The sequence below is a fragment of the Cervus canadensis genome, chromosome 27 (genome assembly GCF_019320065.1).
Source record: "Cervus canadensis isolate Bull #8, Minnesota chromosome 27, ASM1932006v1, whole genome shotgun sequence".
Classification (NCBI taxonomy): Eukaryota; Metazoa; Chordata; class Mammalia; order Artiodactyla; family Cervidae; genus Cervus; species Cervus canadensis.
Genome location: NC_057412.1, coordinates 20,765,015 through 20,891,776, shown reverse-complemented (window position 1 = coordinate 20,891,776; position 126,762 = coordinate 20,765,015). Strand labels below are relative to the sequence as shown.

At 37.6% G+C, this 126,762-nt stretch overlaps 2 protein-coding genes across 2 annotated transcripts in view; one reads left to right on the top strand and one right to left on the bottom strand.

The window, feature by feature from the left end:
• The first annotated feature begins 25,087 nt into the window (after positions 1 to 25,087).
• On the top strand, positions 25,088 to 116,235 carry LOC122428741 (multidrug resistance-associated protein 1-like). Its single transcript, XM_043448826.1, has 28 exons — positions 25,088 to 25,294; positions 32,036 to 32,097; positions 40,515 to 40,662; positions 41,421 to 41,563; positions 46,121 to 46,298; positions 53,960 to 54,214; positions 56,640 to 56,705; positions 61,660 to 61,797; positions 63,158 to 63,304; positions 64,949 to 65,033; positions 65,129 to 65,195; positions 65,599 to 65,725; positions 70,723 to 70,899; positions 74,616 to 74,783; positions 76,989 to 77,151; positions 81,581 to 81,656; positions 89,100 to 89,160; positions 89,662 to 89,881; positions 95,586 to 95,740; positions 97,371 to 97,526; positions 101,025 to 101,224; positions 101,952 to 102,078; positions 105,535 to 105,636; positions 109,094 to 109,237; positions 111,520 to 111,678; positions 113,162 to 113,328; positions 114,401 to 114,595; positions 114,937 to 116,235. The coding sequence occupies exons 1-28, from the start codon at positions 25,232 to 25,234 to the stop codon at positions 115,067 to 115,069; spliced, it is 3,882 nt and encodes a 1,293-aa protein (XP_043304761.1). The 5' UTR covers positions 25,088 to 25,231; the 3' UTR covers positions 115,070 to 116,235.
• Positions 116,236 to 123,030: 6,795 nt separating this feature from the next.
• The window catches only part of HSPA13 (heat shock protein family A (Hsp70) member 13), a 13,340-nt gene continuing 9,608 nt past the window's right edge, over positions 123,031 to 126,762 (bottom strand). The window contains exon 5 of the mRNA XM_043448827.1: positions 123,031 to 126,364. Within this exon, the coding sequence (XP_043304762.1) occupies positions 125,697 to 126,364 (668 nt within the window). The 3' untranslated portion in view covers positions 123,031 to 125,696. The remainder of the gene's footprint in view (positions 126,365 to 126,762) is intronic.

Here is a 126,762-nt window from a genome sequence, read left to right as displayed (position 1 = left end):
CACATGTGGAGCCCACATTACCTGACCAAGCTCCCCTCTAACACAGCAGGGAGGAGTCAGGGAGTGAAAATGAAGAGGATTTTCCAGACTTCAAAGGAAAGCTTCCAACTTTGTGAATATCCACACTTTTCTAAGACGTTAACGATGTTTTGAATGACACTTCAAAAGGAAAAAAAAAGTATGTCTGTGGATTTTTCCCAGAAATATGGCAAATACTTGCATCAAAATAATCCTCCTACAGGAATGAGTTGAACTTTACAATTTATGTATCTATACCATGAGCATTGACTGTCTGGTATTAAATGGATAGCAGTAGTATTCAGTCAGAGCTGAAACCAGAATATCCTATCCATCATCGCATCCACCCATCACTGTACTCATTTACAACTAAGTCTCTTGCAACAGACTTTGGCAATGCTAATTACTGAGTTCCAGAATCATAGCCCTGATGGCTAGGAATTGGCTTTTTTTCTAAATTTGCTGAGGGTTGGGGTATTTATAAGTTTCCTATTAACTCTTGTACTCTTTAAAAGTTGGGGTACCTCAGAGACTTGAGAGAATGGACTCACCTCGAAGGAATTATATCTATTTTCAGTGAATTTGCAGAGTATCAACTTAGCTGAACTGGAACTACATTTCCCAGGATTCTTATCTCTGTAATTTCAGGTCAGAGTAGGCATAGTGAAAATCATATTTGGAAGGAAACATGGAAGCAGCAACATCTAGGCTTTGCGGGTGCATGAAGGATGTCAGAAGCTGTTGCAGCTCACTGCCACGTGGTTACTGATCTGCAGGCTCCTGTACAGGGCAACGTTCAAGCCCACAGCCCTTCCTTATCCCTGGGATCTCCTTGTTCAGTTTTTCTGAGTCCTGGGGCAGGCATGTGCATAGTTCCATGTGAAGGTGTCAGCTGCTTCTGCAGTCACCCACATCATCCTCATTGGAGATTCTGAGAAACAGACGTGGGTTCCAGTTTGTCCCTGATCACCCACTTTCACATCCACTTTTCTTCTCTCTGCTTCTGACCCTAATGACCTATAGCAACTTCAGGCTGGCTACTGGATGCAGAGATAACATTCTTCCAAGGGTTGTTTACCAGATTCCATGATGGTGCAAGGTTTAATCCTTAGAATAAAACCCCATCCCTTATCACTCATAGTACTTCTTCCTGGGTTGCATCCTACAAAATTCAGTGCCTGGAATCAAGGTGCTGTCATAGCAAAAACCTAAATCAGTTGACATTGGTTTGGGTACAGCACAGCAGGAAGAAGATAGAAGGCAGAAGCTGGAAGGGTCTGATTAACATTGATGAGACCACAGAAGACAGTGAAAATTTGAAAAACAGTAAGAAAATTGTTATTGGAAAGTTTGGCAACATAGCTCTCAGTCATAATGTAGAAAATAAATAAGGTATTTAATGAACTTGTTGAAGAAATTTATAGACAGAATGTGGAAAACTCCTACAGGCTTCTTCCTATGATTAAATGCAAAATGCAAAATGCAAAAAAAAAAAAAAAAAAACCAAGAAAAAAAAAGGTGGGAAATGAAAGAGAAACAAAAGAAAGAATTGTACCATTTTCACTTAGCCTTTAAGAATTTAGAGAAAATAACAAAGGATCCAGGGATTGTTGGGCTTGAAAACTGTTTTTCATACCTAATCATTTTCCAAAAACTCTCAAAGAAAGAAATAGCCTTAGCACATATAAAATCCAATGCACCTAAAAGAAACTCAAAGTAAAGATTGTAAATGGGTGGCTGCTATATATCCCCTTGTTGAGACCGCAAAAAAGGTAAGACCTTGACTCCTAAGGCTCTAAAGGATCTTATAGATGCTTCCCCACAGCATCATTACTCTTAGCCCTAGATAAAAATGGCCTATCTAGTTAAAAAAGAAAGAAAGAAAAAGATAAAAGGAAAATTGTGAATGGTTTATGCTAACAGAATGGATTTTAAAAGTACAAAATACAAAGGAGTCTTTGGACCTCTCCAACCTAATGTGGGCAGGAAGCAGACTGTTGAGGTTACCTTGTTGCAAAAAAAAAAAAAAAATCGATCAGTAAATATAGAGAAGGACCTAAAAAGCAGAACCAAGAGCTAGAAGGCAATGCCAAGAGTAGAGGGGAATCATTCCAAGGGAATAAAATTATCCCCAACCCCTGACTTCAATGGGCTTCCCCAGTGGCTCAGACAATAAAGAATCTGCCTGCAATGCAGAAGACCTGGGTTCGATCCCTGGATTGGGAAGATCCCCTGGAGAAGGGAATGGCAAGCCACTCCAGTATTCTTGCCTGGAGAATCCCAGAGAATCCCATGGACAGAGAAACCTGGAGGACTGCAGTCCATGGGCTCGTAAAGAGTCAGACATGACTGAGCAACTAACACTTTCACACTTTCAATAAACACTCTGCCTCTAATTCCCTCCTTATTCAAACCGGATTTCCTACTACCTTATTTTGTCTCAGCATTGTGTGGTAGTGGAAAAACTTTTTTTTTTTTTTTTTTTTTTTTTTAGTTGGAGGCTAATTACTTTACAATATTGTAGTGGTTTTTGCCATACATTGACATGAATCAGCCATGGATTTACATGTGTTCCCCATCCCAGAAGAATCAATATTATGAAAATGGCTATACTACCCAAAGCAATCTATAGATTCAATGCAATCCCTATCAAGCTACCAACGGTATTTTTCACAGAACTAGAACAAATAATTTCACAATTTGTATGGAAGTACAAAAAACCTCGAATAGCCAAAGCAATCTTGAGAAAGAAGAGTGGAACTGGAGGAATCAACCTGCCTGACTTCAGACTATACTACAAAGCCACAGTCATCAAGACAGTATGGTACTGGCACAAAGTCAGAAATATAGATCAATGGAAGAGAATAGAAAGCCCAGAGATAAATCCACGAACCTATGGACACCTTATCTTCGACAAAGGAGGCAAGGATATACAATGGAAAAAAGACAACCTCTTTAACAAGTGGTGCTGGGAAAACTGGTCAACCACTTGTAAAAGAATGAAACTAGAACACCTTCTAACACCATACACAAAAATAAACTCAAAATGGATTAAAGATCTAAATGTAAGACCAGAAGCTATAAAACTCCTAGAGGAGAACATAGGCAAAACTCTCTCCGACATAAATCACAGCAGGATCATCTATGACCCACCTCCCAGAATATTGGAAATAAAAGCAAAAATAAACAAATGGGACCTAATTAAACTTAGAAGCTTTTGCACAACAAAGGAAACTATAAGCAAGGTGAAAAGACAGCCTTCAGAATGGGAGAAAATAATAGCAAATGAAGAACCAGACAAAGGAGTAATCTCAAAAATATACAAGCAACTCCTGCAGCTCAATTCCAGAAAAATAAATGACCCAATCAAAAAATGGGCCAAAGAACTAAATAGACATTTCTCCAAAGAAGACATACAGAAGGATAACAAACACATGAAAAGATGCTCAACATCATTCATTATAAGAGAAATGCAAAACTTGTGTCTTTAGTTCATAGCTTATCAGATAGAAATCAAGCCCCCAAAGTGAAGGCACCCCATTCAAACCTGGTACCTGGCCTGAGTGTGATGCTGCAATGAAAACACAGGCGTCATGGGAGGGGCTGAATGTATCTTCTGTGAAGTCAGAGGACAGGCAAGCTATCATACAGTAAAAATGGCATAAATTCCTTGACAATCCTGTCAGGGACTTACGGAGTATCCGTGCCCCCTCCCACCCCCAACCCTGCTGTTTGAATCTGAGAGGGCCCTTTGACTGCTTTGAAAATACGATGTGACAAAAATGATGAGGTGCCAGATTCTGGGGTCAAGTCTTAAGAGACTAATATTTCCATTTCCTGTATCTTAAATACTTATCTTTGGAGTCTTGAGTCTCCGTGTAAGAAGTTCACCTGGAGTAAACATGGAGAAGTCCTGAGACTACGTGGAGAGGGAGAACATGGTTGAACCTAACTTCCCAGCAGTCTCTGCTGAGGCAAATGAATCCCTTCTGGATTTCTCAGTCAGCCCGTCAGCTGAATGTCCCCAGGTGACCCCAATCAATACCACATGGAACAGAAGAATTTACAGCTGAACCCTGTTTGGATATCTGACCCATAGAATCATAAAATACAACAAAACATTTATTTTTAGCCACTTAATTTGGGGGCAATTTATTACACTACCATGGATAACAGGAAAGACATTTCAGTGTGAGACATCTCATATACAACTGCTGGGACACAGAAAAATAAAATTCATATCATTTTAAAATGGAAACAAAGAAGCGCTGCTTTTTCTCTTCTTAGCTGTGAGTTGGCCTCAGGGTGTATTAATTCTGTTTCTCATATCATAGGTTATATCAGCACAATCCTTAGTAAAATTTTTGAATGTTGGACTTCAATACCTGGAGACTGTTTGAATCTATTATGCAACTACATATTTCCTCCACAAGCTTTATTAATAAAAATTGCTATGTTTTGACCTCCATCTGCCAGTCCTTTATCTTCACATGTCTTTGGAATTCAGGCAGAGATGTGGGGGGATATCTTCTCATTCCTCTCTGAGGAATTTCTGCCAAACCTAACTTTCAGAATTTTAATGCAATCAGATTGGTTTTATTTGCTTTTAAATACCAGTGAGATGAAAAAGAAAGAACTTCATTTTTTGTGATGTTCCATTAACCAATGCAAATAACTTTCCATATGCTCACTGAACAATTTAAATGCATTTCTGCAAGTCAATCTGCCTTTTAATCTTTTTGCAATATATCTCTTAACTGGAAAGTTTAGGTCTCCTGGAAAGTTTATATCCACTCTCCCTCCTTATGGTTAGAGATGAGTAAAATTATAGAGATTTAATCCTGAGAGTTAATCTATAAAATTTTTTACTGCTCATTTAATTTTAACCATAAAAAATCCCATTTAATCATGCAGGATCCATAAACAGATATGTTTAAAACCTGGTCTTAAAAAGTCTTGGGAAATAACTTGCATTAAAACTATCCTAAGAATTTTGCATATTCTGCTTATTTTTGGCTTTTAGTTTCCTTTCTGAGCTGGCCAACTGTGTAGCTATCTCTTGGACTTCCTTTGTCACATCTGAACTCCGGCTACCACAAAGCCACATAACCTAGAAAACTTCAAACCCACTTTAACTTCAGGTCAAGTAGATTACAAGAGCACTATTTATCTAACTAAATATCTTTCATTTCTTTACATTTCATTCAAGGAGATAAAATAGTCTCTTCTTATTTTCTTTCCATGATGCTGGGAGGGATTGGGGGCAGGAGGAGAAGGGGACGACAGAGGATGAGATGGCTGGATGGCATCACCAACTCGATGGACATGAGTTTGAGTAAACTCCGGGAGTTGGTGATGGACAGGGAGGCCTGGCATGCTGCGATTCATGGGGTCGCAAAGAGTCGGAGATGACTGAGCGACTGAACTGACTGATTTTCTTTCCAAATCCACCGTTTCATCACAGTGATTCTCATGCAGATCCAACCTTGTCATTCTCAGGCTTCCTAACTCTTAAACATCAAAGTGTTAATTTAGCCTTCCTCTGTGATATTTTCTAAAACATTGTAGTTCATTCACTAAGTTGTATCCAACTCTCTGCGACCTCATGGACTGCAGCACACCAGGCTTCCTTGTCCTTCACTACCTCCCAGAGTTTGCTCAGATTCATATCCATTGAGTTGGTGATACCATCCAACCATCTCAACATTAATTGAGAGTGGCTATCTCTGCTCAGAAGAGTTATGGTGAATATTGAGAGATGCAAGGGACTTTTATTTTTTTCTTTACGCCTATATTGTTTGAGTTTTAAAATAAGAACCAACATTTAAGATCAGTTATGATATTGAAATCTGAGTTTTAAAAATAGTAAATAATATTAACTGTTGGTGTTGTTCAGTCACCAAGTCATGTCTGACTCTTTGTGTCCCCAAGGACTGTAGCCCACTAGGCTCCCTTGTCCATGGGGTTTTTCAAGCAAGAATACTGGAGTGGATTGCCATTCTTTTCTTCAGAGGATCTTCTTGGACCAGGAATTGAACCCAGGTCTCCTACATTGGCAGGTAAATTCTTTCCCACTGAGCCACCAGGGAAGCCCAAATAATATTAACTAGTGATTCACAAAAGATGAAAAGCAAATTGCCAATGAATACATGAAAAAAAATGTTCCAAAGATAAATGCTGAGACTACTATGAATAATATGTTATATCATCATGAGACTCTCTGGACTGGATGAAGCACAGGCTGGAATCAAGATTGCCAGAAGAAATATCAATAACCTCAGATATGCAGATGACACCACCCTATGGCAGAGAGCAAAGAAAAATGAGTCTCTTGTTGAAAGTGAAAGAGGAGAGTGAAAAAGTTGTTTTAAAGCTCAACATTCAGAAAACTAAGATCATGGCATCTGGTTCCATCACTTCATTTCAAATAGATGGGGAAACAGTGGAAAAGGTGAGAGACTTTATTTTGGGGGGCTCCAAAATCACTGCAGATGGTGACTGCAGCCATGAAATTAAAAGGCGCTTGCTTCTTGGAAGAAAAGTTATGACCAACTTGGAAGGCATATTAAAAATCAGAGACATTACTAGCCAGAAAAGGTCCATCTGGTCAAAGCTATGGTTTTTCCAGTAGTCATATATGGATATGAGAGTGGGACTATAAAAAAAAAAACTGACCACAGAAGAATTGATGCTTTTGCAGAAGACTCTTGAGAGTCCCTTGGACTGTAAGGAGATCCAAGTCCATCCTAAAGGCAATCAGTCCTGAAATTCATTGGAAGGACTGATTTTGAAGCTGAAACCCCAATACTTTGTCCACCTGATGTGAAGAGCTGACTCATCTGAAAGACCCTGATGCTGGGAAAGATTGAAGGTGGGATGAGAAGGAGACACAGGATGAGATGGTTGGATGACATCACTGACTCAATGGACATGGGTTTGAGTAAACTCTGGGAGTTGGTGATGGACAGGGATGCCTGGCATGCTGCAGTCCATGGGGTTGCAAAGAGTTGGACACGACTGAGAAAATGAACTGAACTGAACTGAACTATGAATATTCTTTTATTCTTTGTAAGCAACTTCGTCATTCTGCCTTGATACTTCTAGGATTTTTCTCTTTACCATTCTGTTTTTTTTTTTTAAATTTGAATGCATATTCAAGGTGTTAATTTCTTTTCATTCACAGGATATTTAAAGGTGTGAACTTATTATCATAGACTTTACCTGGAATGCTGTACTCTCCTTCCAGTTTGACTTTTTTCCTTTAAGGAATACATAAAGTCTTTATTTTTCTCACCCATTTCCTTTTTATCATGTCTATTCACCTTCATGCCAACCTGCTCTTTCTTTGTGGTCTTCTGCAATTTGTAATTAATATGGAAACACCTTGTGTCCTAAGGAGAATGAACATACTCATCATTATATTTTTTTAAATAACTTTTGAAGTCTTCTCTTTCCCTGAAATTTCACAGACTTCTTTACTGTTGCCTTTATATGTATTTTAATCTATCATACATTTTAATTTCCCTCTTTAAAAATGTGTGTGTGTCTGTGCTCAGTCTTATCTGACTCTTTGCGACCCCATGGACTGTAGCCTGCCAAGTTCCTCTGTCCATGAGATTTCCCAAGTAAGAATACTGGAGTGGGTTGCCATTTCCTACTCCAGGGGATCAAACTCAGGTCTCCCACATTGCAGGCAGATTCTTTACCATTTGAACCACCAGGGAAGCTCATTTCTAAATAAGGAGAACTCTCCCCAGACACAGTGATTACTACAAGGACCAAGGAATAAGTTTGTGTTGATTGTGAGCCAACTTGGATGCAAGTCCTAATCTTTCATTTTTGGGATTTAATCCAGAACAATACTTCAGGAGCATTTGCTGAATTCATATGCTCTTTCACTACTTAAAATGTTTTTATCTATTTGGGTCCTATAAGAATGAGATGAGCCCTTTCTATATTCACCACCTGGGTTTTTAATGTTTGGAACGAATGATGTACGTGGATTTGTAGAACACTGTCTGTGTACCATGACTGGAGGTCTTCCTGACCCCATCTTTCTTTCTAATGATTTATTTGTGCATATTACATCTTGCTTAAGGTAGTAAGCTGCCGCCACCTGTCTCAATTATATGTGGGCCCTGCTGCCATCCCACTAGTATTACCAAAGTGTTGGCTTCTAATTAGATGTAGAAAATTTGAGTCGGGTTATAGATGTTGACATCACAAAGTAGCATCTAAGAAGTAGAAGCATGGTTGTCAATTTTTCTATTTGATAAAACTGTTCAAGTTCTGAAACTGGAAGAAAATAGCAGAGGATGGAGACAGAATAGCTTACTTCTCATCACTGAACATATTGACTTCTCCCCTCTATCATCCTGGCGTTTTGTAGAAAATGTTTCCAGATTCGCTTAAGTTTACCACCGTGGCTATTGAGAGTTTTTATTGTCTTCTGTTTCTAGAATCGTTTATGTGAGTCAAGTCAGAAGCTGAGTGAAGCAAATTCATTATAGCCATTTTTCTCAAAAGACAAGAGATCATTAACTAGATGTTTTCTTTTTTTTTAATTCATGAGATGTAAAAAGGAAACCAAAGCAATCAGGTTGGAAAAATACTGTATAAAAGATTGATTTTGTTTCCAAATTATTCAGAAATAAAATTTCTGGATAGTTTCTGTTGTTTATCTTCTACTAAGAAAAGCTTTTAAATACATGCTAGGGGCATAATTAACTTAAATAGGAAGAGTAACCATCATTAAAAAATCACATTAGTCCTGATTGCTTCTCTTAAAGGCAGTCAAACCATGAAACCAAGTTTATCTGTTCTTCCATCATAATTTCTGAGGGAGATAATTAGTACCTTTGAATCAAGTGGACTGTGCATTGATTCTTCTTAGCACTCATCTGAAGATATCATTGTTTACTAACCTTAATATTTAAGCCAAAGTGCAATGAAAAATAGTTTTATTGCTTGAAAATATGTACTTAAATGACATACTGTTATTTTAGAACATTTTCCTCAATTACCATATTCTAGTTGTCCTAAGTTCTCTAGAGAGAAGATCATTTTTTCCAGAAATTGGATATCTGAAATGCATACCGAGTCTAAATCAAATATAGAAACATGCACCAACAAAACTTTGTACAATTTCTATTCTCAGTTTATTCATACATGAAGTGGGAAGTAATGATCTTTTCCACTTGTTAAGGATAAAGCAACCAAGAATGTCCTAGATATGTGATAAATGTTTAATATACATTATTTTTCCTCTGGACCACAAAAATTCTAAAATGCCAAACATTCAATTTAAGAATTCAGCTTGTAATCATGAGAAGGTGCATGGAAATGAACTAATGTTTTTCCAGTCCTTAAAAGCAAAAGCAAACTTCTGTTAAACAACAACGAGAAGACACTCAACAGCAGCACAGTTCAGTATCTTTCTTATTTTTAAGTTTGTTTTTTTTTAATGGACCATTTTGAAAGTCTTTATTGAATTTGCTCCAATATTGCTTCTATTTTATGTTTTAGGTTTCAGACATGAGTCACATGGGATCTTATCTCCCCAACCAAAGATCGAATGCACATCCCCTGCATTGGAGGGGGAAGTCTTAACAACAAGGCCACTAGGGAAGTTCCTAGTAGTTTTCAACATTAGTACAAGGATATTCTATAACTGGGACTTTTAGAATTTTGAGTGGGTCGTGACTTCTCCTGGAGGAGGGCATGGCAAACCACTCCAGTATTCTTGCCTGGAGAATCCCATAGCTAGAGGAGCCTGGAGGGCTACAGTCCATGAGGTTGCAAAGAGTTGGACAGGACTGTAGTGACTGAGCACTCATGCATACTATAACTGGGCTTCCCTGGTGGCTCAGAAGGTGAAGAATCTGCCTGCAACGCAGGAGACCTGGGTTCGATCCCTGGGTCGAGAAGATCCCCTGGAGAAAGGAGTGGCAACCCACCCCAGTATGCTTGCCTGAGAAATCCCATGGACAGTGAAGCCTGGCAGGCTACAGTCTGTGGGGTCACAAAGAGTTAGACATGACTGAGTGACTAACATTTAACTATAACTATGGTCAGTTTTCCATATTTCTCTGTCTATGCTTATCCATTGAGACAGGTAATTGATACAGTTCCCAAATTCAAGTTATCTGTGTGAGGATAAATTTTAATAGTTTTCACCATAAAAGACATGATCAGGAGAAATGTATCTCATTTCCTTAAATTGTTTACCCATTATCTAACTAGCATATTCAGATTATTGCAATGTGACACAGCAAGAATAGTAAAGTAAAATTCTTTTTAGCATAATCTAAAGCAACCATCTGGATATCCCAGAGTGCCACGATGATACAGGAACATGACTAGATCATTCAAGTGTTTAAGAGGCCACCCAACTTTATTCTCTAATTTTCTCTATGAAGGAAAACATTAATGTTTTGATTCAGCAACCTTTTTACTACCATGGATATAATAACATCATCTAAAATCACTCACAAATATCATTTTTTGGAATGAGATATAGAAGAGAGAAAATCACAATTTACATGTGTCTAAGAGTTGTAATATAATCATACAGCTTCCTAAAAAGATAGATAACAGCCATAAATATAGAATCATTGTACAGAATCACAGATCTTCACAGCAGATGTCAAAGGAAGGTTAAGGAAATCATATCAGTTCTAAGAATAAGCACGAACTAAGAACTACTTTCAGAGAATAGGATTCCTCATCTTGCGTTCTCACCATTGCCACATCCTTGGGGTTCTGTAAATAATCCTAAAGACAGAGTTTAAGTATTAATCCCACTAATCCTGTGTGGAGGACTTTTTATTTTAAGTCTGAATTATCACATCCTATAAAGCACAGTAAAGCAAGTAGTCAACTAAACTTTAGGCAAAATCAAAGTTCACTCCGAGAGCCTCAACCCAAGAAGTTTTAGACATTAAGCTTCTAGCAAGAGACCCAGAGTCCAGGGTACTCAGGATACCTTGTGTGTGTGCTCAGTCGTCAGCCATGTCTGACTCTTTAGACTTTATAGACTGTAGCCTGCCAGGCTCTTCTGTCCATGGGATTCTCCTGGCAAGAATACTGGGGTGGGTTGCCAATGCCCTCTTCCAGGAGATCTTCCCAACCCAGGAATCGAATCTGCATCTCTTACGTCTCCTGCATTGGCAGGCATGTTCTTTACCATTAGCACTACCAGGGAAGACCCAATAGTGACAATGTCAGTCACTCAGCTGTGTCCGACTCCTTGTGACCCCATGGACTGTAGCCCATCAGGCTCCTCTGTCCATGGAATTCTCCATGCAAAAATACTGGTGTGAGCAGCCATTCCCTATCTCAGTATCTTCCTGTCCCAAAGATCCAATCCAGGTCTCCTGCATTGCAGGCAGATTCTTTACTGCCTGAGCCATCAGGGAAGTCCCAGTAAACCTTAGGACTGATCAGCAACTCTCCTTAACCATTCGCTCCTCTCTCATTATTCTCTTTGTCAAAAATATCTCATCCGTGCTCTCTGTGACTCAAACCTGAGTTCATACCCCATCTCTGAGCTCACGTCTGAAAACAGATCTCTTGTTCACAAGTGCCTGCAATGTGCCTTAACTGCAGATACGTGACGTAAGTCATTGACAGCCAGAGAAAAGCTGAGCTTATAGCTCTGCTCCAAGAAATAGGGAGTCCTCTCCACCTGCTCTCTCAGACAGGGAGCCCTCCTGAGTTGTATTGTAGGGCAGTGAACAACATGACAAGGGATGGCTTTCTTTGAAAAGATACTTTTAATCACACAAGTGTCTATATAGGTATTTGACTGAGATCTGATCATTGAGAATAAATTATATTATTTTGGCCTACAGAATTTTATGGATGGGGAGTAAAATCCAGTTGCCACTATCATTAAACAAAACAACAAAAACATCAATATAGTTCATTTAAACCTTCTAATTTTCATTATTTCTTCTGTTACACAAAATAACATGAAATACTATGAAATGCGGCCAAGTGAATCACCCTATTAGAATGTCTTCGGTTTGTTATTTTTCGTGGACAGATCACTTATTTTCAGAGATGCTGTGTTTTTGAAATACATGTGGAAGCATACTTAATGTTTTCTTAATTATTACTCAATACCCTAAATGAATCACAAAATAAAATTATATAAAGATTGTGCTGAATACCGATTTAGTCTCGTGCAAGTGACATGTTTTAAAATGAGTTGATCTGAACAGCTGACACGGGAGTTCTTTTTAGGTGGGTCAGTGTTTAGGAAAGTACCTTGAGAAGCCGCTAGAGGGCAGTGGGAAATTGGGAAAATGTGTCAGAACTGTGTTAATGTAAAACAAAATATACAATAAAAAATACAAAATAAAATGTGTCAGGATAGGATGGTGTGAGAATGAGCTGATTAAAATTCTGAGTCTGGACGCTTTTTCATGGAAAACACTATGAAATAGTTTTTAATGTTCAATTTCAAATTATTAATTTACAGCCTACGTTAACCTAGGTCACGTGTCCAGAACATCAGTCAAGTCAGTTATGCCAGAAAAGGCCTTCAGTAAAGTGTGTGCACATGTGTGTGTTGAAAATAAGGAAAACTCTTTCCATTTTGTAAGTTCCTTTTTTTTTTACAGATTTATTTATAGATCCCACTTATAAGGGATGTCATGCGATATTTCTCCTTTCGTGTCTGACTTACTTCACTCACTATGACACTCACAAAACAGAAAGAGACTCACAGACTTAGAGAATGAACTTCTGGTTGCTGGGGGAAAGAATAAAGGGAAGGGGGTAGTTAGAGAGTTTGCGATGGACATGTACATCGCTATATTTAAAATGGATAACCAGCAAGGGCCTACTGTATAGCAAAGAGAACTCTGCTCAGGGTCATGTGACAGCCTGGATGGGAGGGGAGTCTGGGGGAGAACGGATACAAGTATATGTATGGCTGAGTCCTTTGCCATTCACCTGAAATTATCACAACATTATTTATTAATCAGCTATACCCCAACGCAAAATAAAAAACTCTTTTAAAAAAAGAAAGTAAGGAAAACTCTGAGTTCACTAAGTTAACAGGGTGTGGGACAGTGGCCATAAATCATTTGCTGTAATTTAGCGGAAGCAGGAGTTTGAGAGTAAAGATGACTGTGGCTAAAGACTAGGCTGGATATTCCCAGAAGCCTTGGGGAGTCCCTTGAATATTTCACTAAGTCATAGATATGGGATTAGAGGGCTTCCCTGGTGGCTCAGAGGTTGAAGCGCCTGCCTGCAATGTGGGAGACCTGGGTTCGATCCCTGGGTCAGGAAGATTCCCTGGAGAAGGAAATGGCAACCCACTCCAGTATTCTTGCCTGAAGAATCCCATGGATGGAGGAACTTGGTGGGCTACAGTCCATGGGGTCGCAAAGAGTCGGACTTTACTGAGCGACTTCACTTCACTATGGGATTTAAATCAATCTTACAATCTTAAGTAGCAGGATGAGTTTAGTTATCACAGAAGATTTTAAATTAGCATTCATGTACAAAAAGACACGTACACACCACCATTATCAAGAAAAATATTGGCACAGGGTTTTTAGGGGTTATTGGTTCATGGTGGGAGATAAAACAGTCACAGCATCAAAGTAGACTCTCCTAGTTACTAGAAATGTATTTCTATCTCTATCACGTCTATTTCTGTTTCTAACTCTATCTGTATCTATCTGTCAAAAATAAGCAGGGATATATATTTATCTCATGTATATATCGCATTATGTGATAGTCAGGTCCAACCTCACACAACCCCTTATAGCCCACCAGGCTCCTCTGCACTTGGAATTCTCCAGGCAAGAATACTGGAGTGGGTAACCATTCCCTTCTCCAGAGGGTCTTCTCAACTTAGGGACTGAACCCAAGTCACCTGCTTGGCAGGCGAATTCTTTATCACTGAGCCACCTGGGCAGTCATATATACATTGGGGATTGGTAAACTATGAACCACGGGCCACACTCAGCTTTCTGTTTATGTAAGTTTTTATTGTATTAGTGGTAATTCAGCCACACCATTGTCTGTGGCTGCTCACACTACAGAGGCAATGTCGAGTTCAGTTCAGTTCAGTTCAGTTCAGTCGCTCAGTCGTGTCCGACTCTTTGCGACCCCATGAACCGCAGCACGCCAGGCCTCCCTGTCCATCACCAACTCCCGGAGTCCACCCAAACCCATGTCCATCGAGTCGGTGATGCCACCTAACCATCTCATCCTCTGTCATCCCCTTCTCCTCCTGCCCTCAATCTTTCCCAGCATCAGGGTCTTTTCAAATGAGTCAGCTCTTTGCATCAGGTGGCCAAAGTACTGGAGTTTCAGCTTCAACATCAGTCCTTCCAATCGAGTAGTTGTGTCAGAAACTTTAGGGACCTCAGGATATGTGGTTCTGCTAGTTTAGTGACCTTTGCTCTCAAGGGAGGAATTCTTCCACCATAAGACCCAGTAATATAGTTCCATTAAATTAGAAGTTGAGCCTATCACCCGGCCACTTGGAGTTTCTCATGCCAGTAAATCAACAGGCAAAGATGGAGGTGAGTGTCCTGCCTGGGTAATTAATTCTGAGTAGGTAGAATAAATGGACTGCTGCTACACCAGGGCATAAAATACAAACACTGTATTGTACATCTGGAATTCAGGTGATTCTCGGGTACGTTGGTGTTCTCAAATTGGTTGTTATTTAAAGTGTCCAGCAGATGGTGCTCAAGCAACATATTAATGCATGGTTGACTTCGGGGCTCCCATTGGCTGACGATTGGCTCCTGGCCAGCAATCCTTCGCCTGAGAAAGGTAAAGGATGGATTTGCAATTGCTAATGCTAGAGCTGGACAGCCCCCTGATTCTATATAGGAGCTGAATGTAATTGCTTATTTAACTTTTCGTGTAGAAAGAATAAAGGTCAAACCAATACCTTACAGCTTTTATAGACCTTTACTGATACTGTTTTTTATGGAATCATAAAATCGTCTTGAAATTAAATCAGAAAGTGTTATGGGCATAAGGGCAATACTTTATAATCATATGCTATACTTTTAATTGAAAAGTCATATTTGAAAGGTGTGCTCTAATTTTAATTCATGTTTTGCACACTGTTTTGTTCTATGATTAGCCTTTAATCATGAACAAGAACACCCAATAAGGCTTGTTTGATTTTTTCTAAGACTCCCTTGTCAGGTGAAATAGTCAAAATATTGTAGAGAATGTCAGCTAAAATGTATAATTCTATAGATAATCAAAAGCAATTGCTAGGCAAATTTGAAAAAAGTTAGGCCATATAAAGGATTTAATTGTTCTGGTCAAAATGCTTGAAAACATGGGCTCTGGAGAGCAGCTTGGATTCAAATGCTCTGCATAATTTGGAAGAAGCTTCTTAGATTTTCTGTGCCTCATTTTCCTCACCAATAAAATGAGGATCATTCTAATTTCTTTCTCACAAGTTTACTCTGAAATCATATGAGTACAAAGAAAGCTCTTTCAGAACATGTTTGGCATGTGGGAAGTACTAAATAAATTCAAATAATATTGTCATTATAATTTAATAAACAAATTAAAATTTTATAAATATATGTCTGAATTATTAAAATTTTACTGTATAATTTGGACCATTCATTTAAGGTAAGTTTGTCCTTTTTTCTTATTTAAATGTTTCATGCAAATCATCTTTCTTTATAAAATACAATGTTATCATCTTCCATTTAAATAGCATGACATTTGGGGTATATGTAATTAACTTGAAATGGATTTCAATTTTAAATCAGGATTTTATTCATTAGTCAGAATTAATTTCCTTAGACTTTTTTATGAATGACACATTCTGTTTCAACATACCAATATTTATATGCTTGATAATTAAAATATAGTTGTGAGTTTTATGCTTAACCGGAATAAATAGTTTAGAAAGCACAGCCTATGTATTTTTAAAAGGCTCTCTATTTAATATATTTCAGTTAATTCTATAGATACAACCACCCATGGGTTTTCTTCTAGTGCAAAAGTTTTCTAAAGCTGACTGACTTTAATAGGAACACTGGAGGCTCCCCTCTCCCCAGTGGTCTCATTCATGGAGACGGCTGCGCCTGTTTACATTAAGCAACTATCCATGAAGTCCTTACAATGTGACTTCGATTATATTGAAAAGCTATCAGTACTCCTGAAGTTAGTGAATGCATTTAATAAAACCCTACCATATACACTTATTTTGCAACTCAAGAAAATAATTCTAAAATTTTCTGATAAAAAGAAATCTGCCAAACTGTTAAATAGTGTTTTGAAACAAATGTAACAACCATGAGCTCTCATAGCAAAGTCTAGCCTACTAAAGAATAAAACATACTTGGATGCAATAATCACTAAAGTATTATCATGTTGGCATGAAAATGTATCAGTGAAAAAGAACAGAAAGTTCAGAAACATAAATTGTATATGATAACTTAAATATAAGGAAGTATATATCACTAAGTATTGGCAAAAGGGATAACATTTAATAAACAATGTTATGATAAATAACCATTTAGAAAAATAGATGCACATATTATAACATATTAGGAAATAAATTCCAAGCAGGTTAAAGGGTTAAATAAAAAAAATCAAGTCTTAAGGAAAGCCAATCCTCTCAAAAATCCTGCAAGATTTTTAATATTATTTGCATAGTGTGACTGGAAAAGCTTATCTCAAAGATGTTAAGTAACCTACCCAAGATCACTGTGCTAATTAGTGAAAGAGTAAGTGGTCAAATGCAAGTCTATTTTTTAAATGTAATCTTATTTATTTATTTCAGTGGTTTCTCTTGTTGCTTATTGCAGAGCAACAGGCTCTAGGGCTTCAATAGGTGTGACTGCCGGGCTCTAAAGCACAGGTTTAGTAATTGTAGTGTATGGAACTCAGCTGCTCCACAGCCTGTGGGGTCTTCCCAGACCAGGGATTGAACATGTGTCCCTTGCATTGATTGGCAGGTGGATTCTTACCACTGAGCCAGGAGGGAAGCCCACGCAAGTCTATTTAAATACAAAATCTATAATATTCCATTACAATTCTATACTAAGTGCTTGGAATGGTGCCTGGCATGTTTTGAACTAAACAAATTTATCATTGTTAGTTGTGTTTACATCATTGCAATCATTATTATCCATAGAATTAGAGGAGAGTTGCAAAATTGATGAAATAAATAAACCAGTTTAGAAATAAATATGACCTGGAAAAAAGGCAAGTTAGTAGTATACCTTTACATGATGTTGTCCAAGGTTTACCAAGAGCCATTCAAATTTTTAAACCTCCTGCTTTAGCGATTCTTGGTAATTTGTTTCAAGGAAGTAACAAAAAGTGGATAAGAATATTTTCTGCACAAAGGAAAAGCTCCTCTGTGACAGTAAAAATTTGAAAATCATCTAAAACTTGAAGAATTGACATTACTTCATTAATTAAATTTGCTGCGTTAGCACAATAGAATGGTAGGTTAATTATTTTAAGTGATAATTAAGTGATAATGCAGCAAAAGGAAGGACATAAATGTAATGTTGGTAAAAATGTAATTAATTGCAATAATTATGCTTACAGAGAAAATCACATACAGGGCTACCATCCCAAGAATAAAGAACTTCAGTGATTCTTTTCATTGCTTTCTTTTAAAAAAATATTTTTTATGTTTGTTCAATTCATAAAGCTGGGAGATAATATATTTAGGTAATTTGCTTAATATATTCATAAATATAATTATAATTTCCAAAGACACAGAGTATATTTGACATTTAAATTCAAATTAATGTGCTTTAATTATATTGTTTCAGCTCATTACAAAGGGATAAATTTAACATACTAAGTAATATATTTTCACTTTTTTCCAAATTAGAATAAAAATAATTTTTTGTTTAATCCTTGTATTTAATCTCTTTAATCCTTAAATTAATTCACAACTAATAATTAATCACTGGAGGAGGGTGAGAAACCATGTCTAAATTTTAGTAGGAATTTACTATGATTAAGGATAATCACTTCCATAGTCTTTGAAGAATCTAGAGGTTTTCTGATTTCTCTCGGTTCATTAATGTGCCATTTTTAAAACCTAATTAGTAAAACTCTTCCTTCTATATCTCATCCTTGTCCCATAAATTCATCTTGTTAATGTTAATGGGAAGATAATGACTGCATTCCTGTTTCATAACCACTACCTTTTCTTTAATAGATAAAATTTAATGGTGATTCTAAGTAGGAGAATATTGGCCCAGGAGGGGATAGGCAAAGAAGCAGAAATCCTACGCAACCTGTTGTGACTTCTTTTTCAAGCTTTCAAATACACATGATTTTATTGTCTCTATTCCAGGTACTTGAACAATATTAGTATTATTTTGAAATGATGTGTTTTTTAATAAACAAACCAATAAACCAAAACCTACCAATGTAACACTTTCTCTTATCTATTAGGTGTGTTGTTTTATACTTCTTTAGAGAGTTCCTTTAGATTTAGACAGAGGTTTTATTGTATCACTGTGGTGCCTACATAAAAAAAGACAACTAGAGTCAAACCAAATCAATTAATATGTTTCTTTTAAAATATTTAAATCTTTTTTCTTCTTTCTTTAGTTTTTAACTGGAGGGAAATTACCTTACAATGTGTTGGTTTCTGCCATACAACAACTCAAATCAGTCACAATATTACATATATCACCTCCCTCTTGGGCCTCCCTCCTTTCCCCCATGCCATCCCCGAGTTATCACAGAGCGCCAGACTGGTCTCCCTGTATTATATATCAGCTTCTCACTAGCTATCTATTTTACACATGATAGTCTGTGTATGTCAATGCTAGTTTCTCCTTTCGTCCCACTCTTTTCCTTACCCTAGTGTCCACAAGTCCTTTCTCTGTATCTGCATCTCCATTCCTTCCCTGCAAATAGATTCATCAATAACTTTTTTCTAGATTTGTGTGTTTGTGTGTGCGTGTTAATATACTATATTTGTTTTCTCTTTCTGACTAGCTTCACTTTGTATCAACAGGCTCTAAGTTCACCATTTATGTTGATGAACCAATTATATTTCTAAAATGTCTGTAGACTCAGATCCGACTTTAACAAGTCTTTCTTTGAATTAGAGTAGTTTGGTCCTCCTTGTCCACATAGCATCATCCACTGTGCCTCACCAAGAACTGTGGTGAGGTGGGCACTCTGAAAAGTGCCCCTGTTATCCCAGCTTTCTTCCAAACTGTTCCTAGTTTTCATGTCAAGATTTCCTTGAATATTACCAAATACTACCACATTCCTTCCTCTTCTTATACCTTAGGTATTTGCTGAATGACCTTTTTTCATTAGTGTCTTTTGCTGATCACCATAAATAAATTGCAACAAAACCATCCAAATCACTTTTCTTCTTCCCCTCATTATTTTTTCCCATAGCATTTATTGCCCCCGACATCAAAACATTTCCTCAATTTATGTATTTATTTTCTGTTCCCCAAACATGCTAAACTGTAAGTTTATGAAGCAAGATTTTTCTTCCCTTTCCACCTTCCCCCCCCCCTTTTTTTTTTACCCAAAACCTATCACGGTGCCTATCCCGTAATAGATATGCAATGAATAACTGATGAATGACTCAGTGACTATCCACCTAAACTATGGAAAATTCATAAAAGTATTCCTAGTTCCCTGGAATGAGAATGACAAGGTTTACACAGTGAGAAAGTGTACTTCTGCAGGAACACTCCTGTATGGTAACAACCCTGTCCCTTTTTGCTCACATCATCCTTCCTAGGTGTGTTAATATGAATGTGCACAAAAGCCACCACAGCTCTTGAGTTTAGGTACACTCTTTCCCTCCATTCTGAATACCTTGATTGTAAAACTGTTTCTGGCCAACTCTTGGCTTAGAGACTATATGTCTCTTTTCAAGTTATCTGTTTCCACAAAAATTCATGGGTTTGGTTGTGTGGGCTTAATTGGATACTGAATATGAACTGAACTGAACTGAACTGAATGTGAATATTTTACTATGCAACTGATGCATAATAAATGCACTATAAATATGAGCTATTATTAAGTTTTGAGGTACCCTGGGCTCTGTTCTAGCATCTTACATGGGTTTGACAAAAGTATTCAAATCTATCTGAAATGCATTATGTATGGAATGTCCAGAAAGAATCCCATGCAGGTATGTGGAATAAGATTCAGTAGGTGTGCATGTAGACGTGGTAAATGTGGACTTTATCCCACGTCTGCCTCCTTAGAAACCAAATAATGTTTCAGATGATGGTGGGGAGAGGAAAGCAGAGAAATAAAGAATATAGTACTGCAGGTATAGCAAACTTAGTCATGGGAAGCTTTGAAGTAATTTGCATCATAAAAGGGACTTCCGCAGTGGCGCAGTGGTAAAGAATCTGCCTGCAATGTAGGATCCACAAGAGACATGGGTTTGACCCGTGGGTTCAGAAGACCCCCTGGAGGATGGCATAGAGCTACCCACTGCAGTATTCTTGCCTGGAGAATCCCATGACAGAGGAGCCTGGCAGGCTGTAGTCTAAAGGGTTGCAGAGTAAGACAGGACTGAGGCAACTTAGCACACATGCACACACATCATAAAAGTATGAAAAACAGAGATGAATTCAGTTTTCTGCACTTATTATTCTGTCCAGTGTGTTCATCGCATTAAACCTGTGAGGCTTCACTAGCTAATCTGGAAAGAGGTGCCTACCCTGGTTGATTATTCTCTAATATTGCATCCTGTTCACTTACTTCATTGCACTATACATTTTGCAGTTATTTATTTATTCTTGGTGTACTAGTTTCTTCTTGTTTTTTCCCACTAGTATATAATTTGACAAGGACAGGAATGATTCATTATATTTCTGGCACCTACCAGAATGCCTAGTACAGGGAGGTACTAAATTAATGCTTGTTAAAAAAAATTAAATAAAGAGGAACATTCAGGAAAATATAGTGGAGATCTAAAGAAAAATTTTGTAAACTATTTGGAAATTCCTTTTTTGCTAACTTGTATGGATACAACTTTGGGATGGCAACAAAAATGATCACAAGCCCAGGATCTTCTATCCATGGGATTCTCCAGGCAAGAATACTGGAGTGGGTTGCCATGCTCTCCTCCAGGGGATCTTCCTGATCCAGGGATCAAATCCACGTTTCCGTCTCCCATGTCGCCAAGATTTGTAGATGGATTCTTTACTGCTGAGCCAAGGGGGAAGCCTCCCAAATGGGCAGACTTTTCAGCTTTTCTCTCAAGTTTGCAAATCAGCAGCAATGTAAGCTACCATGGGAGGGTATTAGATTGGTATAGTGGGGACAAAAAAGCACAAAGAATCCTGGATTCAAGGAAATCTGATATTTTCCCCCAGTTTTCCTTATGACTGTAATTTTGGGAAAGTCCTCAGACTTTCTCCAGACCTGGTCACCTCCTCTGTGACATGGGGGGCTTGGGATATATCCTGAGAACCCTGTGATCTTTGTTTTAATTTATAGCATTTAAAAAACATCTAATGAGTTTAATTAATTTTTACATTTACAGTTTTAATTTCTAATGTGACAAATATCAATAGAGCTATCCCACACACAAAAATGTTACTTGGGTACTCAATAATTTTCAAAAATTTAAAGAAGTCCTGAATCCAAAAAAAAAAAAAATAATTGAGAACACCTGATCTAAGAAAAATGCAATATCAGTCCTCAAAAAGAGATAGTCCTCCAAACACTGACTATGAGGCAGAGTTAGAGTTAGCCTACGCATTGTTCTCTAGGTGACTAGCTAAGTAATAATCATCACAATAATTTATGCCGTATTCATCACGTGTGCTTGCTGTTCTAAGTAATTTACTTGTAACATGATTGAATCACACAGTCCTTACAGCAAACCTATGAGAAAGGCCCTACTTTTCTAGTTTATAAATGAACCAGGAGGTGTTAATGATTTGCTGTAAATAGTGGTGCCAAGCCTGCATCTGTAGTCTTCCTTTAGAGTCTGTGTACTCAGTCCTATTCTGAGTTCCTGGTAAGTGTGGTGTGTGCATGGAGCAGAACATCACGCAGCAGTCAGAAACAATGGGTGGAATGTTACATAGCCTCACATAGGTAGATGCTGTACAAATCACATTAAATTAAAAAATACAGGGAGATGGAATAATAAAAAGTTATCATTTTTCAATAACTTTATAGGAAAATACTATTTGTATAGGGACTAATAAAAAGTTATTATTGTCCAATAACTTTAAAAGGAAAATACCATTTGTATATATATATTTGAAATAGATAAAATAGCACCATAGTGCTTTTAAGTATAAAGAAGTGTCTCAATACATGTGTAGAAGTTGAATTGAAAAGACATTATTTGTAACTCCAAATCAGTGACTTATGATGGGGAAAATAGTATAAATCAAAATAGAATAAAAATGGTACTTCACAAAATGATGATGATATGACATAAACTGAATAGTGTCATGAATTCAATTTTTAATACCAAGGTTAATGAGAGCAAAAAAAAAATATATATATATATATATATAAAACATCTCTTCCACCCCCAACATCCACCGTGAAGACATAATCTGCAGTCAGGAAAGATGAGTGACTTCTCACCCAGGATGACAAACATATCCCCAGAGAGTTATAGGAAACAGGCAGATTCCTTTCAGTTTTACTTTTAATCAGCCTCAGAGATGCTTTTTCTTTTTTTAAAGATTTTGTTGTTGTAGACCATTTCTTTTTTAAAGTCTTCACTGAATTTGTTACAATATTGGCTCTGTTTTTCATGTTTTGTTTTACTGGCCCTGAGGCTTGTGGGGTCTTAGTTCCGTGACCAGAATCAAACTGGCATCCCCTGCATTGGAAGGTGAAGGCTTAACCACTGGACCACCAGGGAAATCCCAACCTCGGAGGTTCTGACCCTGATCTATGATGCTTTCCACAATAAGAAAGGGTGAGGTACAGTGCCTGCAGAATGTAGGAAGTAGAGCAAAATCCCTGGAAGGATAAGAACTCTAGTGATGAATCTTTCTGGCAACCTAAAAAATTGAATATTGTGACATAAAATATGCCCCGCTCATTACTAAATCCCTAAGCCCTTATTTTCTACTTCTCTCTGATCTTCTTGTTGCTGGAAAAGGAAATGTTTATTTCCCAATTCAGCTAGCATGAGAATGCAGTGAGTCAGAATGCTAATTTTGTGGGAAGGTTTTGTTTATGCCAGGGTCATTTTATTTAACATTTTCTGTTTCCTTAGACAAATCAGAATGTTTCACTGAGTTTTCCTTAACTAAGCATTGAAGCAATGAAAACTGTAATTTCTTTCATAAAACAAAAACAAACAAACCAAAACCCCCATGCCTTCCCTTTCATTCAGTTCAGTTCAGTTCAGTCACTCAGTCTTATCATGTATCTCCTGCTGCAGAAACATGCCTTCCCTTTCATTAGTAGTCTTATCTTGTATCTCCTCCTGCCGAAACTTGTCAAGTTTAATTTTGTAATTTTGTGGGGCACCCAGAGATGTTTCTCTCAATCCCTTTTGGTAGGGGCTCCAGCACTCCAGTTCCCCAACACACCCTAAAGCCCTTTATAACTTTATTCCACTACCTTAGGGATTCCTCTTTCTCACCAATCCAGGAGCTGGGTCACTTTAAAGAGCTGAGTATTCATGGAAATCTGTCTGTTTCCTGTTGTTAGAACTACCCTTTCCTGAGGGAGTTAATTCCAACAGGAGGGAAGAAAATGTTGAGCCTGATTTAGTTCTAGGCCTTGCTTTTTTTGTCTTCCCCCTCTGTGGTACAGGTTCAAGTTCCTTCTTTCCTTGTAGCTAAAAACCAGGAGCTATCTCTTTAAGAAGAGAGTGACTTTTCTGATTAGACTTCAAAGAATAAATGGTTTAAAAGTGCAGATGGGGAAAGGGTCCCTCAGGCTGAGGCTGATGAGTAAAAGATGTCCACAAGTTGATAGGTGAATTTGTTGAAAAGTCCTGGAAGATGTGAAACAAGATTTCTAAATCCTGAACTTTGACTTCAGTTCTTCAGAGACACATTTACAGTGAAATCTACAACTTCCTCTTTCCATGGCGTCTGACAAATACAGTCTGAAGACAGGAAGAAAGCCACATAAATGGTGTTCTAAACATTCTCCAGCACTTTAACTCCATGAGGTATCATTTGGTCTATGCCTTATGTAGACACTGTTGTAGATCCACTCTGTGGGCAGGCTAAAACTCCCCCTACATAACATCTTTGAACCACTTTTTCCAGGATGCTGTTTTTTCTTTCTCTAAATACTCAATTCTTTCTTCTACTTGTAACATTAATTTCAAGAAGCAGACAGAATATTTCTTGGTTCTGAAACATAATACCCACTCTTGTAAAATTATCACATTTCCTTATCCTTATCTCCATTATACAGAATTCTTAAAGTTAGTCCCTCTTCTGTCATTTCAAGTTCTAAGCTAATCAAAACAAAATATTTCATTAGACCAATGACACATCTCATGGAAAGGGATTTGTTGCATAAACCAATACGTCTTTATACAGGGTTCATGATCCATGAGTATTTATTAAATGTCAAAATGCCATCCTTAATTTTCATATCTCCCTTTATATGTCATGTATTATATTTCACTTAGTTTTTTGCTAACCTTAGTTACTACGAAGTAATTCCATTTATTACATAGCCTTATGATTAATTTGAAAAGTAAAATTTAGATTCCCTATACTGTCATTGTTTCTTAATACTAAGAGAAGCATTTCATTAGTTTTTTTTTTTTTTTAAGTTTCTAATCTTAAAGCCCTTGCAGTTAAATTCTCTCTAAAATTTTAGTGACACCTGTTCTCCTTAACAGTTTTCTGTAAGGGACAGATATTAACATTCTGTTTGCAAACACAGAAATGTCACCCCAGGGAGGAAGGAGCTTTGAGTTTCTGTTATAAAGGGACACATTTCCTAACAGTGTAACCCTGGAAACTGAGAAGTGAGAATTAGAGTCCAGTACACGTTCCCCAGAAGGCAGAGATATTTGGATTCTACGGAAGGTCCCACTTCCCACCGGGCCCCTCCCTTCCTCCCTCTTTCCAGCCGCCGCCCAGGCGGGGCGGGTAGGGCTGGGCGGCCGCCGACACGCCCGGGCAGGGCGCTCGCGTCCTTCCACCTTCCAGACGCCGGATTGACAGTCCCCGCAGAAAGGGAGCTGACAGCCCGGACTATCCCCGCTTCCCGTCGCCGGGAGTCGGCGTGGACCATGTTTTCCATCCTGGGGAGATGGGGCGCGAGCGGCTTCTACCAGCGGGTCACCGAGGCGCAGGTAAAGCTCTCCGGTGGAGGTGGGAGAGACGGGGCGGTTTTCGGGCCAATCTGGGGACGAAGGGATGGCTGAGGAGCTGAGGTCTGGGATGAGGTGAAACTTCACCGAACACGACCTCAGTCCAGGTGGCTGCTGAAGGAGCGAAAGAGGCGTCTTTGCAGGGATAAGTGCCCCCCCGCCCCCGTAAACAGAAACGAGCTTCTGAGAAAAGGATGAATGGACCTGACTTCCGCTGCAGGAGGGGATGGAATTCTACAACCAGTGGTAGAGCCCAATAAAACCGCAGGAAGAGACCCGGGGTAAATAACCTCTGTCAACTGACATGATATTGAGAACCCGAGGCTTGGGGCAAATCCAGAAACTGCGGACATTTGACCGACCGTGCCTCGCTGGCCCGGCACTCTATCCCTGCCCCCACGCTGTGATAACAGGTGCTTCTACAATGGAAGTCATGTGCATGAACTCCGCGGTTGGATGCCGGCGTTTGTACTAAGCCGCCTCAGTCGTGTCCTCTGACGGACTCTCTGCGACCCCGTAGACTGTACCCTGCCAGGCTCCTCTGTCCATGGAATTCTCCAAGCAAGAATCCTGGACTGGGTTGCCATTTCCTTCTCCAAGGGAGCTTCCCGACCCAGGGATGGAACCCACCTCTCTTGCATCTCCTACATTGGCAGGCTGGTTCTTTACCACTAGCCCCACCTGGGAAATCCAATTTCCTAAAAATATCTTACTTGTTTTACCTCTCATCACTACACAAGACAGGTCTTAGAAATAGGCCTAACACACTTAGATCTGTAGTACTTTAAAAGGAAGAAAAAAAATTTCAGATACAGAGGATCTTGTTCTCATCCTGGCTTTTGTTAGTAACTCCAACTGTCAAATAAATAAGACAGTCTATTAATTACATATGAAACTATAAATTTCTTTAAAAGTAGGGCAAATTATATGTACTCTTTTAAATCTATAAAATATAGGTATTGAATAAGTCACTTAAAAAGTGCAAGAGCTTCACTAGGACAATATACCGTTTGTGTTTTTGTTTGTTTGTTTTTTTAACCTTAGACATGTCAGGCTTAATCAGGCAAACTGGTTTAACACTGTCAGTCTAACCTCAGAGGTGTCCAAAGGCAGTGAGTTACAAATAGGTGTAACTTATACAAACAGGTGTAACTTATACAAACAGGTGAAATTATAAACTCAAACAATTTCTTCACCCCAAATGTGAGTGGACTCTTCCTTTAAGTTTCCAACCATGTTTATTTCCTTGACTATTACTCAACATCAATAGCTTTTTGGACCAAGAATCCATTTAGAAAAGATTGAAAATACTCATTTAGATAGCATTTTCTGTTTGTTACTTCTATGACACCAAGTTTTTTGGGTTTTGTTTTTTAAGTTGATGGCTTTCAGGCATGTTGAAAACCTTGTATGATTATATTTCATTACTTAGACTACATTTTTAGCCTAGTAGATCTCAGATAAAAATCCCAGCCTAACCTATAAGCCAAGAACATGACTTTCTGATTGAGTTTCTAGGGCTGGCATAAATAGATGTATAAATAAAAAACCTCTTAAAAATTTTATTGGTGGTGATTAGCATTAATTCATTTACATATTTATTCATGTAAAACATTTTATGAGCTGGACCCTGGAAATATTAAATATTAAAGAGGAGACACATTACTTTGCTAGCAAAGATCCATCTAGTCAAAGCTATGGTTTTTCCAGTAGTCATGTATGGATGTGAGAGTTGGACTATAAAGAAAGCTGAGCACTGAAGTATTGATGCTTTTGAACTGTGGTGTTGGAGAAGACTCTTAAGAGTCCCTTGAACTGCAAGGAGATCCAAGCAGTCCATCCTAAAGAAAATCAGTCCTGAATATTCATTGGAAGGACTGATGCTGAAGCTGAAACTCCAATGCTTTGGCCACCTGATGCGAAGAGCTGACTCATTGGAAAAGACCCTGATTCTGGGAAAGATTGAAGGCGGGAAGAGAAGGGGATGACAGAGGATGAGATGGTTGGATGACATCACCAACTCAATGGACACGAGTTTGAGTAAACTCTGGGAGTTGGTGATGGACAGGGAGGCCTGGCGTGCTGCAGTCCATGGGGTCGAAAAGAGTCGGACACGACTGAGCAACTGAACTGAACTGAACTGAAACATAGTAGTTTCTACCCTCCAGAGAAGAGAAGTTTGGAAGGAAAAAGTACCTGTAGGCAAATTATTGGATAGTCAGGTAAGAGTGAATTCAGGGAGGACAGAGCTGAAGAGCCTTTACATCTCACGTAAGGAATTTGTTGAGTTTGCTCTGGTAACACAGAACACAAAATTGAGACTTGGAGGTAGGGATGGGAGGAGAGGAATCACTAACAGCGATACATCCCTCCAGATAATTCAAGCACAAGTAAGATTTAGCCAGCAGAAGTGAAGTACAAGGAAATGGACAAGAAGAAAGGGGTTTCTAAGTAGCAGCAGACAGTAACAGCACGTAACAGGTAGAGCTGAGGGTGTAGAATTATGACCTGAAAATAGAATGAACTTACTGGGTTCAATTCAATGTCTTATGCTTCTCAGTTGGAGGATCTTGGGCAAGTTTATTTTTTAAACTCTGGGCCTTTGTTTCCTCTTCTGTAAAATGGGGTTGACAAAAATATTCCCACCACAAAGACACATTATATTTAATAATACATATATTAACAACAGAATCTGGCACATAATAAGCAATTGAAAAGCCTAAGTTCTAAAAAGCGCTAAGTCCCTTTTGCTTTCTAGATGGTTTTCCTTCTCTGTAAGACTTCTGTATAGGCATTTTTCCATATCTTCCTTCAGTCTTCCCAGGATCATTCTCTAATACCCACAAAGGAAGTTCCTGAAGTTAGGTGTTATTAGATTTTGTTAACTATAGCAGTCACACAAACCACATCCTCAGGAGGCTGCATCTCAGGGTTGAACCCAAAGAAGATTGCCAGCAACATGTTTCACTAAATCCTGGACCCAGGTTATGCTGTGGGCTAGACTTCTTGCTCCTCCATCATAATACAAAAATAACAGGACCACCATTCAAATGAAAATTGCACATCAGATCTCCTGGAGGAGGGAATGGCAACCCACACCAGTACTCTTGCCTGGAGAATCCCACGGACAGAGGAGCCTGGTGGGCTACAGTCCATGGGGTCGCACAGAGTCAGACATGACTTAAGCGACTTCGCACAGCCAGCAGCACAGAATTAATATTAAGGCGTGTTTACTGGATGCCTAGTATATACCCAGTGCTAGATAAGCACAAAGATAATAAAATGGCTTAGAAACAAAAGCCTGTAATAGGCTGGGGGAGATAAAAGAAATGGGAAATCATTTGATATCAGGTCTGCAGAGGAAGTGGTGTCAGCGAGAACAGGTGAGTTGAAAGGACTACAAAATGTCCAGTGGAGAGGATGGGAGTGAATTCACTCTCTGAAGGAAACTCACAGAATTGTCATATCCTGGTTTTCAGCATAGATGTTGCTTTGCAGCAATATGTTGATAATAAACTCAGTGAGACCCATGCTATGAATTCAGTAATTATTTACTGAGAAGCCATTTTTATATTCTTGGTACTTGGTAAGATTTAATTACCTCTACTAGATATTTTGCCTGCCTGGTATTTCTTCTGGGAGGTAAATGTGCTTGGAATTCACTGTAATAACTTCAATATAAGATGCCTGGCCTTCATCTAATGAGGCTGTTTATTTACCAGAGTACTCAAAGAACCTTGTATAAGATGCTTTAACATGCAAAGTGAACCTAGACCAGATGTCAAATACCCAGTCCTTGGCCTGCGAAAGTAACCTTGCCTACTAGCTCTGCAAGACTTTGGCCTTGGAAAGAAAACTTTTTTATTTAGCTGATGATTCCCTGGCCCAGCTGGATCATGGCCTCAACTGGGTTAGCTTGACCAATCTCTGCTGAGCTCTTTCAGATATGTACTGTCAGCTGGAGAGTTGGCTGGTGGCTGGATAATGTAGAACCAATATCCTCATATGTCGGGCAGTCTTCAAGCTGTTGGTCAGGATGATAGGCTGTCAGATGAGCACCTCGTTTCTAGTCCATGTGGTCTATTACCCTCTAGGAGGCTAGCTTGGGCTCAGTCACATGGTGCACTCAGGGTTCCAAGCAGAGCAAGCCTTTTGAAGCTTAGAGTTGGAGCTCTCTTCGCATCACTCCTGTTGCATTCTCATAATCAAAACGAGAAACAATGCTAGCCCAGATTCAAAGAGTGGGAAATAGAATCAGTCTCTTGATGGGAAAAGCTGCAAAGTATTTGCAGCCATTTGCAGTTGGGCACAGAAATATATGTATTTTTGATGTGAATATGATCTTCACATCGGTGGCCAGTTATCAAATTGGCAACTCCCTATAAAATAAAATGTGACCACTGAGTTAATCAGAGAGTTTTCACACATTTTCCTCACTGATATATGTACTAATTTTCCAAATAATGTGTTTGATAGCAAGATTTATGACAACATTATAGTTCACTTGTTGGCATGGTTGTTTTGGGCTTTTTATTTATCACCTAGTAATGTGATAAATGTTTTACGTTTGTTGGAGCATTTATTTCTTGAAACAACAGTGGAAGGATATATAGCAACTTGTTAAAATATAGCTGACCCTTGAATAACACGGAGGTAAAAGGTGTCAAATCTCCTCAAAATAAAAAATCTGCATGTAATTTATAGTCAGCCTTTCATGTATGTGGGATTCCCAGGTGTCTCAGTGGTAAAGAATTCGTCTGCCAATGCAAGAGACACAGGAGATGCAGGTTTGGTCCCTGGGTCAGAAAGTTCCCCTGGATAAAGAAATGTCAACCGACTTCAATATTCTTGCCAGGGAAATCCCATGGACAGAGGAACCTAGAGGACTACAGTCCATGGGGTTGCAAAGAACTGAACACACACACATGCTCATTCCATATATGTGGTTCCTCCATATCTAAAGTTCCTCAGCCATGGGTTCAACCAATCCATGATTGTGTGGTACTAAGAAAAAACCCAAATATAAGTGGACTCACGCAGTTCAAACCCATGTGTATATATATGTATATATATAGTTGTTGTTTAGTCGATATGGTTGTTGTTTAATCGATAAGTTGTATCTGACTCTTTGCGATCCCATGGACTATAGCCTGCCAGGCTCCCCTGTCCATGGGATTTTCCAAGCAAGAATGCTGGAGTGGGTTGCCATTTCCTTCTTCATATATATATGTATACACACACACACACACACACACACACACACACACGCAATGATTTATAGTGTATAATTTGCTATAACTCAGAGAACAGATTTGGAGTGAGTATTATGCTTTCTCATCTTTAATCAGAATATTTTGCTGTGAAAAATGAAAATCTCTCAGTTGTCTCCCACTCTTTATAACCCCACGAACTGTAGCCTGCCAGGTTCTTCTGTCCATGGAATTCTCCAGGCAAGAATACTGGAGTGGGTAGCCATCCCCTTCTCCAGGGGATCTTTCCAACCCAGGGATTGGATCCAGGTCTCCAACATTGCAGATGGATTCTTTACTGTCTGAGCCAGCAGGGAAGCCCAAGAATACTGGAGTGAGTAGCCTATCTCTTCTCCAGCGAATCTTCCCAACCCGGGAATCAAACTGGGGTCTCCTGCATTGCAGATGGATTCTTTAGTCGCTAAATCTTCTCTGACTTTTTGTGACTCCATGGACTGTAGCCCACCAGGCTCTTCTGTCCATGGGGTTTCCCAGGCAAGGAATATTGGAGTAGGTTGCCATTTCCTACTCCAAGAATATTTTGCTGTTCAGAATGAAATATTGTTTTATTCCTCTAGAATAAGAAGTTTTTTTTAAATGTGATAAACAGTTCATGAATATGAAATCAGAATGAGATTAGAGAGGATTAATGCAAAATTGTTAAATATGGGACAATTTCTAACAGTGAAATTTAATTTTGTGATTAGTTTAACTTTGTAAAAATAGAGATTGATGCTGACCTTAAAAAAATGTAAGATTATTGCCTTTGAGACCTTCTCTTTTAAACCCCTCTTCTTTTGGTCAAACTTATCAGGTCAATGGAAAGAGTATTATGGAAGTACTATAACCTTCCCAAATAATATATAATTGTGATAATATGTAATTATGTATGTATATATGCATTTATACAAATTATGTAATTAACCGTTTACACAGAAGTGATTAAACCAAATGCCTATTATAGTCTACTATTTTTCTATTTATCAGAAGAAAGATAAAGATGTTTTTCACTTAGTAATTAAATATTTTAAATTTAGCTTATATTGTGCATATATGTAAGCTAAATTATGTATTTACATATATGCATGTATATACATACATATATACACAGTCATTTTAGTTTGAGAAGCTATATATATATATATTTATACATATACATATATATACATGTGTGGTGATTCATATGTAGAGAGAGACAGAGAGAAAAAGAAGAAATAATAGGAAATTTAGGAATAGTTTTCCTTTTCTACATGGTTTCTTGCTATGTAAAAGCCATAATATTAGAAGAAATCTTAACTTTCCTCTAATACATTGTCCAAGGATATCTTAATTGTATTACTTGAAAATTATATTATCAACATAGCTGAAATATAAATGATTTCATGTTTGCTTTCCACTTGCTGACAAAGATATTTCAAACGTAAAAAAAGGCATTTTCTCCATACACTAGCTGTTATTTATTTATTTATTTTAGAGATGCAGTCCAGAGAAAAGTGCTTCATTCTTCAGTAAGATGACCTATTCCTGGTTTAGCAGGTAAGAATTTTACTAATTCATCTGTGGTGTAACACACTGAGGAAATTTCTGAGTGAAATGACACTTACATGTTATTCCTTTAATCTAAGCATGTATATTTTTACAAAATAACTTTGCAAAGGTTTTCTTCTCATATGATTTATTCCAAAAACATCACAAATAGTAACGTACAAAATAGGTCCACAGATAAGACTGTGAATACTCCTGCAATATGGCTGCCTATTTATAGTATTTCTAGCCCTATTAGCACTAGGAAGGGAAAATGAATATATACATATACATATACACATACATATACATATATATGGGGTTTCCCTGGTGGCTCCGTGGTAAAGAATCTGCCTGGAGTGCAAGAGACCTGGGTTCAATCCCTGAGTTTGGAAGATCTCCTGGAGGAGGGCATGGAAACCCACTCTAGTACTCTTGCCTGGAGAATTCCATGGACAGAAGAGCCTAGTGGGTTACAGTCCATAGGGTCACACACAGTTGGACACGTCTGAAGTGACTAAGAAGCAGCCGCAGATGTATATATACACATATATGTTTAATCATCATGTATCTGCTATTTAATTTTACCTATTTTGTATATTTTATTTCATGTAATTTCCCCCTAAGTCCTATGAGATAGGCATTTACAGATGAGGACATTTGAGGCTCAAGGAGAGGGAAGCCAGTAGGCTTGCTATCTAGGTAGGAGGTACCCAGGTAGGAGGAGCAGACTGACCTGATGTTAGAAGTCAGTTTGAGTTCAGGTTTCATGCTTTCTTTGTTCTGTTTTGTTATTCTACTTTTGACTGGAAATGCTCTCATTTATACTTATCTATGTAGTGTAGCAGTAGTCACTCAGTCGTGTCTGACTCTTGCAACCCCATAGACTATATCTCACCAGGCTCCTCTATCCATAGAATTCTCCAGGCAAGATTACTGGTGGTGGTGGTTTAGTTGCTAAGTCATGTCCGACTCTTGTGACCCCATGGACTGAGAACCCACCAGGCTCCTCTATCCATGGGATTTTCCAGGCAAGAATACTGGAGTGGGTTGCCATTTCCTTCTCCAGGGGATCTTCCCGACCCAGAACTCAAACCTAGGTCTCCTGTATTACCGCCACATTCTTTACTGACTGAGCTACAAGGGAAACTCAAGAATACTGGAGTGGGTTGCTCAAATGGTAAGGAATCTGCCTGCAACGCAGGAGACCTGGATTTGATCCCTGGGTCAGCCAATCCTCTGGAGAAGGAAATGGCAAGAATATTGGAGTGGGTTGCCATTTCCTTCTCCAGAGGATTGGCTGACCCAGGGATCAAATCCAGGTCTCTGGCCTTGCAGGCAGATTCCTTAACATCTGAGCCACCTATTCTGCTTTTTGCTGAAAATTCTCTCATTTATACTTATTTATACTCCTACTGAGGAGAAGGCAATGGCACCTCACTCCAGTACTCTTGCCTGGAGAATCCCATGGACGGAGGAGCCTGGTAGCCTACAGTCCATGGGGTCGCGAAGAGTCGGACATGACTGAGCGATTTCACTTTCACTTTTCACTTTCATGCACTGGAGAAGGAAATGGCAGCCCACTCCAGTATTCTTGCCTGGAGAGTCCCAGGGACGGGAGCCTGGTGGGCTGTCATCTACGGGGTCACACAGAGTTGGACACGACTGACTTGACTTAGCAGCAGCAGCATACTCCTATTGAAACACACACACAATCATTTTGTAAGGCATATAATGTGGTTTATCTTATAGAATAATGTATAATATGTGATAGGGTCTTTAACACAAGAATTAAATCATATTGAATGAGAAGAGTTCATTTTTTCTAATTTTATACATTCAACAAGTTTCTCTATGTTTTCTTTTCTCCTATAGCAGAATGTTTATGATAATATGAAACTAAGTTTATTATTTTAACTTAATGCCCCTTGCTTTATAGTTGGTAGAAACAAAATTGCCCAATTTGATCTACAAATATCAGGTTAAGCAAAAAATTCATTTGGATTTTTCTGTAAGATAGTATGGAAAAATCTGAATGAACTTTTTGGCCAACCCAATGTGTTTTTAAGAGTCGGTGAATGCTTTTATAAAAAAAAGTTTTTTGCATGCTAGATGTCCTACATTATGCTAACCTTTCAAAATGCAGCGATAAATGATCTAGATCTTGTCTTCCAGGAATTCATAATAGAATTAAAAAGATTAAAAAGTACACAATCAATTACCCAAAAAGGCAGTCTAAGCATGATAGAGAAACACAATTTTCAGAAATGTCATTTAACCAAGTTTGCACAACTGGGAATGTTTCACAAGTGATTAATGCCTTAACCCAACATTTAAAAAGTATAGAGGTGAGCCAAAGTGGCATTCCCAGTTGAGCAAACACCATTTACAAATCATGGAGGCAGGGGAGAACTGACCCTTCCATGTTGGTATGTCAAGAGATCAAGTTGAAAGGACAGATCAGTAAGAGTTCTCTAGGATATCCTGAAGATAGTGAGAAGCCACTAAAGGATTTTAAATAGAGAATGACATACGATTTGCACTTCAGAAAATCACCTGTGCAATTCTGTGGATATATGTAGGAGACGAAAATGGAGAGAGACTGGTCAGGAGGCACTTTGGATATCCTGGTAGATTTATGGTTACCACCTGAACCATAGTAATGATAAAGATGATGAGCAGGAAAGAATACATTCAAGAGCTTTTTAAGAGAAAGAGTTGATTGGAAGAGGAAATTGAAGAACTGGGGAAAGTGTTGAATAATGTTGGGTTTCTGGGTCAGATAACTGAGAGTTTCAGATATTGTGAAAATTTGTGAAAGCAGTTTAGCAAGGTTTCAATTTCTGGTGCCTGACTCACCCCCATTAAAAAAAACCTTACATGTGTTGGAGATGTAGACCTCAGACTTACAGACGTGGATTTGAGACTCATTGACTGTAGATCTGTAATCATGAATGTCATTGAGATCAAGCAGGAGAGTCTATTTAACAAACAATGTATTGGGAATCCTTAGTATTTAAACAGTAAGAGGAGGCAGAGTCTACAAAGGAAGCTAAGTATTCAGAATGTAAGAGACAAACCAAAGAAAGAGTGTGACTGGAAGCTAGGGAAACTGTCAAAAAAGGAGAAAAAGGTAAGTGACCAATAGGGCCATATACTGAAAATTAAAATAAGAAATGAACATTCTCCATTGAATTTGGCAATGTAAAAATTATTGGTGATATTCATGAAAGCTGTTGAAGTAGAAAACTGATATACTTGATAAGCAAATAATTGGGCAGAAGTTGAATTATGATAAAAAATTCTAAGTTATACAAATCTGTGAATCATTTAAAGAGGATTGCAGAAATTTTATGACAATATGCTATATTAAATTATGCACTAGAAAAAATAAAGTTTAAATGGAAACTATGTAAATGTGGACTATTTATAGTTAATGATTTTGGTTTTTCAAATTTGTGTATGTTTAGATATGTTTTTCAAACCTGAGTTCCGTCTCATCCATGAGTTAAGAATAAGAGTGATGTCCACACTGGTTTTAAAATTTTCAGACTGTCATTTTTAAGTCACAAGCTAACAGAATTTAAATGGTGCAAATAATTTTAAGTAAATGTACTTTAAAAACTTTTATTATCAAACTATATGCATTTTGGCAAATGAAAACAATGTGCATTTATGTTAAATATTACAAACATAATTTTAGGAGGCATGAAGTATGAAGCTGAAATTAAATTTAATATCAAATAAAACAGCAGAATTTAAAATATAGCAACTCAATATCTTGAAGTCTATATTTTAGATCAAACAACCAATAAGCTATAATTTTTGAATATCACATTTATTTTCTGTTTTTCTCTCACATGTCAGAACTAGATAGGAAATATTTTCATGGCATGCCATTATCTGAAGCTATCATTGGCATTAAACTAATGTGGTTGCTTATCTGGTGATGAAACAATTGCAGCTGAATCATAGCTATTGTTAAGAGAATGTCTCTTTCAAGACACTGGTTAATTGTGTTCTCAGATCTATTCTTTGAGTTACAGAATGAAATCAGAAATTATTTCCTAGGCTGAATTCAAGCTCCCCTAATTATATGAATAATTTGATTAAAATGTGCTCAGATGATGCAAATGATTAGGAAATTATATGCTTATGAGCCATAATTCCTAAGGCAGTAGCTGTCTAGATCATGTTGATGATTAATAATTATGAAGATTTTATTAGCAAATATAATCTGTCATCAGTGTATAATAATCATGGTCATAGAATGATCCCCTTGACATACATGGAAAAATCTAGTTAACATTTTTATAGTTCACAATTGAATTATTTTAACTGGGGTTACACTATTCAATCTGTCCTACCTTTTCCTCACATATTAGTAAAATTTGTACATTACCTGACTTTGTCTCATCCTAAGATTTTTGTACCAACTGACACCTTGCCTTTTCCCATTCCATAATCACCCCTTTCCAGAAATGTTTAAACAGATGATTAGCAATAATGAGGGCTTCCTTTGTGGCTCAGATGGTAAAGAATCTGCCTGCAATGTGGGAGACCCAGGTTCGATCCCTGGGTCAGAATGTTATCCCCTGGAGAAGGGAATGGCTACCCACTCCAGTATTCTTGCCTGCAGACTCTCCTGGACAGAGAAGCCTGGTGGGCTGCAGTCCATAGCGTCACAAAAAAATCAGAAACGACTGAAGTGATTTAGCACACACAGCACAGCAATAATGAAATTGACAGTGCTGCCATATACTTTCCAAGTATTTCGATTATTACTCATCTGCAAAACGTATATTTCATCTCACCCTGTTAGCCAACTGCCACTGGTTTACTACCATTAATATCAGTTGGATAGGATATTTATGCACACTTGTTAATGTTAAATACACTCAAGATTCTCTCTAATGTAACAAAAATGAATACACAGTGGAAATATTACATTTAATGACACTGTCTGCCTTTGGGTAAGTAAGTACTGGTGTATATCACATTTAAAAACCTGTGACCAGTCCCTAGAGTTCCTGCTTGTTTAACAGTCGATAAAAATGATTGCTTTATTTGCTTTAGGGAGTTGTCCTTTGAAAAAAGTATAACAGTCTATAAAAAACCAAGATGCTTGTATGTACCTTTATTATTGCTTAAGGACTAAAGTCCACAAGTTTGTGGGATCTAGTGCATTTTATTGTTGGGAGAGTCAACTATTGGTCCAAGAAGCTTCCCAAAAGCTGCTTCAGCAGTTGATTTAAAGAAGCACCTCTTCCTCTTCTCCTGGATTCTTATGTGTAAAAGTTAGACTCAGAAGAGAGCAAAAGAGGTGGAACACGCACACACCTGGTAAAAGGGAAGTCACAGCTGAGCCCAAGTTCACCACAATCAATTCAGCTTAAGTGTCGCTTTTAGATGCTTCTTTATTTGGAGACTCAGCATGAAAGCCAGGGGTCACTTATCCCCATGAACCAAGACCGCTGAGTTTTGCACAGTTCTACCTCAAAATGCTGAGGCAGTAAATGTTATTAAAAATGCTTTTGTGAAAATCAATGCAATCTTATTTTGAAAACGAATATTTATTTTGTGGAATGGAATAGAAGAACTTAATATGACATTAAAGTAGTTTATTGCTTAATATGTTTTTAAAAGTGCACTGCAGAAAAATGTCCAGCATATTGAGCCAACAGAAACATGATTACAGAAGGTCCTTTCTTAGTGCATTTAAGCTTTTTTGTTAAATATGAATTGTAATATGATATTAGGTAGTGTGTAATAAAAGTGAAATTGAATCCAGTGAAGACTGGTTACCACGGGATTTAAATCCATTCCGGGGTCAATCAATTCAGATTGTTCAGTAACAATGGCAATGAAAGCAATTCCAATTTGGGGCAGTGTAACACTTTGTTATAGTCTCTTGGACTAAAATACTTTATAATGAAAAGAACTGAAGCTATAGAGTCAGAAGGCCCGGGTTTAAATGGAAGTTTAGTTTCTCACTGAACAAGTCACGTCATCAGGCTCAAAACTGAGTGTATCTGAACTATATCACTTAGGAGTGCTTCACATAACAGAATACTCAAATAATAATAGCTTAAACAGATAGATTAAAAAAATTTTTTTTTATGTTATCAGGTAGTATACCAGCCTATATCATGCTTCTTCTATCCAGGATTCTTCTATCTTTCCACTCCATCCTTAGTATTTGGATATTCACCCGAATAGCCAAGGCAAAGATGGCTTCTCCATTTCAGACCATCATGTCTTCAGAACAGGAAGGAGGAAAGCTCAGGAAAAAGGAGACAAACATTTTTCTCATTTTGAAGTTTTGTGTCTCCTTTTCTTTTTACTTTTAAAATTTTTTGTGAGGCTGGTGGGATCTCAGATCCCCCTTCAGGGGTTGAACCCTGGTCACAGTAGTGAAAGCCTGGAATCCTAACCACTAGGACACCAGGGAACTCCCTGTTTTGTGTCATCTTTTGAAATAGAGAGTTATCTTCAGTAGATTTTTTAAATAGATTTTTTAGCTTTGACGTGAAAGTATTAGTCGTTTAGTCGTGTCCGGCTCTTTACAGCCCCATGGATTATAGCCTCTGTCCATGGAATTCTCCAGGCAAGAATACTGGAGTGAGTAGCCAGTCCCTTCTCTAGGGGATCTTCCCAACCCAGGGATTGAACCCAGGTCTCCCACATTGCAGGCAGATTCTTCCATCTGAGCCACAGCCTTAATTAACTTATTAATGCCAAGCAAATAGTAATGAGATTACAGGGACATGTTACTTTGCCAACAAAGGTTTGCCTAGTCAAGGCTATGGTTTTTTCCAGTAGTCATGTATGGATGTGAGAGTTGGACTATAAAGAAAGCTGAGCACCGAAGTATTGATGCTTTTGAACTGTGGTGTTGGAGAAGACTCTTGAGAGTCCCTTGGACTGCAAGGAGATCCAAGCAGTCCATCCTAAAGGAAATCAGTCCCGAATGTTCATTGAAATGACTGATGTTGAAGCTGAAACTCCAACACTTTGGCCACCTGATATGAAGAGCTGACTCATTTGAAAAGACCCTGATGCTGGGAAAGATTGAAGGCGGGAGGAAAAGGGGACGACAGAGGATGAGATGGTTGGATGGCATCACCGACTCAATAAACATGAGTTTGAGTAAACTCCGGGAGTTGGTGATGGACAGGGAGGCCTGGCGTGCTGCAGTCCATGGGGTAAAAAAGAGTTGGACACGATTGAGCAACTGAACTGAACTACAGAGACTGATTTAGACCAATCATGGTTCATAACTCTGTGGTTGGAATATGGACTTACTGTGAGCTCAAGAGATTTTCAACTGAATAAATATCAAATTCTAGTCAGTAGGAAGATGATGAGGCAGAAGGAATGGATGTAAGATAAATATAAATCATTGTCTGCAATAATAACATTTGTGGTATAACTAGACCATGCACTTTAGTTTTCCTGGGACAAGCCCAGTTTAGACCTATTGTTCTTGCATAATTACTCACAATGTACTCTGGAGCAAGCTCTTTGAATGGAGAAATGTAGAATTACTAAGAGGCTGGCAGTATCTTAAGGCTTCAGCTCCAAAACGGCTCTGTCATATTGACTCATGTTCTGTTGGTCAAAGTAAGTCATATGTGGCCAAGACCCAAGTGTATGCAGCAGATACAGGTTCTTCACTTGGACACTCTGTAAAGTCAAGTGTCAAAGGGTCTATATAGTCCCAGCAGAGGACAGATTCATTTCTCTTTTCACACAAGCTTAAAAATCAAATGTGGGTTTTGGCGTGAATATCACTGTGAATATTAGCTATTTAAGTTCCAGTAAGGGAGGTAAGGGTGGGTTTTGCTGGTGGCTCAGTGGTAAAGAATCCGCCTGCCAATGCAGGAGATGCGGGTTCAGTCCCTGGGTCTGGAGGATTCCCTGGAGAAGGAAATGGCAACCCACTCCAGTATTCTGGCCTGGGAAATCCCATGGACAGAGGAGCCAGGTGAGCTACAGTCCATGGGGTTGCAAACAAGTTGAACATGACCAAAGTAACTAAACAATAGTAAAGGGAAATAGAGGAGGTGGGTGTCTCCAGGATGAGATGAGTAAATGCGATTAGTGTTTCACTGAATAATTGGATATCTAAACAGCCCTTTTAAAAGCTACGTGTAAATCCATGGCTGATTCATGTGTATGGCAAAAACCACTACAATATTGTAATTAGCCTCCAACTAATAAAAATAAATGAAAAAAAGTTACAAAGGATTATTATATATTATTGAACTTCAGGATAGAGTTGTTATGATTTTTCAAACACACACTCTAGTGAGTCCAACCTGATCAATAAGATAATTTATAAATCAAGAAGTGAAACGAATATATGCAGGTTACTTTTAACGATTGTTGGTTTTGATGAATTGTTTTCCTTACTCTTTCATTTTTAGAATAATTATTTTAGGCTATAAGAAACCTTTGGAAAGAGAGGATCTTTTTGAACTTAATGAAAGCGATTCCTCCTATAGTGTGTGTCCCATCTTTGAGAAACAGTGGAGGAAAGAAGTTTTAAGGACTCAAGAGAGGCAAAAAGTAAAGGTAATTATTAAATCCTTAGTACTTAACTGTATAACTTGTTCCAAAATATGAGATATTATTATTAATATAGAAAATCCTTTAAATATGTTAAATAACATGTCATTTCCCTAACAATACTAGCTGTTATTAAAGCTAATTTCTGTCATCAAATTATTCAGGAGCTCTTTAAAGCTCAGGAGCAAGTGTGTTATATGTATATAATTTGGGGCTTCTCACTAGTATCCTTCCACATCCATTGTTGCAAAGATAGTTTCCATATCCCAGAGTATCATATCTATTGGTCAAAGTAAGTCATGTAGTGGCCAAGGCCAAGACTTATGGGGGGCAAGAGTAGGTTCTTCATATGTAGCATCATGCGTGCGCGCGCGCGCACACACACACACACACACATGCGAATATATATATATACATGTATACATATATATATCATGTATGTATATATAGTCTTTAGACTTCTTAAAAAGAAAATATAATTTGAAGATAAAAACTGTATTAGTGAAACAGTTTCAAAACTCACAAAAGTGATTTAAAAAATGGTTTCTTTTTCCGTTTATGCCATATGGTATGAATAACACCAAGTGGTTTGGCACCATTCTATGCCAATAATAGGGACCATGTTTTTAAGTTTAATCGAACTTATTCCTTTCATATTGCTTTTTTAACTTTGGAGTACATTGCTAATTTTATGATTTTATATATATTTTATGGATTAGTTCTGTTCTCTTTTCTCATTGCTTTTGTTTTCCTTAATTATATAGTCATCTTTTCATAAAGAGCCACACACCAGGAAGCCATCTCTACTCCGGGCATTGTGGAACACTTTTAAGTTTGTCCTGATTCAGGTTGCTTTATTCAAAGTATTGGCTGATGTTTTGTCCTTCACTAGCCCACTCATAATGAAGTAAGTTGAAGTCTTTTTTTTTTTTTTTTCCTTTCCCATGAGTACCTGATAAGGAAGTTTACTGTTTCACTTTAAAAATGTACTAAAAAAGAGTGGGGTGGGTTCATATTACAGATTTTATTTAGGATACAGGCATTCTATTAAGTTTGCTTGTGATATGAATGTGAATTATGATAATATAGTAATTATTGAAATAACCATGCATTAAGCACTATTCTAAAATCTTTATATTAATTATCTAATGTTTACAACAATCCTACAATGTAGGAAGTAATATTGTACTCACTAGCACAATGTAGAAACAAAGAAATCTCTGTAATTTGCCTAAGACCACACAACTAGAAAATACAAGAGTCACAACACAAATCTAGGAAGTCTGGCTTGAGTTTATATGTTTAGGAAATGAAATGACACATACCTTTACTATTTTTCTTTGCTGTGACCTTTTTGGAATTGAACTTTATCAGCCAAGGTAATAATATATAAATATATATCTGCATGTGTTTATGTGTGGGCTTCCTTGGTGGTTCAACCGGTAAAGAATCCACCTGCAATACAGGAGACCTAAGTTTGATCCCTGGTTTGGGAAGATCCCTTGGAGAAACCCACTCCAGTATTCTGGCCTAGAGAATTCCATAGACTTTATAGTCCATGGGGTTGCAAAGAGTCGGACACAACTGAGTGACTTTTTGGAATTGAACTTTATCAGCCAATAATAATGCATAATACTGCATGTATTTATGTGTAAATATAGAGAAAAATACTTAAGTAATTTCTATTTCTAATAGTGTCTATATGCAAGAATTCATGAGCAGACAGTAAAATTGAGTCTTTGATTATATGTCTCCTTGATTATATGCCTCCAAGGGTACAAGGAAAGAATTTTTCATTAACCAATTATTAATTTTTTTTGTTTTGAATATGTTTTCAAGTTGGAGTTTTTAAAGAACAATTTAATTCATGAAAATAAAACTAATTCTGAGTTGCCAGATCCCAAATCACATCCGGGCACATATTTAGCCCATATTTATTAAGTGCCTGCTATATGCCAGACTGTTCTAACTAGACCATGGGAATTGAGCAAAAATCAAAAAGTCCTTACTCTGATGACACCTAGAAGGGAGAGATAAATAATAAATGAATCAGTATACATTTTATTAAGAGGTAATTACTGCTAAGGAAAACAGTACAGCAAAGTAGTGGGGCAGACCATACTGGTCTGAGGGACTGGAAGTTGCTGTTTTCTGTGAGGTGGTTAGGGAAGACATTGGTTATAATGGTGAGACTTGAACACAGTTCTGAAAGAAGTTAGGGAGGAAGCCAAGATATACCTGTTGCAAATAGGAAGAACAAAGAGGGCTAAAGCCATGCGGCAGCAGCATGCTTGGTATTTTTGAAGACTCATAGGAGGCAAGTGAGTGAAGCAGGGAAGCTGAGAGGAAAAGTGATAGGATTGAGGTTGGATATATACACTGCCATCTGTAACATAGACAGCGAGTGTGAAGCCACTGTATATAGCACATGGAGCGCGGCTCGTTGCTCTGTGATGAGCTAGAGGGATGGGATTGGGGGGTGGCAGGGAGGCTCAAGAGAGAGGTTAATAAATGTATACTTATAGCTGATATGTGTTGCTGAAAAGCATAAAGGAACTCAACATTGTAAAGCAAGAATATTCCAATTAAAAAAAAAATAAAGACATTTTGGGAGCGGGGAGACAAAAAGATTGAGGTCAGAAAGTTTGGGCAGCTACAAAGATGTTGAAGGACCTTACAGAATGTGGGGGGAGGCTTTGTGCCTGAGGTGTTCTCTGGGTCCCAGGGTCCACAATGTTCATTATTTTCTGGGATCTGTGGAGTGAGGCTGCGCGTCTGGATCTGTCATGGCCAAGCGGGTGGACCTTCGCTCCCAGGCGCTGAGCAAGGGTACGGGGCAATCCCAGGCCCCCTGTTATGTATGGGGGGTTGAGGGGAGTATCGGACAGCGGACGTAGGTTTCACTGCCACCCTTCCCCCTCCTTCCCTGCATTCACACTTGTACACAGTGGCCAGAATCCTTTAGATGAGAGAGAAAAGCTAGAGCTCTCACTGGTGAAACTTGGGCCCCAGGCTTCCAGAATTCCTCCTCCAAAACTCCTTCTTCCTGTTTGAGAGGCAGGAGTGCCCTAGTAAGGCCCTGAAGACAGGGATTCCACCCTTCATTTCCAGCGTGGGCACAGTGCAGGCAGATGACAGCATACCCTCTTCAGAATTCCAGAGGGCAAAAGCCAACTTCAGGCGGCCACCTGGGTGATGAGGACCATTCCTTTCTTCCCCTTTCTTCCCCACCATGAGACCAGCAACATTGGGCCAAAGTTTCACACCTTAAAAAGTACAAAGGTTCCCTATTGTTAAAATGCAGATTCCAAGGCCAGCCTCTGAGTTTCTGCTTCACAAAGTCTGGGGGAGGATCCAGAAATCTGAATTTTGAAAAAGTTCAAACTAGGCAGCTCCAAGAATCTTGAAGAAAATGATCCCCCATTATTCCCCCTCCACACCCAGAGTAGAGGAGGGCCACAACAAAACCACTGAGTGGCTCCCCCAATATTTAGTGGAGGGCTTCCCTGCTGGCTCAGACAGAAAAGAATCTGCCTGCAATGCAGGGGCCCAGGGTTCAGTCCCTGGGTCAGGAAGATTCCCTGGAGGAGGAAATGGCAAACCACTCCAGTATCCTTGCCTGGAGAATTCCATGGACAGAGGAGCCTAGCGGGCTACAGTCCATGGGGTCCGCAAAGAGCTGGACACAACTGAGCAATTCAGCATACATGCGCAGAGAATGTGATGATATAGGCTTTCATTTTGTGTTAGAAGGGAAACCTTGGAAGATTTTGAGCATAGAGTGATATGATTAGACTGCAGTTTCATAGGAATCACTCTAGTAGCTATGTAGAAAATGAAGTAAAGAGGAGCAAGAGTGGAAGAAGAAGCAGCTATTAGCCAACTATGGTAATCCAGGCAGAAGTCAATGGTGGCTTCAAGATTGTCGATGAAGGTGATAAGTGGTCAGATTCTGGCTTTATTTTAAAAGTTGAGTCAACATTATACATTGATAGTTCAATGTAGGTTGAGAGAAGAAAGGAGTCAATGGTGCGTTCAGAGTTTTTGTTTGCCACAAGGTGAATGAGTTACCATTTACTGACATACAGAAGGTTCAGAAAAGAGTAAGGAGTGCAATTTGCTAAATTTGAAATATGCATTAGATTTTCTGCAGAATTAAAGTAACAGACCTGACTGCCGTCCTTTGGAAAGACTGTTTATATGGCTCAGGCTGGCAATTAGAACTTGAATTTCAGGAGGGTTCCCACTTACCCTACCTGATAAGAGTGGTTCAATATGGCCAGACTGTTTTATACAGTCAATATGATCCATGCTGAATTCCTGCTTTTTTTCTGCGTGTTTGGAATTCTGGCCTGTGTTAGAAAGAGGGTACCTGGATGCTGAGTTTTTAAGGGGCTTCCTTGTTGCTATTCAGTCACTAAGTCATGTCTGAATCTTTGCAACCCCGTGAACTGTAGCATGCAAGTCTTCCTTGTCTTTCACTATCTCCCGGAATTTGCTCAGACTTGGCGATGCCATTCAACCATCTCATCCTCTGTCACCCCCTTCTCAGCCTGCCCTCAACCCTTTCTAGCATCAGGGTCTTTTCCAATGAGGTGGCTTTAGGGGAGTGACACATCATCATGGTTATCTGGGTCATTAAGACTTTTTTTGTAGAGTTCTTCTGTGAATTCTTGCCACCTCTTTTTCATCTTTTCTGCTTCTGTTAGGTCCCTGCCATATCTGTCCTTTACTGAGCCCATCTTTGCATGAAATGTTCCCTTGGTATCTCCAGTTTTCTTGAAGAGATCTTTAGCCTTTCTGATTCTATTATTTTCCGCTATTTCTTTGCACTGTTCACTTAAGAAGGCTTTCTTACCTCTCCACGCTATTCTCTGGGACTCTGTGTTCAGGTGGATATATCTTTCCTTTTCTCCTTTGCCTTTTGCTTCTCTTGTCTTCTCAGCTATTTGTAAGGCCTCCTCACACAACCACTTTGCTTTCTGGAATTTTTTTTTCTTTGGGACGGTTTTGGTCATCGCCTCCTATACAATGTTGATGAGATTACCATATGAAAACTAGAAAATACCTTTCTACCCAGAAGCCTGAGAAACTAGTTGACTCTATGTGAGTGTGTGCTCAGTCGCTCAATCGTGTCCGGTTCTTTTGTGACCCCATGGATTGTAGCCTGCCAGGCTCCTCTGTGAAAAGGATTTGCCAAGCAAGAATACTGGAGTGGGTTGCCATTTCCTCTTAGAATGGAACTCAGGTCTCCTGCATCTGGCCTTATTTATATAAAGCTTGAGTAAAAATAAAGGGAGGAAGGATGCCAAATTGGGCAAGTGGATAAAAAGAGCAGGCAAGAATATGTGTGTGTATGTGTGTGTGTTTGTAACATTTTGACAGTACTTAGTTCACATATGTATTTTATTACTTTGGATGTTTAACACTTCTTCCCTTTTCTCGATTTGTATATGACCTTCAGGCAAATGATCCTTTTCTGTGAACAACGCCCAGATTTTGGCTGGAGTGGTTATGGTTATGCTTTGGCGCTTTTTGTCGTAGTCTTTTTGCAAACCCTGATCCTTCAGCAATACCAGCGTTTTAAAATGCTTACTTCAGCAAAAATTAAGACAGCTGTAATTGGACTGATCTACAAAAAGGTAAAAGATTTAAGAAATTCCAAGTTTCTAAATGGATTATGTCCAATATGTGCTTTAAAATAAGGGATCTGGAAAATTAGAAGTAGTATTTTAAAAATTTCTAGTATGCAATTTGAATATACATTTTGCTGAAAAATAACTTTGACTCATCAATGTTGATTACATCAGTTTCTTTACAGGGTCCTCTCTCTATATTTCCTGAAACTTCAAGTCAATCCTAATGCGTGAAACTCAGTGATGTTCTTTGTCCACTCTTAATGTCACTTAACTCCTCCTCAGAAAAAGAATGGAATTGAATATTTCATGATTGTCTCTATTTATGTATCAATAAATTAATTTCCATGGTCATTTTCCTTCTACATGATACCTTTTACTTCTTCCTCTGCTCACTCTACTTTTTACCGAAACAAAGCCATACTTCTCTATAGAGTCATTATCTATTTTCTCTTTGAGTCTAAGCCCCCTCCTACCGACCCCAAAAGCTGGTTGGCCCTTATACCTAGCATGACTCTAAAGTTGTCCTTTCTTGAAAATGCAGTTTTAAACATCACCTCTTTACCATTCAGAGCCTATTTACATCATAATTATAAACAATTAAAAACCTTCCTCCCTTCTGTTGTTATTACTGAGTTATTCAGTCAAAAGTATATTTTGCCTTCTTATTCTGTAGTCGTATGTCAATCTGTGTTCTTGAGATTTGGAATAGGAACTTAACTTACCTATTGTACCTTTATCATCTAAGAGAGTGGCTTTTACGTATTTTTATAAAAGTTGGAAGACTGAGTAAATGAATAAATGAGCCATTACCTTCAAAACTAAGGAACTATTAAGCATACATAATAAATGTGTGAAACTATCAATAAATGCAGATGTTCTAAGAAATCAGATGAGCAGGAAATCTACAATATTTGATTGGAAAGTTAAGGAACGTTTCACATAGAAAGGAGCCTTGAAATAATCTTTGGGAGAAGTGTAGGATTTGTTGACCTGGATATGAAGTGTCACAGACCATTTGGACATACTAGGCCAAAATGGAGGCAGCAAGTGATTTTAGAGATTCTAGAATGATCCAAGCCCAACTAAGCCAGAATATAACTGAACTTGCAGTAAACCTAGCTCTATGTGAAACTGAAAGTGTTAGTTGCTCAGTTGCGTTCAAGTCTTTGCGACCCCTTGGACTGTAGCCTGCCAGGCTCCTCCATCCATGGAATTTTCCAGGCAAAAATACTACAGTGTGTTGCCATTTCCTTCTCCAGTGGATCTTCCCGACCTAGGCATTGAACCTGGGTCTCCTGCATTGCAGGCAGATTCTTTGCCATCTGAGCCACCAGGGAAGCCCTGTATAACTAGCTCTGTGTAACACACCCCAGATACAGGGTCAGAAAGGCTGTTTGTAATTCTACAGGTTGTAACTTCTGAGAAATACAATATGGAGAAAAGATATGAAATACAAATATTAAAGAGTCTAGGAATCAGTTTAAATGCTAACATTTGTTTCCCATATATGGCCTACATGGAACAGGTCTTCATTCACTGATTAAAGCATTGGAGCTTGGGTATAGGATTTGGGTGGATTTACAAGCATAAAAGAATAGATAGCAGTAGAAATTGAAGCAAACCATCAGAAATAAGAAAGAAAGTCAAGTCTTGTGGGTGAGTACATTAAGGGCAAAGAGACCCTGGAGATAATGGAAGAGGGAACAGAGTCTACAGGAGTGAGACTATATGGGTCCTTAGAGATTATTTAACAACAAAGAGCTCTCTAAGATCAGAGGGGTTCAGTGGGTCCTGCAGTATGGATTAAGATTGAATTCTTAGTCCATCAGACAAGCAGCGGAAAACATTAGTTAGTGACCTGTAGTGTTCAGAGGCCCTGGGTGGCCCATGCAGGTGACATTAATATAAGGCAGTCTTTCTTCTGAATCTCTTATCCTATATCTGCTTTCCAAAGGGACTAATTGGGGTTATTAGATCTCTCATCTCCATTACAGGTTTTAGGATTCTGATGTTTATCATGTTTTGATAACCTCAGGATCCTAAATGGCTCTCACAGATGACCAGATAACTCATATTCATCTGACATTGGCACTCCTTCATCAGATATTCATGACTAGACTTGAGTAAAGCTAGTCTCACATCCTTTTCCTGGTGAGGAGGGGAGGTGTTAGAAAGCTCTTTATCTCTACCCATCTGCATGACATTTACTACTCTAGTAAAGTTCAAGAGACTTCATTTTTAAGGTTTGTGGGGAAGAACACGGACCTCTTTATACTTGACCACTTCATGAGTCTTCGGGTCTCAAAACTCAGTTTTGTTACCCTTTCACTCCCAGTTACAGGCTCCATGACAGTTTTTGAGGACTAAGAACATGAAATGTTTCAAAAGCAGCATCAGTTAGTCCTGTGCTTAATGCGGGCAGCCTGTGGGCATTTTGTCAAATGCCATCCAGTAGAAGTTTTTCTGATTTTTAAATTATTCTATATCCACATTGTGCAATATGGTAGCTACTACTCACATATGACTGTTGAAACTGAAAACCTGGCTAGTAAGAGCAAGGAAGTAAATTTTTAATTTCAATTAAATTTAATATCCATATCTAGACTGTCTACATTTGTGGCTAAAGGATATTCTTTCCTTAATTGTGGGAAGAATATAGTATAAAGAAAATTGATAAAATTCTTTTTCCATTCTTTAAAATAGAGATACTTAAGTGTAATCAGAAGGAGAAGAAAGAAAGAGAATCCTGGCATACTTTTTTGCATCCAAAAGAGCTAAAGAAAATGAATTCTCATAGATTTATGAGGATTCACCTTTATATACACCATGACTTATTAGAAGTAGGGTAACCACTGCAAATCACTGGGCTAGAAATGTTTAGGGCTCTTCCAGCTCTAAATTATATAATGTCTATGACTCAGAGCTAGGGTGGTCAGGAAAAATAGTTCAAGAAATAAATATATGAACCAAGGCTGTGGCAAAAAAATTCAGCAAAGAACAAATATATGAGGGAGAATGTGAAATTGCAAAGCAAATTTCGTAATCATATGACAAAATGAGCCATTACTGAATTGAGGTCAGTAATAAACAAGATATTTCCAGTCCGTAAAAAGAATTCTTGAGGCTGGGAGCCATATATGCTTTATCTGGATCTTTTTATGGCTTCCCTGGTGGCTCAGATGGTAAAGAATCTGCCTGCAATGCAGGAGACACAAGAGACTCAGGTTCAGTCCCCAGGTCAGGAAGATCTCCTGGAGAAGGGAATGGTTACACATTCAAGTATTCTTGCCCAGATAATTCCATGGACAGAGGAGCCTGGCGGGCTATGGTCCATGTATTCACAAAGAGTTGGACACGATTGAGCAACTAACACTTTTTTAGAGCAAAATGCAATCAATGAAATGAAGTTTCAAAAAATAATGAGTCACAAGTAGTGTTAGCAGTCTTCCTGAGTGGGACCCCAACAAGGGTCCTTCTGCCCAGCACCCTTCAAGCCATCTGAGTTCTGGTCAGGAGCAAAGGAAGGTTTTATTCTTTGATCAGATAATGAAGAGGTGTGGGCCTGTTCTCTTGAGCACCCACTCTCCCAATAGGCAGCAAGTAGGGCTGCTTTATAGGGATCCCTAAAAGTGAGGTTCTTGTGGAGTTGGAGCAGGGGCAGCTGGGCGGCTTAGGCTCCAGATGGCAGTTCTTGGAGCAGCGTCTCTGCACGTGGCCTGCAGCTACCATCTTGGATTTTGTGTCACGCACGGCTTCTGCACGTGGACGCCCAGCCAAGGTGTAGGCTCCACCATTTCTTTTCACAGGAGGAACCCTGGTCTGAAGGGCCAGATACAAGACTCTGCAAATGAGAATTGACTAAGCACTAGGGAAAAGGAAAAAAAAAAAATAATAATGACAAGGTAAGACTTTATTTTATTACCCAGTTCTCTGAGAATTGTTAATGGCCTTTGCTAGTGACAGTTGTGCATTGTGTGTTTTCCTAAAGGAGGGCATTTATTTGATTCCTTGGGTAATTTGATTATTTTGAACTACCCAGTCTTTTAGTTTTCACATAAGTCGGTGTATATTTTCCTTCTAGAAAAATAGGATAATGTGTTTGTATTTGTTTGTAATAGTAACTTGGAGGTGGATGCTATTAGAGATCAATGGATCTCACTTAAAAAATGCTGTAGTCTTAATGAAATGAGAATAACTGTTCTTGGATTCCCATCGTTTTTCTTGGCCACATTAAATGGTCAGTAACTTATTCAGTTCAGTTGAGTCGCTCAGTTGTGTCTGACTCTTTGCGACCCCATGAAACGCAGCACGCCAGGCCTCCCTGTCCGTCACAAACTCCCAGAGTTTACTCAAACTCATGCCCATCGAGTCAGTGATGCCATCCAACCATCTCATCCTCTGTCGTCCCCTTCTCCTCCTGCCCCCAATCCCTCCCAGCATCAGGGTCTTTTTCAATGAGTCAACTCTTCGCATCAGGTGGCCAAAGTACTGGAGTTTCAGCTTCAGCATCAGTCCTTCCAATGAACATCCAGGACTGATCTCCTTCAGGATGGACTGGTTGGATCTCCTTGCAGTCCAAGGGACTCGCAGGAGTCTTCTCCAACACCATGGTTCAAAAGCATCAATTTTTCAGCACTCAGCTTTCTTCACAGTCCAACTCTCATATCCATACATGACCACTGGAAAAACCATAGCCTTACCCACTCCAGTATTCTTGCCTGGAGAATCCCATGGATGGAGGAGCCTGCTAGGCTGCAGTCCACGGGGTCGCAAAGAGTTGGACACGACTGAGCGACTTCAATTTCACTTTCTGACTAGCCGGGCTTTTCTTGGCAAAGTAATGTCTCTGCTTTTTAATATGCTATCTAGGTTGGTCATCACTTTCCTTCCAAGGAGTAAGCGTCTTTTAATTTCATGGCTGCAATCATCATCTGCAGTGATTTTGGAGCCCCCCAAAATAAAGTCTGACACTGTTTCCACAGTTTCCCCATCTATTTCCCATGAAGTGATGGGACCAGATGTCATGATCTTAGTTTTCTGAATGTTGAGCTTTAAGTCAACTTTTTCACTCTCCTCTTTCACTTTCATCAAGAGGCTCTTTAGTTCCTCTTCACTTTCTGCCATAAGGATGGTATCATCTGCATATCTGAGGTTATTGATATTTCTCCCGGCAATCTTGATTCCAGCTTGTGCTTCTTCCAGACCAGCATTTCTTATGGTGTACTCTACATATAAGTTAAATAAGCAGGGTGACAATATACAGCCTTGACGTTCTCCTTTTCCTATTTGGAACCAGTCTGTTGTTCCATGTCCAGTTCTAACTGTTGCTTCCTGACCTGCATACAGGTTTCTCAAGAGGTGGGTCAGGTGGTCTGGTATTCCCATCTCTTTCAGAATTTTCCACAGTTTATTGTGATCCACACAGTCAAAGGCTTTGGCATAGTCAATAAAGCAGAAATGGAAGTTTTTCTGTAACTCTTTTGCTTTTTCGATGATCCAGTGGATGTTGGCAATTTGATCTCTGGTTCCTCTGCCTTTTCTAAAACCAGCTTGAACATCTGGAAGTTCACGGTTCACATTATTGCTGAAGCCTGGCTTGGAGAATTTTGAGCATTACTTTACCAGCATGTGAGATGAGTGCAATCGTGCAGTAGTTTGAGCATTCTTTTGGATTGCCTTTCTTAGGCATTGGAATGAAAACAGACCTTTTCTAGTCCTGTGGCCACTGCTGAATTTTCCAAATTTGCTGGCATGTTGAGTGCAGCACTTTCAGAGCATCATCTTTCAGGATTTGAAATAGCTCAAACGGAGTTCCATCACCCCCACTAGCTTTGTTTGTAGTGAAGCTTTCTAAGGCCCACTTGACTTTATTAGCAGAGATTAAAAAGCTGCCTTTGGAGGAGACATGGCTAGAAGCTTAACTATCGTAGTGTATTTTTTCCTTTTTTTTTTCCTCTTATGGGAGCAGTATTTATTCTGTCGTATCATCAGCACCATACCTTGCAAGGCAGTAGCAGAAAGTTAAAGGACTCAGCATTGCAGCAGCCATCCAGCTTAGGAGGATCCTGACCCCGTATGAACCTCCAAGGGTTGTGCCTTTCCTCTGCTGGCCCCATAGACTGCCATATGCACTGAGCCTGTGGGTTTTAAGCTAGGGAGTGTTAGAAGTGTTCCACTGAAGGCCTTGTCTACTCATTTTCCAGAGGGGTTTTTTCTCTGGGCTTTGTATTAGGCATTTTTTGAGTGAAGAGAACTTGAGTATCCCCTGTATCCTATTTACCATTGTTAGATCTAGCTCTCAATCCTGTCTCTCTTTAAATCAGTGTGGTAGGAGTTCCTTAAAACTTTTGGTATATGGTGGGACATTCACCTAATTTCTGTATAAATATCAATTTCCTACTTATTTTACAGTTATTTATGCATTTTTCCTGGGCTTTCTGGGCTTCCCTTGTGGTTCAGCTGGTAAAGAATCTGCCTGCAGTATGGGAGACCTGGGTTCGATCCCCAGATTGGAAAGATCCCCTGGAGAAGGACATGGCAACCCACTCCAGTACTCTTGCCTGGGGGATTCCATGGCCAGAGGAGCAGGACAGGCTGCAGCCCATGGAATCACAAAGAGTTGGAGATGACTTTGCGACTTTTTCACTTTCATGCATTTTTCTGGGAATTTTAAATGACTGGGAAATTAAATAAATGAATTTCTAATATTAGCCTTAGTAAGAAATTAGCAATAATTAACCTTAAGTATATTGGGTTCAATATACAAATATTAAATGACATATACAGAGGGAAAGGGAGAATGGGCCTTGGAAGAACAGAGAAGATGTATTTACATCTTCTAATGAAGCCTTTTCAATACTCTTACCTCTGTCAATACCCATGGCCCTTCTTAGCTACTGTTACACTTGTGTGTGTGTGTGTGTGTGTGTGTGTGTGTGTTAGTCCCTCAGTTGTGTCCAACTCTTTGTGACCCCATGGGCTGTTGCTGGCCAGGAGCCTCTGTCCATGGAATTCTCAAGGCAAGAATACTGTAGTGGATAGCGATTTCCTTTTCCAGGGGATCTTCCCAACCCAGAGACTGAACCCTGGTCTCCTGCATTGCAGGCAGATTCTTTACTATCTGAGTCCTCAGAAGCTCTTATAATCAGCCTGTGTGTAGGATGTGTGTGTAGGAGGGGAGTGGACTCCACTACTAGACTGTAATCTCTTTAAGATTGAAACTATATCATTAAAAAAATAACTTTCGTTAGATTTTCATTGATTCACCTCTGTACTCTGTATTGATAAACTTTAGATGATTTAGTAGGGGTGCCAACAAGTAGAAAGGAAGCTCAGTGCTAGAAATCTAAAATTGATTTCTTTTGCAGTTTTTCAGTTCCACAAATCATAAAGGGTTCTTGGTGGATTTATTTGGTTGGGAATTCAACTGTGACTCTCTCCCAGTATGCAGGAAATGTTAAAGCTGTGCAATTCGATCAATAATTGTTTTTTCTTCATCTGCAAACATATCTGTTGATATTATGTGATTTAAATACATACATAATGATGCATATTTGCCTAAATATTTCACAAATCTTTATTTTTAGTTAAAAGTTATCATTGTTTGACTGTAAAGATCCTGCATGATCTACAGAACTCTAAGTATTCTGCTTCTCTTTTCCCAGGCCCTGCTTCTATCTAATGTTTCTAGAAAACAGTTTTCTACTGGGGAAATTATTAACTTGATGGCAATAGATGCCCAGCAGCTCATGGACTTGATGACCAACATCAATCTTCTTTGGTCAGCTCCTTTTCAAATCCTGATGGCCATATCACTCCTTTGGCAAGAGCTGGGTCCAGCAGTATTGGCAGGGGTGGCAGTCCTTGTGTTTGTTATACCGATGAATGCTTTAGTTGCAAATAGAATGAAAAAGCTGAAGGTAAGAAAATAATCGCCTCATGTTACATGTGTCAAACAGAAGCTGAGTTTCCAGACTTGATAATAAACACCCAGCTAATTCTCTGAATATGGAAAATAGAGGCTTAAAATGGATATAATACAAATTAATCATTCATTTATTGAACGAGTATTGATTAAGCATCTATCCTGTCAGTCACTGTGCCAGGCACATAAAGTATAGCAGTGAAGAGAATTGAAAGTTCCAGCTCTCCTTGGGTTATTGGGGGAGAAAGGCAATGAACAAGTAAATAAATAGGTAAATAGCCTAACGCCTGGTGTTAATTTGTGTATGAAGAGAGATAATTAGGATAAGGCGATAGAGTAACAAAGAATTTCATTTCACAAACGAGGTCTGGAACAGCCTCAGGAAAGATGATGTATCAGCTGAGTAAGGCAGCAATCCATGTGGATGTCTGAGAAAAAGATATCAAGCAAACAGAATGGTGTGTGGACAGCCTAGAGATGGGGGTATGCTTGGCCTGCCTTAAGAAGTGGCAAGAAGGCTAGTGAGCTAAAGTGAGCTAGGAGTGGCTGCGTGCAGCCAGTGGACAGTAAATGCTTAACTGAATTAATTTTAATATTCTTCCTCTACATTCAGTCAGTCATCTTACTATCAATATATTTTTGACATTTGCTATTTCCAAGACAGTGTGTACTATGCTGTACTGTAGGAATGGGGGAACAAGACCAAGACACAGTTCATTTCTCTGAAGGAGATCACACTGTAATGGGAGAGACAAATGGTTTCCCATGCTAAAGTAACAAAGATAGGTGCAGATGTGTTGCTTATGACAATTATTGTATTATTTTAAATGAATAAAAGGTTAACAGCGTCTTATGTATGGACATGGAAATGAATCAATCATTATTAGAGGAAAAAGTAAATTAGAGAAACACATATGTATATATTATATGTATATATTTATGTGTATATTTGGGCGCTTCCCGGGTGTCTCAGTGGTAAAGAACCTGCCTGCCAATGCACGAGATGCAGGAGATGCAGGTTCGATCCCTGGGTCGGGAAGATCCCCTGGAGAAGGAAATGGCAACCCACTCTAGTATTCTTGCCTGGGAAACCTCATGGACAGAGGAGTCTGGTGGGCTACAGTCAATTGGGGTTGAAAAACTGTTGGACATGACTTAGCAACTAAACAACAAAAATGTGTAATATGTATGTCATGCATTTATATGGTGTATGTGTGTGTATATATATATATATATATATATGTGTGTGTATATATGATCCAGTTTTTAAAATGTGAATATACCTATGCACGTGGATATGATAGTAATAAAGATATATAAATATAGATTTAAATGTATTTGTATAAGCATAGAAATAACCTAGAGAAAAAACACTAGTCTTTCAATAGTAGTTGCCTGTAAAGTGAAATTAGAGGGAAGGAGGGAAGATTTTTTTTACTTATTCCTTTAATATGTTTAGAAGCTAAGAATTTATACCTTCTTTTACATTTTTCTGAATTTTTCAAATACTTACCAAAAGCCTCATTTTTAAAGAAAAGAACTAAGAAATAACATATAACTATAAAATAATTATGAATTACTAAACACATTGGTATTTAGAATAACAGATTTTTAAATGAATAATTTCAAAATATGTTTCTTAATATTCTGGATTTTAAATAATTGTAAGTTAAATTTTTAGGAATGGAATTACATTATTAGGACTTTATCTAGAGCCCTAAAACATCCAAAGAGACTCCAATATTATGTACAATTATTCTAAATTAAAAAAATGCTTTAATCACACAAATGATATAAAGGATGTTTAGCTTGTAAATGTGTACTTTGTTAGATATACAAATACTTATTATTGCATATAACATAATTGTGGCAATATTACTGGAGAAAGTCCTTGATGAAATGGCCAAATAATAATAAGTATTATAAATAAAGTTTTATATATAAATAGTATATTATATAATAGTTATATAATATTTGCAAAAAATATATGTATATATATTTTTGTATATATATGTATGTATATATATATTTGTGATAATAGAAGTACCACAGGAATAAAAATAAGATCTACATATATATAATTGATAGAGTTTGGGGAATTTTTCCCATTTTGATTGAATATAGATATTTTTATTCCATTTATAACAAATTTTTTCTGAATAAATATTATATTTTCTACACTTTTGGAAAGTGTACACCTTGTTTTTATTTTACTGCTGGCTACTTTTAAGTTTTAAAGTATCTACTTATAACTTATCTAACATTAACAGAATAATGTTGTATGAATGTTATAATATAGTTTTCATAAACTGAATTTTGTATAAAATAGAGGAAGTAGATTGAATTTTTTAAATAGTTATGTAAATTAAAGTATTAGCAACCTTTGTCAAATATACTGTCATTTCCTTTCCATTATATAGAAAAATCAAAGGACGAACAAAGACAAACAGATAAAACTGCTCAATGAAATCTTACATGGAATTAAGGTAATAAAAAAAGGACATGCATTTAATTTATCTATTTAGAATATCACAATAAGTTAACCAATAAATGAACCTTTCACCATTCTCAATATCAAAATAATGAAATATGTATAATTTTGAGAGAGCAATTTAGATTTCAGGTATATAAGATTTCTTACGTTGAAATAGTATTTAAATAAAGCCAAATAAAATGTAAGGGTTTTTTTGTTCTCAGCCAACAACTAAACACAAATATCTCAAAAGACACAAAATATTACTCGTTCTAAGGACAGACAATTTGGAATGAAGCAGGGAACAGCGGCAGTAACGCCGTCATCAGTGTGAGGGTAGATGCATGGGGAAAGTGATGAGAGGCCGTTCAGTTTCTTTATACAGAAGAGAAACCATCGTACAAATGCTATTCTATGAAAAAGAGTGAAAGTGTTCATCGCTCCATCATGTCCAACTCTTTGTGACCGCATGGACTAGAGCCCTCAAGATGTCTCTGTCCGTGGAGTTTTCCGGGCAAGAATACTGGAGTGGGTTACCATTCCCTTCACCAAGGGATCTTCCTGACCAAGGGATCGAACCCAGGTCTCCTGCAATGCAGGCAGATTCTTTACTGTCTGAGCCACTTACCTGGCTATTCTATGAAAAGTATGTTACCGATTATTTGTTTCCTAGAAAAACTACCTCCACTCCACACCACTAACATTTTCTCTGTGATAAAATGAGTGAAGCCTTATAAATTTTGATTAGAGATATCCCTCAATTTTGGAGAAGGAAATGGCAGTCCACCCAGTATTCATGCCTGGGAAGTCCCATGGACAGAGGAGCCTGACGGGCCACAGTCCATGAGGTTGCAAGAGGAGGACGCAACTTACGCCAAAACCACCACCACATTCCTCAATTTACAATGGCTTTATATCCAGATATACCATCATAAGCTGAAAATATCATCGTCGAGAATGCACTTAATACACCTCTCATACTTATTACCATAGTTTAACATATGCTTACATCACTTACATTAGACCACAGTTGGGCATAATCATCTGACACAGAGCCTATTTTATAATAAAAGTGAAAGTGAAGTTGCTCAATCGTGTCCTACTGTTTGCAACCCCATGGACTGTAGACTACCAGGGTCCTCTGTCCATGGGATTTTCCAGGCAAGAATACTGGAGTGGGTTGTCATTTCCTTCTCCAAGGGATCTTTCCAACCCAGGGATGGAACCCGGGTCTCCTGCATTGTGGGCAGATGCTTTACCATCTAAGCCACCAGGCAAAGTGTTGAAAAGTTCACTAATTTATTGAATACTGTACTGAAAGTGAAAAAAACACTGGTAGTATGGTTGTAGAATGGTTGGTAGTATATTGGTTATTTATCCTCTGGATTGTGTGGCTGCCCAGCACCATGGCAGACTATTATATCACATAGAACTAACCTGGGAAAAATATCAAAATTCAAAATTGGAGGTGTGATTTCTATTGAATGAGTATTGCTTTCACACTGCCCTAAAGTTGAAAAATCCTAAATTGAATTGCTGTATATCAGAGATCTTCTGTGTATAATTTCAAATCGTATTGCACTTGGATTATAGCTCATCAGATTTTTCTAAAGCACAAAATTTGCAAAGTTCACATGGAATTTCCTTCTGACATTTAAAACTCCATTGGACATTTCCATCCACCTGCAGTGCGGGAGACCTGGGTTTGATCCCTGGGTTGGGAAGATCCTCTGGAGGAGGGCATGGCAACTGACTCCAGTAGTCTTGCCTGGAGAATCCCCATGGACAGAGGAGCCTAGCAGGCTGTGGTCCATGGGGTCACAGAGAGATGGACACAACTGAGCGACTAAGCACAGTGCAGTTCAGTCGTGTCCGACTCTCTGCGACCCCATGGACTGCAGCAGTCCAGGCTTCCCTGTCCATCACCAACTCCCGGAGCTTGCTCATATTCATGTTCATCGAGTTGGTGATGCCATCCAACCATCTTATCCTCCATCGTCCCCTTCTCTGCCCTCTGTCTTTCCCAGCATCAGGGTCTTTTCAAATGAGTCAGTTCTTTGCATCAGGTGGCCAAAGTACTGGAGTTTCAGCTTCAGCATCAGTCCTTCCAATGAATATTCAGGACTGATCTCCTTTAGGATGGACTGGCTGGATCTCCTTGCAGTCCAAGGCACTCTCAAGAGTCTTCTCCAACACCACAGTTCAAAAGCATCAATTCTTCAGCACTCAGCTTTCTTTATACACAAATAAATTATTTATCCACAGAATAAACCCATTATATGTACATACTGATTCACCTTAGAATCAATCAATGATATGCTGCATTGTGCTGTATAACATTTTTACAAAAATATAAATTACTGAAGTGAAAGACATTGTTAGATTGAAGATACTTTGAAAGGAGACTGATAATCCATGAATAGCAATATGTAACTGAGGTTTAACTCAGATTCTTCTATAAAGTCACACATCCTCAAAGTATGTGATCCAGGTGCATCTTGCATCTCTTTGTGGGTTAACTGAGATGCCCAGGATCCATTAGAAAATAGTGATGTATGTTTATATGCTGTAAGTATTGATATTCATAAAATGAAATTTGTATTATCAGTAGAACTAAGACAATGTAGATAAAAGAAATTTTCTCAAGATCTAAGCAAAGTTCAAGATTTAAAATAGCAGTAAATACACTAGAATATTGGAAGAGATCCAAATGGAAATCAGTTAGGGTAGTTTAAAAGTGGAAGCAGTTTGCATCCTTGGTGTTTGAAAACAGGTGTCCTAAAGCCTCTCTCTAACAATGACAGTAGCTTAGCATTTATTGAACATTTTCTGTATGTCACACACTGTACTTATCACTTTATATCTGTTTCCTCATATAATTCTTATAAACCTAAAGAAAAAAATTTCTCATCTTCATTTTACAAATAAGGAAACAAAGTATCTGAGCAGTTGAGGGTCATGTCTTAGTTCACAGAGATGGTGAGAGATTATTAGGGATTTCCAGAGAAGCAGGGCTAACAGGATTCATAGACATATAGATAGATGAATAAATAAACAAAGATTTATTTTAAGGAACTGGCTTATGAGTATAGGGAGTGGCTTGTCTGAAATCTGTTGAGCAGGCTGGAAATTCCTGCAGGACTTGATGCTACAGCCTTGAGTCTGGAGGCAAAACTCCTTCCATCTCAGAGAACCGTAGTTTTTTTCTCTTGAGACCTTCAGCTGATTAGATTGGGCTCACTCATCTAAGGAGCTTCCCAGGGGGCTCTCGTGGTAAAGAACTTGTCTGTCAATGCCGATGCAAGACATGTAAGAGAAGCAGGTTTGATTCTGAGGTCAGGAAGATCCCCTGGAAAAGCAAATGGCAACCCACTGCAGTATTCTTGCCTGGAAAATCCCTTGGACAGAGGAGCCTGGCAGGCCACAGTCCATAGAGTCACAGAGTTGGACACAACTGAAGCAACATAGCATGTTACACCCATTTAATGGAGGGCAATCTTCTTTATTTAAAGTTTAATGGTTTAAATGTTAATCAGATCTAAAAATTACCTTCACAGTAACATCTACTGGTATTTGATAAAATAACTGGGCAATACAACCTAGCCAAATTTACACATAAAACCAACCATCACAAAAAACTAAGATCATGGCATCCAATCCAATCAGTTTATGGTAAATAGAGGGGAAAACAATGGAAACAGTGACAGATTTTATTTTCTTGGGCTCCAGAATCACTGTGGTCAGTGACTGCAGCCAGGAAATTAAAAGATGCTCCTTGGAAAGAAAACTATGATAAATCTAGACAGCATATTAAAAAGCAGAGACATCATTTTACTGGCAAAGGTCCATATAGTCAAAGGTATGGTTTTTACAGTAGTCATGTACGGATGTGAGAGTTGGACTATAAAGAAGGCTGAGTACAGAAGAATTAATGCTTTTGAACTGTGGTGTTGGAGAAGACTCTTGAGATTTCTTTGGAAAGCAAAGAGATCAAACCAGTCAATCCTAAAGGAAATCAACCCTGACTATTCACTGGAAGGACTGATGCTGAAGCTGAAGCTCTAATACTTTGGCCACCTGATGTGAAGAACTGAGTCATTTGAAAAGACCCTGATGCTGGGAAAGATTGAAGGCTGGAGAAGGGGATGACAGAGGATGAGATGGTTGGATTGCTTCATCAAGTCATGGATAAAAGTTTGAGCAAACTCCAAGAGACAGTGAAGGACAATGAAGCCTGGTGTGCTACTGTCCATGGGGTCACAAAGAGTTGGACATCACTGAGTGAATGAACAACAACAGAAGAGACCTGGAATTTGAATGCAGGCCTGTCTAACTCTAAAAAGGATGTGGTAAGCCATTGCATGATTCTACTTCTCCATGTTTTCCATCTCAGAAAATAGTTTACAATCGCAAAACACTTGTAACCTTTCAGAAAATGGTCTGACATCCCAAGACATAAATTTTCAAGAAATTGGGAGGCTGGGGGAGAAGCTTAACTAGTAAGAGATGTGAAAAGAATAGAATGGAGAGTTGGACCAGTGGAAAATTTGTCAGGATTTAGCTAGACAGAGGGCTTCCCTGGTGGCTCAGACATGTCCATAATGCATCCATAGACAGAGTCAAACATACTTGAGCGACTATCACTTTCACTGTCAAGCTTGACAGAAACTGCTGTGGAGCTCATGGCAGGAGCTGGGATGTTGTCCAAGTCTGGCTCAGGAGTAAGCTAGTAGTGGGTAAGAGAGACATAAGAGTGGGGAAATGGTGATTTCCTCCTCCCACTCACCCTAGAAAAACACCACAGGAAATGTTTTGACTCAGTTGAAAACAGGAGTAATTTACTTCATGGGTACTGTTTTTACCTTCACAGTTATGAGTGTGTGTGTGTTACAGTGTGTGTATTTGCACGCGTGCATGTTTTTTATTCCTTCTATGATACTGATTGTCATCATCTGACTTCTTTACAGATTCTCAAACTTTATGCATGGGAACCCTCCTATAAAAAGAAGATTATTGAAATTCGAGAACAGGAATTGGAAGTTCAAAAATCAGCTGGGTATCTTGCTGTATTTTCCATGCTAACTTTAACTTGCATTCCATTCTTGGTGAGTGTGTATATTATTTCTTGTTTTGATTTCAAATTTGATTTGCATATTCACCTTCAAATTCCCTGGAATTAAGATTTCCAAAGTGAAGTCTTCTATATCTAAATTTAAATTTTCAACAAATGCAGTCATTAATCTGTAGAGATGAGAGATATGAAAGTTTTAAAGATGGGGAAAATTTTTTGGTGCATTTTAATTGGTCTGTATTTTTTATATTTAATAAGATTTTACATCTTTGTAAATTTTTCATAGATTGAACATATGCTATTCTCAATCTTAAAAAATATAACCTATATTTCAGAGTCCCATTTCAGCTCTATTATTTTTCATGACTAATCCCTTTTAAGCAAGACTGAAAGGCACTCTACATAGAGTTGGAAAGGGACATTACATTTATTGAGCGTTTCTACTGTGTATCAGACAAGTTATATGCATCTTATTTCATTCTTGCAATAATAAGGTATTTTTTCATTTCACAAGAGGAAATGGAAATAGTTTGGAAGTATCCTTAAAGTTATAGAACTAGTATTTGTAGGTGAATTGATATGAATTGAAGTCTCTTTCTGTCACTTCATGCAAATATTGGGAATCTCATGCTATTTAAAGAGTATAAATTGCCTTGAGATATTGAAGCAGTAGATGAAAGCCAAAGGATAAGAAAACTATGTATAACTGAAGGATCAATTTTAACCACTCTCAGTAGTGATGGGGTCAGGAAACATTCTATATGTCTCCCCTGTTGTTAATTTAAAATATTATTTTTTATTTAAACAAATGTGGATATTATGAAAGTAAAAGCAATATTTACATTTGGAATACTTTAGTAAAAATATCCAGGAAGCATTTGCTTAAGACAGTCTTATGTACATGATAAATAGTCAATACAGTCTCATGCATAAATGAACTTTTCTGCCTTTTCTAAATGAAACTTATGCAAGTAAATATAAATCTTACTAGTCATGATTTATTTATACATTCTTCAGTTAATATTAAGACACAGAGAAAGTAAAATTTCTGCATATGAGACAATAGGTATGCATGCATCACTGGAAAATTTACATAAAACTCCATTTTGAAGGAAAAAATGAACTGCTGTATGTTTTAAATGGGGATAATTACTCTAGTGAAAATGTGCCATGTCAAAGAAGGGAGCTGGACCACATGTTCATAGGATATCATTATCTAAGATACTCAATTGTATGATCTGTACTAAACATTTACTTCATATTCTTCAGCAATAGTACTAAATAGTACCAAATTTTGGTAAACAACAACAAAGATTATTGAAGATTTCTTTCCTAATTTTGAGTCTGTAATTAATAATTGCACAATTGAAGAAAATTACATGTCTATTTTTAAGGTGTCCCTGGCAACTTTTGGTGTCTATTTCTTACTGGATGAAGAAAACATTTTAACAGCCACTAAAGTGTTCACATCTATGTCTTTGTTTAATATCTTGAGGCTTCCTCTGTTTGATTTACCGATGGTGATCTCAGCTGTGGTCCAGGTACATCCAAATTATCCTTACACTGAGAATCATTCCTCTACTGAAATCTTTAGTTTTGCATATTTCCTTTCTTAATCTTTTTTAAAATTTCGCTTTTTGTAGTTGTTTTACAATGCTTTCAAAATTGCCCTAAATTAATGAGCAATAGAGAATATTATAGGATGAAAAGAATCACGTCTTCTTCGCCTGTGCTTTTCGTCTATAAAAATGACTTTTAAGCATTTCAACATGTGACATTGTTTTCTTTGCTAAGTGTTAGTTCTCTCGTTTAGCTTTTAATATTTGGTGTTTGACACTATGCCATCAAAGGGTTTATTTTCTGTTTTCAATTGAAAAATTTTAAGTAAGTGATTTGCACAGTACTAGTCTGAATTTTCCCAGGGTTCAGCAAAACTTCATCTGTGCTGAAAGAATAAACTAGGGAGAAAAGTGCGCTGATAATATCAGTCTGCCAACCAACCTTGTATAAGGTATCTGGTTTGGCCTGCTTTTATTGTAACCTCCAATCACTGAAGCCTCTTTAGATGCTATGATGATAGAAGGTAGCTAAAACCATAGGGAACCCAAAGAACTGAGTTCTTTGATCCCCTTACCCCTAGATTTTCTCAATTAAATTTTTTCAATATCAGGTTTGGGCACTCACCCATCAAAACTTTTTCAAGTCTGGGTTCATAAACAAAGTGAATTTTTGCTTACTGGAACTAGCTCTTTGATCTAAGAACTTTTCCTTTTAATTTATATAAATTGAGATCTATAAATTATATCTGAATGAAGAGTAACATAATTCTATAGTAAATAGCACGTAAGCTATTTTTGTTCCAGAATACTGTTTTTATATTCTTTTACTAATAATCACCAGCAGAGGGCGGAGAAGTACTATCTTTTAATATGTTTCACAGCACACTTCTCTTAAAAAAATATTCTTAGAATAAAGGTTCTGTTTTGCTTTTGAAATTATGTTCTAGCTAAAGGTCTGGTATCCCAGAGTGTTTTCCAGCTCCTAGTGGTATGCTACTTCTGTCACTAAACAAATAAGGAGAACAATTGTCCAAAAAAAAAGAGAAAAAGAACCAACCTTGCATACTGATAGGACACACTTGGTAAACAAAATCGCAGCTTTTAATTACATCTTATCCATTAACAGTAGACATATCCTAACATAAAGTGAATAAAAATGTACTAGAGGTTTCATGCAAGTCAGTATCAGGGGAAAAATGACTATTTATCCTATCTGTAGCAAAACATTTATAGCTATTCTATTAATTAAATGTTACCATTGCCAAAACTATTACTTTGTTTATGCCCACAAGCAGAATTCATTCAACCAAACTGAAGTCGCTCTTAAAAACTAATTATTCTATGATTATTAATTAATCAGTTATCATGTTTTTGCTCGAATGTTAAGGAGAATTTTTGGTTTCTAACTTCTCATGTTTTCCTGCATATATATATTTGTTTTGATTTTTGATCCTTGAAACTTCTTTTTCTTTATCGATGGGCTTATTTATAAACATTAAAACAATGCAAATCATGCTTGCTGAATGTTTATATCAATATCACCAGTTTACATCAAAAACTTTTAAATGCTTTTTAGTTTAACTTCTTCTTGAAACCCAAAAATTCCATTTGCGTTTATTTTGATAGACAAGAATATCACTGGTTCATTTGGAAGATTTTCTCAACACTGAGGAACTTCTTCCACATAGTATTGAAGCAAACTACATAGGAGGTTAGCAGTTCTTTTTTGTGTTTAATATTTATTTGACTTCTGGGCTGAAGACAATTGATTCTAAGATACATTTCTGTATTTATTTTTCTTCCTAGATCATGCCATTGGTTTTACAAATGCTTCCTTTTCCTGGGATAAAACAGGGATTCCAGTATTAAAAGAGTAAGTCATGATTTGGGGGAAATTAAAAACAAAACAAAAAAATTAGCATAGATTCTATCATGCTTCATGTGTTTATTTTTTAGAGTTTTTAAGCAGAAGATGAATCTATTGGAATTTGTGAAGATTTTTTAAAAACCTCTCACTGCATCTTTCATTTTTATGCTTGTTTTACAATCTTTTTTACCGCCTGTTCATTTCCTCTTTTTACTTTGCAGCATTTACTGCTTGCATTTTGAAAGGTTGGGTGTTTGTAGACTAATGTAGGACAATGTGAATAGCAGCAATTTCAAGGATGATGCCCTGTATATAGTGACTTGTGATACAGTGACTTTTCTGGGAATATACATTAAAGACAGTTATAACAGAACTTCCTATATCATCTCTTTCTTTATTTGTTGTGCAGCTTGAACATAAAGATTCCAGAAGGAGCTTTAGTGGCTGTTGTAGGGCAAGTCGGGTCTGGAAAATCATCTGTGCTTTCTGCAATTCTGGGGGAAATGGAGAAACTAAAAGGAGCAGTCCAAAGAAAGGTAACGTCAACAATGCATTCTTTGCACATCTCCTGGTGTAATGGACTACAGCCAGCACATCATTAGTGTCAATAAGAATTTATCAAGTTGAATTGAAGAAAGAAGTATTTAATGAGCATTTCTAGTTTGTAACAAACATTTAAATTTCCACAGAAATTGATTAGCTATGGATGGATTAGTCAAAGCATTCTGTCCTCCATATACTTCAGCAAATCATTTAGGAATGCTTATGGTAATTGTTTGATGATATTAACTAAATTGCAACCAATTATGGAGAAACAAATGTGGTTTATAATATAATTTGATTAGGTTTCTAATTATCATTCATTGCAATGTTTCCCAAGTAATTACGGCCATTCCATTTCTAAGAAATGGTGTAGTTGCTCACAGGAAGGATCTCTGACCTAGGAAAACCTCAGGAAAATAATAATTATTAATAGCTTACATTTAAATTTCAGCATTTGGACTCTGGAGAGGTCTACTTCCAGCCATTTGTTCTATTCTTAAAGGTCAATAGGAATAAGAATTCAACAAGTTCTTCATCAGCTACTTCTTTTTTGAAGTACTAGGCTATCCAGTGAGTTTTTCCTTAGACCTAACTACCTAAGAAGGTAAAATATTACCTAATCACTCCTTCTCACTTCTGACAAGATGGAGAGGGTCTGTGGATATGAAACCAGTGTCTTCACTGCTTTTTTTTTTCTTTAGGAAAAATCAACTCCAGATCCTTTTACTTTTGTTCATGATATATCATTCCTTGTGTCTATATTTATTCTCCTCTGGAGAAGGAAATGGCAGCCCCCTCCAGTATTCTTGCCTTGAAAATCCCATGGACAGAGGAGCCTGATGGGCTACAGCCCCATGGGGTTACAAAGAGTCAGACACGATTGAGCAACTAAGCCTGTCTTTATATCTTTCCTGATTCTAGGTCTTTAGTGATTAATTGGTAAAGAATCCACTTGTAATGTGGGAGACCTGGGTTCAATCCCTGAGTTGGGAAGATCCCCTGGAGAAGGGAATGGCAACCTGCTCCAGTATTCTGGCCTGGAGAATTCCATGGGCTGTATAGTCCATGGGGTCGTAAAGAGTCAGACACAACTGAGTAACTTTCAAGTTCAATTTCATGTCTTTATATCTTTCCTGATTCCAGGTCTTTAGTGATTAATTTTGTATTTTTTTATTTTTCTCATTATTACTGTTTCTTAGTTTGGAATCAAGCATAATTTCAATTTTTCTGATAAGATTACACTTAATAAATACCACTACTTTTAACTTTAACTATACTATCTTTTCTCCTTATGTTCTCTTTAATGATTACAATCAGCCATTTGTCTGTTGATCAAGATGACTATAAATTTTCCTAGGCCAGTAAGTATCCTTTAAAAATATAATACTTGTCATATTGGGATATATGATTTTACTGAAATATTGATTTTGTTTTCATTCAGTTTCTTCAATTTTCACAAAGTGACTATTGAGCATATACTGTGTGCCTGGCACAGTACCAAGGAAATAAACATGAATATATGCTACTTTTCTTAAAGAGTTCATAGTCAAGTGAGGGAGATACTAAGGTCAATTACAACAAATATTTAGATTTTTGAAATGAAACAGTATAAAAAGCAACAAATTCTGCTTTGAAGAGTTAAAAAAATAATCAAAGTAGGCAGCCTTTTATTTAATCTTGAAAAATGATTAGGAGTTGATCAAGATAAATTGATCAACAAGTTGATCAAGATAAATTGATCAACAAGTTGATCAATTTTAAGTTTCATCCAATACATAAATTATAATAATAAACTTAAATTTTAAGGAGCAGATTGAATAAGATAATGTGCAAAGACCTAGACTAGTTCTTGACACAGAGTCAGCTGGCTCCCTAAGAATTTTTGTGGTTATTGTTATCTTCATTATGATTGTTGAGGGGCTCGTGGTAAGACTTAAAGATTATTTCTGATACTTTTGTGGATTCATAGTTAGGAAAGTGTTCATAGTGATAATAGAAACCATAACATTGCTATTACTAATCATAAAGTAGAGAGGACACACTTTGTTTATATTAAGCTAGGGATAGACAGTATTATCTGTCTATATAACTGGCCACTTTGTTCTTTAGGAAGCCTATTGGTCTGGATCAGTGGCAAGATTTTAATTATATCACATTCTGAATTATTTCACATTCTGTACTCTCAGTTATTTCCTAAAACATGTCTAATCCTAAATTTGTAAGTATTACCCTGATTATCTCTAATTTAATAGTAATGGGGTTCCCTGGTGGCTCTGATGGTAAAAAAAAAGTCTGCCAGCAATGTGGGAGACCCCACATTCCCAATCCGTGGGTTGGGAAGATCTCCTGGAGAAGGGAATGGCAACCCACTCCAGAATTCTTCCCTGGAGAATTCCAAGGACAGAGGAGCCTGGAGGGCTACAGTCCATGCATGGGGTCACGAAAAGACGGACACCACTGAGTGACTGATGCTTTCACTTTCAATCATAATAATGGCATGGCCAACCTAACATTTAGTATTTATAAGGTGCTTTTGTTTACATCTTTCTGTTTCTCAAGGTTTCACATTCTCAACTGTTTGATGCATATCATTACAGTGTTCAAATTCTAAGATCCCCTATTCTCAGTATCAGAGGTTTTTATCAGACATCATTCATGCAGCATATTCAATATTCAGTGTTCTTTGGTGGAACATCAGAGATTTAGAGTCCATTTTTTAATTAACCAAACTGCTATTGGAGTTTTATTACTAAGAATGAAATGAAACAAATACACATTTTCATTTGTATGTGAGATGTGATAATTATAATGATAATACAAGGAAAGTTTTATATCTCTGTGAAAATTTATCAACTCTTTTTCAGCTCCTGTTATACCAATACATCAAGTCCATATTTCTCAATGTAGCATTTAGTTCCTATTTTATATTATATGCCATTTTCCCCTGTTCTGCATCTTCTTTCCTATGTTCTTTACCCTCTGTTCTCCTTATCTTGCCTGATGTATATCAAGTATTCAGAATCTCCATCACCTGAGGACTGATTTATTATGCTATCCTAATCAAAGGTTATTCACTAAGTAAGGTAGTTCAAGAGCAATTACTTTTGTGTTCAAGATCAAGTCAGATCGAATTATATTGTTTTGGCTCAAAATCCATTCTGTGTCTTACTTGCTCAACAAAGAAGAATTAAAAGTTAATCTTTTAAACAAACAGTTGGTAGAAATCAAAAGACTGGTAGTTACATACAGATCTATGTCAGAAAGTACTTTAAATGTGCAGTATTGTTAGAGTGAGCAATAATCAGAACACTCAAGTCAGTGTTGGATAGAGTCCATGGGGTAGATTCAAAGGTGAGTCTCTAGTTCAAATACTGGGAGTCCTTTAGAAGACAAAGGTTAGTTAAAAGAATATTTCATGCATCAGAGTCATATTCAGGAATAATGTCAAGACATCAGATTATCAGAAAATGAATTTAAGAGCAGTGAGTGCCTGGAAGACACAGCAATGTGGTGTCCAGAGCCCCCTTCTAGGGGGCTTGCCACAAGCTTTGGGAGTACATCAGACACATTAGCACCTTCATGATGGCCTGCTGGGTTCCAACCTTAAAGGCCAGGCCAGTTCAGCCTAACAACAGAATCCCTCTCCTGGGTGATAACACTTCCAGGGCTCTCTGGAAGACTGACCAAATCTTTCTTGGATCTGGGTCACCATGTGACTTGCCCCTCTATCCAATCCTGCTTCTCCATTTCCTTTCCATAAGAATTCCACAGGAATTCATCCCTCCAAAACAACTTGCACCCCAACTTCAGTGTTATGGGCCGAATTGTCTTCTCCCCATATTCATATGTCAAAGTTCTAACCCCCAATACCTGAGAATATGACTGTATTTGGAGATAGGGCCTTCCAGGGGGCCACAAGTTAAAATAAGGTTAATAGGGTGGGCCCTTTGGCTGATATCTTCAAAGAAATTAAGACACATACTCAAAGGGAAGGCCGTGTGAAGACTGGGGAGAAGACTGCCATCTTCAAGCTAAGGAGATCGGTCTGAGGAGAAACCAGCCATGCCGTCCTGTTCATGATGCCGGTTGTCTTGCTGTTCACACTTTGCACAGAGTTCGCTGAACCCAGGGTAGGCCAGGTGCAAAAGAGGCTGGAAGAAGATGCGAAGAGCGGCAGGAAATAAAGACACGTTTATTCTCTCCTGGCTGGCACAGCAGCCCTGGCAGTAGACATTACGCTATTTTCTCTCCTCTCATGGCTGACCCAACAGACACAGCCCTGACGCAGCAGTAACGCCGCCATTTTCTAGGTGGAGCTCACACTGGTCACAGCTTGTGACCAATCAAGGACCTCCTGATGCGCATGCGCGGTGCTATAAATGATCTCCGCTGTTACATAGTCATTGTTTATAAACTGTGGGGTGAGAGAGTCTGGACACACCATCTTGGCTCATTTACTCTCTCCTCACATGTGCCAACGCCTTGATCTCAGAATTATGAGGGAAAAAAAATTCTATTGTTTAAGCCACTGAGTTCATGGTAGCTTGTGAGGGTAGGAAGAGCTGACTGGTAAACTCAGTGTCTGCCAGAAATCTCACCAGGGACCTTTGATAGAAAGGAAATGGGTTGCCTTTTCTTTCTCCAGGGGATCTTCCCGACCCAGGGATCAAACCCGGGTCTCCTGCATCATAGGCAGATGCATTTAGTGTCTGAGCCACAAGGGAAATCTTGGTAGAAGCTTCTTCAAAGTAAGTAAAAAACAAAGTAATTCATTTGAAGGAGCCTCTAATAAACATACATAAGGTTAAAATAGGATATAAGATTAAAATATATATGGAATATATTTACATTTAAGAAATAATCTAATTTTTTTAAAAAAATTCAATTTAAAGGAAGCAAAACCATGGACAAATATGTTCCCTTTATCTGGCACATGCAAGTTCTCCTTTTCCCCTGTTAAGAGTATTTCTTTTATTTATTTCTTTTTTAGGGCTCCGTGGCTTATGTTTCCCAGCAGGCCTGGATTCAGAATTGCATTTTGCAAGAAAACATTCTCTTTGGCTCTGTCATGCAGAAGCAGCTTTATGAGAGAGTTTTGGAAGCCTGTGCCCTCCTTCCTGATTTGGAGCAGTTACCCAACGGAGATCAAACTGAGATTGGAGAAAAAGTAAGGAAAATATATTTTATCCTATGCAGGAATAACATTCCAGTCAGCTGCACTAGTAAAACATCTATAGCCCTTTTACTGAGGTCTTGAAGAGCTACACAGCTGTAATTTTTAAAAGTTAGTGTAGAAGTCCTATGAAAGAAATGGCAGTATTAAAGATGAATAATTTTTTTTTATTGACTACTTGGAAAGCAGATTAAAAATCAGCAGGAAATTCTGTTGTTAGTGCCTATACAGGGGAATGAAAGCCCATCAAGTGGATCATGAACACTTGGCCTTAGTTTCTGGCATAATGCTGTTCGCTGTCTAATGAGGGAGTAGCAGTTTTGTTTCTTTGTGGATCTCTTGTGCAGGAAGCCAAGCCTAGGAGAGTAGCAGCAGAGCCCCAGTCCACAATGGTGGCACCGAGAGACTCCAACAAAGCTCTGTTCCAGGTTCACACATTCTTCCTTAGGAGGAGCTTGTTTCCCAGACACCATATTCTTTGTTCTATTTATTTTCATCCAGTTAATGAATAGTTATCATGCTGCCCAGTGTTTGTGGTTAAAAACAAAACAAAATAAGATATCACAAGTCAAATAATGAACCCCAAGAGATTATCCCCAACCCTTGACTAAAATCTCCATTAATTAAACATGAATGCAAAAGCAGCCTCTGCCTACGATTCAGATGTACTATGAAGATAAGTAAATAATCCTTAGTGTTTTGAATTTCTGAGAAGAGAGTTAGCATAACGTTGTTAAGCGTTTTTACCTTGGCCTCCTATTATTTAATTGTCTTGTTATATAAATTGGAAACTATCAACGAAATTGTAGAAAGTGCCAGGATTTAAAATCTAGGGTTTACACTTTGCTGTACATCTGAAACTAACACAACATTGTAAATCTTCTATATTTCAATAAAATATAAAATCTGGGACAAGGTAGATCTTACCTTTTAACTAGACTTACATTGTTTTTATTCATAACCTGTTACTTTGCAGATGTATGTTTTCGAAGTGTTAAGTAGATTTAATTTTTTGCAACCTCTGTGTTTTTTCTGGCATCTTCATTATCCCTCTAGGCAATAGCAGCGTAGCTAAAATGATAAAGAAATGCAACTTCTTCAAACTTGTTAATACAGGTTGAACCTTTTGCTGATAAAGTCAACCTCTAATAATATGAAATAGCTAACACATGCATGCATACTCAGTCGCTTCAGCCGTGTCCGACTCTTTGCAATCCTATTGTAGCCCACCAGGCTCCTCTGTCCGTGGGATTCTCCAGGCAACAATACTAGAGTATGTTGCCATGCCCTTTTCCAGGTGATCTTCCCAATCCAGGGATGAAACCAGCGTCACTTGTGTCTCCTACATTGGCCGGCAGGTTCTTTACCACTAGTGCCACCCGGGAAGACCAAAGTAGCTAATCGTATGTAACTAAAAAATTAAAGTGGAAAATTCAAAATGTGAAGTATAGATTTAATATAGTCCTTAAGTGTTATTACCACTTATAAATTCTGTTTTTTATATTTTATAATCAAATTTCTCCCAATCTGATGATGGACCTTAAAAATGTAATTGAATATTTCAGAAGAAAATCTGTTTACAGCTGTTTATGGTCCATGGGGTCGCAAAGAGTTAGACACAACTTAGCAACTAAAACAATGAGATGAAAAAGATAATGAATGTAGGATTTTCTTCACTTTTATTATCTTTTTCTTTGACATAATTCAATTGAACACAAATATTTATTAATCTGTTATTTGCCCTATTTCTACAATGGAGTACCTAAGGGTGAGCAAGAGAGCTATCACTTTGTCTTCCAAGGATTGGAATCAACTGGATCTCTGCCAATGATGTTATCAATTGCCTTTACCAGTATTTATTTGGACACTATGTGCTGGGAGTGCAAGGATAAACTAGGTAGGAGTGGATAGGAGAATGAGATGCTGACATGAGTATTGCTATTTCTAGCAATGGATGAGTAAACAGAAAACTGTAAGACAAGAAGGGAGGGAAGGAATCGCTTTACCTGAAACTCTGGGTAGAAGATTGATTTCAAAGAATACTTGCAGTGTGTAGCTTTTGAGTTGCAAGGTGGAGGGTGTGGGTGCCCAAGCGGAGTGAACACTCTCTGGGCGGGCAGGAAAAGGCAGGCTAGTCTGATTGTAGGTCAGTCAGTTGAGGGCAGCATTGGGTGAGAGTTTGAAAGATGAGTTAATGTCAAAATCTAAGTGTCTTGGATTTCTACTAAGGAATTTGCTGTTGCTCATGAATGATGAGAGGAGAAAGATGTGGCTATCCAAGATTTTAAGCAAAATGACATTATTGCAGGATACATGATGACAAGTCAGAGGACGGATTAGCGAGAGAAGTGATTGAGTGACAATAGCTAATGTGTATTGTGTCTCTACTCAGTATAGGATTCATCCTAGATATTTTAAGCTCATTAAATGCTCATGACAAACCCATGAGTTGGAGACTGTTACATTCACACATACTGACAGATATATGTATCGTATCACTTTGTTGTATTTATGTATCATATTACTTTGTAGGTATTTTTTTGCTCTTGGCTCCTTTGCTAGAATATGACCTCCCCATGACAGAGCCTCCGTTTCATTTATCATTAAATCCCAAGTGCTAGCATAGCTCTCCACCTGGAGAGGGAATAGCAACCTACTTCAGTATTCTTGCTGGGGAATTCCATGGAGGGAAGCAGGCTACAGTCCATGGGGTCGCAAAGAGTCAGACATGACTGAGAGACTAACACTTTCTTATTCTTTAACAGCTCTCAGAACATAGGAGATATTTGTTGATTAGAGGGAAGATGAGAAAGGCGAAGAAGCAATGGCATTTTACAATTATAGGGCACTGGCTCGGTTCTATGCTGCATGGAGAGCTTTTAAACCAGATCTGTAAACACTAAATATAAAATAAATCAAGTAAATTGGGCCTGGCCACATAATTCTCCATACATGGCTGTGCATGTCGATTCTAATTCTCACATCGAGTGATGTATATTTCTTATTCTTGCTTCTTAAGAGTTGTACTTTTGCCAACAAGACTTGTACTAATCTTTCTACAGAAGAAAATTGGACATGTTGATTACTGCTTTGATAATTTAGCTATTATTTTCCATTTCCTATATGTCAGTTTAAAAATGATCACCAGTGTCAGTATATGAATGACAGCCAAAAGTCTCCTTTAATATTCCACAGGCACGACCTTTCAGAGGTAAGGGATTGGACATTCTTTTCTCCATAACTGTTAGTGTCTACTTTTTAAAAGCAAGTAATGAAGAGAAAGCAGATATATCTGCTAATTTGCACAAATTAATGGCACTAGGAAATAGAGGCTTTTGGAATTTCAGGATAAAGAAAGGTTGAAATGTTAATCCTGAGTTATTACCTATCCCCGCTACAGAGGAGAATTTGGACATAACTATGTGTTCTTTGGGGGCTTCCTATGTGGCTCCATGGTAAAGAACCTACTTGCCAATGGAGGAGACCTGGGTGAGATCCCTGGGTCAGAAAGATCCCCTGTAGAAGGGAATGGCACCCACTCCAGTATTCTTGCCTGGAGAGTCCCATGGACAGAGGAGCCTGGCGGGCCACAGTCCTTAGTGTCGCAGAGTCAGACACGACTGGAGCGACTGAGCACACACTCATGCATGCATGTGTTCTTTGAGATTCACACATTTTTCCCTATTTTTTTTTTCTTGCTTCATTTTCAGGGTGTGAATATAAGTGGTGGACAGAAGCATCGAGTGTGTCTGGCCAGAGCTGTCTACAGTGGGGCTGACATCTACCTCCTAGATGATCCCTTGTCTGCAGTAGATGTTCATGTTGCAAATCAACTTTTTGAAAAAGTGATTGGGTCCTCTGGCATGTTAAGGAACAAGGTAGCCATAGCATCACATATGCTTTTGTGAGGGAAGGGGAGAATAATCTACGTAGCATTGGGCCCCGAATTCTAATACTTTATTTGTTGATGCAGAGTAGTCAAATTTCACATAAAGAATGGGATGGTATGTTGCTCTTTCACAGACTTTGATGAATATTTTTAAATTTTTACAAGTTTACTCAACTTATGTGATTATTACATAAGATTGCAACTTACGTGATTATTGCCTCATTGACTCATACTGTATTCAAAGGTGATTTACACCTCAAAATGAGTGTTTTAAGTTTAGCTGACCATTTTTTGGAAAAATGGAATTTGGTTGTATAGCACTTTTCTGGAAAATAGCGTTTATTATTTTTTACTTAAAATTAGGTATTTTAAACATATCCTTAATAATAATCCAATTGTCTTGTGAAGGAACAAGGAAAAAAGGAATTAATATTTACCAAGTGCATATCATATTTGACACTAGGTAAATATGACTAATTTGACACTAAACTAGTTCATTTAGTTCTTATGGCAAGTCTCTGAGACAAGCATCATCAATACTCCTGTTTTACATATGAAGAAACATGGAGCTCATCATGACTTGATGTAGCTTGCTCAGTTTAAGAACCACAGAAATGTTTTCTTTTTTTTGGCTGTGCTGGGTCTTCATTGCTGTGCAGGCTTTCTCTAGCTGTGGAGAGCAGGGTCTACTCTCTAATTGCGGTGGACGGGCCTCTCGTTATGGTGGTTTCTCTTGTTGCAGAGCACAGGCTCTGTGGGCAGAGGTTTCAGTAGTTGCAGCACGTGAGCTAATACTTGTGGTTCTCAACTCGAGAACACAGGCTCAATCGCTGTGGTACGCACAGGCTTAGTTGCTCCACAGCATGTGGGGTCTTCCCGAATCAGGGATGAAACCCATGTCTCCTGCTTTGGCTGGTGGATTCTTTACCACTGAGCCACCAGGGAAAACCCAAGAACCACAGAATTTTTTTTTTAATTTAATTTAATTTAATTTATTTTTTTTTCATTTATTTTTATTAGTTGGAGGCTAATTAGTTTACAATATTGTAGTGGGTTTTGTCATACATTGACATGAATCAGCCATGGATTTACAGAAATTTTTAAAAGCCTCTCTGACTGCAGAGCCATATGTATGTATTCACAGTGTGTGCTTATAGATTTATTTATACAGAGAATTCTGGAAAAAGTAAATAAATGTATAAGATGTCAAAATAAATATTAAATCACAGAAATGTCTTTACTTATTGAAATGAACCCAAGATAAATCTTCTCATTCAATTTAGTGTACATTATTCAATAATATGGAAAGATTTAAAAATAAAGACTATGTGTTATAACTGAAACATGTTTTTGTAACACTGTGTGCATGCTAAGTTGCTTCAGTTGTGTCCAACTCTTTGCCACGCCATGGACTGTAGCCTGCCAGGCTCCTCTGTCCATGGGATTCTCCAGGCAGGAAAACTAGAGTGGGTTGCCATGCCCTTCTCCAAGGGATCTTCCCAGAGCTAGAACCCAGGTCTCTTGCATCTCCTGCCTTGGTAGGTCAGTTCTTTACCAATAGCGCCACCTGGGAAGCCCCTTGTAACAGTACAGGACCTTCTAAAAAGGAAGCAAGAATGACAGTTATAAGATTACTTTTAATTTGTTGTAAATTTGATTCATTCTTAATGAATGAACAATACCTGAACTAATGGGGTAAAGCATTTGCTGACTTTTTAAATTTTTGTCAAGTAATGTATTATCATTCATTGTGAAATATTTATGTACTATCTTAAACTGGTGCCTCCAAGAATTATACTCTAAAATAGTAAAGACAAAAAATAATGATTGCAGCTCTCTTTTTTAAATTTTATTTATTTATTTTTGGTTGTGCTAGGTCTTCATTTGCTGCACAGTCTTTTCTCTAGTGGCAGTGCGTGGGGGCTTCTTATTGTGGTGGCTTCTCTTGTGGAGCACAGACTCTAGGGTGATCGGGCTTCAGTAGTTGCGGCATGTGAGCGCAATAGCTGTGGTCCGAGCTCTAGGTCACAGGCTCATGGGCTTAGTTGCTCTTCCCCGACCAGGGATCGAACCCGTGTCCGCATTGTCAGGTGGATTCTTTACCGCTGAGCCACCAGAGATGCCCTGAAGCTCTCTTTAAAATAGTCATTTTGACCATCTTTTGTAACCCAAGGAATAAAATACTCTGTTCCAGACTCGAATTTTAGTGACGCACAACCTCACACTTCTGCCGCAGATGGATCTCATTGTTGTGATGGAGAGGGGCAGAGTAGCACAAATGGGAACATACCAGGAACTTCTGTCTGAAACCAAAACTCTCACGAATTTGCTTCAGGCCTTCAGTGAACAAGAAAAAGGTGAGGACACAATTAAAAATACGCCTAAGATATAGTGTGCTAACCCATTCTGAAAGCCCATTAATTGTCTGGTTTCTTACTATGCATTTTTCTTCATTCCTGACTGCTAAGTCAGGAGCTGAACATCTTCCTTTCTCTCGAAAAGAAACAAATACTTTGGGACACCTCAGCTAAAAATCAACCTCACATACAATTTTTAAGCAAAATGTTATGCTCCAGGATCAGTTTGTTCATCTATGAAATAAGAGATTAAATAATTTATAAACCCCTACTGCAAGTTTAGAATATAATGAATCTAAACTTTCTAGTTTCTTTTAAATTAAATTCATATCAAATAAACAATAAATCTTTAAAATGTATTATTGCATATTATGGGAGAGAAACAAATGAAAAGAAAATCTGAAGAATGACAAAGGGGAATAATTGTTGTCTAACTTTTACAAAACAACAACTGAGGTTATTTACTACTAATTTTTATTTCTATAGTCCTAGTATTTTAAATTAACATCTAAAGATGTTTGTATAAATGAAGCTGTTTGATCTTTATGTAATTAGGACACAAGGGTGTTTGAAATCTAGCATTAGTTTAATGTTCTAGAGATCCATCATTTTCTCACTCTGAAAACTGAATGTACCATCATCTCTTTTCCCAGCTATAGATGGTTTCTCATATAGACCACCATCGTGATCCTCATGCTTTACCTTTCCGGAACACCACTGAGAAATGACTATAAAATCAGTGAACTATTAAAAAATTCCAGGCTAAAAAAAATATAGAGTTATGTCTTAGCATTTTCTGCATGAACTGGTATCTATTAATTCACTTTACCTTTTACCTGGATGTAAAGGTCAGAAAGATATGAAACCAGTTCATAATAGGATCAGTGCCCTTTAGTATCTGAATGCCATGAAATCAAAAAACAAAGCCATTTTGCTGATGTTTTTTCTAAGCTAATACACATTAGGTATGCACTACTATTTTTTTATTCCTTGTTTATACTCCTTTCTCAAATTGAAATGTTCTACATGTAGATGCATTCAGAAATATCTGATGCATCGTCAGATGGCTGTGGTCATTCTTAGTAAGAGAAGCACCTTATCTTTTCCTAAGGGCTAGCAATTTTGGAAATGAGGCCTTGCCTACCTGGTCAGGCTAAGTAATAACTTATGTTTAGTGTGTAGGAAAGGCAGGTCTATGAGTGTCTCTGAGGGCTAGAATGAGGATGCAGTCTGTCATTGTCTCTGTCCCTAGCACCTAGGTAGCCTCATGCTAGGCACTCCATAAGTGTTAAACAGATAAATCTGCCTCCATTGTTTCTACCAAAAGTATGTCTCTTCAGAGTTAATAGAATGATTTGTAATGCTATGAGTCAGTATTGCTATTTATTTTAAAGAGCACATGATATATAAGTTATATTACCTTGGGAAATATAGCTTTAAAAGCAGGCAATATGTAAGTTTTAAGTTCAATATTTAATTTACCATAAAATATGGAACACACTTTTGAAAGCTGTTTAAGTCTCCAGTTTTGGAAAAAACATCATTCCTTCTCAGCACTGATAAAACTTCTTAAGTACACCAGTTCTCTGCGGTAACAAGTGGAAAATATTCTTGAAGCCTGGCTGACATTAATAGATATTACAATCTCACCATCAGAAAAATGCCATCATTAGAAAAATGTAAATGGAACTTTTTTCTAATTACTTCAATATTGTGTCTTCTCTGTTACAATTCAGAAAGGTGGTGAGTAGAGATCATTTGTGTACTGGAAATAGAATATGTTTTCTAAAGTGAATATTTCTGGGATTTTGATTTTTTGCATCCTGAGTAAAAAATATATGAAAGCTTTTAAAAAGCAGGCAAAATATTACTCATGATAATGCTAGGTAGATAGATAGATGTAAAAGGTCAGCCATATATATTGTCATTTTATTACTGATCACACAGAACAGGGCAAAAATAGATTAACAGATATAAAATTGATAATAAAATATCCCACCAAACAACTTCAAATCTAGTTATAGTTAGTGTTGCATTCCTGCAATTATTTCCCTTGGATTTAGGCCAGCAGTATCCAGTCCTGTACTGGGCCCCTGTTCTGCCTTTCCTCACTGCTGATGACCCAGACACTTGTTCTTTCCCTATCGTTCACCCTCTCACTACCAGAGCTGATGACAGATAAGTAGACTTTATGGGCTTCCCTCATAGCTCAGCTGGTAAAAGAATCTGCCTGCAATGCAGGTTCAATTCTGAGTCAGGTTCAATTCTGAGTCAGGAAGATCCACTGGAAAAGGGATAGGCTATCCACTCCAGTATTCTTGGACTTCCCTTGTGGCTTAGCTGGTAAAGAATCTGCCTGCAGTGTGGGAGACCTGGGTTCAATCCCTGGGTTGGGAAGATCCCCTGGAGAAGAGAAAGGCTACCCACTCCAGTACTCTGGCCTGGAGAATTCCATAGACTATATAGTCCATGGGATCGCAAAGAGTCAGACATGACTGAGCAACTTGCACTTTCTTTCAAATAGAGTTTATATTATAATTTGGTTTGGATACATCAGATCTCTAAAAGTCCAGCCAGCTCTGAAAAATCTACAAGTCTCATCTCATGGGAATATTTTAAAACAGAATCAATCAGGAGTGAGAGAAGACTTTGTGAAAAAAGGTATGAAAAATAAAAGCAAAAGATATGAAATACAAAGGTAAATTTACCTATTTATATTTAGAAGTTTAGGCTCTTATCCATACTAATAATACTTATGATAGCTAGGCTGTCTTGGGTATTAATTTTGTCAGTATATTCACACATGTTTTGCTTAAATCTCTCCCAAAACCTCCTGAGGCTGCATGGTCCTGATTTTACAAAGAGAATTTGTATCTTGCACAACTTAAGACAGATGATAAACTGCAGAATTTAAATCCATCGCTGCCTCTGTTTCATGCCAGAGGCCAATCAAGCTCTTAAACATTATATCAAATTTGTAGGAACAAGCCCATTGACCTAGAGTGAAAGACAGGGAGGAGTGTGGGGCTCAATTCACTCTCAATCTCTCCATCTCTCAATCTTTCTCTCTCTCTCTCCCGCTGTTTGTCTCTTTGACAACTTTGGGCTTTAGGCAAGTCACTTGTCCTGAATTTTACTTTTCCCTGAAAAATATGGGTAAGCTTACCTATTCTGTTCTCTTTATCTTATCAGGTCATTCTGATGCTCAAATTGTACAATGTATGTGAACATATCCTGTAAATTGTAAATATGTAAATTTAAATGTTTATCATTATCAGCTATGAAGATGAAAATGTGCCTTAGGCAGGAGAGGCTACAACATCCCCAGATTTTCATTCTGTGAGACATGGAATCCCATGTTTCACAGAGACACTTGATGCAAATCAGATGCTTCCTTTAAAGGCCAGATGTTTGCTTCTAGAAATAAAAAGCATAGAACACATGTAGAGACCTCAGAAATTTCCAGTTCCTTCCTTTTAAAAATAAGAAGTCTGAAATTCAAGTATTATACTGTGAAAAAAAGACAAAAATCTGCCTAACTCTGAGATGTTTCCCGTGGAATTCACTAACAGCAATTTGAACCTCGGGGCTTCTCCAGTGGCTCAGCTGATAAAAAACCTGCCTGGAGTTTAGGACATGCAAGAGACAAGGGATAGATACCTGGGTTAGGACGCTCCTCTAGAGAAGGAAGGGGCAACCCCCTCCAGTATTCTTGCCTGGGAAATCCCATGGACAGAGGAGCCTGGCAGGCTACAGTCCTTGGAGTGTCAAAGAGTTGGACACGATTGAGTGCACATGCATATACACACAACTTGAACCTTATTCTTGTAGTTCTAGAGGTGTGACTGATTTGTATAACCTGCTTTACTTCTCTGTACTTTTTATCAGTAAAATAAGGATAATTGTAGGATCTTCCTCACAGGGTTACTTTTGAAACATAAGAGTTAAAATATGTAAAACATTTAGAATATTGCTGACACATAGGAAGCTATTGTTAATATTAATGACGTTAGTAAAAACAAGACAGAGATTTGGGGAATTTACATTGTATTTTCTTAACAATTTTCACCATAATAGCATTTTACAATAATAAAACTTGATGATATTCCATTTTTCTGTTAAAGAAAATCATTCCAGTTTGGCAAATATTAAACCCACCTGTGGAAGATCCAAAACAAGTTAGCGCTCTCTCTAATGTCTAAGAAAGAATTTTCTGTAGGCTTTTTCATTATAGAATCTCAGTTTTATCAAGACATTACGAGACATTTTAGATGAAAGGGAAATACTGGGGAAAATGGAAGGGCTTCCAGTATACCTGTGAATCTAAAACACAAAGAATACTCTAAGTTGTATAATCTTTCATGATATTTCTGTTTTGTGCATTGATTGCCTTTATGGATATAAAAGCACTCACCATCTTCTTCCCCAGCTCATGCTTTAAAGCAAGTCAGCGTAATCAACTCCAGAGCTGTTCTGAAAGGCCAAATCCTGGAGCAAAATGATAGGTGAGTATTAGGGCAATACTGGGGATTATAGACTAATTAATTACATTTTTAGCATTTAAAATGTATCCTACAAAAAGGATATGTTATGATGGACATAAAATGTACTTAGTGGTTTCCAAATTTTAAACTATAAGTTACATGGTTGTGTCTAAGTTTTTAACTGAGATGTATGTGACTTAGTTTGGGAAACACAGTAAGTCTTAGTAATTTCTAGTCAAATTCTGCTAGAAGAAATCTACTCTGATTTGTGCGTGTAAGTGCTAAAAATATCCCCCAAATGAATCTATTTAGAAAAACAAGAGGAAGGAAGGAGAGAGGAAAGAATAAGAGAAAGTGAAAGAGAAATAAAAATAATAAAACTCTGACTCCGATTGAATTGTTGTATTATACTTATTTTTCCTTTTTGTAAGTAACTAAAATGAAGAGTGATTGAAGCAAATTAACCTAATCAGCTATTTGCCCTAATTCTACCCCCAACAGTTGCAAAGAGGAGACTGAAAGAAAGAAAGAATAGCAACGAGTCACTTAAAAATAAGCAGCTAGAATTACTGAAAGCTGCCTGGCATCAAAGTTGCTAATGTTGAGAGCTGGAATGAACTACAGAGAAATGAATACTTTAGGATCTAATAGCTCAGAACTTTGTAGTTTCAACCTTGAATTGTTCTAAAGGATTGATAGTCCTGTGAATGTGTGTATGATGCAGATGCTGCAGATTGGAGCTTTGTGTGTATACCAGGTTTAGATGAGTAGGTAAACTAAATTATTCCTCTTTGATCCTGAAGACCTTGGACTGCTTCTTTTTTTTGGCTAGGTATTGTCATCCAGTCTCATGACTTAAGTTACCTTTACACCAAGTGTATATCTCCAGCCCAACCTGTCCTCTGAACCCCAGAGGTGGATCCTCCTCTTGGACATCTAATCTCAGCTCATGGCAACACTGTTCTTCCAGTTACTTAGATAAAAATATCTTGCAATCACCCTTGACCTCTTTCTTTTTCCACATCCAATCCATCATCAAATCCCCAATGACTCTATCTTCAAAGTAGATCCAATAACCCAGAATTCAAACACTACTCATCAATTTCACAGCTACCCTTTTGCCAAATCACTGTCATTTCTCACTTGAATTATTGTAATTGTCTTCTTATGAGTCTTCCTGCCAACAGCCTGTCCATGTACTGTCTGTTCACAACCTACATCAAGTGGCTTGTTTTACAGATATGAGTCAGATCATACCAGTCTTCTGCCCCAAATCTCCAAAGGTTCACATCTCAGAGTGAAATCCCAAGTCTTTACAAGGGCCTGTTAAGGGCTTGCCAGGTGGTGCTAATGGTAAATAACCCACCTGCCAATGCAGGTATATGTAAGAGATGTGGGTTCCATCTTGGGTCAGGAAGATCCCCTGGAGGAGGGCATGGCAACCCACTCCAGTACTCTTGCCTGGAGAATCCCACAGACAGAGGAGCTTGGCAAGCTACAGTCCACGGGGTCACAAAGAGTCAGACACAACTGAAGCAATTTAGCATGCACATATGTTTAAAGCCTTGGAGGACCTGAACCTGTCTATCTTTCTGATCTCAGAACCTCCTAAAGCTCATTTCACTATTCTATTCCAGCAGCCCTGACTCTGCTATTCCTAGGCAATCAGACATGCTCCTTCCCTGGGATCCCACTGGTTAGGGCATATTTCTCCCAGATATCCATTTGGCTTATGCTCTCCCACCTTCTGCAAGTCTTTCCTCAAGTATCACCTCATCAATGAAGACTTGTTCAACCACGCTATTTTATATCACAGTATTTCCTATCCCTTCTCTGCTTTTATCCCCATAATTTTTATTAATTATCTGCATAGTAGAAAATGTATTTGCTTGTTTTTTGTCTTTCTCTTACCTCTAGGTTGTAAGCTTTATAAGAGCAGGAATTTTTGTCTTTTTGTTCTCTGTTACTGCCATCTAAATAACACATTTCAACTAAACACTCAATAGCTTGTAACCTGGTGTTCAATAAGCATTTTGAATGGATGAATAAATAACTAGAGACTGAAAGAACACTCAGGGAACTTTAAACTATCATTTTATTTTTTCTTACCATTATAACAGTGTTTCATTTATATGAGTGCAATTTTTAAGGGTCTCCAAGAAAAGCAAATCCACTGAAGCGGAAACACTGAAGCAGACTTTGAAATTTCTGTGCTGTGGCACTTGTACACATCTCTGGATCATAGTTTTCATTTGTGTATAGTCTCACCATACACTCAATAAGTAGCTTGCTTTAAAGCTTAAAAGTGAAAAAGTAATAATTATTGTTGTAAACATAATTGTACCCTTTCCTCTATAGTAAATCATTTTCCTTATTTATAAGTCATCTTTAGTTATATTTAAATTGAACCTCTCAAAGTTTTGGTGGACCACTTTTGCATAATTTTTGCAAATTTTTTCCTTGAAAAAAGCACCCCAGTCCTTATAGAGGTTTGTTTACAGATCTGGTTTCTAAACATTTATCGAGTTACGGAGGCCAAATAGAAACCAGCTTGCTGAAAGTTACTTCTTCAGTAAAGATCGCATCAAAAAAGATTACCTCATTGTACTATGGCACATTCATGTCAACACAGCTTGGCCTCAAACTTAACTTTTTAATGACTGTGATAAAAGTGTTATTGGAGGTCCCTGAATCCTCCATACCATTTTTATGTTGTCTATGAGAGATCAGAGACTTATTTTCATTTCTCCAAAATATGTGCATTTCTTTACATACTTCCATGTATTTCTTACTTTACGACTTTCTATACAATCCTTAGTCTAGCTTTCGTTTTTTTTAATCTGCTTTACTTTTCGGTAAGATAACATTATATGGAGAAAATTTTCCTGACTTTCAATCTAACTTGTATTTCTTAAACTTACTCAATTACTTCCAATTTGTGCAGAATTAAGATAGACTAGAGACTGGAAGATAGAAGGAAGTAATAGCGACCACAACGACTCTCTAGAGTGGGATGTACTGAAATAGAACAATGAATCTTCCTTGTGGAAGGATTCTCAGGAAAACTGACTACCCATCAAGAGAAAAGGTGGAAAGGAATGTGGACCAAATAATGTTTGAGAGTCTCTCCCTTTGAAATTTAAGAATTAGAATTACTTTATGACATTAGTTTTGTTTTCAAATAGGGACTAAAATAATAGGAACTGTTTCAACATTTTATTCTTCATTTTGTGGTTTAATTTTGTATGGTATATATTAATTATTTTATTTCCTTAAAATCCTTATTACTATCTTCCCTGAATAAAATGAACTGGAAATGCTATTTTAGTATCTAGACTGCCCCCTTCTGGCTTTCATGTCAGACTCTATTAATCACTTTAATCCTCCCATACATACTCTGTACTTTACAACTGTAGGCTCAGTTCAGGGATAATGGTTTCAGTATGTTAATTTTATATATTTTATACAAAAATATGCAGACAGATATTGTGCCAACTTTCCCAAGGGTTTCTGAAGGACAGAACAAGACTCATTTGTAAAACTTCTCTACCAGCACAAAATAATTTGCTCTTTTAAAATTCAAATAAAACCTGTTGTTCACAACAAAATGCCCTGGATCAAATGCAATATTTTCATGGAAAAAGGATAATTAACATTGTAGTTTGTGAAAATTGAAACTTTTGTGTAAAGTTCATTAAATTATTGGTCTTTGTTAGTTATGTCTAATTAGGATGCTTTAATTCCCTTTTAACAGTTGGGTTTCATAGCATTTTATATCCCACTACATTAAGAATTAATTTTTTGGCTTGACACCAATGCTAAATTTGCTTATCCAAACAGAAGCCATGCCAAGGGCTTGAAGGATGATGACAGTAATTAACCCAAATCATATACCAGGAGCTATTCCAATGAAAGTGTCTGTTAAATAGTGTATCTTTTTTTTTTGATGGTGAAACTGATCCGGCAAAGGGCATGTACCACGACCTCCCACAGAGTGTTTCTTGACAGAAATGCCAAACATGGGCAGGGAAAAACTACTGAACTGATCAAATAGCCATTTCTTATTCTGATAAACAGAATGGGAAGCATGGAGAAATGGGGGCATGCATGTACCTCAGCTCAGAATTTCTAGAGGTCAGTTTGATATTTCATGTATCAAATGACTTAGAATTTAGCGGGTCTCATGCTCTTACGTCCCTACAAGGGGCCATGAGAGATGTATAAACAGAATGAGCATTATAGCAATAGTAAAGTAGGAAAAATCTACAACAGGCGTAAGTTTTGATTTTGTTCAACAAGTCTTAACTTAGTAAAAGCATAAAATCTTACATTGCCATATGACAGAATAAAATGTTATTATAGAATGATATTTGAGGTTGGTTATATTTGTTGTTGTTCAGTCATTCAGTCGTGTCCGACTTTTTGTGACCCCATGGGCTACAGCACGCCAGGCTTCCCTGTCCTTCACCATCTCCCAGAGCTTGATTAAACTCATGTCCACTGAGTCGGTGATGCCATCCAATCATCTCATTCTCTGTCATCCCCTTCTACTCCTGCCTTCAATCTTTCCCAATATCAGGGTCTTTTCTAATGAGTTGGCTCTTCACATCAGTGGCCAAAGTATGGGAGCTTCAGCTTCAGCATCAGTCCTTCTGATGAACATTCAGGGTTTATTTCCTTTAGGATTGACTGGTTTGATCTTCTTGCTGTCCAAGGGACTCTCAAGAGTCTTCTCAAACACCACAGTTCAAAAACATCAATATTTTGGCTCTCAGCCTCCTTTATGGTCCAACTTTCACATTCATACATGACTACTGGAAAAACCATAGCTTTGACTGTACAGACCTTTGTTGGCAAAGTAATGTCTGTTCTTTTTATATTAAGTTGAAAAGACCACATGTACATTTTTAAAAACAGTAAGACTGGTTAAGGAGCAACATTTGAATTATGACACCACACATTTTGGAGAAGGAAATAGCAACCCATTCTAGTGTTCTTTCCTGGAGAACCTCCTGGACAGAGGAGCCTAGCAGGCTACAGTCCATGGAGTCACAAAGAGTCAGATAAGAAGACACACACACACACACACACACACATAAAGACTCCAGCAGTACTCACAAGCACCTTAGCACCAGATATCTCTGGAATATAGCATTATGAGTATTTTTCTTCTGTTTCTATTCCTCTGTGTTTTTCTTCTCTCTCCTCCTTTGTCCTTGTTCTTCCTTGTGCTATTCAGTATTTTCCAAATATTTCTTCAGTAATACAATTCCAGAAGAATTGACAGCTCCTTGGTGATGGTTGGAAATGTGTCAAGATTGAGACAGAGGAAGTGTTTTGGCCAGAGTAAGCTTTAGAAGAGGTAAGAAATAACTGGTTCAGTCCAGGGTGGTTGAGATAAACAAGTAGAGATGAAGCAGATGGCAAGTAAGCTTTTTACTGTATGTATCTGGAGCTCAGAAAAGAGGTTTGGACTTGAGAAGTCCATTTTAAAGTCACCCACAGAGAAGAAGTTTGTTGAAACTGGGGTTGGAGGAGATTGCTCAGAAGAGGGGCATACAAAAGGAATAATGACTAGAGCTGAGTGTCATGGAATATAAATGTTAAAAGAAGACAGAGAAACTAATGGAAACCTAGACAGGTGGAAGAAAACACAAAGGTATGATGGTAAGGAAGTTAAAGGAAACATATCTTAAACGAGGGGATGATCAATGATGTTAATTTCTATGAAGAGTTTAGGTGAGATAATTTTCAAAGTATCCCAAGAATACAGCAGTAAGTATTGTACTTACTTTATCAAGGCCCCACTGATGGAAACCCTTTCAGCCAGGTGTTGGAAAGTTCAAGGAGAAAAAAAAGATGGTTTGGCAGAAAAATATTTGGCTACAGAAGGAAGGCAGGAAGTAAGAGGGTAACAACACAGGAATGAGGGTGGAATCATTTTTGTGGTGATGGTATTAATTAAAAGATGAGAAAAATGTGTAGTTCTTTGTGGGCTGATGGGAAAGAGATGCTTGAAAGGAAGTAGATGAAGATTAAAAAAGAGAACAATTGAGGGTCTTAAAATTTGCCATGCGATAAAATGATCCCTTGCATCATTCCTTTAAAGATGGGTTTCCAGAGGGGGAATCTTACAATCTGCATTTTTATCAAGCACTATCAAGTGACTCATCAACAGGAAAGTATGGAAATAATTATAGTTAATGGATGTCTTTTGAGGAAATGGGCAGAATGTGATTCAGATCATAAGGTTATCCTTGGATCTGAGGAGAGAATTATCTTTGGTTTTTATAGGAGAGAGTCAGAAGAGGCAGAGTGGAGATGCAGGTAAATGTAGAAGTGTGGTGACTGACGTCCCTCTCTGCTTTGACCTTCTCCATCAGATAGGATGTGAAGACCCCTTCTGAGAGATGCAAGAATTTCTAGGCACTATGAAAACCCACATGGAAGGAAGATACTAATTTATGGTGGATCCAGTTTGCAAGGCTTTATGATCTTTTGAAGTAGCAGTCCACAGATAGGGAGCAAGTGTGATCAGGACTGGCTTGTGAGTTCTAATGTTGAAGCTTAATAGAAAGAAAAGGAAAACGATTAAAGTTTAGAATACCACCACCATTTGGGTGAAATGTAATCATGGAGTACAGGCTGAATAATGAAAAGATTCAAGACAGGACATAGATGTGCTTAGTCCTGAGAGTTTTCCTAAACGTGGGACAGTTGATGCTAAAACCAGGGAGACCCCAGGTAGACCAGGATCATCAGTCATCCTAGGGAGCATGGATGATAGAAACTTGCATTTTTAAACTGAGAGTCTCGATAGAATAAGAACCAAATATAGTGAGACTAACTGAATGTACAATTTAGAAACAGAAGAGGCTACATTATGGCCAGAGGCTGAAATAATTAGAGTTGGGTTTGCAAAGGTGGATTAGTTCCAGGTAATAAGATTCATGGTTTATGGTCATGAAAGTTGATGGCCAATGTAGCATGCAGCTGACAGACTCTAAAAGTATGAAGGTCATGAAGTTGAGAAGAGATTGAGTGTAATACGGTTGTCCTTGTCAGCTATGCCATCCCCTAGAATGGTGGCAGAATGAGGTGGCATGAATAAGCTTGATGCTAGTCTTCTGGTAGGACAGGAGGCAAGGACCTGAGGAGTCACAGATTACGGTACAGCCGGATGGAATTAGTTTAAACCGTCTAGGAGTTTGGCTCAAGTTTGAAGGATAATTTTCTAGAAGAAACAATGAAAAAATCAGGTAATATGCCCTGGCTCTAAAATATGTGGAGTATGGAAGAATAAACAATTTCCCTTCCAGAAGATTAAAGAAACAAAGTTAGGTTGCCGTTAATGAAGCAGATGAATATGCAAAAAAAGGGATTAAGAATGTATAACTTTTAAAAACTGTTTGGTTGATCTAAAAATCTAAAGGAAAAAAAGAACATTTTGTCTTGCTTTATCAGGCCCTTATTGGATCAAAGAAAACAGTTCTCAGTGAGAAAAGAAAAGATTCCTGTTGGTGGGGTAAGTACCAGAATAACTAGCGTTATTTGTTACCAACCACTCCCATGTAAGTATTATTAACAAATACCATCTATTTTTTTTATTGAATTTGAAGGGAGTTGCTATATAATATTTTGGGGAAATTAAAGTAAATGAGCTGTCGGACATTAGAGTGATGTTTAATTATTTAGCTATGTATATTTAGCTATGTATATTCTTATTTACTAAAGATATTTAGCTATATATATTTCACTATGTATATTCTTGTTAGTGACAGTAACTAACATTATTTGAGCACTTATTTTTAAGCCTTCAGGACTGTGCAGGTACTTTGCTTGTACTTATAAGGTGGCTACTATTATTGTTCCAATTTATAAATGAGTAATCTGAAGATTAGAGGAGTTAATAATTTGAATCAAAGTCATAAAGCTTAGAATATATCACAGTAGGTTTAAATCTAGCTTTTAGTATGACTTTTAATTACAGTAATTTATCATTTTTTAAAAACAATTTTGCTTTTAGGTGAAGTTTTCAGTCATTCTGAAGTATCTTCAAGCCTTCGGCTGGCTCTGGGTGTGGCTGAATGTGGTCACTTGCCTGGGGCAGAATTTGCTGGGAACTGGACAGAATCTCTGGCTTAGTACCTGGGCAAAAGAAGCAAAGCACATGAATGATTTCACAGAATGGAAGCAAATAAGAAGCAATAAATTAAGCATCTATGGATTACTGGGATTAATGCAAGGTTAAAAAAAAATTCTAGCTTTTTTTTTTTCAGTTGCTTTTCTTTTCTTTTTCTAACCTAACTGATCTGGACGCAAGCATAAGGCTTTTTTTTTTTTTTTTTTAATCTACACCATAATATTCAGATACTTTGGGATAATTCAAATACATATATTTTTAATTCATCATATTTGAGAGAGTAAACGGAAACTTGTGTGTGTCAACTACATGACCCATACTAAAAAATTTGTCTCATTTAATCTTGCCAATAAGTATTTAGAAAGGTATCATTATCCCCATTTTATAGCTGAGAAAATGGAGGTTTATCTGTTAAGTCATTCAGGACTCAAAGTCTTGACTACAGGGCCATTCACCGTATGTGGGAAGCTTGTGACTGATGTGAAGATCAGTCAGTGAGTCTGTTAAAAACTGCATTGTAAGTGAAGTTTACTACTACATGGCAAGCAGTATTTGTATAAAATAGTATAAGATGACACTGGGAGGATTTAGAGCAGGGGAAAGCTATATTTGGTTGAGAAATTAAGATAATTCCCAAGGCATAGTTGGCATTTGAGGCAACACTGAAAAGATGGATTGAGTTTTGTCAGAGATCACAGAGAAGGGGAGGTGAGAGATGCAGAGAAAGATGTTCAGAAAGACGGATAGGAAAGGTGAGGGGGATAGAGGCACAGCTGAGGATGCCAGTCTGAGTCATCTTCAGGTAAGTGATGGGGCAGTAGAGAAACAGAAAGGTAGTTTGAAAATGTGTTAAAGATGATGGTTGAAAAGGCAAGTGTAAAACTTTGGGGAAAACATGACAGAATTCGGAATTATTTTTCAGAGTATGAATAAATTTGGTGTGATGAAAAAACAGATGGATTTTTATTGGAGGGACTAAAGTCAGAGACCAGGGAGAAGTTGGGATCAGTAGAGATAAAATTAATCAAGTATTTTCAGGCGTCTAGATGAGAGATAAACTAGTACAAAAAGGTCTCTTATCTGATCCATCTCCTTGTCACTAAAAGCATCTAGTCCAGTGCTAACCAATGGGTAGGGAATGGAATAAGACTAAAGAAAGCATGAATGGAGGAAGGGTCAGAGAACTGCAGTGGGGTTAGAGAAAAGGGGTGGATAGCAAGGACATTGCGGTGAAAAGATATATAAGATTTATTGTGTGTAAGAAGAGAGCATCACTTGAGATTTTGAAGTTCGAGTAATTGGGAAAACAATGAAGACAAAATTAAAGAAACCAGTGGGGAAGAGTCTTAAGTGATAGAACAGAGAAATTATGAATTCAATTTGGAACACCTTTAGTGGGAAGTGTGGATATATTTTTCTGCTGTTTTTCCCCCCAGTAAGCAAAGTAGATTCACACTGTCCTTCAAAGAAGTTAAGTGATTCGAAAGAGGAAGAAGAAAGATTCTCAAAAGTATAGTACTCAAAAGTACAGAACCATTAAAGGAAAGGTTTTTTAAATTAGAGACAATCTTTGTGTATTTATAAGGAGAAAAGAGGATAACGTGAAGGAGAGCAATAAATAAGAAATAACAAATCAGCTACATGGAAGTCTTGCTGTCTAAGGATATGCATCAGGGAAAACAGAAAGAATACATGCTTTTGGTAACAGAAGATGAGGATAACATTTAAAAGTATGTGACTCAAGGCCTTGCTTTGTTTTCTACTCTCCTATCTTATTTTTTTATTATGTCCCCATAGTACTAGCTATAAGTATCTCCATGGAAAGTAAACAAATATTTTGAGGCAAATTTATGCTTGGTTTGTCATTCTGTTACACTCATTGGGAAAAGAGTTTTTATGTTAATAACTAAAACGAGATTCAGAGACTTGGAATGTGCTTGGTTCTAAACCAGTGAGTCAAGTTTATTGGCTTGTGGTTTGCAACTCAATGAGGTGAAGGTAGATTTAGAGATATAGCAATAGAATGCTGAGCAGCAAAAGAAATATCCCATATACATCTCTATACCTGTGTCTATCATCATATATAGGAGAGTTAAACTCTTACCAACCTACTGAGCTCCTGTTACAGTTTTAAGGGAGATTCAGTATCCTTTGGAGAATATTTTAAGTGACCAAATACTGTTATTTTCCTATACTAAGCAAGGTATGCAAGTTTAGTATTCAAAATTTTACTCATTTACTTTAATTAACTGTCAGGAGGTGTAAAAATTATTTTGTAATGAAAGTAACAGATTATATACAATTTAATCAAAAAGGTTTTTTCATGACTGAATTTTTGTTTTTTACATTTAAAAATTTAAAGTTTTGACTTACTATTAAATGTAACTGTTATAAATTTTAAATTATTTCATAAGAAGTGAAACTCTATAATTCCTGATTTTATTAGTGGTCCACAGCTGCATCCTCTGGAACCTGACCCAATCAAAAGTAGGCTGTATTCACTGATATCATAAAAGCTTACATTACTTTTTGAGCTTTAAAGCATAAATAGCACTTTCACATGTTAATACCAGAGGCCTGGTATGAATAATATAGAAGGCTAACATTCAAACAAAACTGGAGTACTGAAGCAGAAAATACTGCATCTATATTTTATAACAATGATAACGATCCTACCTTATCTTCTGAAAAAGAAATAGCCCTAAACATTTTATTTCTGGTTCTCAGCTATGGGCTGAATCTCTGGAACACTCTGGACACCCCTAATCGATTGTGTTTTATGCCCCCTTGTTAGGACCTTCTTTTCCAGCCCAATGTGTAAAATATAGACACCTTATTTTCAAAGTGGAGTGTTTAAGGAGTACACTGCTACTTCCTATTTGAGATGAATGAGTGGATCATTTACTTTACTTACCTTGCAGAATTCCACTGAAATGGTAGTGAAGAAATCCAAACGTAAAGGGTTCAGGGGATTTCACAGTGATGAATTTCTACGTAACCGATTATACTGATAATCAAGGTAGAAGAACCTGTAACCAGGAACAAATACTAGATGAAGCTGTAAAACATACTGAGTGGTTCAGTCTATCCACTGGGGAAACACAAGTACAAGGAGTAAGATTAAGTAGCATAGAAATAATCCAAGTGGTTCACTAGAGCTTTGTTCTGGCCTGCCAGCCTCTCCTACAACCCCCGCCCGATCCCCAGCACTATTCATGTATTATTATATACCAGCTGGCCCAGTAGGAGTACAATGAAAACTAGGAGCTGATGTTTAAAAAGAAAATGAAGGTTACTAGTGTGTGTGACATATATTAAAGATGGCCTCCTTATGTGGCTTTTGAAGAAGTTCCAGCCTGCATGTCTAAATCACCATATCAGACTTGCAATGTCACACCTACTTACATGGAACTTCCATTCAGAGGACAGAAATGTTGGGGGAAATTAATGTATGCGCTGGCACACCAAGTACATCTTGATTAAGCATGTCTTAATTATTATTTTATATATTATTTTATTAAATATTAATTATTAATTAATGTATATGCTTGGCACACCAAGTACCTCTGGATTAAGCATGTCTTTATCTCGCATGTTTAAACTGGTCATGATGGATGGTCATGCATTTTAATCAAGTGAACAGTATAAATAAGAGCTAACAAATAGAACAGTGGAACCAAGAAAGTAAAATACTCATACTCACTCAGTATATAAGAGAAGCTTAAAATATCTAACTAGTATCTTTAGATATTCACATGGCAGAAGCAGAGCAAGTGCAGAATGTGCTGAAATAAGGTCAATCTAAGAGCAAGAAGTTTCTTAAAAATTTTAAAGAATTTAAAGAGGTTGTACAAGTGTGAGAAGATAAATTGGAGGAGATAGTCCCAGATGTACAGCATCAGAAACAGATGGCAAATGATAAATAAGGAGAAATTAGAGTAACAATCCAGGATGTTCAACATCCCTATAGTAAGACTTTCAGTAAATGCAGATAGAAATTATCAAATATATAATATGTAACAACATTTTCTGTATTTGAGAATTGAAGCCTGTCCCCACAAATGTTCCAGTTTAGAGCAGAAATACAGGGGGTTCCAAGATAGTACTTTGTGTTGCAAGAGGAGGGGGCAAAAGAGGATAAAAGAAATAATAGAATATCTGATGAGTTCGAATATATTCAAAAGAATTTTGCTGACTCTTGAATTGTTTGGGAATAGATGAGTTCTTGTTGCATAGAAAAATAGTGGTACAAGCATTGTAAATGTAGTGAACTTCATGAATATTATGTTTAGTAGTAATGTAAACACTGAATATTTGAGGGGAAAAGGGGCAGCAACCTATTTTTAGAAGGGCTAGAAAGTGTGGGGGATTGAGGTAGGAAAATAATAGGAAATATTTAAGAGTAAGAAATTATTTAACAGTCGTGTGTGTTGTTATTTAAAATATAACAGAACTAGCTAAAATAATTTGAGGTGGTCAGGGTCAACTATTTTTGTTTTGCTTTGTTTTACACATTATACCTATAAGAATCATGTTGCCAACACACTTTTATTAACAATTTTATATAGTAGAGATCAACAAAGTAATTGTGTATTCCAGAAGACTCAAAAGCAAATGTCTCAGATAACATGAAAGTTTATTGATGCCTCAAACGGAGAAGTCCAGGCACAAGTCTTTAAACTCACTTGATCCAGGGGGCTCAAACTAAGTATCCACTACTCTTTATTTATCAGTTCTACTCGTTTTCCTCATTTGCTTAATCCTTAAGCTTCACATGGTGATGGAAATGTTATCTTTCAAATTGCCCTCCATAGAAACCCAAGAAATTACTCTCCTTGAAACAACTGAGTTACATATTCATCTTTGAATCAATCATTATAACCAAACATCTCTTCTTCCAACCTTACAAGTTCCCAAGTCGGCGATTCTTTGTCCTTTCATTTCTTCTTGCACACCTGGATAGCCCTTTTCTGAGCTTGCCTCTTTCTTGTTATATTCAGTATTTTGTCTAACACAGCTCGCAATCGTCAATAGATGCTGTTAACTGTTTTTTAACCTCTTCCACTAAAGCTACATGTTGATTATATTTTCTGACTTTTTAGTTTGTCAAGAACAACCCTTCCACCAACCACATCTCTGTAGCTTGACAGACCAAAAAGTTTTATTCCTCACTCACACCACTTGTGCATTGTTGATTAGGAAGGGGATTTTTTCTGATTCTAGAGCCCAAGTTGGAAAAGCAACCCGACTTTTTTTTTTTTTTTTTTAAACTTTGGCAGGCACTGTGCAAAGGGAATAGGAGCTTTAGCAGATCTGACTCCAACAATTAAATGCTCTAATCTGGAAGTATCATGTGTTGTTTCTCCCTCAGTGTATTGTTCAGAACTATTTCTTTGGTGTCTCCAATCACAAGGGGGCCAAAAAGTATAATTCTACCATGGACCTAGAAGCTAGGAGACCTGAAACTATTTGCCTAGTAGCACCAGTGACTACCATTGTCCCTCAAGACATTATAAAGTTAATAGGTTGCTAAAATTCTATCCACCTGTTTGATCTCATCTTCAGAGCATTTCTCTAGAAGCTATGCTCAAAAATAAGAGAGCCCTGCTCTGATACCCCATCAGAGCATCTGTATTTATTTTCAGCGTGCCATGTACATTTATGCTTAGTTTGGTCCAGAGTTACACATTCTAAAGTTTGATACTTGAGTCTTCCATTAAAAATAAATTCTATGATATGCAATTTCTTGAGTGTTAAAATTTGAAGTTGAAGCTGTTAACATGTCCCTGATAGCAATTTGTGTTTAGGTCTCTGTGTGTGCTTTGGAGCTTATGTAGTCACCAGGGGATCCTTGGCTGCCTCTCGAGTTTTGCATGCTCAGCTATTGGACAATGTGCTGCATCTCCCACTCCAGTTTTTTGAAACCAATCCCATAGGCCAGGTCATCAGTAGGTTCACCAAGGTAAGGAAACCCTATCTTATTAGATAGCATATGTAAATAAATGATGACCCACATTTAGTACTTGACAATCTCATTTGTGAAAAGTGTCATTCTCAAAAAATGAGATTATGTTCAGTGTAGATTTCATTGTTTAATTTCTAATTCTTGGGACATTCCTAATTGATGTATAACAGAGTCACATCTCACACACAGAATTAAAACTCTTAAAAATTGTTGAAAGAATCCAAGAAGTGCATGTGCTGTGGTGTCTATAGCTCCAATTCTTACACACATTTAGTTTGAGAATCAGTGGTTCAGACAGAGAAAGGGAAGAATATGTTAAGTCTATATTGAGATATCTGGATTTTAAGCATTGTACCTTTTGAAAAATATCTTTCTTTCTTTCTTAGACCCAATGGCTGCATTGGGTCTAAGTTGCCTTGTGCAAGATTTTGCACTGCAGCCCACAGACTCTCTAGTTGAGGCAAGTGAACTCCCTACTTACAGCACACAGGCTTATTTGCTCCATGGCATGTGGGACCTGAGTTTCCTGACCAGGGACTGAACCCACATCCCCTGCATTGCAAAGTGAATTCGTAAGCACTGGACCACCAGAAAAGTCCCTAAGCATGCTTGCTGCTGCTGCTAAGTCGCTTCAGTCGTGTCCGACTCTGTGCGACCCCATAGACGGCAGCCCACCAGGCTCCCCCGTCCCTGGGATTCTCCAGGCAAGAACACTGGAGTGGGTTGCCATTTCCTTCTCCAATGCAATGAAAGTGAAAAGTGAAAGTGAAGTTGCTCAGTCGTATCCAACTCTTCGTGACCCCATGGACTGCAGCCCACCAGGCTCCTCCATCCATGGGATTCTCCAGGCAAGAATACTGGAGTGGGTTGCCATTGAAAAAACTTTTTAAAAAACCTTTTAAAAAAACTATCAACTCACTAATAACAAATGAGGAATGGATGGAGGTTCCCAGAATGTCTCTGCTTACCTATAGGGTTTTACCCGTTGTGTTTACAACTAAGTACTTTTAATTGTACTGTCCAGTAAAATATTATGCAAACCACATAGGTAATTTAAAATTTTCTAGTAGCAACAATAGAAAATGAAAAAGAAACAGTTGAAATAATTATTTATAATAGTATATCTTAATATGTCGAGTATCTGACACAGAATATCTGAATACCTGAAACATTAATGTGTAATAAATGTAAAAATATTAATTGCATATTTTGATTTTTTATTCTTACAAAATCTTCAGAATCTGATTTGTGTTATAGACTTCAGTTATATCTCAATTTGCAGTAGCCACATTTCAAGTACTCAATAGCCATATATTTGCTAGGGGCTCCTGTATTAGACTGTACATAGCCATAACCTTAAAATATGGCAGTCGTATAAATCAAGTGTCATGTAGTTGTGATTGGGAAATGCAGACTGCTTGATCATAAACATCTTGGGACTATAAAACCCTCTTAATTGTTATAACTGAAAAATATGTGGGGGTGAGTTGAAAAGGGCAAAAGTCATTTAAGATTCAGATTGTCACTTTTGGGTAAATGGTTTTATTTTTACACTGAATGATACATGTCTTCCTCCCCTCATTTTAAACCATGAAAAGTTAAAGTGATCTGATGTCAAATTTTTCAGGATATGTTTATAATTGATATGCGTTTCCATTACTACATACGGACCTGGGTGAATTGTACCCTGGATGTTATTGGAACAGTTTTGGTCATTGTGGGAGCTTTGCCACTCTTCATTCTGGGGGTTATTCCCTTGGTTTTCCTTTATTTCACTATACAGGTAAGTTCATGGATTTGTATGTTTTAATAACTTCCAAGTTCACAGTCAAATGCTAGTTGGGCTTCCCTAATGGCTCAGATGGTTAGGAATCTGAGGAAGAAGAGAAAGGAAGAGGATTGGGTAGGAAGTCTTGGACTGCAGAACAGTTTCATAAGAGGTTTGGTTGAATGAATGGGAAGTCCACAACCAACACTGCCCATTGATGCTCCCATGTGACCTCTGAATGAGTCTGTTTTAACACTCCTTCCATGCTGAGTCATTTTCTGGGAGCCACCTGAGGGAAAAGTGGTCTCTATTCTAAAATAGGAGTGGATTTGGAAAGGCAGCACCATGCTCTCAGCCAGCAATGTAGCCTGCAACAGGGGAACTGAGTTGTGCATTTTTATGGCCACCACAAAACCTAGGTGTTATTTACATTTTAGCAGAAAGTCAATTTGCCTGAAGATTCAAGAGAGAAACAAATATTCCCTTTTGCCCTGTTACCCTGCTATCAAGAAACTATTGCTAGAAGTACTAAACAGATCTCTCATGATAGCTGTACACCTTTATATTCTAATTAAAATGTAGTCAGCCAATTTGAATTCCAAGATAATGTCACTGGGAGGCTATAGTGTAAAAACAAAATTTCTTAGCACTTGTTTAAATTAAATATAATAGTGTTTTGAGGCTCTTTATATGAAAGGATGCAGTTCTTGTAGTTTAATGTTTTCTCAAAACCCAGATTTTAAAATTCTTATTGGAGTTCAGTTTGTCCAAATCAAGCTGTTAATCATTTGCTCATTTCTACATGTCTACTATCATTATTGTTCCTATTTCTTATGATGCCCCTCTTCTCTCTGCCACCTGGATCTTACTTACCCTTTATGCATAGGTTATATTCTACTTTCTGTGTGAAGCATTCTCTACCAAAACAGTGCAAAGATATGACTTATGAAGGTATTATGGACTTATTATACTATATTATTATAGTATATTATTGTATTATGCTATATTATTTTGTAGGCTGTTTTGGTTTTGTTTTATTTTTTAGTGGACCTAAAATTGTCTCCTCAATAAGACTGTAAGTTCTCTGGGACAGAAACTATGTTTTATGGTTTAGAAAATAACCAAGAAGTTGATGAATGATGTTGAGAATCAATTGTATCTGCTTAAAAAACCAAAAACAACAAAACGTATCACAAGTGAAAATTTTGTGGTTGATGCAGTATAATAGGGTGACTAGGAATGAAAAAGAGTCTAGAAACCAAGTTTTGTGAAGGGGAACTTAGTAGGTTGAGCCCCAAACATAGACTCAGGAGCCTCAAATTCTAGTCACTTTCTTGACTCCTGTGCTTCGTATATCACTTCCCTTTCCAATCTTCGTTTCTTTCACCTGTAAGATAAGAAGTTTGCCTTAGATCAGTGCTAAGTGCGGTCCCTGGACCCATGGACCTATTGAATCAGAATCTCCAATTGTACCTCTTCTTTTAAAAATATCATATTTTGCAAGCAAGTATGTATAATTTTTATTTATCATACTCTAACAGAGCTGGGCTGGGGGGATGAAGAATCTCTCAGGTTGGGGCCCAGAAATCTGTGTTTTATAATCCTTTGGTAATTTCTGCTGAAGTTTGAGGAGCATTAATCTAGATCAAAGGTTCTTAAGCTCAGAGCTCTGTATAATTTTATGGAGAGACTCCAGGGCTTCAACAATTCATTGAACTTCTATGAAATTCTCTTTGGGACAATCTCTTAAGTCCCCTGGCAGGCTCAGAATGCCATCATCCTTTGTATTCTACAGAACACTTAGCATAGAGCAGAGCTTGTAAACTCCAAGACAACAGACCACATGTGGCTTCAGATATGTTTTCACTTAGCTAGCTCAATGTTTTTACCAAAATGAAGACATTTTTAAAATCAGGAATTTTACATAAAAGATTTTCCTGAAAAAAATTGCAAGATACGGCAACTCTTTATTTTCACTTCCCAGTTTGTAGCAACTATTTGGGGCTGATGAATGGTGGTCCAGTTAACTCAGGCTTACTCCTTCTAGCTCTCCACAGTCCACTCATCCCAATCGTCCAGAGGGGAAGCACCGATCATAATTGTGGCCATGTTGAAATTTTTTAGTGGAAAAAATTTTCCATAATTATAGTTAGGTATAGGTGGCTCAGATGGTCAAGAGTTTGCCTATAATGCAAGAGACCTGGGTTTGATCCCTGGGTCAGGAAGACATCATGCAGAAGGGAATGGCAATATTGCCCAGTGTTGTCACCTGGAAAACTCTAAGGACAGAGGAGCCTGGTGGGCTACAGTCCATGGGATTGCAAAGAGTTGGACATGACTGAGCGACTGAACACATTCACTATCACAAAAATATTGTTGTTTGTACACTTGGTAGGCTTCCTTCATTTAATGGGTTAACCACCTAGCCATGCTTTCAGCTATTTAACATAGACCTTTTTCCACAGTAGGTACTCAATAGGGGTTGTTTGAGAGCATTCAGTTCAGTTCAGTTCAGTCGCTCAGTCGTGTCCGACTCTTTGCGACCCCATGAATTGCAGCACACCAGGCCTCCCTGTCCATCACCAACTCCCGGAGTTTACTCAAACTCATGCCCATCGAGTCGGTTGATGCCATCCAGCCATCCTCATCCTCTGTCATCCCCTCTCCTCCTGCCCTCAATCCCTCCCAGCATCAGGGTCTTTCCAATGAGTCAACTCTCGCATGAGGTGGCCAAAGTACTGGAGTTCAGCTTCAAGCCCTCATACTTCCAATGAACACCCAGGACGATCTCCTTTAGGAGGACTGGCTGATGTTCTTGCATCCAAGGGACTCTCAAGAGTCTTCTCCAAGACCATGGTTCAAAAGCATCAATTTTTCAGTGCTCAGCTTTCTTCACAGTCCAACTCTCACATCCATACATGACCACTGGAAAAACCATAGCCTTGACTAGATGGACCTTTGATTTTGCCCAATTATGTTCGAATTGTGCTGTCCAGAATTTGGGCTTTTTACTGTTACTAACACTTTCACTGTTACAAAGGTACATTCCTTCCTTGGGGCTCCTATAAGAAACTTGGTGGTTTAAAACAACAGAAATTTTATTCTTTCACAGCTCTAGAGGCCACAAGTCTAAAATCCAGGAGTAGGCTTCTGTTGACTTCTGGTGACTGTCTGTCAGTGACCCCTGGCATTTTCCTTGACTCCCAGGTACCTCACTCCAATCTTATCCTCCATGGTTTTCTCCCTATGTCTGTGTCTTCTTCTCTATTTTTTATAACAACACTCAGACTGGATTTCAGGCCAACCCTAAGGATCTCATCTCAAGATATTAATGACATCTGCTAACATCCTCTTTCCAAATAAGGTCATATTCACAGGCAATGGAGGTTAGAACTTGAACTTAACTTCTGGGGGCTGCTCATTAGCCCACTACACACATATCTTGCCATTTTCATACTGCTGAAGAAATTTTGGCTACATCTTCAAGACCACCTCTTTCTGTTTTCCTGTTAGAGATACTACATGGCGAGCTCTCGGCAGATTCGACGATTGGCAGGAGCATCTCGCTCTCCAATCCTTTCCCATTTTTGCGAGACTCTGCTGGGAGTGTCCACTATCAGGGCATTTGGACATGAACAGAGGTTCATCCAGCAAAACAAAGAGGTGGTAAATGAGAACTTGGTCTGTTTCTACAACAATGTGATTTCAAACAGGTAAGTCATATCCACATACCTAATTCAGGACTAGTCCCTTCTTGGATATTTTGTTTATTGACCTCTAAATAAAGTATTTTTAGTAACATTTCATCAAAAATATTAAAACCTTAAATATTTCTAGTATTTAATACACATTTACATTAAAGTATATCTACTTATATCCATATGAACAGTCCATGCTACTTATGTGAATATAAGGTCCTATGTTTTCTGAAAGTTACACAGGATGCTATAAAAATTACTAAAGATATGATTCTATATTGTATTTATGTTTGTAAGTGGATATTATTTGCATACAATAATTTATAATATTTTTAATTTGAAGCTATTCTTCTGGTGGGGGGCAATGTTAAATAGTAGTTGGGCACATTTTAACTTTTAGAGATTAATTTTATTGTATAAAACGTGTATATAATGAGAAAGGTAAGTGATTTTTCAATGAGATTTTAAAATAAATGCATCATTTAAGCTGGTGTTCTTTCCTTTTTCTTTTTAATTCTGATTAAGTTTAAAAGCAAAGTTCTGCAAAAGTAAAACATATTTTTATGCAGAGAAATTCTTTATCGTCATTGCAACCATCCTATGTTTGATTGAGTCCTAAGTAAGTGAGAAAAAAATAGAAAGCAGCTATTGATGTTTATGTCTTCATTTCCCAGAGGAGAGTTCATATTGAGTGCACCAAAACTTTTGCATCTCATTTCAGGAATATTTTCCATTATTTCAGGTGGCTGTCTGTTAGACTTGAATTTCTTGGCAACTTAATGGTGTTCTTCACTGCAGTGCTCACTGTGCTGGCTGGCAATTCCATAGATTCAGCAATAGTTGGTTTGTCTATATCCTATGCCCTAAATGTAAGTAATAATGATTGTGTGGTATATGACATGTTTATAATCCAATTAATTAAGCTCTCTTCTTTTCCCTGTCTGAATGAAAGATGGTAGTAACTAAGTAATGAGAGACAAATCTGGATTACCCTGGAGGCACATTTCTTTTTCTCTTCTGCTACTAGCAAAATAGCTGGCTCGGCAGTTCTAAGGTAGCTCACAGAAAGAAAAGGCTGATCCCCAAGACTCAGGGCTGGAGGACCAGGATCCTAGTGTTGCATCATTACCCAGACATTTCATCCTCTCCTATCCTTATAGACTGTAAAGTGTAACAAGGATAGGGGGCTTCCCAGGCAGTGCTAGTGTAAAGAAACTGCCTGCCAATGCAGGGTAGAGGTTAGAGATGCAGGTTCAATCCGTGGGTCAAGAAGATCCCCTGGTGGTGTGACAACCCACTCAAGTATTCTTGCCTGGAGAATCTCATGGAGGGAGGGGCCTGGAGAGCTACGGTTCATAGGGACACAAGGCAAGACTGGAGCAACTTAGCATGCACGCACACAAGGGTAGGGCCTTTCTCTACCATGCCCTGTCCATCTATTATGTTGGGGCAAACATAATTGTGGCTTCAGACCATGAATTTTAAATCTTTGTAACCAGGCTCTGCTGCTGCTGCTGCTAAGATGCTTCAGTCATGTCCAACTCTGTGTGACCCCATAGACGGCAGCCCACCAGGCTCCTCTGTCCCTGGGATTCTCTAGGCAAGAGTACTGGAGTGGGTTGCCATTTCCTTCTCCAACTAGGCCCTTCTAACACATCTTTATTAATCAAAACAGGAACCTTTACAATCAATGTATTTTTGCCAATGAGAAATAAGTTTGTTTATTCCTGTAGCATAAAACTCCATGCTTCAGGATTTGACGAACTCTTGGAATGCATTTGCTGCCTCCTGCTGGTTGTGGAAGCATTTTCCCAGCAAAAAGTTGTGGAGATGCTTGAAGAAGTGGTAGTCGATTGGCAAGAGATCAGGTCAATAAAGTAGATGAGACAAAACTTCATAGCCCAGTTAGTTCAACTTTTGAAGCATTGGTTGTGTGACATATGGTAGGGCATTGTCATGGGGAATCGAGCCTTTTCTATTGATCAATCCTGGCTGCAGCAGTTTTTGGTGCATCTCATCAATTTGCTGAGCATATTTCTCAGATATAGTGGTTTTGCCAGGATTCAGAAAGCTGTAGTGAATCAGACTGGCAGCAGACCACCAAATAGTGACCATGACCATCTTTTGATGCAAGTTTGGCTTTGGGAAGTGCTTTGAAATTTCTTCTTGGTCCAACCACTGAGCTGGTCATCACCGATTGTCTATAAAATCCACTTTTCATCACACATCACAATCTGACGAAGAAGTGGTTTGTTGTTGTTGCCTAGAATAAGAGGAGATGACACTTCCAAATGGCAATTTTTTTGATTTCTCGTCAGCTCATGAAAGTGAAAGTCACTCAGTCATGTCCAACTTCTTGAGAGCCCATGGGCTATAGCCTGCCAGGCTCCTCTGTCCATGGGGTTCTCCAGGCAAGAATACTGGAAGAGTTGCTATTCCCTTCTCCAGGGGTTCTTCCCAACCCAGGGATCGAACCCAGGTCTCCTGCTTTGCAGGCAGATTCTTTACCATCTGAGCTACCAGGGAAGCTCGTGAGCCACCCACTTACTGGACATTTTTACCTTTCCAATTTGCTTCAAATGCCGAATGACTGTAAAATGGCTGATGCTGAGTTCTTAGGCAACTGCTCATGTTGTTGTAAGAAGATCAGCTTTGATGATCTTCTCAATTGGTCCTTGTCAACTTCCCATGGCCAGTCACTATGCCCTCATCTTCAAGGCTCTTGTTTCCTTTGCAAAACTTCTTGAATCACCACTGCAGTGTATGTTTATTAGCAGTTCCTGGGTCAAATGCGTTGTTGATGTTTCAAGTTGTCTCCGCTGCTTTAAAACCCAATTTGAACTCGAATAATAACATTGCTCAAATTTGCTCTTTTTCTAACATCATTTCCATAGTCTCAAATAAATGTAAAATAAGCAGCAAATAATAAGTCATTAGCAAAGACACAAAGCAAGAAATGTGCATTAAAATGATGTATAATGTAACCACATTTAAGAATGAATTCCAATATCAAATGGCTAATTTCAACAGTGCAAAAACTGCAATTACTTTTGCACCAGCTTGATAGTTTATCCAACCTAAGCAGAGATAATGCAAGTTCTGGGAAGAATATATGCTCTGCTTCTTTTCTTCTTGTACTTTTTTTCCCTAATAAGCCCTACGTATATTATACTGCAAAGTGCTAGTGGTATGGCTGTGTTCAGGTCCCCTTCGTAAAATAGAAAATGTCTTATACTGCTTTATATATATACATATTATTTATAGGGTGAGTTTAGATGATTTGGGTACGTGCTCTTAATCTCTTATCTAAAATCTTCAAGGTGAAAGGAAATATAGTATAAATACTATATATATATATATATATATATATATATATATATATATATATATATATATACACTTCCCAGGTGTGGCATTAGTGGTGAAGCACCTGCTTGCTAATGCAGGAGACATAAGAGGCATGGGTTCGATCCATGGATTGGGAAGATCCCCTGCAGGAGGGCATGACAATCCACTCCAGTATTCTTGCCTGGAGAATCCCATGGATAAAGGAACCTGGCAGGCTACATTCCATACAGTTGCAAAGGGTTAGACATGACTGAAGAAGCTTGGCATGCACACACGCATATAAATAGTATATGGAGGGCTGGGCAGAACTCTGTAATCAAACTATTTGTTCTGCAGTGAAACATGTGAATGTGTAGCATAAGTGAATTAAATCAACACTTTAAAGAGGCCCACATTAGTTCAAATCAGGTTGGCCATCAAATTGTTTAACAACAAACTCAAGAAAAATTTGAAATGCGAGGGCTTTTTGACTTTCAGAACTACATTTGAGGTTATAACCTTGGAGAACTTGTATTTTGAGGAAAGGTGAGTGTGAAGAATGTAGAATTTGGGGGAAAAAGGAGACAGTTGTAGTCAGAAAATTAGAAGAATCCTTCTTCTAGTGGAAAATAGTAAAGTGTGGCAAAGGTAACATCATGCACAAATTTTTTCCCCACTTAGGATGTACATTTCTTAGGGCCTATCCCATCAGTCTTGGTATTCATCTTTCCTTACACCAAGTATGGGCACCTTTAATATATAGTGAACAGTCTATCTTCTGCCAAATAACCATTATTTATGGCATTAATGAATTTAACAAATCTAAAGCAACACATATGTGTGTCTATAGATAAAAATGCTTACTTTGAATTAAGTTGTTAAATAATTCAAAGGGATAAAATATACTAAAACTCTGGGGAAAAAGCTTTGTAAAGTATTATAAACATTGTGTAAAAGACTGATACTTATTTATTAAGCTCTTGGTTTTTCACTCCCAGATTACTCAAACCCTTAATTTTTGGGTAAGGAAAGCATGTGAAATTGAAGCCAATGCAGTTTCCATTGAAAGAGTTTGTGAATATGAAAATATGGATAAAGAGGTAAGCACTCATGAATAACCAATGAACAGATACAGAATTTAAGATATTGCAGTGCACCTTGAATGGACATTCTGAAAATCAATTCTCAACAAAACCTGTATTTGTTATAAAAATGAAACATGATCACCTGTTTTTAAGAGGCACAGTGATTTGTCCCCTACCAATGTAGAGTAAAATATGCAACCTCTGATTACAACTTTGTAAAGATTTTACATTGAGAAGTGTCTTAATATAGTCATCTCTTAATTATTTAGAGTCTGATTGTATAATTTAAAAATTAAGTACGCCTTTATTGTTTATACCTTCTGTTCCATGTCCTCATCATTAGCATCTCTGTGGATGGGAAGGAGGAGGAGAATAAATCAGTCTGCTCTTTTTCCCTTTAATTAAGTATAATTTGAGGGACAGATGAATGAGACTATTGACAGAGTATAATGGTTGCATTATCTGCATATTTTGTTAATCTCAGTTACTTCTGTCTCCCAGTTCCATGAATTAACAGGGCAGATGATAAAGGGTATATGTTGAATTTCTATATCTTCTTCAATCTGCCTATAAAGATGTCTAAATCTTCATGAAAAATTCCTCCTTTGCTCATAACTCAGGACGGTGTGTTCCTCCTCCAAATAAAAACCTACAGATTTCCAGTTGTATTTTTGGTAGCATCTCTTCATGTCTTTCCTCAGACCTTGTTCCATTAACCATCTTCTCCAAGTCCTAACTTCAGCACCCTAACCCCTTGCTCCTTTCAACCTACAAATATGCTAACATATTTTCTGCATACTCCAACTCCTACCTAAATGTTGATTCTTCCTCTAGATTCTTCCCTGAGTCTTACCTTCATTTTTCATACAAATTTCTTGAAAGATTAGTCTACCTTCACAATAATAATCATAATTATCAATATTTAGTTTGTTCAGACTACTGCTATGTAATGACTCTATAAAAATTTTATCATTCTCAGGACTTCCCTGGTAGTCCAGTGGTTAAGATTCCACACTTCCAATTCAGGGAATGCGGTTTTGATCCTTGGTCTGGAAACCAAGATCCCACATGCCACGTGGCATGGACAAAAGAAAGGAAAAAAAAGTTAGTGTTTTCTGTATTTTCTAAACCTCTTCCTATTAATATATATTTTTTATTTTGGAAAAAAAAGACAATAGAATGTGTGTGCACACACAAACACACATTTTAAAAAATTACCTTTATATAATTTGATGCCTTGTAAGGTAACAGAAACCTATATGCAAGTCAGGAAGCAACAGTTAGAACTGGACATGGAACAACAGACTGGTTCCAGATAGGAAAAGGAGTACATCAAGGCTGTATATTGTCACTCTGATTATTTAACTTATATGCAGAGTACATCATGAGAAACACTGGGCTGGAAGAAGCACAAGCTGGAATCAAGATTGCCAGGAGAAATATCAATAACCTCAGATATGCAGATGACACCGCCCTTATGGCAGAAAGTGAAGAGGAACTAAAAAGCCTCTTGATAAAAGTGAAAGAGGAAAGTGAAAAAGTTGGCTTAAAGCTCAACATTCAGAAAACTAAGATCATGGCATCTGCTCCCATCACCTCATGGGAATAGATGCCACACACACACACACAGTTCCTTTATTTTTTGGGCTCAAAATCTGCAGATGGTGAGCTGCAGCCATGAAATTAAAAAGACGCTAACTCCTTGGAAAAGGATAGTGATGAACCAACTTAGAACACAAAATTAAAAAGCAGAGAACATACTTACCAACAAAGTCCGCCAGTCCAACTGGTTTTCCGAACATTGATGGATGGAGAGTTGACTGTGAAGAAAGCTGACACTGAAGAGACTGCTTTAACTGTGGTGTTGGAGAAGACCTGAGATCCGCTTGGACTGCAAGGAGATCCCAACATGGTCATCCTAAAAGGAGAATCAGGTACGGTGTTCTGGAAGGACTGAGCTGAAGCTGAAACCCTCAAACTTTGCCACCTCATGCGAAGAGTTTGCTCAATTGGAGTACGCCTGATGCTGGGAGGGATTGGGGGCAGGAGGAGAAGGGGATGACAGAGGATGAGATGGCTGGATGGCATCACTGACTCGATGGACGTGAGTTTGAGTCAACTCCGGGAGTTGGTGATGGACAGGGAGGCCTGGCGTGCTGCAGTTCATGGGGTCGCAAAGTCGGACATGACTGAGCGACTGAACTGAACTGAACTGAAGGTAACAGATAGCATTATAAAAACTCTTGATGTGGAAAAAAGTAAATACATCCAAATAACCATATTTAATTTTTAATAGCCCCATTTCTCTGCTCCTCCTTTACAGCAGAATTCTTGGAAATAGTTCCTGTACTTGCTCTGTCTGACTCCTTTTCTCATCCTCTTTTGGAACCTCTTCTTCACACAGGCTTTAACTCCCACCACTTCTCTGCGCCTGCCCTGGTCAGCGTCACCAGTGGCAGCCTCTCGGTCTTCACTTTACCTGGCCTGTCATTTGATGCTTTTGATCACTTTCTTTCATGAAAACACTTCACCTCACTGGCCGGGCACGCACTCTTCTGTGTATTCCACCTCCTGTTCTTCCTTCCGTGTCTCAGGTCCTCAGCATATGTACCTAGCTTCTTTTACCTGGAAAGCCCTTCCTCTGATATCCAAATGGCTTGTTTCCCAATCATGTCCAGTCAAGACTTTCTTAACCACCCTACTTAAAATCACACCAACACTGCCTATTTCCTGACCTTCAAAACCTTATCATCAACTAACATTCTGCATGGACCTCCCTGGGGCCAGTGGTAAAGAATCCAACTGCCACTGCAGGAAACACGGGTTTGATCCCTGGATCGGAAAGCTCCCCTGAAGGAGGAAACAGAAACCCCCTCCAGTATTCTTGCTGGGATAATCCCATGGACAAAGAGGAGCCTGGAAACCTACAGTCCATGAGGTCACAAGAGAGTCAAATACCACTTAGCAAGTGAGCAACGACAGCAACAATATTCTGCATAGGCTGTATGATTCTTTCTGTCTCTCCTCACCAGCAAGTACCCTCCCGAAGGGAGAGTTTGTGTTCATTATTTATTACGTTTTTCTCACTGCTAAATCTCCAACAACTAAAGCATTGACTGGTGCGGTAAACACTCGGTATTTGGGAAATAAATAACAAGCTGTCCCCTGTCAGTTTAAAGCCCAGGTTACCTTTATCTCCTTTATAAAGTATAGAAGACTTTTCTTGATAACTTAATAGAAGATGGGAAGCCTTTTTATGTGTGAAAATTGATTTATAAAATCTTCTTATAACTAGAGAAGTTTTACGTTGGTATTATTTAAAAATATTTTCAGGAAAATCATAATATTTACAAATGTTGTCTTTCCTCATTTTTGTTTCATCACTTCTGTTTTCATGCCTGAGAGTTATTTTTTTTGGAGGGAAGGTATTTTTATTGTAATTGCAGTTTAAAAAATATTTCTTTCTTTTAAGGCACCCTGGATAACGTCTAAGAGGCCTCCACCACAATGGCCCAATAAAGGGATAGTGGAGTTTGTTGATTATCGAGCTCGATACCGAGATGATCTTGGTTTAGCATTACAAGATATCACTTTTCAGACTCGTGGGGAAGAGAAGGTACCATAAATATTTCATAAGTTTCACTTTACCTTTTATCTGAATATATTTATTCTCAACACCAAAATATACTGTGGTATTTAGTATAAGATGGTCATTGGTTCAAATTTCATTTAAAAGTAGTAAAGACATGGTTGGCATGTAAAGAATAAGTTTTTCCTCTACAAATAAAAATATATATTTTAAATTGTACTTAATCTATTATGAAACATGATTTTACTGTTTTTACCTACATGGAGGTATAATTAACAAATGAAAATTGTATATATTTAGAGTGTACAGTATACATAGAGTGTACAGCATGATATGCATAAATTGTGAAATGATTATCATAATTTTAAGCACTTAAGATCTCTTAGCAAATTTCTGTGTTGTTAACTATAGTTACCATGCTATGTCTTAGATATCTAGAATTTATGTGACTTATAACTGAAAGTTTATACCCTTTGACCAATATCTTCCCATTTTTTCCACTCAACCCCTAGTAACCACCATCTACTGTCTGGTACTGTGAGTTTGACATTTTGAGATTCCACATATAAGTGAGATCATAAAATATTTTCCTCTGTCTGGCTTCTTTTGCTTAGCATAATGTCCTACAGGTTCACCCATGTTACCACAAATGACAGGATTTTCCACATTTTTTATGGCAGAATTATACATGTATATATATACTTTCTTTATCCATTCATCCATAGCATATATTTCTCTTCATCATACAAATTTCACTTCCTTTCCTGGCTACACATCCAGTATTATTAGTATATTTTATATTTACTTCCTCTAGTAAGTGAAGTGCAACAATAAGACAGTAAGATAATAGTTACTATCCAGTAATACACAGGTGAGACTATTTGTATAGTCAGTGACATCATGTTTTCCAAGACTATTAGTGAAGTGGGAAAATGCTTGAGATGTAATTTAGTTAGTAAGAACAATATACAAATCTGTTGATAGTGTATCATTTTTGTGTTTTAAAAAAGCAAACAAATAGACATATTACTAATAGCAAAAAGAATGGTTACAAAATATAAACAGTGATTCTCTCCAGGTGTTGGGATTTTAGATGATTTTTGCTTCTCTATTTTTCCCACATTTTTTCAAAATGTTTTATGAAAACATATTATTTCCCTGATCAGATTGATATTTTACAAATAAATAAAGGTTAAAAAATAAATTTTAATGAACAGCAGTGTTCCACTTTCCCTTTTCCTGAGACTTGTTTCAGATAACCCCAAATTCTCCTTTTCTAACCCTCTAAACCAGGTCCACTGAGGCGGCCTCAAGGACAAATCAATTTTTTGGAAATAATTGTGGAATTTTAATTGTTCTATTTCATTCAGTGTATTCCTGGTTTTTCTGGGTGTAGTATGTCAGATTTAAGATTTAAGATCTTTAATTAGGGCAAACCAACCACCGAATGTTCTCTCCATTCAGTGTTTGCATTAACACCAAGACACTAACCAACACCCAGAAGAGGTTGCTTTAGATCTCATGGCCAAAGGAACACTGCAATCACTGGAGGCTTATGACAAGCTGATTGTTTTTGTCCAAGAGTCCAAAATCCTCAGACATGATCTATGACCACCTTTAGTAGTTTTGATGCAATAGTTGTTTTGCAGGCATTCCTTTAGATTTTCTAGTCTGTCTCAGCAAAGGGTTCCCATCTCCTTTGTTTGTTTGTTTTGGAGGAAGAATGGTAGAGAAGCCTCATTCGAGTCTCAGGGAAACAACCCCATTATTAGTCTTTCTTTAATTCCCACATTTAAAGGCTAGTTCAGGGATGGTTCTGGGATGATCTGCTCTGCCTGGGGCAGTTCTTGTTGGGTGATAGCTAAACTATTCAAAACTGGAGGAAACACACAGATTAGCCCAAGCCTTTCTAATGAGTAAAGTCAAAGTGTTAGTTGCTCAGTTGAGTCCGACTCTTAGCAACTCAATGGACTGTAATCCACCAGGCTCCTCTGTCCATGGAATTCTTCAGGCACTAATTCTGAAAAGAATTGCCATTTTCCTTCTCCAGGGGATCTTCCCTATCCAGGGATCAAACCCAGGTCTCCCGCACTGCGGGCAGATTCTGTACCTCTGAGCCACCAGAGTAAGTGGTATCTAAATAAAGATGGATCCTTGGAAGTCACCTTAAGTCTTCCATGATAGTCAAGTTTACTCTAGTTGTCAGTTAGATTCCACATACCAGACACATAATGTATTTTTGGTCAGTACAAAGGTCTCTTTCCCTTACACAAAGTGCGATTAAATTGTTTATAATAAATTCATTACAGATTGGAATTGTGGGACGAACTGGAGCAGGCAAATCAACACTATCAAACTGCCTATTTCGAATTGTAGAAAGATCAGGAGGTAAAATTATAATTGATGGAATTGACATATCTACTATTGGGCTTCATGACCTTCGTGGCAAACTTAATATTATTCCACAGGTAAAGACTGTTTTGCTGCTAGCCTTTCTTAACTCCCTCTGGTAAACTTCTTTTTTTTGTTTTTTTAAGAATATATTCCTTTCAAGCCTATACATTTGAATTTGAGAGCCAAATTATTTTAAATATATTGTGAAAAATAACTATGTAATTAAATCCTATTAAATACTCTACCCTGATGCATTCTTCCTAAGTACATTTATCTATTTGAAAAACTAGTATGTTGCTTTGCAAGTTTCCTTCATAATAGTAAATACAAATAAAATTCAAATGAAGAAATCAGACTGAAACACACTACTATTTTTAGAAGAAAAAAGCAATTAGTGAGGCTTTTGCTTAGTTGGTACTTTGAATGTAGAATTTTGACTTTTTGACTTGAGGTTTAGAAATATTTTTAAAAAATGAAAGGAACCATAATTCAGTTAGATCTTTTTTCCCAACTCCTTTGATTTTTCCATCTGTGGCATCAAAGGAACTTGATCATTAACAAGTATGCAAATCGGCTCAATAATATGCTTCTACAGTCAAATATGACTCATTCAGTTGTGTTTGAAAGATTTGAGCTGAGAATTTATGAAGTATGTTTATATTTGCTTCTAAAAATGCTATCAGCTCTTTGTCATATTGTTTAAACATATACTGGCATTCATGAATTTACTTTGGAACAAATTTAAGTAAAATCTGTAATTCTGGCAGGGAAAAAAAATTGGTGGAGAAAAGAAGCAATCATTCCTTTCTTATAAATCAAAACAGGTGTAGTAAAATGCAGTTTCACTAGATGTGTAAATGTATTGGGAAAAGCATGGACTTGCTGTCTTTGAATTCTGCTTAAGCACTTACTTTCTGTGTGTCCTTGGACAAGAGCTTTTTGAAACCTCTAGTTCGCTGTGGAACAAGGGTGTTTGCTTCCTTATTTCTGGGTTGGTGGGCTAATTGATAATATTAGATACATACTATAGATACATTTATTCTATTCTTCTCTATATTATATATTACATTGTTATTTAGTTGCTAGCTCATGTCTGACTCTTTTACAACCCATTGGATTGTAACCCACAGCTACATGGACAGCTTCTCTGTCCATGGGATTCTCCATTTAAGAATACTGGAGTGGATTGCCATTTCTTTCTCCAGTTGATCTTCCCAACCCAGGAATCAAACCCCTGTCTCCTTGCATTGGCAGCTGGATTTTATTTTTACCACTGAGCCACCTGGGAAGCCCATATTATATTATATCCCTGACTCTTATCACCATTATTATTGTGGTTGGAAAGCTGTTGTCAACATTATTAACTAGAGAAAGAAGAAGAATCAGGAAGTTTATAATGATTTAATCAAACACAGCTTATGCTGATCTTCTGCCTTTGGTTTCAATATAAAATGAATTTGTTAACTATTTAGTTTTTCATCATTTTGCTTTTTCCTTATTTAATGTGTGCATGCCTCATGTGACAGTAAGATTACCAGTGATTGTTCTATTCTCTAGGATCCTGTTTTATTTTCTGGAACCCTTCAAATGAACCTGGATCCCCTAGACAAGTATCCTGATCATGAGCTATGGGAGGTGCTGGAACTATGTCACTTAAAAGAGTTTGTGCAGTCCCTTCCCCAGAAGCTGCTGCATGAGATTTCAGAGGGTGGTGAAAACCTCAGGTAAGCTGCGAAGAACAGAGTTTGCCTGAGTTACTCCCTCCAGGCTTTTCAGAAACAAGTTGGCCCCAGAGGGAAGGCACTCCTCGGCCACCATGGATTTTGTTGTTCAAAGTACATCATTTGCTGATTCCTTCTAGAGAAGAGAGACAAGGAATAAATAAAATGGTCACCACCCACTGGAAAACTGCTGGTGAAGGAAAATGAAGGGGAAAGAAAGCAACAATGCAGTGTGGAAAGTCATTAGTTAACTCTTCTTTAGTAAAGACTCCTACCCTAATAGCTTTCTTCCTAAAAATGTTTTCTCAAACTCTGGGAGATAGGAAGGACAGGAAAGCCTGGCATGTTCCAGTCCATGGGGTTGCAAAGAGTCAGACATGGCTGAAAGACTGAACAACAACTAAGCGCTGCATTTTCTTCATCACTATTTGATGTCTTAGGACAGTCCCTTTATGTGATCAGAAACCTAAGGAAAATCAATTAGACCCTCTCTGCGCACAAGAGACACAGCCTGCATGACTCAGCTGCTTCTTTGCTTACTCCCCGATCTCCCTCTCTGTTTCTACCACCTTGGCCTCCTTGGCTCCTTATAGTACCATGAATGTGCCAGGCCAGTTCCTGCCTGCCTCAGGAATTTTACATCTGCCAATCACTTTGCCAGGAGCAAGTTCCCATTGGAAATCTGCAGGATTCACTTTCCATTTTATTCAGGTCTTGAATTTAAAGGCATCGTCTCAGTGAGGATTTCTTTGGCATGCTCATCAAAAATGTCCACCCCATGCCCACATTTTACATCTTGCCTTTCTGTATATTCGAATTCTTCTTATGCCTTTTGCTCCTTTATCTTGTTTAGTTTTTGTCTCCCCATGTAAACCCACAGACTTTTGTCTGTTTAATTCATTGTTCTATTTGCAGAAATTGAACCAGAGTCTGGTGTAATCACTCAGGGAATACTTCTTAAAGAATGAATGAATGTGGATTAGGAAGAGAATAACAATGTCATCAGAATTTTAGAATAGGAAGTGTGTGACCATAAAATCCATTGTTGAGATCATTTTACTATTTTTTACAACAGTGTTGGACAACGACAGCTCGTCTGTCTTGCTCGTGCTTTGCTGAGAAAAACAAAAATTCTCATCTTGGATGAGGCAACAGCTTCCATCGATTTTGAGACTGATAACTTGGTGCAGACCACAATCAGGAAGGAGTTTTCTGATTGCACCATCCTGACAATTGCTCACAGACTGCACTCTATCATTGATTCAGACAGGTATGCTTTATTTGTTTTCAGAAATAAAACAATTTCTATAGAGATAGCTATTGCACATCTGAAACACAGTAATTACTTGCCACTAATAATGGATTTTATCTGTGCTGAGAGATACAAAGTGTCCCCTAATAGTATGGAAGATACTTTCCAAAATAATTAGAGGAATGCGTTAATGCTAAGAGAATATTAGAAAGCTTGATGTATTTCCTGAGTCAAATTGTACTTTTATTTCATACTGACAGAACTTACCTAGTAATTTAAACTTTACAGTTGCAAGAACAAGAAAGGTGAACTGAAACACTGATTATAGGTTACCTGACTGGATTCTTTTCACATTGCAGGGTACTTGTTCTAGACTCTGGAAGAATTACAGAATTTGAAACACCACAGAATTTGATACACAAGAGAGGCCTTTTCTTTGACATGCTAACAGAAGCCGGAATAACACAAGACTCAGGGGCGAAAAATAAATAGTTTATATATGGATTATACCAAATAAAAAAAATAGTATTTGAAAAAATAAAGACAGGAGAGAAATGTCAAAAAGTAGGCCTGTGTTGGCACAAATAGAGATAAGCACCATAGTTCTAACCATCCTGAGCTGTGCCCAACCTTCTTTCTTCCGTTCATGCCCTCCTGAATATCTGCCTTTTCCTGATTGCCCAAAGTCCAAAATGCCACTTATCCTTTAAGTCTCTGACTTTGTTCAGGAGTTATCTTCTGCACAAAGTATCTCTTGGTTTCTCTCCTTGGTCCCCTGTCTTATCTAGATGCCCTTTTGATATGCTCTGACTAGCCCTATGTGCATAACTTTATCATGGCAGGGACCAAAATCTGTTTAAATTCTTTTAGTGTGCCTCCCCTTAAAGCTACTTGAAGGCAAATGCCCAGTTTTATCATCTTTGTATGTTAGGTTGCTAGCATAGTGCTTTCAGATTGTTGATACTCAACAAACATTTGTAGAATAAATCATTAGGCATTTTAGAGTAATACTGTATAGGCACCTATATACATATGAACAAAATTTTGAATTACTGTACAGTATATAAAATTTTGGAGGAATCACAGAAAAACTTTGAGTTATTCAGCTGCTTTTTTGAAAGAGAAAGTATATGTTAATTGATTTTATGATGTGCTTTATTTAAAAATAATATTTATAATATTTTTACTATTTGAGTAAAAAGCCAGTATTTTCTATAGAATGTCATTTTTGACTTGATGAAGCTCAGTGAGTTATGTATCAGATCGTATACATTCACAAGTAATTATTAATTTGTGGTATTGATTATATTTTGAATGCCTTTTTCATTTGGTAGTTTTATGTAATAGAAGCAACATTATTTCTCTGAATTGCCCTTCAAATTTGAAATTTCCAAACTTCAATTATATTTTCAAGATTATTTTAATAAAATGTTTTAACCTGCTCAGACCCATCAGTCATTTCTTTTATCCTCTTTTTCTCCTTAACGACTTTGCATAACCTTGCTTCATCCCCTAAAGGTATTTATGAAAAGTTAACTTAAATTGTAAAACCCTACATTATCTAAATTTTCCTTCCTTAAAACATTAGCTACTGAAAGTGTTGTCCTGTCTTTATAATTCCTGTAGTACTTACCACTATATTTCATGTTCAGTAGGCATTGAATAAATCTGTTGAAATCTGTTAAGAAAGGAATTGTATATTTCATTAACATCAGTTAAAGTTTATGTCTTAGCTTCTTTAAGTCTGCAATAAGTCAATCAGAGACACTCCATAATTTAAAAATCTAATGGGATGTCAACAGTCACCTGGATATATTGTGGTATCTTCATACCATGGAATTCTACACAGCTGTGAGAGTGAATGAACAACCACTAAAGGCAATAACACCAATGAATCTCACATGCATAATGTGGAGTAAAAGAAGTAAAACACAAAGAATATTCTTACATGATCCCATGATTCCACTGATACAAAAGTTTGTTTTTTAAAAAAGGAAAAGCCAATTATACTCCTAGAAGTTGGGATACTGCTTACTCTTGGTTATTGGTGTTAAGTCGCTTGCTCGAGTCTGTCTCTTTGTGACCTCATGAAATGCAGCACACCAGGCTTCCCTGTCCTTCACTGTCTCCCAGAGTTTGCTCAAATTCATGTCCATCGAGTCAAGGATGCCATCCAACCATCTCATCCTCTGTTGCCCCCTTCTCCTCCAGCCCTCAATCGTTTCCAGCATCAGAGTCTTTTCCAATGATGGGTAATGATTAAAAGGGTAAACACGGTGGGCTTCTGGAAAACAGTTATGTACTGTTTCTTGATCTGGGTCTGAGTATTGGTTCAGTTTGTGAAAATCATCAGGCCATATACTTAGGGTCTGTACAAATTTATATAGATTTATATATTTACCTCATGTATAGTATGGGCTTCCCAGGTGGTGCTAGTGGTAAAGAATCTACCTGCCAATCCAGGAAACATCAGAGATGTGGCTTCAATCCCTGGGTTGGGAAGATCCTCTGGAGGGCATGGCAACTCACTCCAGAATTCTTGCCTGGAGAATCTCGTGGACAGAAGAGCCTTTTGGGCTGCAGTCTATAGGACTGCACAGTCGGAGGTGACTGAAGTGACATTAACATGTATGCATGCATGTATAATATAGTTTATATATCTACATATAAATGTATTTATATAATTATATATTATATATTTGTCATATTTATATTTATATAATACAGTTAAAGAATAAAAAGAAAGTAAATTTTTAAATGACTAAGCCATTATTACTCAATATATTGTTTTTTAAAAATTTAATATTTCATTCTAATTTCTGTTATGTCCATCAAGTTTGTTCAATCATATAAGTGGTCTTTGAAGAAAATGAGAAAAATTTAAAAGACTGGATTATAGAGAAGTAGTAAATTTAAATTTTGCTCAGTCCTGTGTGACTCTATGTGACCCCATGGACTGTAGTACACCAGATTCCTCTGTCCACAGAATTCTTGAGGCATGAATACTGGAGTGGGTAGCCATTCCCTATTCCAGGGGATCTTCTTGACCCAGGGATCAAGTCTGGATCCCCTGCATTTATTAAATGATTTATTTATTTCAAATTGTAACTTAAAAAATAGATTAAGAAAAGAATTATCATTTTTGACATGCAGAAATACTCACCTTAGCTAACAGAAGGAAGATTCTAAGCAGCATTAAGTTGAATTATTTTAGGATAAGAATATTTATTACTGAAAGCCCACTATATGCCAAGTGATATACAAAGCACTGGAATAATTTATTACTTTCAATTCTCACTAAAGAACATAAGGAAGGTATTACTACCTACCCTATTTTATCAAACATGATAAGATACCAAGGGGCTCTTAGCCAACAAATTATAAAAGCCAGACCCGGGTGCCTGGTAAAGGCTGATTGGTTTTGTAACCAAAAGTGGGGTCTGGCTGCAACCTCTCAAAAAGCCAATAAAGTGTCAAGGTTGGTGTAAAGGGAAGTTTGCTTTATTTTGTATGTGGACAATTGGGGGCAGGGGGAGGACAGACTCCTGTCCAAAGACCAATTCCCCCCAGCTCCAACAATCAGGGAGCAAGAGCTTTTACAGATGGAGGGAGATAAAGACAGAAACAGCTTAGTTAGCTCTGACAGTCACCTTGAAATTGGTCGGTGGTCTGACCAGCATCATCTTGATTGTTTTAAGTACAGTTAATCTTCAATTCCAGGGCCACTTTGTTTCCATTTCTTGAGGCCTGTTCTCAGAATTGTCGGCTTATGTCATGGCTAAAGTCTGATCATCATGTAGTTAATTTCTCCACCTGGTGGGGTGGTTTCAGTATCCATAAAACAGCTCACAGGATGTGGCTCAGAATGTTATCTATAGCCTTTGAGAAGAAACTGAAAGTCCTTGACTATGCTTAATGAGTACGTATTATTATTTGGTCTCCTTTGACTGTTTTCCATTGTTTCTGTATGTTCTCACACCTCTGATTAGGTTTATTCTTTGGCAAAAGTTTTTCCACAGACAAAAGTCAGGCAGACGACATGGAGAACAAGGATCCACAGGGTCCTGCTCCATTTTAGCTTGTCTTGTTAATGATTGCTGACTAGGTAACCAAGCTTGCTCACTTGCAAGTTACAGACTGACCAGATTGAACCCAGGCTTAGTTATCATAGCTGATCAATGATAGTAACATTTTATCTCATGAGGGCAGCACAAGAGAAAAATAAAAATGAATAGGCATATGAGCATGTAAAAACATCATAAACTAAAAAATTATTTATGATATTAGTCAAAAATTTGAAAAATATGTTTCCAAAACATTTAAAAGGAAAATGACATATACGCATTTTTTGTGTGTCAAGGGGAGGGATACAGGGTTGATTTTGAGTTCATATTTATAGCACTCAGCTTGTCATTAATATACTTGTGGATGATTATGGGTTTATTGCTATTTTTCAACTCTTGATAGACATAATAGAAAATGTGATGTGGTCATCAGAGAATAAGACTAAAGGAATGATGGAGAATGTGTTACAGTGGAGTACCACAGAAACTAGGCATAAATATTAATCCAGCTTTAGTCAACACTGATTCTGTCTGAACATTTGCTTCTGGCTTTCTGTTCTGAGCATTTGTGCAACAATCTCCAGGTGTTACACAACAGACTCTGCTTTCCCTGTATTGCTGGAGCTATGATTTTACAGAGATAACAGACAGGAATTGATGTTGACCATGATGCATAAGGTCTTGAAAAAACTGTTTCCTGTATTTTCTTCTACTTTTTACTTAAACCTGTTCCTTTTTATTCCACCTTGGCCAGAAGCAGAAGTCCAACAAATGACAATTTGACAAAATGTTTAACCATAAATTAAGGGTCAAAGGTTCAAAAAACACAAAGAAGGAAAACAAAGAAGTGTAAACAACTAAGGGGCTTGTTTTTCTTAGGTAGAAAGAAGTCCCAAGGTAGAAAAGACAAAGATGGCCAGAGCAGTTACATGACACCACTGGCTGCTTCTACCTTTGGCTCAACCACCCATTACATGTCTGTTGATTGTTACTTGCAAACCCATTGCTTTATCTCCAGCCTCATGCCTGTACTTCAAGAAGGTAGGTCAGAGTTATGTCACATACTCATCCCTAGCTGCAGAGGAAGCTGGAAAATAATTTTTAAAGTAGGGGATGTTGCCTCTCCAAAAAAACTCACTTCTGAAGTAAGAATGAATAGAGAAGATATTGCAGTAGCATTTAGCAGGATCTGCCACAACCACTTTTTTTGTTGTTGTTAGTTGCTAAATTGTATCTGACTCTTTGCGACCCCATGGACTGCAGCATGCCAGGCTTCCCTGTCCTTTACTATCTCCTGGAGTTTGCTCAAACTCATGTTCATTGAGTTGATGATGACCCCTTCTCCTACCTTCAATCTTTCCCAACATCAGAGTCTTTTCCAATGAGTTGGCTCTTCACATCAGGTGGCCAAAGAATTGGAACATCAGCTTCAGTATCTTTCCTTCCAGTGAATATTCAGGGTTGATTTTCTTTAAGTTTGACTCGTTTGATCTCCTTGCAGTCCAAGGGACTCTCAAGAGTCTTCTCCAGCACCACAATTAGAAAGCATCAATTCTTTGGCGTGTTATAAAGTATTAATATTTTTCAACCTTGACAAAATATTCTTAATTTAGTTACTTGGGAGACAGGAGGGGTAGTATTTACAATTAATAATTAAGATCCAGTTTCTAGTTTCCAATACTACATAGGACACATTAAACAATTTAAGGTGAATGGATTAAACTCTTAACAGAAGTGTGTATTTACATTGTTTTATGTATATATGTATAATATATACATATATATAAAGTTGTGACTAATAATTTGCCTTCCAATGCAGGAGTGTGGGTTTGATCCCTGGTCAAGGAGCTAAGATCCCTTGGCTTAAGGATTTTAAGAAGTAATATTGTAATAAATTCAATAACAACTTAAAAAAAAAGAAGTCCACATCAAAATTGTGTTACATATTTTAGGTAAGCCATTGAAAACATTTTAAATGTCTTTTAGGTAAGCCAAAGCATAGTTAATTCAGTGAGGTATAAAATAAACTGCATTTGTTATTTTTTTAACATCCAAATAACTTAAGGTGAGGCAAGCTATTAATTCTTTCCAAAATTAAATAAATGCTTTACCACAGCAAATTTATCTTCTCTCCTCTTCAGAATTCTCAAAAATTTTCAGAAGTTTTAGACTCATAGAATTAGGGTTTTGAGGATATTAGGGAAAATAACCTACTTTATTGTGGTGTTTTCTTACAATTTTCATAAAGTTAGCAAGTCACTGAAACTTATGTTTCAATGTTTCTTATGTTCAGTTATCTATCATCTCCATTTATAATACTTGGCACTTTCTCTGCCAGGCACTTACAAAATCCCAATGAATTAGATACTATTATCTTCATTTCATATCTGAAAAATCTGTAAATTTCTCAGTAGAGAATTAAACGTGTGTGTGCTCAGTCACTCAGTTGTGTCCAACTCTTTGTGACCCCATAGACCATAGCTCACCAGGCTCCTCTGTCCATGGGCTGGATTTGAATAACTCTGCTACTTACTAGCTGTGTAATGATGTATTAATTACATAACACATCTGTTCCTTAATTTACCTACCTGAAAATGGGTTAACAGTGTGTACATGCTAAGTCGCTTCAGGCACGTCTGACTCTTAGCAACCCTATAGGCTGCAACCTGGCAGAATACTCTGTCCACAGGATTTTCCAGGAAAGAATACTGGATTCAGTTGCCATTTACTATTCCAGTGGATTTTCTCCACCCAGGGATCAAACCCATGTCTCTTACGTCTCCTGCGCTGGCAGGCGGGTTCTTCACCACTACCGCCTGGGAAGCCCAAGGTAACAGTAAATATTCATAAGTCTGCTAGAACAAAACTATTTTGTACTATTAAAACACTTAGCAAACTCCAGGTACATAGTAAGCACTGCATTATCTATTGCTAAAACATGTCCATATGGTCAAAGCTGTGGCTTTTCCAGTAGTCGTGTAATGTGAATTGAACCATAAAGACCCTGATGCTGGTAAAGTTTGAGGGCAGGAGAAGGGGGTGACAGAAGATGAGATGGCTGGATAGCATCATTGACAACGCACAAGTTTGAGCAAACTCCAGGAGATAGTGAAGGATGGGGAAGCCTGGTATGCTGCAGTCCATGGGATAGCAAAGAGTCAGACACAACTGCGCAACTGAACAACAAAGCTTAAAACAAATGAAGCAAGTGTACTAGTTTCTGTGAACTGGGAATCTGGAAACTGCTTAGCTCAATGATTCTGGTTTAGAGTCTCTCAAAAGATTACATTCCAATTTGAACTGTGGCTACATCATTTGAAGACTTGAATACCAGGCCAGAGTATTGGAAGCTACATTAGAAGCTGCCTACCTCAGCAGGTCACTGTATATGTTTGTTTAGTGAAACAAATATAGACATATCACTCTATTTCCTCATATATTTGAATCTCCCAGCAACGGTAGTTAAAGTAACCATGAAAGAATCATAGGAACTAGTGAAAGCCAAATCTGTTTTTAAGGGTCATTTGAAAAGACTATATGAATCGAATGAACTTCTTTAAAAAAAAATATTAATTTTTCTGGTCCAAAGAATACTACAAACTTTATTAGAGAATTATAAAGTATTAATTGCCAACCAAAGGATTACAGTTGTTTATTAAGCAGGGTTATTAACTATCTAAATTAGTTTTGGCTCCATTAGTCAGAAGCCATGAATTGGTATTCAGAATTCTGGGTATATGTCATTTCTTTACCTTAGAAGAGACAATTCCTGTATCATGAACAGGATACCCAGAATTCCGAATACCAATTCATGGCTTCTGACTATAATGGAGCCAAAACTAATCTAGAAAAACAAACACTATATCGCTTATATGTGGAATCTAGAAAAATGATACAGATGAACTTCTTTTCAAAGCAAATACAGAGACACAGGCCTAGAGAACAAATGTATGATAAGCGGGGAGAAGGGAAGAATTGGAGATTGGGATTGATACATATACACTATTGATAGTATATATAAAATGGATAACTAATGAGAAGCTACTATATAGCACAGGGAAGCCTATTCAGTGCTCTGTGGTGACTTAAATGGGAAGGGAATCCAAAACAGAGGGGATTTATGTCCACGTATCACTGATTCACTTAGCTGTGCAGCAGAAACTAACAAAACAACTGTGAAGAAACTTTGCTCCAATAAACATTAATTAAAAAATAAACAAGTAGAAAAGTAAGCAATTTCAGGGACATTCAGGATGCAGGGAATTAGGCCATACCTGCTGAGGTCATGCGCCGTAAGCATCAGATCAGCTCTGTTCCCATTTCCTTTCTTACTTACATACCTCAAAAATGTACTCTGGCAGAGTCTCAAATAGAAAATAAAGGACACAGTTTAAAAAACAAACTGCAAAGTGGCATTTATTTACATTAAAATGTAAACCACCTGTATGCACACAAAGTTAAGAGGCACAATGTTATACACAGTATCTATGATCTTCAGAACATGTTATACACAATAGTATCTGCTGATACATCAGTGGTTCCAGTGAAAACACAGGAGGTACCGAACCATTTCTGACACCAAATAAATTATTCATTCACATATTCTAATCATATAAGACAGTTAATATTTTAAAAGTTATGTACTTCAAAAAACACTAGCAAGATGTACAACCAAAATATAGTTTTATGCAAAATGTCTTCAGATTATATATAAATGATCCCTTTCAGAATGCATTTTTACCTTTTAAATAAACTACATTGACTTCAAGACTATTTATACATAGCCTCCTAAATATGATTGAAGACAGACACTATTTTTTTTAAAGTGTACTATACTAGAGAATATGCTGAACTATTGTCTCCAAATTCCAACACTGCCATTCTATTTTTCAGACACAAATTTTTTAAATTCCAATTTTAGAGTATGAGATTAGCTGCTCTGTTTTGCAAATCATTTCTTCTAAGAACTATTAACAGACTGTCCTGAACTATCTCATATATTAGAGAAATTCGAACTTTAAAAAATCTTCAAATGCTTTAGTTAAAGCTGGTACTATATATAGAGATTTTGATAAATTGAACACTTTTCTCTTAAAAGACCTTTGCACAAAGATCTTTTTCAATTTTTAAGTCTAGTAAAAATTTTTATAAAGTTCAAAAGAACACTTGAATATATTTATAATGCAGTGAAGGCTTCCTCTTTGGCATTTCTCCATTCAGTTCTAAAATAAAACATGTGAACAGACATTTTATATTTTTCTATTTATCTACTACAGACATTTTCTATACACAAAAGTATCTGATTGAAATTGTTTTAACAGCAATTTCACTGCTAAGAAATATTTTCTTTATGATCTACAAAAACACTCAGATTTTACTATGAGAAGCAAAAATGTTTTGATGTTGCTGAAATGAGGTTGCTTTTTTTTTTTCAGTGATTGGAAATTCAACATCCTTCCAAATTCAGCAATGGGTAAAGAGACATATTTTACATTAGCAAAAATGTTGACCAGAGTATAACTTTTGAATATTGAGAAGTAGCAGCCTCTATTAAGGAAAAAGAAAATCTTCAAATAATAGGGGCATAACAAATAAAACCACTATGTTTTCTTTCTTGGTTCCTGCAGCTTTTCTAAAAGGAAACAAACTAAAACTACCACACTATACCAATGTTACTATAAATACTGATTTGTGGACATTTTTAAACATTGCCTTCTGTGAGATTTCCACATTACTTCCAGTATTCATGAGTTTTTTGTTCTTATCACAAATTAACCTTAAGGTTAAAACAGTCCAAGTCTGATTATTTTTAAATGACGGTAGGAAACAACAAGGATTTTGCAAATGAGTACAATTTTCCTCATTCACAATTAAATATGGGGAAAAATGTCAGTAAAACTGAATCAAATGCAAGCTAAATTCTCCAGGGCTTACTGACAATAAACACTAAAAGAAAACAAAAACATAAAATAAATACTGTACCTAATTACTGCTGTTTATCAATGTCTTGTTGTTTAGTAGCTAAGTTGTGTGTCTGACTCTTTGCAATCCCATTGACTGTAGCCCCAGACTCCTCTCCATGGGAGTTCCCAGGCAAGAATGCTGGAGAGGGTTGCCATTTCCTTCTCCAGGGGATCTTTCCAAGCCAGGGATTGAACCTGTGTCTCTTGCACTGACAGGCAGATTCTTTACCACTGAGCCACCAGGAAAGCCCCTTATCAACATCTACAAAGGTCTTAAATAACCAAAAAATTATAGTAATAAATACTGTGATATTAACACATTTTTAAAATGCAATTAATAATTCTCTTTTGTTTTCTAACCATGCAGAACCATGGAAATCGAAGCAGAGAATGATAGCAGATTAAAGAAATAAAATATAAATTGGTAATGAAATATTTGAATAAATTTGTAGCTTTTTAGAAAGAAAACAAACTGATTCAATAAATATATTTTAAAAATCTGGAGAATGCAGGTTACATGAATAGGACACATAACAGGACGCTGAATTTGTGAAGGTTAACTTTGTCATATAATATGGCTGTTACTGAATATTGTATATGCAGCTTATATAAATAACACTGCTATCTCCCAGTCAATGTAAGTACATGACATTAACACTGTCCTTCAAGTATAGTTCAAATTAAGAATTACATCTGATAACCAAGTAAATTGCCAGCCCCTGCTAATACAATTTAGTAAGAACTGGGAATCATGTAATTGGCACTAGGCAATGTTTACAGAATATAGTTTTAAGTGCACATGGATATCTACTTCCAGAATCCAGAAAATACAGTCACCTATGCTCCTACAAAAGAGTTTTACCTCAATTCTATCATTTTAGAAGTACTTGTTGGAATGGGATCTCTCCAAAATCAAGAAGGATCAATCTGGTCACATTCAATCTTAAAACAAAATGTTATGCAAAATTTCATAAACGTTATCTTTCAGGTAAATGTATGAGATATTTTCGAGACTTTATTTGGCTGATGGAGGTGGTCTGATAAAGAGGAAGAGATCATTAGATAAGATCTCAAATAGCCATCCCTCCGTCTTCAGTTGAAGTTGGTCTTCTGTAAATGCTTATTGGGGATTTCTAAAGCACTGACTTGGAGAGGCCAGGAGCCTCCATCAATCCCTGCCTGGATAGCCACCCCCGTCACCACGGCCAGGTCAGGGTCTACAGACGTGTTGGGGTCCTTTCCAAAGAACTCTTGGATGACTTGGCGGATTCGAGGAATGCGAGTTGAGCCCCCAACCAAGACCACCTCATCAATCTCAGTTTTCTCCAGGTGGCCTTCTTTCAACACTTGCTGAATGGGTACAAGTATCTTCTGGAAAAGATCTTCATTAAGGGTGTCAAAGAGCTTTCGTGATATTTCTGTTTCAAATAAAACCTGACCTTCTCCATTTTTCTTTTGAGAAAGGTTAGCTCCAAACATGCTGTCCACATGGGGGTCATTTGCTGGGGAAAATTTGTCCTTTGGCAGTTCAGTGTCACTAGTTGGAGGTTCCTTTCTGTCATTTTCCTCCACTGTTAGTAACACTGACATCTGGGCAGTCTCATGAAGTGTCAGGTTTAACTTGACCATTTCTACAGCTTGTCTTAATCGGTGGATTTCCTCTTTCCTAGAGGGTAGGAAGCCATATGTTTGATAGATCTGTTTGTATAAGTACTGAAGCAATCTTTGATTGAAGTCTTGTCCTCCAAGTTTATTGTTTCCTAAGTTAAAAATAAAAAAGTTTATATTATGACTACATGTATGTGTTTACATATGCATGTATCTGTTTAGTATGTATGTATAAATGATATTCTGGGACTGATAAATCCTTATTTAATATATTATCAAGATTTTATTCATATACAAACTGATTGAAAATAACTGGGTTAAAAGGAGTTTAATTCAAAAGTATACTATTAAAATACAGTGCACATCTGGGTTCAAATGATATAAAAGGAAGTCTCTCAGTGATATCAAATACTTTTTCAGAAAATAAGAAATTGAGAACACAGACTGGGCTTTAAGTAGCAATTTAAAAACAAAAAGTGGCATTAATCTCAAAAGAAAGAAGTGTTGCTTACAATTAAAAAGTATCATTAAAAAAATCCTTTTTAAATGA

Bases quoted from the DNA above. Each gene is read 5' to 3' on its own strand.
- LOC122428741 (XM_043448826.1), top strand. From the start codon at position 25,232: ATGTTTTCCATCCTGGGGAGATGGGGCGCGAGCGGCTTCTACCAGCGG. The intron at 95,741-97,370 runs GTAAGGAAACCC...CAAATTTTTCAG, and splicing joins TCATCAGTAGGTTCACCAAG to GATATGTTTATAATTGATAT. The intron at 102,079-105,534 runs GTAAGTAATAAT...TTTCACTCCCAG, and splicing joins CTATATCCTATGCCCTAAAT to ATTACTCAAACCCTTAATTT.